This window comes from Sphaerodactylus townsendi, linkage group LG01 (assembly GCF_021028975.2).
Source record: "Sphaerodactylus townsendi isolate TG3544 linkage group LG01, MPM_Stown_v2.3, whole genome shotgun sequence".
Taxonomy (NCBI): Eukaryota; Metazoa; Chordata; class Lepidosauria; order Squamata; family Sphaerodactylidae; genus Sphaerodactylus; species Sphaerodactylus townsendi.
Genome location: NC_059425.1, coordinates 142,618,654 through 142,762,832, shown reverse-complemented (window position 1 = coordinate 142,762,832; position 144,179 = coordinate 142,618,654). Strand labels below are relative to the sequence as shown.

At 40.4% G+C, this 144,179-nt stretch overlaps 2 protein-coding genes across 4 annotated transcripts; both read left to right on the top strand.

Annotated features, from left to right (window-relative positions):
• The first annotated feature begins 46,065 nt into the window (after positions 1–46,065).
• On the top strand, positions 46,066–130,722 carry FAM135A (family with sequence similarity 135 member A). 3 transcript variants are annotated; one of them, XM_048496277.1, is made up of 23 exons: positions 46,581–46,854; positions 71,897–71,982; positions 72,946–73,066; positions 78,583–78,662; positions 82,988–83,127; positions 85,501–85,571; positions 87,061–87,234; positions 93,030–93,149; positions 96,542–96,668; positions 97,337–97,490; positions 101,807–101,884; positions 105,898–105,947; positions 106,715–106,870; positions 109,806–109,879; positions 112,134–112,288; positions 113,040–115,323; positions 117,322–117,482; positions 119,941–120,032; positions 120,698–120,795; positions 122,421–122,572; positions 124,486–124,596; positions 127,099–127,212; positions 129,287–130,722. In XM_048496277.1, exons 3-23 carry the CDS (start codon positions 72,990–72,992, stop codon positions 129,490–129,492), a joined length of 4,674 nt encoding a protein of 1,557 aa, XP_048352234.1. In that variant the 5' UTR covers positions 46,581–46,854; positions 71,897–71,982; positions 72,946–72,989; the 3' UTR covers positions 129,493–130,722. The 3 variants fall into 3 exon arrangements, with proteins under 3 accessions (XP_048352244.1, XP_048352254.1, XP_048352234.1); XM_048496287.1 differs by lacking the exons at positions 46,581–46,854; positions 93,030–93,149 and adding an exon at positions 46,066–46,177; XM_048496297.1 differs by lacking the exons at positions 46,581–46,854; positions 93,030–93,149; positions 101,807–101,884 and adding an exon at positions 46,066–46,177.
• Positions 130,723–136,421: 5,699 nt separating this feature from the next.
• On the top strand, positions 136,422–140,013 carry SDHAF4 (succinate dehydrogenase complex assembly factor 4). Its single transcript, XM_048508538.1, has 3 exons — positions 136,422–136,663; positions 138,614–138,766; positions 139,751–140,013. Exons 1-3 carry the CDS (start codon positions 136,624–136,626, stop codon positions 139,858–139,860), a joined length of 303 nt encoding a protein of 100 aa, XP_048364495.1. The 5' UTR covers positions 136,422–136,623; the 3' UTR covers positions 139,861–140,013.
• The last annotated feature ends 4,166 nt before the right edge of the window (positions 140,014–144,179 follow it).

The following is a 144,179-nucleotide window of genomic DNA, read 5'->3' as shown; positions in this document are numbered from 1 at the left end:
ATAAGTCGTTGCAGCTTCGCTCTAGCAGCGGCAATTGTACAAAGTTCTCCCCCATGACAGTGTTTTTACCAGCCGCACACTGCTCTACACAGCCTGTGCGGAATCCGCCTTAAACTCAGCTCCAAAAAGGCTTCTCAAAATAATGTTCTTAAATATTTCTGCCTCAATACTAGAGATGTGCAAAAAAACATTTTAGAGGTATTTTTCGGAATTTAGCAGAATTTTCAAAAATCCTGAAAAAGTCAATGGCTTATCAAGTTTTCCAAAAATATTTCAGTTATTAAACCTGAACCCAAAACATATGGCTGCCTCTAAACTTTACGTGGGTTTCAGAGGCAGGCAGAGTTCAATAGTTGTTCATTTGCAAACTTGGTCTGGCTGGAATCACTGCAAAGGACAAAATCTGCAAATGCTGGAAGGCTGAGAGGTCTGCTAATTTCAGGGGCACACTGGGAGGCCAAAGTGGCCATGGAGAGGCCCCATGTGCTCAAGGATTGCCATAGCACAGTGGTGGCGAACCTATGGCACACGTGCCAGAGGTGGCACTCAGAGCCCTCTCTGTGGGCACGCACGCAGAGTTCATCATGTAGGGGGAGCAGAAACACACACCCCCCCGCAAACACATCTAGGTTGGCCTTGCTTCTGAGTAAACCCTCCTAGGGTCGTGATTCACCCGTTCGAAGCGTTGCACAGTTGCTTCAACAAGCTTACCCCCAAGTAACGCGCGCCTCGGAGCAAACCGTTTTTTCCTAAACTAAAACCTCAATATTCAGGTTAAATTGCCATGTTGGCACTTTGCGATAAATAAGTGTGCTTTGGGTTGCAATTTGGGCACTCGGTCTCGAAAAGGTTCGCCATCACTGCCATAGCATGTGGTCAGGGCACATGGCAAACAAACAAAACTGCAAGTTGTGCATTTGTAAATGGCAATGATCTACATTACACCTTGCTAAGCAATCCTATTTATGCCTGTACAAAAGTTGTTAAAAATCCTATTAGGGTTACATATTTAATATTTCTTTAAAAGTTAAACCTACTGATCTCATAGATAATTAAGGCACATTGCCTTGCTGGTGTTTCAGTGCATTCTTGCTCATTTTAACTCTATGCCAAAAACTTGCTTTCAAAATAAAGTGTTGTTGCACCTGGAGACCAAAATATCAATGTCAGGTGTTCAGAGATGCCTAACGGTTGACCATGATGTTCTTGGGAGATTTCACTGGAACTGGTGTAAAAACAACATTGTCATGTAAGTGCCAGACATGTCACAGTGCCAGCCGTTCCCAAGTTTACCTCAGTACAAGCTTTGAATACTGAATATGTGGCTATATACCAGTCTGAAATCTATTTTAACAGAGCCTCACTCCCCGGGGGGGGGGGGGGGACTGTGGAGACATGAACTCTGTGAAGTTAGCAACAGACAAAGTGTACTTTCGTTTTCAGTATCTAATCTCTACCTCATCTTGGGATAATTGTTTCTCTCTTATTGTGTTTTTGAAATAATGAGTTTCATTAGTAGATTTGGGTGCTGATTTTCCTGAGAGAGAATGACGAGACAATCCCCATTGTTCAATGTCTAAAGTTCAAATTCATCCTGCGTTTATCATGCCCACTAGGCAGCAACACTTGAATCAGACTGAAGAAAAATTATTTTCAGGAAAATAGAAATTAGGGGTCTGTAGTGAAGTAGTGAAATGAAGGTTCACTCCTGAAGCTATTATTATCCTGATATTGTATTTAACTGTAAATCTTATTGATTTCAGTAAGGTTTACTTCCAAATAAGCATGCTTAAGATTGTGGTCTAGGACCTATTTTTATTTCTCTCCAATGTCAGTAACAATTATATTACTGACAACAGGAAACTTAATAGCCATACCTCTTTTCCTCCTTCACCTACATCTCTTACAGCACAAATCATTTTGGTGTCTTTCTTAATGCAGTAGTAGAACAAATGCCTCAGGCACCTCTTTTCTTGTAGGGGATATAGGATTTACCCAGCTGGTCCAGGTTCCAAGACACTGTATCCAAAGAAGGAGTTTAATTCTCCAGTTTAATTTACCATCCTCAAGAGAAATAAGAACATTGACACCACTAGGACATTATACAAATACAAGCAAGGAATGGAACGCTCATGGGGAAGTAAATCCCACTCAACCCCTACAACTCCCCATTTCTCTCCTCCAAGCTCACCCCCATCACCACTTTCTTAACTCCCACACCCTTCTTTATTTGCTTTCTCCTTCATTGTTCCTTCCTTTCTACATTGCCCCTTTTCCCACATTCCACTTCTCTGCACCAAGCCTCTTCTCCCTTTCCTTTTTTTCTCTCCTTGACCCATTGTTAGGTTTCTCCTCCTTGCAATGCCTTGGTAATTCTATGCAATCTTGGTCAGCAGCTCAGCATTGTTTCTCTGGTTTAGTTTTGTTTGCTTGTTTTTAATTACCCTCCCTGTTTTCCTGATTTTTCTGCAAACGCGCATTTTTCCCCAGAAACATCCACACTCTGTAGAAACATCCACACTCTGTAGAAACTCTGTAGAAACATCCACACTCTGTAGAAACAACCACACTCTGGGGCCAGGTTCAGAAGGGGCTCTTCTGAAAACTAACCCATCTCTTTTGGGCTTTTAGGGACTCTTCTTCAGTCTGGCTTTTGCTAGTCACACTGCTTGCCCCCTGGTATGAACAGACCACATCAATCTTATTAAAATAAAAAAGTAGCTTTGATTCTTATTAAAGCTATTGTTTACTGAAAAAATATGTTTAGCAAGCAAATAAATCTAACTACAGAGCTAAGGATTAAATAATAATAGCAACCCTCTTTCCCTGGGTTTAAAACATATCTCTCTACAATGGTCTCAAAAGACATGCATAATAAATTTAAGGTTACCAGATATTAGATTCCATCTTTTTGCACTGGTTCTGTCAAGGTGATATTCTTGAAGTCAAATTCTGGTTCTCCAGTCAGGACACTAGTCACAAAACAACAACAAAATGATAATAAGGACTCTTTGCCATCAGAATCCCGGAGGACACTCTCTTGGAATTTGTGTCATACCAATTAAGCCCCCTAACAAATTATTCCTTTTGTTGAGTACATCAGGCCCCACCCTTTATGTGATGAAAAAAATAAGCAGAATTAGTAATTTGAGTGTGTCTCCACTAAGGACGTGATACACTGCAGACTCCAAAAGAGCCCATTTTTATGTATCAATGGCAGTTCTCCCAGACAACCCAGCTGAAAGCTAACTAGAGAAACTGGTTGTACAGCTTTATCCAGCCAAGAAGGCTGCATCACAATAGCCTCTGAGCATTAGCAGAGTGCAAATTAAACATTTATCTTCCAAAATGATAGATTTCCCACAAACAAAGTCTTGTTTCACAAGAAATTAAATTCCAAGCTGTTCTGCTGAACGAAATTGTTCCAGCAACACACACGGCTACATAAGACTGACTAAAATATGCCTTCTATTTGTTTTTGGGATAGAGGATGTGTTCAAACCACTTCTATCATATTTATAATTCTTTTTATTCACCCAGAGATGCATTTCAAAATTCTGTACCACATCAAAAAAGTGCAAAACTAATGAGTTTTTTTCATTATGTGCTTGCATGATTGTGCAAGTTGGCTGCTTCAACAGTAAACACTGCCATAATAGCTGAGAGAAAACACAACACGCTCATGTTGGCTATAATTAAGGCTATAATCATGGTTTCAACAACACCCAGTCAGTTAAACCTTCGGGACTGTCAAGTCACTGTTATGTGATAGAATCGTAGTTCCCTTTATTCTTTGTGTAACGCAGACTCTGATGTGTAGAACCTAACACTCCTATGTCATGTATGATAACTTTAGCACTTATTCATATACAATCAGTCCTAGCTAATATTTCTATTAAACAAGCCAGGGTCTTGCATTCATTTTTACTTCATCTTATTTGCAAATTGTACTGTTTGATTGCTCACAGGTGAACTTTTCTCCAAACAAAAATAAGTTTTCTTAACTGTTTCCTTAATTAGCTGAATTCAACCAATTTGGTCTCCTTTTACAATCCACCAAATCAAATAGCATCAAAAACTGTGTTTGGCCAAACAAATAACTGTTTCAAGATAAATCCTCTAATGAAGAATTTGGATTGCTTTGAATAGATATCTTTTTTCATCTCTGTGCACAGGCTGTACATAATGTCTGTGAGAATAGTGAAGTTTGTTTCTTTGAACAAGGGCAGCCAATTACTGATTACAAATTCAGAATACATGAGAAAGACATTTGCCTGTTTCAAACTCATTTCATGGAATTTTTAGAGATTAGCTGTCAATAAAGCGATAGTGTAAACCTTAGTAGTTGCCAGAGGTGTAGCTGAGTCAAACTTTGCCCAGTGCGCAGTCTATATTTTCCACCACCCCCCAAGGGCCCCTCATGGCTCCCCCCCTTTCCCCCTTCCCACACTTACCTTAGTATCTTTCCTTTTCCTAGAACTTTTTCAGGCTGAAAAAAAGGCCTATTCACAGTTCAGGCTTAAAAACGGCCTGATGAGAACTATACTTCCCAGGAGACCTTGTGAGCCCCAAAGTCTCCTGGGAACTGTAGTTCCTCGGGCCATTTTTTAGCCTGTACTGTGAACAGGCTTTTTTTCAGCCTGAAAAAGTTCTAGGAAAAGGAAAGGAACTAAGGTAAGTGTGAGAGAGGGTGGGGAGCACCACAACGGGGTTCTGCAGGGAGAGGGGGAAGGGGGAGGGGCCTGGGGCAATTTTCCAATCCCCAGGCATGCACCCGGTGCACAATGAACCCCCCCCATCCCCTTGTAGCCCCGCTACTGGTAGTTGCAGACAAACAGATTCTTGCAAATGGAGGGTTTTTTTGACCCTGTTAGTAATAACAGAACCATAAGCTGTTACATACTGTATTTATATTCCGTCAATAAAAATGTCTTTTTCTTGGTAATAAAATTCCATAAAGCTTTAAATTAGGAAGTTTTATTTTTTTATTTCCAATCATAGTCCAAAAGGATAAGAACAAAAAACGTTTTAAAATTTAAACAATTAAAATAAAGTTAAACATAAATTAAAGACACATAAACCCACAGCACCAGAAGGAGGGCCAAAAAAAGTCTTCATCTGCTGGTGAAAGACACTTATAGAGGGAGGGAGGGAAATTGTTTTGGTGAGGGAGTTCCAAAGTTTTGGTGCCCCAATGGAGAAGCACCTTTCTTGGGATGCCACCTGTCTAGCCTCACATGGCAGGGGCAACTGAAGCAGGGATAGGTACCTATCCCGGGTCAAAAAAAGGGCTGTGAAAATATTTACTGACCCCTCGCATCCTGGACATAAACTGTTTCAACTCTTACCCTCTAAACGTCGCTACAGAGCACTGCACACCAAGACAACTAGACATAAGAACAGTTTTTTCCCGAATGCCATCACTCTGTTAAACAAATAATTCCCTCGATAATGTCAAACTATTTATTATATATTTATTATATAATTACTGCACTACTTTTTTCATCATTCCTATTACCCATCTCCTCCCAATTATGACTGTTTGACTATAGCCTGTGCTGACATTTCATTTTATTTTATGATTTTACATTTTATGTTTTTATTACTATTGATTGTTTCCTGATTGCTTACTAGACCTATATGACAATCATTAAGTGCTGTACTTTATGATTCTTGACAAATGTATTTTCTTTTATGTACACTGAGAGCATATGCACCGGAGACAAATTCCTTGTGTGTCCAATCACACTTGGCCAATAAAGATTCTATTCTATAGGAGAAAATTGTCCTTGAAGTATGTTGGTTTCAGGTTGTACCAGTGTAGGTGGACATGGACATACAACCCAGTCTAGGAACAGCATTTTGTACCAATTGTAGCTTTTGGACAGTTTTCAAGGGTGGTCATATGTAGAGCGAATTGCGGTAACCTAATCTGGACTAAGGCATGCACCACAGTGGTCAAAACATTTCTTCCCAGGAAGGGCCACAGATAGCTCAGCAGCTAAAGCTATTGAAAGGCACTGCTGTATGTGTATCAAACATGATCCCAGGATCCAGGAGCAACCCCAATATCTGCTCCTTTACGGGGAGTACAATCCCATCTAGAACAGGGGATAACTCGTTTCCTGGGACAAACCTTTCCCCCTGTTTCCACCAGCAGCAACTCCATTTTGTGAGGATTAAGTTCTATCTTGTTAGCTTCAATCCACTCCAAATTTACAGTTTACAGGGCCTCTCTGAGATCTGCTGGCAGTCTGAGATACAGCTGTTTTCTACATGTTGGTGGCAGCTCAACCCAAATCTTTAGCTGACCTCACCCAGAGACATTATATAGATATTGAAAAGCATGGAGAACAAGATAGAACATTAAACATCCTGTCAGCCAAAGGCCAGGGGGTATAGAGTAGCAGTATTCCATCATCACACTCTGAAATCTACCCTCAAGGTAGGACTGGAACCATTGCAAAAAAGTGTGTCTCAGTCTCAAAAGGTGATCTAGAACATACCATGATAACATGATTGATGGTATCCAAAAGCCACCACAAGATCCAGCAGAAATTAAAAGGACTACACTTCCTTCCCCTATCTCCTGATGCATGTCATCCACAAAGGTCATTTCTGTCCTATAATCAGTTCTGAAACTAGATTGGAATGGATCTAACAAACCCCTTCACTCCATTCAGGAACCTCTGAAATTGGCCAGCAATTAGATGTTAAGTCATCTTACTCAATAATGGTACGTTTGAGAGTGAACTGTAGTTATTCAATTGTCCTGGATTCAGAGTAGGTTTCTTTAGAAGTGGATGAACCACTGTCTGCTTCAAGGCAAGGGCAATTGCCCTGTCTCTCAGGGAGTCATTTACTATCTCCTGGACCCAGTCCAACAGCCCTCCTTGCAGTTTTAAGCAGCTAGGAGGGGCAAGGGTCATATTAGCAGGTGGTCTCAGGCTTCCAAGAATTCTGTCCACATCCTCAAGCTGAACAAGCTGGAAGGTACTCCACACAACTGGACAAATAGGCATCCAGTGACCATCTGATCCTGTTGCTGCATATAGTTGGAATGAAGGCGATAAATTTTATCTGCAAAATTCTGAGTATAATGATCACAATAAGCTGTATACCTCCTCCCACTTTCTTGTTGAGCTTAAATAAGTTCCTGACCACCAGGAAGAGTTCTGAAGATCTACACAGTGCAGATGCAATTGTGGTGGGAAAATATCGCTTCTTTGCCACCATCAACTCCACAGAGTAGGCCAGCATGGTGTAGTGGTTAGGAGAGGTGGTCTCTAATCTGGAGGACCAAGTTTGATTCCTCACTCCTCCACATGAGCAGTGGACTCTACTCTGGCAAACCAGGTATGTTTCCCCACTCCTTCACATGAAGCCTGCTGGGTTGTCCCAGTTGTCTCAGAACTCTCTCAGCCCTACCTACCTCACAAGGTGTCTATTATGGGTAGAGAAAAGGATGATAAAGAAGTTCATATAGAATACTAAAAAATAAGATTTTTTTTACAAAATGAAAAAAGAGAGGAGGATTACCTATATCAAAAAATAAATTATACTATCAAATGGTTGGCTTGGTCTGGATTGTGGATAGGATTAAAATCTTATCAAAGAATAACAAAACTAGAAGTGGCAGACATGGAAGAAGGCTTACATAATCATTTATGGATTTAAAAAACCAATTAAAGCAACCACAACACAAAACAGAAGTCATATAATTAGAGATGGACTCCTGAGAATTTCAGAATCATCTTGAAGAAGGCTTAGTCCTACTTTATCCCCACTAATGTCCCCCATGGAAGCATATTATGTATGATAAAAGTGTAAGAAATCATAATGACTTTATAACATATGGAGATATGATGAGGAACAATTAAATCTTGGCAAAAGATGAAGAAAGAAGATAAACTTGTACAATGGTACAACTAATTTCAAGATTTAAAAAGAATGTCAGCACAGCTTCAGATGTAATAAGGAGGCTGCCAGAAAATGTGATAACAGCAAAAAACATTTGCAAGGATAAATTTATAAGCTATTACTCCAATTTGATACAGAAACAGGGCATGTTAAAACATCCATGATTAGATGTATGCAAAATTTTGAGGAAGAGATATCTCTCCAACAATGGGAAACTTTATGGACAAGAGACAAAATTTACCGCAAGTCAAACTTTAAGAGAAAATTGGTATAAGATGGTTTATAGTTGGCATATCACTACAATAAATATTGAGAAAATGGCTAAAATGTTAAAAATGCAAAGAGTTCGATGACATCTCCTATCATATGTGGTGGACTTGCAAATAAATAAACAGCAAAATCCAGAATATTTTAAAAATTAAATTTGCTATAAATGCTAAGAGTATGCTACTGGGCATCTTGCCTAAAAAACTTCCAAACATTTTGGAAGAATTATTCAGATACTTGATAAAAGCAGTCAAAGTTATATTTGCAACAAAGTGGAAAGCAGACAATTGTTCAGGGCAGAAAGACTGGGAAAATAAACCAGCAGAGTATGCAGTAATGGCAAAATTAACAAGCTGTGTGAATTACACACTAACCACAGAATTTCAAGATAAATGGAAAGCATATTATTCATACGCTTCTCATTAAATAGGTGGCGGAGGTGGGAGAAGCTGAATAAGATTTTTTATCTTGTACTAAAGGGTTTTAATAGAGAAACATTCAAATGGATAGCAGATAGTTGATAGCTATACATACATTAACTTGGGTGGCAAACATGCTGAGATGCTATGTACCTCCTCGGAACCACAGTGGAGATCAGGAGCAGATGGGCCCAGGAACGGGAGAGTGGGAACAGAAAGCTATCATGGCTGCAGCCCACAATACCCCAGCATCCTCACCAAGCAGCTTGTTGGTGACTACAGTTCTTGGGTTGACGCCACAGCCTTTACAGTCAATTGGTCTCTGGTTTCCAGGCCAGGCTGTACCTCCTGCGCTGCTCTGCTTGGCTGGCTGAAAGCTTGAGTAGAGAACCACTGCAGAGCTCACAAAATTTGCTTTTTTTCTAATTCTTGTCCAGCGATCAGAGAATCATCCAACCTTCCTGCGTCCCTTTATTTAAAGCCAATTGGCCATGCTGGCATGGGGCTGATGGGAATTGTAGTCCATAACATCCGGAGTGGCAAAAGTTCGCCACCACTGCTTTATTATGTCAGTCCTTAGAATACTACTTGTAATCCTTGGAATGTTCCTGGAATTAATTTCATCAATGCAATCCTGATCTCATCAGGAGTTGGGCGCTCCCAGGTTTTAATCTAATCATCCCTTTTCCCATGACATTGTTCCTGCCTGACTTTGTTTCTGGAAAGTAGCCCCTCTTATCATTACCAGAGGGCTAACTTTTCTTATAAGAAAAGGGCTAACTTTTCCTATAACTAGACCCTACAAACAAGGGCCCCTTGCCCGTTGGATCTGGTGCCACCTTTGGTTCTAGTCCCATTATGCCCAACATTGTCCTTCCCCTGAAAAACAGGATTTTACTTCCTTGGAGCTTCTTCTTCTAGATAGGTAAATATTACCCTTCCCTCAATGGCTTCTCTATTCCTAACCATCTTTCACTTCTCCCTAAATCCTAGGTTCCTTGAAACTCTGTGCACATGTGAGTTTTGCTGAATTATGTGTGTATTTTTATTATTTTTGGTTCTTTAATAAAATTCTCAAAACTGTTAAATTATTGTTAAAAATTCTAATTTCTTGTGGATTTCTAAGGGGAAAACCTCTGTAGACATTTGTGGAAAAGATCCTGGCCCAGTCTTTTGCTTTGCAAAGTCTGTCCCTGCTAATTTCCCCAAACTAAATGGGAAAGACCAGACTAATTCAAGTAATCACCAGGTTCCAGTCAAGCATATCTGGTCCATCAGGTCCTCATATAGAAACTCAGGAAATACATAGATGTCATTTGTCACAGACCTAACATTACACAACACTAACATCAAAATGGACCTTCATAAAATAACTTGTCTACCCACACCTGTCTAGATGTGAGAGAGATTACAAGAGCAGTGAGCACTTGTCCCTCAACCTGTCTGTGCTCACAAACACTCCTCCTACTGTGATATCTCCCTGCCTTATGCACAAAACTAATTGCCATCGATTGAATGCACATCATGTACCAAACACCAGATCTTGCTCGCAGCCTGCTAATGCCAATTCCTCCTTTACAACCTAAAATCCACAGAACAAATACAGAAACATTTCTCATTCTATTTCCATTTTTGTATGACAGGAATAATAACATACTTCACTGAACATGTTGTAACTATTTAGTAAGATTTCATAGCAAGAAAGTCATCAAATTTATTATTTATATAAGAATGAACAGTGTCTCACATATGAATAAGCTATGTAATAGGAACCAGGGTGACTCTCATCCAAATATATATAAAGCGTAGCCTCAAAAATTACTAAGCATTGAAGTAAGACCTACTAAGCACTTGAAGTAAGACCTAAGCTCTGACACAACATTCTCCTGAGAAGCGAGCTGAAGCCATATATGTAAATTAAAATAATATATAATTATTGGCTTAATCATTCTGGATGATATTGCCTCAGACTTTTCATCATTTTAACTACCCATCATTGTGTGGTGATTGGCAAACAAGTTCAGACATAAAGAGAGCAAGTTCCCAAGTTCCCAAATACATTCCTTATGAAAAATCACATTAATCTTTAGGCTATTTAGATGGAAGTAAGATGCATTTGTTTTGAAGCATGTGTTGGACAGCGTAACTTTCATCAGGTCTGGCATCGTTTCTCTTGCAACAAAGTAATGTGCTGTCCACACACGAGCCCTATTTCATTTCTGAAATGATACAACTGGGCTATATCATGGTAATTAGTTTGTAGTCCAATTAGGCAGAACAGGTGGCCCACTTCAGCAAGAGACCTCCCAGTCACTTTTTTCACCACCTGCTGTAATTTGGCAAGGCAGTGAGGGAACAATTGCTTTAAAAAAGTGTTGCTGCCCCAGTAGCACATCACTTGCAGCAAATCCCTGTGGGTGTTCCTAGAGCATCACAGAAGATATGATGTCACTCCACCTTCGCAAGCATCGCCCTCAAAATCGCAGAATTTACCCAATTTGAATGATAAAACCTGTAGAGATTGGGAAAAGTCCTAATATGCCATAGAAGATGGCATCACTTTCAAGTGGAGATTTGGGGGAGTGGCATCACTTCGGAGGAACATTCTAGGAATCTCTTCAACCTCTATTGTCTTTACCATAAGGATCGGAGAAATTCCTACAGCACTTCAACACTTCAAATTATACCTGAAACAAAAAGACAGCTATAGAAGATCTTTCAGTATAGGAGCAATAAGATCCTTGTGATAGTTTGGCTGCCTTACTTTGGATCAATTGCAATTTTGAAACAGTTTTCATGTGAAATAATTAACCTGAGTGGGATCAGAGACAGATCTCCTTTTCAAGGAATGACCCACTGTGGGTTTATCAGCCAAAGGCTGAGAAAGGTTATGTGTCACAGGTCATATCTGACCCTCTATTCACAAACAGGGTCATTGTATAGCTTATCATCAATGAAGAGTACACATTATAATTATTTTTGAAGATGCCGACCCCCTGTGTTGGTAACTAGGCTTACAGAAAGTCAAGAGTTCTGGGTCGCTTGGAATATTCTAATAAATTGGAATGTTAGGAAATGTAATTTTCCCACCTATCTCATCATGATCAACATTCTTATTCTGGAGCATATGATCTGAAGAATGTTCCCTATAAAAACAATGACTGTGGTTTAGTATTTCATCCTAGAACAGTATTTTTTAATTGCTTAAGCTGATGTGGCACACACAAATCTTGGAAATATATTTATATTCACAAGATACTAGAAAATACTTGTACTCTGAAAAAAATTGGTTTATTTTTGGCTGACACTGGAAATCCTCCTCTTCCTCAATCTGAGAATTACAATATATGCGCAGGGAAGGTTCCATAGCGTGATATTCCTGGCTACCACTGCAAATTTCCCTTCCTTCATATGATTCTAGTTGGAACTCCCACAGTTAAATATTCTAAGCCATTCATGCCTTAGCTTGCTTTGTGCTACCTAATTACTATTATTACAAAGCAGATTTTTAACCCTGGGTTTCTGGAGAAAACTAAACATGCCCTGCTGCCAACTTTTTTTCTTTTTGTAAATTAGGGTTTATTAAATTATATGCGCATCAAATTTTGCTTCACTAGATGTTGTGGAAGTAGTTGAATTTCTGTTCTCCCATTCTTTTATTTTATTTATTTATCCGCAAAACTGAAAGTGGCTTACACTGTAAATAAAACAATGGTTATGAAAAAAATTAAAATATCACATATTTTAAAAATCAATTACAATTAGCGATAAATAAAAATCAAATGCAGTCCGAAATAAAACTAAGATTGAAAGTGAGGCACACTTCCGTGGGGAGGCTGTTGCAAAATTGGGGGGCTGTCACCGAAAAGGTCCTCTCTTCTGTGCCCGCCATATTAGCTTCTTTGATAGTAACTTTAGTAACTTTATTAAGGTTTAATAGCCCATAGGTCATTTACCGAGGAATTTAAGAAACGTAAATGACAGCAAAACTAAATTTAGCCATGGCAACTGTTTAATTTTTGCTATAGCCACTTAAATATAACCGTAGTTTGTGAACAACTGAAGTAGCTGAGTCTTTTGGTAGCCACTTTGCAAGAAATTTCTCTCTGATTGTGGCACGTTTGGGGCAAAAAAAAAAAGACAATAAATATAACAATTAATTAATCACCAGTAAGGGACAATCACAGAGACAGTTGCCCTTTCCGCACAAATCTCCTGACACATTTGTAAAACATTTTCTGGCCTCCCTTTTGTTCAATCCTCCCTTTGAAATGATTCCTGACCGCCATTTTCTGTTTTTCTCTGTTTTTCCCCAATGTGTGAGCAAATCAGCACTTCATGCTTTACAGCCTCATGCTGAAGTTCCCTGGTCTTCTGTAGTCAGTGCTGTGAAGATTAACCCCTATTTCAAAAAATACCCTTCCAGCATCTTTAAGTCAAAGGCCCAGTCGTATCTGAGAAGTTTCTTGATAGTTAACACTTTCCCCCTCTCTTTTAGAAAGTTCAAAGGCCCTCATGTGCTCAATGTACTTAAGAATGCATTATTAATGAGGGGTTTCCAAGACTTTCACATGGCCATCAACACTAGCTTTTTGCCAGTTGTCTTTCATCATTAACTTCTGATAATGGTACTTTCTAACACAGTATAACATCAAGGCATTTGCTTAGGTTTAGAGTAAGCAGCAAAATGTTGAAGAAGTCAGCACATTAAATAGTAATAAGTGCCCATTTTTGAAGAATTTGTCTCTCTGACCTATGATGCAGCCAAAGGCTCTGGCTATCAGTGAGCCTGTGCTGTTTGCAACCTCTTGAAGATCATTAGAACAGCTGATAATGACCTACCCTGATGGACTTCTTTAACCCAGTTTTATGGAGGTTTAAAAGCAAGCAGAAAAGAACTGATTTCTGTTTGTGCTAGTTCCACTAACGAGCAGTCTGTGACCATGCACAGTTCATGTCCAGTAAGATGATGGCATTTCAGTACATTAAGAACATAAGAACATAAGAACATAAGAACAAGCCAGCTGGATCAGACCAGAGTCCATCTAGTCCAGCTCTCTGCTACTCGCAGTGGCCCACCAGGTGCCTTGGGGAGCTCACATGTAGGATGTGAACACAATGGCCTTCTGCGGCTGTTGCTCCCGATCACCTGGTCTGCTAAGGCATTTGCAATCTCAGATCAAGGAGGATCAAGATTGGTAGCCATAAATCGACTTCTCCTCCATAAATCTGTCCAAGCCCCTTTTAAAGCTATCCAGGTTAGTGGCCATCACCACCTCCTGTGGCAGCATATTCCAAACACCAATCACACGTTGCGTGAAGAAGTGTTTCCTTTTATTAGTCCTAATTCTTCCCCCCAGCATTTTCAATGTATGCCCCCTGATTCTAGTATTGTGAGAAAGAGAGAGAAATTTCTCTCTGTCAACATTTTCTACCCCATGCATACTTTTGTAGACTTCAATCATATCCCCCTTCAGCCGCCTCCTCTCCAAACTAAAGAGTCCCAAACGCTGCAGCCTCTCCTCATAGGGAAGGTGCTCCAGTCCCTCAATCATCCTTGTTGCCCTACTCTGCACTTTTTCTATCTCCTCAATATCCTTTTGAGATGCGGCGACCAGAACTGGACACAGTACTCCAAGTGCGGATTTAAGCAATTCACTGCGCTTTATATAAGGGCATGACAATCTTTGCAAAGTTTTATTATCAATTCGCTTTTCACCGTACCGTGATCCCCAGCATAGAGTTTGCCTTTTTCACAGCTGCCATGCATTGACGGTTGAAGCTATTCCCATGGAACTATCAACAAAGACGCCTAAATCCCTTTCCTGGTCTGTGACTGATAGAACTGACCCCTGTAGCGTTTCTCTCTCTTTCTCACAATACTAGAACCAGGGGGCATACATTGAAAATGCTGGGGGGAAGAATTAGAATCTAATAAAAGGAAACACTAATAATCTTCACGCTATAGCGATGTGATTGGTGTTTGGAATATGCTGCCACAGGAGGTGGTGATGGCCACTAACCTGGATAACTTTAAAAGGGGCTTGGACAGATTTATGGAGGAGAAGTCGATTTATGGCTACCAATCTTGATCCTCCTTGATCTGAGATTGCAAATGCCTCAACAGACCGCCAGGGTAATCGGGAGCAACAGCCGCAGAAGGCCATTCGCGCTCAATCATCCTCATGTGAGCTCCCCTAAGGCAATCTGGTGGGCCACTGCGAGTAGCAGAGAGCTGGACTAGATGGACTTTGGTCCCTGATCCAGCTGGCTTGTTCTTATGTTCTTATGTTCTTAACTATCAACTAAGGCATTTCAAATCCCCTTTCCTGGTCTGTGACTTGATAGCACGCTGACCCCTGTAGCGTGTATGTGAAGTTTGGATTTTTTGCCCCTATGTGCATCACTTTACATTTTGCTACATTGAACTGCATTTGCCGTTTCTGAGCTCCATTGCTCACCTAATTTATCAAGGTCCCGCTTTCAGCTCTTCAAGCGTCTTTGGTTCTCTACCCACCCTACATAATTTGGTATCATCTGCAAACTTGGCCACCACATCTACCCACCCCTACTTCCCGTGGTCATTTTATGGAATAGGTTAAAGAGCACTGGTCCCAATCAATTTTTCTGCAACAGGATCCTTAGGGGGGACACCACTCCCGACATCTCTCCATTGTGCCGAGAACTTCCCATTTAGCACCCACTCTTTGTTTCCTGTTTCTCAACCAGCAGTTTTTAATTCATAGGAGGACTTCCCCTCTTATTCCTTCATTGCTGAGTTTTCTCAACAGTCTCTGGTGAGGAACTTTGTCAAAAGCCTTTTGGAAATCCAAGTAGACAATGTCCACCGGTTCACCCCTGTCCACATGCCTGTTTACACCCTCAAAGAACTCTAGTAAGTTTGTAAGACAGGATTTGCCTCTGCAAAAGCCATGCTGACTCTTTCTCAGCAGGTCTTGCTTTTCTACATGTTTTATAATTTTATCTTTAATGATAGATTCTACTAATTTTCCAGGAACAGATGTCAAACTGACTGGCCTGTAATTTCCCGGGTCCCCCCTAGATCCTTTCTTAAAGATTGGTGTGACATTGGCCATCTTCCAGTCTTCAGGGATGGAGCCTGATTTCAGGGATTATGGCATGGGAACTTCATTTAAAGCAAGTGAGATTATTACTGCTACACAGAGATCTCATAAATCAGTTCATTTAAATGATTATCCAAAATTATTCCCTTTTTTCGGGAATAACACTGATCCTGAAGAAGAATAACTTGTTTTCTAATTTATGATGTTTTACTTGGTGCTAACAAAAATCGCTATTGTAACTGGAAGCTACTGTTCTCTTTGGAATTTTCCAATGATTTTTTCCAATGAAGCAACATGGCTGAAATTTCAAAATCATGAGGTATTAGGGTGGCATATTGATAATTTGGGATTATTTCACTGAAACAAAATTATAAATTATGGAGGATTACTAGTTTCTAGCAGCTAAAACACTTACAAAATGTGAGAAAGGATGACATTCAAAATCGCTATTGTAATTGGCTGCTCACTGGCAGATTAATTGAAATACCAGGTCCAATTGTTCTAGAAATTATTTCTACTTGGCAAGTTCTCTGCAAAACTAGATGTATGCTTGAATGCATGTTTAAATGTATCAGCTGCCTTAAAAATATCTAGTTCCCATTTAAACAATTACTAGCCAACTTTGTTACATTATGTCAGATTAAACTGAAGTTAAAATTGTGCAGTGTTGGTAAAGCTGAGAGAGTTTTCCAAATAAAATGTACCGATTACATCTAAGCCAGTCAAAAATAGATGCCATTCAGAGGTGAGTGACAGAAATGCTCAAAGGGGTAGAAAGACTTCCGCATGAAGAAAGATTAAGGTTAATAAAAAGATGAGTGGATGAGCTGTGAATAAACTTTTTAAAAAATCCTATGAGAAAGGTAATTTCAGAGGGTAGCCATGAAGGTCTGCAGAACAGTGGTCTTTCCAGCATATCAGAAATAAAAAATCTTGAGGATGTTTTAAAAACCATTTTGGGGAAGAAATTCACACAGCTCTCCCCCCGCAAACGTCTTCAGAACGTTTTAATTCTCTCAATCCAGGTTTTTTTAAAAAATCCCTGAACTAGCTATATTTTCCCCCAACTTGGGTTGAAGATGTTTCCCGCCTGCTGAGCAAGCAAAAGCAGGAAGGAAACGCTTTATTTCACCCACCCAAACCTTTTATTTTCATTTTTGCTGTTCACATGTGCCTTTTGTACACTGCAATGGATTCTCCATGAAGGTTCCCCACAGATGTTTCCTCTGCTTGCAGTTCATCTGTGCACTATTTCCATGTAAAAAGTAGGTGAATAAAGTTTGTTGTACATAGCGATCCCACACATGTGCCATTTTTCCTTTTTTGTTTTGTTTTCAGGTGTATGTCTGAGGAAACATGTCATGGGCATGCTACATGTTCCGATCAGCTGTTTGTTACACTTCCCAGGGCTGTTTCAGGAGAAAATTGTGTGACGGGGGAGAGGCCTAAATTCCCTCTTCCTGGTGCAGATCTACAGAACACATTCCTTGGGTCCAGGGACACATTCCAGGACATTCTAAGAAATAATGAAATATGTAAGTAGCCCACACCAAACTTCCCTTTCACAGTATAGGCAACTACCTGCAATACAACAAGGAGCAAAACATTACAGTTGTCTTGCTACCAAATACTAGGTAATCTGTTTTTAATTACTCTATTTCAATGTGATGAATAACTCCACCCTATCCATTTGAACTGCAGTGATACATACAGCAACTTGTACCAGTGTAGCTGAAGCACAATCCCATGCCTGAAGCATGGTAATGAAGTTCCCATGAGTCAGTTGTAATGTTATTTGTTGAAGGTAACAGTATTTTCAATCCCATGGAATTCATGAGTGGGCAGATACTATAAAACAAACATTTCAGATTATGTGAAGTGCCCTAGGCACCTGGCAGCCCAAGAAATTAAGCAAAGGAAAAAAGAGCAAGGATGGAATAGATGCAGCAACTTGTGGCATTAATACCATGTTGTCATGAATTTAACACTCACGTTATACTTGTTACTGTGTTCTGCTCACATTATTTGTTTCTTCTTTTCATAGAATAATTTATTGACATATGATGAGATCATTATTCAAACATATAAATAAACCCTTTATTACCAGGTAACTTAATAGTGGTCCTAAGACCTATATGAACAGTGAGAGCAAAAAGGTGATCAAGTTGAACTAACACCCAGCCTCCATGTTCTGTAGAGAATACTGAAGGAAAAGCCTGAGGGAGGATTTGTTTCAGCCATTCAAACCTGGGAAGCAAACCACCCAAAGCTTCTGCAAAGAAGTAAGCAGTCAGAGTCTGTCCAGCTCTAAGATTCCTTGAAATATAAGGTAAATAGTAGTACTTAGGATTTCAGGATCCTTCCTAAACTCTTCCAGGACCTACTCCCTCCCACCCATATCACAAACTTGAGCATAGAACAATAAGTAGAGAGCCAGTGTGGTGTAGTGGTTAAGAGCAGGTGGATTCTAATCTGGAGAACTGGGTTTGATTCCCCACTCCTCCATCTGAGTGGCTGGCAGAGGTTTATCTGGTGAACCAGGTGTGTTTCCACATTCCTACATTCCTGCTGGGTGACCTTGGGCCAGTCACAGTTCTTCAGAACTCTCTCAGCCCCACCTACCTCACAAGGGCCCTTTCCGCACAGACCAAAAGCGACGCCGTCAGGTCGGTAAAACACCGTTTTGGCGGGGACTCTTCACACAGGCACCGCTGCCAAATCGCTGCAGCAGCACTCGGTTCCCGCCAAAACAGTGTTTTTCAACCTCACTCGGGGAGCGAGGTTTTTTGCAAACGCCTGCTTTCATTTGGTGCCATGCAAACGGCACCGGGTGGAAGCCGGCGTTTCTCCCCCAGCCCTCCCAAACGCTGCTTACCTTCGGTCTCCTTGTGTTGTGGAGGCCAAAAGACACGCCTCCTGGCCTCCGACTCTAGGGTCGTCGCTCTGGCCAGGGGGGCATGTCCCCTGGCCTCCACAACGTGACAGAAGGAGATGGGAGGTAAGCACCGTTTGGGAGCGGCGCAGCCTGTGCGAAGGCTGCGCCACAGGAGGCGCACCCAGCGGGACTGTCCATGAGAACGGTCTCATGGGGGTGCAGCGGCATGAATCCCTGCAAGCTGGCCATGCAGAAAGGGCCAAGGTGTCTGTTGTGGGGAGAGGAAGGGAAAGGAGTGTGTAAGCCACCTTGAGTCTCCTAACAGGAGAGAAAGATGGGGTATAAATCTAAACTCTTCTTCTTTTTCTTCATCATAAAGGAGTAACTGGGACGAGGACTAGATTTAACAGATGTAAACAAGGTTGATAGTACACATAAAATTTCAAAATGCTTAGACCTAGCTAGAGTGTGTGTGAATGAGGGAGAGGGAGGTATCATCCTGTAGAGCTAGCAAAGTCCTCTTCCGATATGTTACTGTTCTAGAACAACAAATGGAGGTGAACTTATTTTCTCTGGCTGAAGAATCTCTGGCAACTTTTGTGTTGAAACTGTCAGAGATTTATTAATAGCAGCTCTCCCTTTCCTGACATCCCAAAGAATTGCATATAACTTTTGTATAATTTGGCTGCAATTCATAAAGCTTCACATTTCAAGGAACAAAATCCTTTTTTCTTTACCTTTTCCTCCTCAGTAGCATACAGAAAAGTATGTTTTTCATTTATAGCATCTTATTTGTTTGAAGTCGTCAAATCTGAATGCGACCCAAAGCCTTTGGAGAGACAGCCTTCACATTATTTTTGGCATTAAGAGAGGAGTGGAATGCTTTCCAGGCAGGTAATGGAATCCAACAAACCAGAAAATCTGGAAGTTTTGTGAGCTCTTCGCAGGCATTAGTCATCCAGTTAAGCAATAGCATTTGCCTAATACACTCCGGAATTCCAGGAACTGATTTTTTTCCTGGTCATATACACTATGCAGTAGGATATAGGAATGACAAATTACATAACTGGACGTCCAAAAAAGATATATTTAATGGTAAAAAACAATTAAATATTATCTGAAGTAGGAAGTCAGTTTTGACCCATATAAGACATTAAGAATGAAATTTGACCCATAAGCCAGAGAACCACAGACATAACTGTAATATGGTACAGGAAAAGCAAAACAATGTGAAAAATACAGGAAAATAGTTCATGGACCAATTTTGAAGAGCATTATTTCAGTATTTCATTACATTTATTTATCCACCACATTTATAGTCTGGCTTTCTCACTGAGACTCAAAGCAGATTACAAAATATAAAAAAACAATTTGATCAAACATCAGAAAATACCCAATAAATAATGTGGTAGGACTAGGATTATAGAATTAGAAAACAATGCAAACAAAAAAACTGTTTTATACATGACTTATAATGCAGAAAGTGGCTTACAAAAACAGACGCAAGTGCAATAAAAGGAAGGAGGTACATACAATAAGCAGTGCAATAGACTACAATCCGGTCCCCTTACAAAAGCAACTTTCTGAGTTTTTTCCATTCTACAGCAGTTCTAATCCCTATATAGAAATGTCCCGCTGAACATCCTGGTTTTGTACATTCTGTGAAATAATAGAAGTACAGTATTCCTGACATCCGCTTGCAGCTTGTTCTGCAAGGTGGGACCACCACTGAGAACGTGTGTGAAGAGGAAGTTGTTAATCTTACCCATTTGTAGGATGGCATCTTAAAAGGCTTGACTTCAATTAATGAAGCTGTGGCAGTGGTGCATAGTGGGAAAGGCAGTGCTTCCAATATGTGGGTCCAAGGACATTAAGGGCTTTGCAAGTGATAACCAGAACTAATAACTACAGCATGGGTGTATAAGACTTGTAGAAATATTTGTTATTAACAGGTTTGTGACCTACTTTCCCCTACACCAGGGGTGGGCAATTATTTTTTCCATGGGGCCACATAAGAAACAGAAAATATTGTGGAGGGCCGGGCCAAAAGGCAGGGCGCTTAGGTGCTTTGAGAAGCCCCGCCAAGATAGGCCGGGCCGGCAGCCAAGGCAACCCGGCTTCGAGTGGGCTTTTTAAAGGCAGCCTCAGGCCTCCCAGTGCAGCAAGGCAGGGGGGCCAGTCAGGGTCATCCGGTGGGCCGGATGTGGCCCGCGGGCCGTATAATGCCCAGGTCTGCCCTACACGGTGGGCCGTAGCCCTGAAACACTGCCCTTCAGAGGGGAAGTGATTTCTACGCAGAGACTCGTTGCCTGGCAACAGGATGGGAGGATGGAGTAGCCAAGAGACAGAAAGCAAAGAAGCTGAGGAGTTTTCTGGTGAGGCAGTGGAGAATTTTTCTGAAGGAAGACATTCCAGAGAACAGAAACCTGCAGAATGATTAGTAGGGCAGTTGGAAGAAGAATGGCCATCTTTTGTCAAGGGCCTTTCCACCATGTTTACTGGATTTCTACTGGACTTCTGCTTTTGCTGTGAGGAAAGGTGACTTCTCCGAACTTGCAAAGGAGAGAGACCTCGCCAGGCACCCAGATCTTCCTGAGTTGTAAGTCAGAACCCAGAGACAGCAGAGGCTTGCTTTTCTTTTCACCCAGATTTTGGGACTACCAATAGATTTTATTATTAAAATTGTTCTATTCAAAACTCCCAATTTTATACCCCTTGTTTTTCCTGCCTTTAAATAAAAGCTGTTTTAAAAGTATGAATGGGGCAACCATAACACTAACCTTTTGTCTACCTGAACAAAAACTGTACACTAGGCGGTATGCTACTCACTTTTCCTCAGAACCTTTACTTGTAACATATTATTTTAATTATTAATAGTGATAATAATAAATCACCAATAAAGCAATGAGACAGTGGAAAACTAAACTGTCAGTCTGAAATGAAAATAATGGAACAATCAACATCAAGTGAGGCATTTTCCAAGGTGATTCACTGTCGTCCTCACTGTTTATCATCACCATGATCCCACTAACAGTAATTTTAAGAAAAATGAAGTTGGGATATCATATGGCCAAAGACTTGGAAAAATCTCACATTTGCTATACATGGATGATTTGAAGTTCTATGGGAAATCAGACACAGAAATCCAGTCACTAGTGAACACTTTACAAATATTCAGCACAGACATTTCGATGGAGTTTGACCTGGGAAAGCGTTCCACTGTGGCAATAAAAGGGAGCAAGATCACTGAGAGTGATGGGATAGAAATGCCGGATGGCCAATTAATCAAGTGCAACCAAAAGGAAGCCTATAAATTTCTGAGAATTTTGCAGCTGGATAACATCAAGCACGGGCAAGTGAAGACTGTGGTCAGCAGAGAATACACCCAGAGGATCTGGAAAATATTTAATCCAAATTAAATGGTGGAAATACCATCAAGGCCATCAATACCTGGGCCATACCTATCATCAGGTACACCACCGGAATCATAAACTGAACACAGGCTGATTTGAATGCATTGGATAGAAAAACTCAGAAGCTTCTGACAATGCATTACACCATACACCCACGTCGTAATACTGATAGACTATACCTTCCCTTGAGAGCTGGTGGCAAAGGGTTACTGCAAGTGAAGCAAACAGTGGAGGAGAAGAAACATGTGCTGGCCGATTATGTGAAATTCAAGAGCAGGCATTGATTGAGGTGAAGGACAGACATTTACAGAAAGCCCAGAGAACCAAGCAGAAGTACAGAAAAAAGTGTGATTAAAACGAGGTCTGAAACCTGGCACAGCAAAGCATTGCATGGCCAATTTCTGGAGAAGATCAAGGACAAGGTGGACATTGAAAAGACCTGGCTGTGGTTAGCAACTGGAACTTTGAAAAAGGAAACCGAATCACTGATTTTAGCTGATCAAGAGCAAGCAATTAGGACAAATATGATCAAGGCTAAAATGGAAAAATCCTCAGATGATGCAAAGTGAAGTTTGTGCAAGGAAGCTGACAAAACTGTAGATCATGTACACAGCTGCCGCAAAAAGATTGCCCAGACTAAGTACAAACAGAGGCCCAACTCAGTGGCCAAGGTGATCCACTGGAATTTATGCAGGAATTACGATGCAAGAACAGCTAAAAACTGATGGAAACATTGTCCAGAGAAAGTCATGGAAAATGAGAAGATCAAGATCCTGTGGGACTTTTGAATCCAAATGGACAATAATACACCGGACATCATAGTGATCGAGGACAAGAAAGTGACAATTGTCAACATAGGGACATAGTAGTGACAGCAGGGTTGTTGAAAAAGAACATGAGAAGGTCACTAAATACCAAATTGAGCTTCAGCAACTATGGAACTAATCAGCTGAGGTCATCCCAGTGGTAATCGGCACCCTAGGCGCCATTTTGAAAACACTGGGGCAGCACTTGAAATATCTTCAAATTGAAAAAATTAACATCTGCCAGATTTAGAAGGCAGCCCTCTTGGGATCCGCATGAATACTATCCTGATACATTACAACTTTCTAGGCTTCTGGGTGAGTCTCAAATTGAAATGAAAGGCTAACAACCAGCTAAAGAACTGGCAGCTGAGTTATCGAACAATAACAACAACAACAAGCTTTTTTCTATCTGTTCCAATTTAGATGTTTCTGAGAATCTATCTCCTTTAATAACAGATGTTTTCAACTGCCATTACCCTAGGCATCAGACAATGCATAGATACTTTACAGCAGGGATGCCAAGAACTTCACACAAAAAACTGCAATAGATGTTCAAACTTATCTTATTGAAAATGCTAATTTGTAAAGCCTTTTCTTTTGATTGCCTTTCTCACAGTCCTGTAAACAGATTTGCATCTGCAAAGCCACAGTATGAGCATGACATCTGGCTGGGTACCTGCTAATTACATATGCTTGATCACATAACCCCAGGTCAGCATTGGATCTCTCATTTAAAAACAGTGACATTAGATTGTACGAACTGTTTTTGTGCTTGCACAATCGGCAGCATTTATCAAGTTCTCTTCTTCCCTTGTTCTCCACAGTGAGGAACCGGTCCTTTTTCATTCCAAGTTCCTAGCCTTGCAGTTGCACTCCTATCCAACCTAATAAACGCAATGCTGTGCTACCTGAAATGAAATTGAATAAAACTTTGGAAAATTTGATTTTCAATACACTAGGAGAGCACTCAGTATATTAGTTTGGAAGGGTGCACAGCTTCCAGATTTCGAAATAAATTGTGTTAATTATTTCTTAGGCTTGGAGATGCCCACCTTAAAAGAAAGAAAGAAAGAAAGAAAGAAAGAAAGAAAGAAAGAAAGAAAGAAAGAAAGAAAGAAAGAAAGAAAGAAAGAAAGAAAGAAAGAAAGAAAGAAAGAAAGAAAGAAAGAAAGAAAGAAAGAAAGAGAGAGTCCGGACTGTGGAGAGTTCATCCCAAATCTAGATACAACCTGTTTATCATATTGTTGTTTTTCCTTTGAGCAGAAAATTATTTTTCCTCCAAAAACTTTTCTTTACTACTTTGAGCATTGTTGTGGTCACAACAGGGAAAGATACTGTGGCAAAGCAGACTGTACACAAAGTATTTCCAAATCATTTGTGGGTGTTTGAAATTGTTTGAAAATCTGGTTTATTTTTCAGCATTTTTAAGGAGCTGATCATAATTTGCTGACAAATTGTGACCCAAACTGAAGGGGATGATTGAGCATCTCTGTTTTATATTTGTGACCATAAGGAACATTATCCATATGTGCCCCTTACCTCCACCATTTACTTTATTTACCTATAATCTATCTTTGAGATACTCTGAATGATGCACAAGTACATCTGTTCCTCCTTAACAGTAACTTCCCATATTCATCTTATAGTCCACCTGCACTCCTAGATCTTGTTCACACACAGTTACCCAGAACTGTATAATCCATCCAGAATGTGTGCTTCTCATCTTTGTTACCCAGATGCAGAACTTTTCACTTGTCCTTGATTCCAAATAAAGAGCTCTCAAGATCAACAACGTTTTAATATGCGGGAAACTCAACAGTTTGTTTTCTTAGCTGTAGCTGGCCTGACTGCTCAATTGAATCTTTAGTATCACTCTGATTGTGTTTTGTTTATAGGAAGCATCCTTATATTGTCTATAACCCAGGGAATATTGCCAAACCAACCTCTGACCCAGAACAGTCATAATATGAACTAAGTGGTTATGGATCAGTTTGTTGACCTAATGCATTTCTATTCTGTGATGCACATTTTAAAAACCCATTAATTAAAAAATCAGTTTGCTCACTCAGTAAACACATGTATAAACTCGTGTAAATTCATGGCCTCCTTTATCAGTTAGCTGAATTTAAAAATAAAGAGAAATGAATGGTAAATTACTAGATTTAGCATGACTACAGCTATCTGCAGTCAACCATGCAAACATGAGGAATAATATTTTCCCAGGGAAACAGAGTTATATGGTCATAGGGACCATATCACTCAAGCCTTTCTCAACCTACACCTTGCTTTTATCCCTTTTAAGATTTAATGTAAGCCCCTCAGTGTTGGATTTATTGTTTGCCCAATGTGTATGCTTATGTCTTAGCTAGGTTTTTCCAGTCGATTTAAGGTTGATTAATGTTAGTTTAGGATATTCTTGTTTGTGCTCTTTTAATATATTGTAAGTTCTGTAGGATTGCATCTAATGTTTAAATTAGAAATGCTATTTTAGATATTTGTATCTGTTAGTAAAAGCAATAGCTTGTAGCAGCTGATATTAAGACCTAAGGAAGTTAGTCTTGGAATTCAGTGTGGGTCAACACCTGGTAGATCTCTTTAGCAAAAACAAAGACCCTTTGGAATTACAAATTGAATCTGATGACGGCACCCCAGATATCCCAGCCGTTGAAGAACGCACCAAGATCACCATTGGACCATTTGAACTTTATTTTGTTGTGGGACTGAGGCGCGGGAGCCTCAGGACATAACTCAAGGAAGCAGCCCATCTGATAACCAGAAAACTGGGTGCGTTAACAGCCACACCCAGTTTTATGAATGGACACTCTTCACCCCCTTCTGCACTATCGTAGAGTCTCGCGGGAAGACGCCTGACAGCGAGATCTCATGGTTCCATTCACAAAGTTGTAATTGTACCTCTCTTTTATGTGTCGATGTTTCTTTATTTTTATAAGGTAAGGGACCTGCCCCCTTGCCCTCTTTTGATCTTTGTGTATAAAAGTCCTGCGTTTGGCTACGAAGGCGCAATTCCCCTGCCTGAGCTGTAGCCACCACTTTCGAATAAAACATTCTGTTTTTGAAGAACACCAACTTCCTGCACCTCACTATGTTGCTTGAGCTGAAATCACTTAATGTTACCCAAGCAGCAGCAGTAACACTAGTGTTGACCTTAAAAACCCTATACAGTTTGGAACCAGCATGCCTTAAGGATCACCTACTCCCATACAAACTTACCTGACTGTTACCATCATCTTCTGAGGCCTTGCTTTGGGTATCCCTGCTTTGTAAGGCTTGGCGGCTGGCAAGCCAAGAATGGGTCTTATTGGATGAGGTGCCAAAATGATGGAACTTTCTCCCCTTCTCTATTTTCTTCTAGCAGTGAAAGCTATTTTTGTTTTGTCTCACATGCCCTCAGTGATCCCTCCTTCTTGCCTTATGTTTTAATTTGCTGTTTTGTGGTTTATACCTGTATTTTTAACTCTGGTTCTTAACTGGTTGTACAGCTGATATTTTTGTTTTGTTAGTGGCCTGATTGAGCAGAAAGATAGCATATAATTGTTGTAAATAAATAAATATAAAATCTTATATTTTACAACACTGACTACTAATAGTTTATGCATACTTTACTAGCTACGTGTAATAATCAAAGACCTTTGAAAGATATACATATTTACATCCACATAAGAAAATGCATCCAACCAGGACATTAGGATCAATATGATGGGAATGAAGTTCTCCATGGCTTTGCAGAGGTTTTCTTTGGCACGCAGACCTCCATGACTGGAATCATAAACCTACTGTGATGAACTGTTGATTAGGGGTTAATTTTAAAGTGCAATTCTGTCGGAGCAAAAAGAATTTAAGGAGTTAACTAAGAGCTCCACCTGATTGACTGGCTGGTACTGCAGCTGTTTAAAAAGCCAGAGGATGGGTGTTCCTGAAGAGAAGTAAAAAGGAAGCTCTCAAAACTGAGGCCCCTTCAGCACACGCAAAATAATGTGTTTTCAAACCACTTTCACAACTGTTTGCAAGTGGATTTTGCTATTCCACACAGCTTCAAATAGCACTGAAAGCAGTTTGAAAGTGCATTATTCTGCATGTGCGGAATGAGCCTGAGAGAAGGAGAGAGCTTTGGTTCTCAAGAGGCTGGATAGCCGGGTTTTGGTTAGGACTAGGAAGGCCAAGCTGAATGTGAAACCTGAGCCAAAGTCCTAAGGAAACATCTTCACAAGGGCAATACTTAAATCCAGAGGTGTAGCTAGGGAACATTGAGCCCGGGGCAAAATCTGGATTTGCGCCCCCCCAGGCAGCCCCCCTCCCCCCATGACCAAAGACCACCCTCCCCCACTACAGCCAAAGAATGATTTTTGCACCAAGTCATCTCAAAGCCACCATCACATTATAGAACATTTCCCAACTCACAAATCTGAACACAGCAATGGGCCATGGCACACAGCAGAAATTAACAAAATTTGACAATAACATTTTCAAAAATGTTTAACAACTTGTTATAACATCTTTAAAAGTATTTTAAGTGCCATACGACTTAAAAAAATGCTTCTGCAAAATGTTTTGTTTCAATAATAAGTTTTATTACCGTCCATACTCATTCCTTTGCATTTCTCCCAAGCATTGCCAAAAATAATAGCCAATTTGGATTAATATCAAACTCCCTGACCAAGTAAGACACAGCATGCGTCCTGAATTTCCATCTCTTTCTCTTGAATGCCTATTTCCTTTAGACTTGTATCTACAAGAATTCCAAACACTGCAGATTTGTCCTTTTAATTGCTAAGGGTGCAGCTCCAAAGTAACCCTGGATGACCAAAAGCTGTTCTTCCCAGAGAAAGGTGGGGCTTATGTATTTCTTTTTGAATTTATATGGTGAGACATTCATCCGCCCTTGGGTAGCCAAGGCATGGAGAAGCTGCTGTGGGCTGCTTTGGGCACAAACTCACAGAATCTACTTTCTTTGACTTGCTCCTTGAAAAAATCTGTCTTGAGTGCTGAAACTGTGCAAAACTTGGCCACATTCAGGGGCATTAAACCTCCTGAATACTTCAGGTGCCAAGAGGCAACTTATCAGACTTTGGCCTCTATGCTCTTTTTTTTGTTGAACTCCTCAGAGAGTTTTACTGTGGGGAGTTTATCTCCAAGCATCTCCAACACATCACTCTCTACAATCCCAGATGCAAACAGCTATGTGTTTGTGTCCCCTGCTCCTTCCTTCCTAGGCTCCTTTGTTTTACAAGCAATTCTTAGGACATCACAAACTTACTGAAAGATATAGCTATTATTAAAACATGCAACATTGTGCCAGAAGCCAGGGTTGTCTGCTCCAGATTGGGAAATACCTGGAGATTTTCAAGATGAAACCTTGAGGAAGGGGAGGGGTTCCAGAGAGAGTGACAGATTTCAGTGGAGTGCAAATGCAGAATCTACCAGCTACAAAGTTGCCATTTTCCTCCTGGGTGAACTGGATCTCTGTACCTGGAAATCATTTGTAATTCCAGGAGATCTATAATATGCCATCACCTGGAGGCTGGAACCCTTAGCTAACTATTCCATTCCACTATCTGTAGTGAAAAACCACATTCTTGCAGTTACTTTGAGAGAGACACGATATTATAAAATTATATGCCAAAAACTATACCAAAAAAACAAAAAATAGCCACAGGCAACTAAAATAGCAAGGGGGAAGACTGGAAGGTTTAAAGATAGATCTTTTTCAAGTGGAATCAAGTATGCAAATTATGCTGCTTGTGTGCTGTTTGTATAATGCAGTTTTATAGTGCTAAACCATTACCTATGAAGGGATTATTTTCATATTCAATGCGCTAAAGATCTCATACAAATGAAATTTACAGATATAATACTGTGCTTATGCTGGAAGAAAACAGGTAAAAGCCACAAACTAGCTTTTGTTTTTATTAGCCCCCTAGTGAAACCCCCTGTAAAACTGAAAGAATTAAAAGAACACCTTTCATTTTCTTTTAAAACTTACCAATGCAAGTTTCAGAAGGGTATGCATGATCTCTTCTCCACTCTCCTGGCTCGTCTGGCTCTATCCCAGCCTTTTTTCACTCCCCCTCCCTCCCTCCTCCCTCATGAAGCAAAATCAAAACTGAAAGTGAATGAGAGTGAGGGAGAGCAGCCAAGCGATCAAGACAAGCAGGCAAGGAGGGGGAGGGAGCGGCGACGACGGAACAGGCAAGGAGAAGGGGAGAATGGCCGGAGATCAGGCAGAGGAGGGGAGGCGCTGGGATGGTTTTGCGCCCCCCACGTGACTCCCACGGGGTGCGCCCGGGTCAAGTGTCCCCGGATGTCCCCGTGGGAGCTTCGCCACTGCTTAAATCACATGGAGGGCCTGTTTGTAGGTCTCCGCAGAGAAAGTACTTAGATATGGGACAGTGAAGTCTCTGAGGGTGTGTGTTATTCAGTTAACAGAGTCAGGAGAGGGTTTTCAGGGGGAATACTCTGGAAAGCCCAGTGTGCATTTCTTTTAGTGAAAGGAATTGGATAGTTAAGTATCTGTCAAGTGCTGTGAAGGAAGGATTTTCCCTGTGAAGAAAGTTTACTAGGATTGTTAAAATTAAGCCAGAGGACGACTGTTCAGAAACTATAATACAATATCTGAAACAACTTAAGTGTTTAGTAAAATATTCCTGCCAGAGAAAAAGAAAAGTTTAAATTATTTCTGTAACTTTTTTTGTAATTCTAGAAATAAACATTTCATCTTTGTTTGCCTGCTAATAAGCCTCAAGAGTCATATAAGGCTGCCCCAATCCAGCCTAGTAAGAGCAGTCAGTTTTGGAGGGGAAAGTAAAAATCTCCTCAGAGCTATCAGTATACCCAAGAGGTGGCAGTCAGAGTAAGGCTGACAGGAACTCCTCAGGAACCTTAGGTGTGTGCCCGCTTGGTCTGCGCTAGCCAACCGTTACACCTATACTTCAAAAATCTGAGAAAAAGTGACATAAGACAATATTGTGATCTACATGCCATAGTAGGCATTGTATATCAGCATTTTATATTTATGCACATTTCAGTCTTGGTTAAATACTTTTGACTGTAACATTGTGCACAGCACATATTAGATTGTGCCCTTTATTCTGTTTTTAAGGAGAATATCTATGGCTGCAGCTATTGTGACCATGACTATAGCTGTTTTGAACCGAGCAGGCATCTGCCTCATATTTTATTTATTTATTTATTTTATTTATTTTTCAAATTTCTAGACCGCCCCATCCCCTAGGGGCTCTGGGCGGTGTACAGCACAATAATGATAATATACAATAAAACAGTTGAAACAATTAAAACCTTTAAAAGCAGCGATAATAAAAACCAAATATAATAGTTAAACTAATTTTAAGATGGCATCCGGTAATCTCATTTTCAGACCCTCTATCAGAGAGGGAAGGGCAGTAAGTCCCAAGATGGCAGAGGCACAGATATAAAGGCCGTGGGAGAAGGTGGAAAAGGGGGGGGGGCACCATCAACGGCTGGTACCTCCAAAGGCCCGGTGGAACAGCTCCGTCTTACAGGCCCTGCGGAACTCTATAAGGTCCCGCAGGGCCCGGACAGCTGGTGGAAGAGCATTCCACCAGGCTGGGGCCAGGGCTGTAAAAGCCCTGGCCCGCGTGGAGGCCAGCCGTATCATCGAGGGGCCAGGGACCACCAGTAGATTGGCCTCTGCAGAACGAAGAGGCCGTATTGGGACATGAGGGGTAATGCGGTCCCGAAGATACGAAGGTCCCAGGCCGCGTAGGGCCTTAAAGGTCAATACCAACACCTTGAAGATGATTCGGAACTCCACTATGAAGTAAACATGACTGTGGTGTGACTGCTAAGTATATAGCTAGCACCTCAAAAAAGAGTTTACATCAAAATTTCCGCTGAGGTGCTAAACATTAACTTTGTTGAATATTTTCATATAAATAGATTAATTAGATCTCTATTGCTTCAATGAGTAATATCCATTATTCAAGTAAAGAGGCCAAGCTGTGTAGAAGAAGGACATGTATTATTTTTATTATAAGGATAAGTTGAATGACCTGTTCTCCTTAAAAGTATAATTGCACTATTATTGCTTCCCACCAGCTTACTACATTTATTACAAATCCTGTCTTAACATGTTAATTTTGTTACCCAGGCTATAATTGTGATCACACTTGCTAGGAAGCAGGTCCCATTAATCTCAGTAGGATATTTCTGAATAAACATGTTTAAGATTGTCTTTAAATCATTTGTCTGCTTTCTTGACACATGTTTCATTAATTTATTCTTGTTGCAACAATTCTTCAGATTTAAACCTAGAACAACAGTGAGATTCCTCTCTATTTTCATAATGGGAAAGAAAAGAAGGTGAAAGGGAAGCAGTAGTGGGATAAGGTTTAGCATAGTAAATCATATCTCATTGGCATATTTATATTATTGAGGGTTTTGAAAAACCAACATCTTATTTGTGTGATTTAATATGGTCGCATACTAGTTTCTGAGCAGGACTACTGTAATCCTGGCATTCATCGTCATAATAATTATCCTTGCTTCTCAAATCAATATTATTCCTTATCAATGTTGACACCAAAATGATTTCTTCCTTTCCACATTCCCAATTATTTCTTCCTAAATGTGATGACAGATAACTATTAAAGTAGTAAACATCACATTTAGATTTTTTTAAAAAAAAATTGGGGCTAGAAAATGCAGTCTTAAAACTTCCATGCATCCTACCCTCCTTAACAAAGGGACTGATAATTAGCCAACAAAACGATGCATTTTTTCCAGACGGCTTACACTATTCAAGATGGATAGCACTCCAATTTGAAAGTGGTACCCTAATGACTCGGATTGTCATAACACTGAGACCACTGTATTCATGACTGCTACTGCATTCACAGCTAGATTTGAGTCCAGTAGCATCTAAGCGACCAATAAGTTGGGGAGGGGAGGAGGCAGTGTGAAATTTTGAGAATCAAAGCTCCTTTTATCAGATGACAAAAGGAGCTTCGACATTTGAAAGCTCATATCCCACAAACTCTTGTTGGTCTCTACGGTGCTACTGGTCTCTAATCTAGCTATGCTACTACAGACAATCATGACTATCCTCTGAAACTACTATAACCCCAAACATTAAAGATTCCAAAAGATTTAATAAATAAAATTGGGTTGTATCCTACCAATCTGCACATTTAATGGTTCAGTGATGATCGTTAGCTTTTAGGGAGCTGCAGTAGGAAGAGGAAGTCAGTAAAGATCCTCTCTGTAAACTCTGCTCCATTCATAATTATAAGGATTAAAGCCAATCATTATTACTTATTGGCTAGTAGTATAGTGATTTTATTCCAACCAGATCTAAGAGAATATCAATGAAAATTTATGTTAAATATTTTTAAAGACGGGACAGCAATTTGTTTTGGATGGGGAAAATTCAAATTAAATCACTATTTATGCAGCTCATTGGGTGCCAAATCACTATTTTAGCCTAACATTTCACATGGCTGTTGGGAGATTAGTATGGCCATCCTAAACAGAGGTATGCCCTTCTAAGGCCCTTTCCACACGGGCCAATTAAACCAGGATAACACCGGTAAAAACCCAGATGGGGGGGGGACTTTGCACGGATCCCGATCCTAATGCGGATCCATTCAGCGTTCCCCCACCCCCAACCTGAGTTTTACAACAACCTCACTATGTGCAATTCTTTTGTTTTAACTCACTTTGCAGCTGGGGCCAAGTGCAGGCCCGCGACTGCAAAGCGCGTTATGCGGCTGTGTGTTTTTTTTCTTCCCCTCCCAGCTCCCATCTGCAGAGCCACACAGACACTAATGGCTCCAGCAAGGCTCTGGGGGAACCTGTGTGCCTGCCTGCCTAGCTACATTGGAGGGAGGTAAGTTTCTGAGAAAATTTACCAAAAAAACGCTTCCGTACGAAGGCGCGCAACCTGGCTGGAGTCCCATGTGAAGGGCCCGGGGCTATGCCAGGTTCATTAATCCCGGCTGTAACCTGCTCAGAATTTGCTGTGGAGAAAGGGCCTAAATCGATTGAAGTCAATTGACTTAGAAGTGTGTACATCTGATTTAGCATGGCATTGTTTATCAATGCTCTGAGACTTCAAATGGAGAGTAGACAACAAAAGAAATCAATACGTGCTTGTGGTTGATATGTTCTATTCTCATGCATTGTAAACAGAGTAATTGGAAGAATCAGCCTTAAGTAATGGGAAGAATCAGCGTTAATATATTAAATTTTCCTCAACTGAAAAGGTCACTTATGAAAATATGAAAAATTCAGGAACTGTCACACATTACAAATTACATTTTATGAATAACCTTGTATGTTCTAGTCCTTTATGACAGACTGCTTTATGCAATTCAGCTTACTTATGGTGGCATCGTTACAGTTTTAGACCAAAAGGATCTAACACTCTAAAATCATGTTTGTTTTCTATGGCAACCATTAAAATATTATAAAAAAAAAACCAAACCTGGAATTTCTGGTCAACCAAGAAATCTTGGAATGTATTGGACTATATCAAAGCTGTGCACATTTCTTCTTAGAGAACAAGAATTACCCTCTAAGTTTTCTTAGTTTCATTCAAATTCATACACATTTTAAACATCATCCCATATTCTAAGGATGAGGTGATGGGATGGTAGGACAGAAAGAGAAAGACAGCGAGAGGCATGGGAGAGAGAAAGAATAAGAAAATGGCATGGTAGGAGGGGAAAAGAGTGAGTGAGAGAAGTATGGGAGAGGGAAGGAAGAGAGGGAGAATAGGATAGCTACCCCTACAAGGTTCTTGCAGCTCCCCATTTGTCTATATTCTGTCACGGTTTGGCTGCCAGGAAAGCCAAGAAGGCGGGTTGAAGTTAGCAAACGTCCACAGTCTTTATTTAACAGGCAAAATAGTCCCCAAAACAGTAGGCAAATCAATGGTCAGAGTCCAGTCCTAGTTAAACAAGAAAGCTCACCGGTAGTAAAAGTCGCCGGTAGTAAACGCTTACTGCTGCTTTGCTGACAGCCAGGGTGCGGCGGGCTGCTTTTGCTTTCCAAACCATAAAATGTCCCCTCACTCTCTGGCGAGGGGGGTGGGGGGTGGGGACCAGGACGGAGGGCTGGCCATGAGACCAACAGCCCAGTGCACCGAATCTGGGACTGGAGCTGCAAATGAACAAGAAAGAATTTTCCACAAATCTGAAACAGCCCCCATAACTGCAGAAAAATGTGAAATTAAAAAAAACATCAGAAAGTTTTAAAAATCTGAAAATGATAAAAAAGAGTGCCTGTAGCTTTAAGCAACAGCTTCCCTCAGTGGCTGTTGCTAGGCAACCACAGCAGACCAAAGTGTGGTTCTGTCAGTAAAAGCGGGGGCAGGGAGGGGCAGAGCCCTTTCAAGCCTATTTTGGTATTTGAGGAAAGACTCAGATCTGACTAGAATTGCCAGCTGCAGATTGGGAAATTCCTAGAGATTTCGTGGTGGAGTCTGAGGAGGGCAGGGTTTCAAGAGGGGAGAGGCCTCCAGTTAATATAATACCATAGAGTGCATGGAAAAACTCGGAAGCTTATGACAGTGCACCATGCCTTACACTACAGATGTCAAACTTGTGGCCCTCCAGATGTTATGGACTACAGATCCCATCATCCCCTGCCAGCATGATGCTGGCAGGGGATGATGGGAACTGTAGTCCATAACATCTGGAGGGCCACGAGTTTGACACCTATGCTTTACACCCACCCAGTGATACTGATAGACTATACCTTCCCCGGAGATCTGGTGACTTACTGCAAGTACAGCAAACAGTGGAAGAGGAGAAACATGGATTGGCCAATTATGTGAATAAAAGTCAAGAACAGGCATTGATTGAGGTGAAGGACAGACATTTGCTGAAGACCCAGAAAACCAAACAAGAATATAGAAAAAATGTGATTAAAATGAGGACCAAAAGCTGGCACAAAAAAGCTCTGCAGGCCAGTGGCGTACCTAGGCAAACTGAAGCCTTGGGCAACATCTGAGTTTGATGTCTCAAGTTCTGGTTCGGAGCCCATGGCTTGGTGTTGCTACCACCCCAAAGGCCGGGTTAGGTCTTTGACAGATGCTGCAATAGATGGAGGTCAGTCTAATTCAGCAGGATCTTCTTGCATGCAATTACACAAACCAATTAAACATTATTTTGTCCCTCATTTGCAGGAAATATTTTCTTCCTGTACTGATTAATCCTAATTGATGCAAAGAAGCACTGGTTGGCTCTGTCTGCCCAAGAGAATTTTGGGCATGTGCTTCCAAACAGCAATTCTGCAAACCACAGGGGGAGATGCACAAGCAATTTGTGACACAGTTTTACAATTTAATGATAAAAGAAAAGTAATTCTATGGAAATGCTCAAGATCTTACACACATTTAAAGCAGCTTGAGTTTTGTGTAGCTTTTAATGCAATTCAATAATGCAACTTATGAGATTTAGATTTTTTTAAAGCACAAACATTTAATTGGGAGTAATATCACTAAAGTTTATTGATAATAAGATCTGTGCAAAACCTAATTTAAAATTCAGTTGGGACAGTCTTGCTGCTAATTATAATGCTGAGCATTGCTTGCCTTGTGTCATGACTTCTTCTCTATTAGGGCCCCCAGCCTCTGGAATTCACTTTTCTTGGCAGGCCATCAGAGCCAGTCTAGTGATCTTCAGGGCACAACTCAAGACACACGAATACTGACTTCTTTGTTCTGAACTTTTCTTTTCACAAGCAGAATATCAAACTGGCGTAATCATCTCTGTATCATTTCAGAAATTCCTGAATCAGGGATTTAAAGTTACTGAAAGTTCTATCTAAAACATACCAGAGTGCCCAGCAGGCTTTCTCCTCAGTTTGTATTCCCCACCCCCCACCCCCCAGACAAGAAAGCAGAAGGGATCTTTCTTACTGGGTGAGAGTTCAGCTTGAAACTTATTCTTGTTCTGACAGTCCAAGATGGATGCTAGAGAAAACCAAGTTCTGACCTTATGAATTCCTAGCAAAAGCCCAGCCCTGTTCCTTCTCTTTCTAACTTTCCCTATGAAAGAAAGATGTGTCTATCATATACTCATCACCACCACCATCCTGTTACCAGACCGACCCATAGTGGGTTGGTGGAGCCCTCTTTTCCAGGTCTAATTTTCCTGCCAACCTTTGGTGTCCCTAGCAGTGCAGAGCCAGGATGGGGCATCCATTATCTGCATTGGCTAGTGTGCCCACAAGCATAGAAACGTTTTTCTGGACTTGCCCTTACCCATATCTGCCTTGCATAATAGCCTGCCACTCCCTTTCTAAAGGGATTAAAGCAAAGACAGTGTATCTGCCATGGAACTTGACTTCCCACCTCCAGCCATGGACTATCTGCCTGGCTAAGACAAAGAACATGCTAATGTGACTGCCCCAAGTGTCCCTGCCAGTACTATGCTAATCTTAAGACCACGTTATTTACATCCTAATTGTTTTGCAGTTGTGATTGAGTCACTCTCTGGCTTCACCCATTAATGCTAAGTAGCAAACATTAATTTCAAGTTCTTCACCCATCAACTTGAGCATCACAGCTCAAGTTGATAACTTCTCTCTTGTTTTTCCCTAGAAAGGCAAGACTCCCCCTTGTCTTGAAAGATTAAGGGATGCGCTGAATAACCCTGAGGGTCCCTTTCTCTCTATAAGTAGCCTCCTCTCCCAATAGTCAGTGTTCAATATCTCTGGCTACCTCTCTGTTGATATTGTCCCCAACACATTGCTTCTTCTTCAACCAGAGCTAGGGTGGGTCCCTCAGCTCTGTTCATAGGACCTAAAGTCACTTCAGGTTCTGGTATAGTATTACCCCAAAATTCCCCTAATTCCCTCCACCTATCTTCAAACCTATCCTCCAACACTGCTTATATCCTAGGACTGTGTGTCTGCTCTGCTGCTTTGATTATTGCGTGCCTGTACGTTTATTATTTTCTTTTAATAAAATTGTGAAACTTTATTTTGCTCTCCTGTGGATTTCTTGCTTAATCAACTCTCCATAAACGTTCGCAACCAAGGCCATTTCCGTACAGCCAAATAACAGTGTCCTAGGGACAGAAAAAATGCCATCCCTAGGGTGCTATTTGCACAGGAGTCCTGGCCGCCCCCTAGCAGCGCAAAGGCGCTGCTTTCAAACCTCACTTAACGATGTGAACAGCACCGGCAGGAAGATGCCGCTTTTCCCGTCCCCTCCACTCACCTTCCCATACAGCGCTGCTCTGGAGGGCTGGGGGACACACCCACGCTGCCCTTTAACCCCTGGAGGTGAGTGGAGGGGGCCGTGCGGAGCAGGCCATGAGGAGCCGCCTCTCCGGCTGGAAAGAAAGTCGGGGCCGCTCGCACGATAGCGTACGAACGGTCCCCGACCCTCCACCAGCATAAAGCTGCATTTCTGCCGTTTCCGCCACCAAGCAGAAAAGGCCCTAGATTCCAAGCTTGCCTGATCATTCATTAAGTCAAAGGTCTGCTTGTGCTAATTCCCCAATTCAAAAGGGACAGACTCCCTTCGCTTTGGGTAACAATCCCAGGTTTTCTTTTGAGGAACTCAGAGCAGTGCCGTGGTGTGATCTTGTGCACTGATTGTTATCATAAGGGATTGGTGGGTACCATTAGCAACTGCAAAACAGCTTAGTGGGGACTGTAATCTCTTGACATTTCTTAAATCTATCATATGTACAACTAACAGTGCAATCCTATGCAGAATCACTCCAATCTCTCATTATGATAACACTGTAAGTCACAAGGATGACTGTAGTACTTAAGTTCGAAAAATTACTTTGTCCACACTATTTGCTACTTAGTAGTCAAGTCAAAGATTTTATTGTATAGCCATAGGATTTCACAATGTATGATGTAAAAAATGAGAAATAAAGGTAATTAAATGGATTAAAGCAAAATATAAATTACAAGAATTGTAAAATCAGCAATCATAAGTCACACTTTCTTCCCAGTAATTCAATGGACAGTGTTAAAAATCTTATTAAGGATACAAGATCCCCAAGCCCCGCCCCAGCCTTCGTGCTTTTAAAAGCACATCACTGGGAACTGTCAACTGCTCTCCCCAGGCTCTGGAGAGAGCAGCAACCAGGCTGCAGGCAGCCCAGTGGGGAGGTGGGGCTTGTAGAAAGGATTGGGGCAGGGCTCTGGGGTGGATCCCCGTGCTGCAACTGGGCTGCAGGGAGCCCAGGGAGGGTTTGGGGGGAGCCTTGGGCATGGGGACCTACCCCAGAGCCCCACCCCAATCCTCTCTCCAAGCCCCGCCCCCCCCACTGGGCTTCCTGCAGCCTGGTTGCTGCTCTCTCCAGAGCCTGGGGAGAGCAGTTGCTGTCCCCCAGTGATGTCTTTTAAAAGCATAAAAGCCGAGGCCAGGAACTGGGGTGCCGTCCCACCTCCAAGCCCCACCCCCTGCCCTCAGTGCTTTTAAAAGCACATTGATGGAGGCCTGGCAACTGTTCTTCCCCAGGCTCTGGGGATAGCAGCAGCTGGGCTACAGGGAGCCCAGGGAGTGAGAGGGGCTTGGGGGCATGGGAGTGGTGGTTGGAGGTAGGGAGTGGGGCTTGGGGCTTGGGGCAGGGCAGGGACAGAGCAGAGCTTTCCCACGCATCCCTGGAGGCCAGCTCCAGCAGGAGGGGATTGGGGTGGGGGTTGGGGTGCTGGCTACAAGCATACATCTTTGGTCATGTGGGGGGCCTTTGGCGCCCCCCACGTGCCTGAAAGGCGTGCGCTCAGGGACATATCCCCATGTCCCTAGGTCGGCATGCCTCTGGTTGCCAATTGTGGGGAGTCCTGTGGTTCTTGGGCAACTGGCTGGGCAAGGAAGGGGGGTGGGGAAGCCTATGGAGCAATGGAAGGCAGTGCCATCCCTGGACCGTTAGTAAAAACAGTCCCCAGTAGAGAAAAATGTTGTGGATGCCTGATTACTTAGAGTCTGAAAAATGAAAAACAGAAATACTACAACAGTAACTTATATTACAGCAGTTACTTACATTACTACAATGGTGACTTATAGGAAATTCTGTTTTTATAGTTAGAACCTTAAATTTGATATTTGGAATATTATGTACAGTGGAACCTCAGTAATCGTCGCCTTTGGTTTTCATTGCCTGTCTTAGTTTCCTCGCGCAGTTGCCCCCCCCTCACTGCTTTTTTTTTTTTTTGCCTTGGTTTTGCATAGATAGTCTCTAGTTTATTGCTACGCTCGCTTGGTAGGCATAAATTTATACTTTTTGTGTAAATTTGTTACACTGTTTGCATAGTGTATGTGCAAACAGCATAGCTTTGGTTTTCGCCGGTTTCGGTTTTTGCCGAGCGTCACTGGACGGATTACGGGCAAAAACTGAGGTTCCACTGTACTACTGCGTTATTTTGTTCATCCCAATTAAGTTCCAGTTATAATTTTGACATTTTTTAAAATTAAAAGTTAGCATTTGGCTTCACAATCCATTCATGACTGTTTGTAATTGTTCAATGTGCAATTTCTTTTCAGTCCAAATACAGTAGAAATTACCCAAAATTATTATAAGTATTAAAATACATATCAAAGTTGTATTTAATGTTAAACTATCCACAGGAGACATCCTTTTCTTATAATTGTTCCTTAAAATAAATTATACAGGGCTGCCATTTCAAAGAACAAGGGCAAAATTCTCAGCAAGGTATAAAAACTTTCATCAGGATATGTTCAACATTAATAGCCCAGCCCTAAGCAGAGTTACTCCCTAAGTCCATTGAAAATCTGTTGATGTTCACAGACTTAGAGGGGTGTAACTACTTAGGGTTACACTGCCAATCACAATAAGTAGTACATTTTAAAATGCAATCGTGTATTGTAGTTTTTCTTTGTGTGCCATAACAACTGCAGCAATCCTATCAACACAGGTCAAACTTTTCTACATCAAAGAGATTTGTATCTCCACCAAGCACTGCTTTAAATTGTTCAAAACAATAGTCGCTGTTTATACAGAAGGAATAAATTCAAAGAGATGATGCTTCTATATATGGTAACCTTCATCTGAAGCAGATCAGAGAAAAGAGCAGTTATTGCTTCGCAGAAATATTTCACTTGTAACCTTACTTAAGGAAACATAATCTCTATCCAAAATGTGATATCCTATCATATATAATAATGCTTGTAACCATACTTCAGTAAACAAATAACCTATCTCTAAAAAGTGATATCTTATGCCATATTTAATGCTGGTATACTAGCATTCATATACAGCAAACTTGCAATCTATGTATATGAAAACGTGTTTATGAATGACAGATTATGTATAAATGTTAGGAACATGTGCTGATTTTAAATCTGATCTTAAGTAACATTTAGATTAACAAGTATTGGAAAATAGTACATCAGTTTAGTTAATAAAATTACTCAGTGTGAATATACTAGATCTGTGTGGTCAGACAGAATGAATCTGTACGGGATATGTTAAGTACATAAGGAGGAAAGCACAATTAGAGAAAAAAATAATCCTAAAGGAAACAAATAGCATAAATAATGCTACTCTGGGGTTGATAAAAGTATATATTACAAACAACTTTCAAATTTCATATGATGCCAAAGAGTCATTGTGAATAATGGGAATAGTGAGAAACAAGACAAATATGGATACTGATGCACCTTCACTATATAGCACAGGGAAACATGCATGTAGAAAAACTGGGGCCCACTCCACACAGGCCAAAAACACTGGTGCGGGCCCGATAAAAAACACCGGTTGAGAGGAAAACTTTTCATGGCTGCTGCTTCCGAAATGAGTCAGCAGAATGCTTCCCCCCGCAACCAATGGGGAAACTCACAGGCTGCGGTTTTTGAAACTCACTAAATAAGCGAAGTTTTTCTAAAAACACAATTTTGTACCTGGTGCCAAGCGAACGGCACCGAGTGGGAGGCGCTGCTTTTAGACACGCCCTTTTTGTTTTTCAAGTTACCTTCTCTTCCCTGCCTAGATCTGCAGGGTCTAGGAGACACACCTTCTGCCCTCCAACCACCAAGGCGTTGCCATGGCCATAGGGGCGTGTGCCGGTGGTGGGATTCAGCAGGTTTGTACCACTTTGGTAGAACCAGTTGTTAAAATGATGCTTGTAAACAACCAGTTTTTAAATTATTTTAATTCCACCACCGGAACCGGTTGTTAAATTATTTGAATCCCACCACTGGGCATGACCCCTTGTCCTTGCAGAGCTGCACAGAGAAGAGAAGTTAAGTTGAAAAACAAAAAGGACGCACATTTTTGCGAAAGCGCCTCCACGAGCCGTGGCAGCTCCGGGGCTGCCTGCACGGAAGCATGCGAACGGCCTCAGAGCTGCGCCAGGGTCATTTATCCCGGTGTGCAGCTGCTTCCTTGGCCCGTGCAGAACAGGCCAGAGTTCCACACAAACAGGGGTCATTTTAGCCAACGAGCAATAGGATCAGATACCCTGGGCCCCATGTTGGAAGGATCTTGATCGCTCACAGCTCAGAAGAGGGAGAAAAGAAGAAAAGGAGGTTCTTGTTGCCATTTGTGCCCATCCAGCTGTACTTCAGATAGCAGTCTTGCAGGGGTAGTGGAAAATTCCACCCACCTTGAATGGGCCACTCCCTGCTTGGCCCCAGTGAGGTGGCACTGATTCTCGAATCCCATTCTGGACTTTTGCCCAGGGCCCAGAATAATTAAGATCACCACATCACAAAATATTAAAAATTAGATTCTAACAGTGAGTTCTACTTAATTATAGAATGTTCCCCTCATTAATTAAAAAAAATCATAACTAAAAGGAGGTCAATGCAATGGGAGAAGTTTTATAATAACTGTTCTGTAAGAACTTGCATGCAATTTCTGTATTGAAAGCTATATTAGCATAACAGATGATCAGAAGGTTATATATCTTTTAAATAGCCACAACCTTGATCTGTTGGAAGCGGTGGCTAAATTTTTAAACGGTGTTATTTCAATGCGCTTGAAATTGTAAAACTTGTTTTAGATTTGTGATGTTTATGCGGTTTATATGCCATTAAAGGTATTCGAAATCGAAAGCTATATTATTGCATAAACACGTAGAAATGTGGACATTAAGGATTGTTTTTTGATGTTATGGAGTATCTTAAAGTATTTTCATACAAGAAGCCATATACACATTCAATCTCCACTTCCTCCATCTTCAGGATCTTTACGTGATAGTTAAATCTGGATTTTCTAAGACAGCCAGGGGTCATAGATAGCAACTTTGATTCACAGAAAAATCCTAGGAAACCCTCCCCCTGCCCCAATTAAATAAAATTAATAGGACCACACAAAATAGTTTCCCCAGAACTCTTCATCAGTCTGGCTGTTAAAGGGGGTTGGGGAAGCAATGGGAGTTTCTTGCCTTGTGATTGCTAGATAAACATCAACTCTATACCTAGTATGTCATCTATCTTAATTTCCATTTTTGTTACTTTAAGAGCTCCCCATTTTCCCTCTGTCCTATCCTTTTAAGTGTCCCGTGTGTTCTTTTTAGTATTTCTGATTAACCACTGGTTTTTATATTCCCAATAGTAACTGCCTTTCCCCCCTTTTTCTTCCCAAAGGCTTTTATGCAACTATAATCTAGTTATATCCAGCACCATCTAATCTAATAAAGTCTGCCACATATCCTGCACAAACTGCACACCAGAGGCCTAAAAAACATCATCTTCCAAATGTTTTTAGTTTTTTGCTTCCAGTCTGATTCAAAATTCTGGAAAATATGGAAGTTTGTAGACTGTCTTCTGACATTTTGACAGATTTTGCACAAGTTAAGCTTTCTCTAGGCTAATTCAACTATCTAAAACTTCTGTGCATCTTACTGTTATTGTAAACTTAATCAGCTTATGTACTTTCCCCATAAAATTTGCCTTCAGTGTAAACTAGGGACAGATAACAAGAGCTATATCTGCCAGAACTTTTCCTACAGGAAAGCTCCTTCCTCTTTCTCTGGAATAATCACCCCATGATACCACAGAGTTGCAGCGCATAATTGGATTGGGTTTTGTTTTTTTGCAGATGAGGTTGGATATAAATTAAATAAATTGCATCATGAACTAAAGAACATAAAGAGAGCCTTGTAGCATCTTAAAGGCTAAAACAGTTTTTATTCCAGTCACTAGTGGAACAAGTTTTCACAGACTAGAATACTTTGTCACATATTTTTCTCTTTCGGGCCTTGGGTGGTAAGCCATCACTTGCTTATAGATAGACCCCAATCTATAACAGCTTCTAACCAGCAACAATGGACCAAAGATATGTACCGAGGGGTCACACCCTGCAACAAAGCCAGATGCCAACTCTCTTGTCGTACCCACCCAGGCAATACAGTAGGACCTAATAAAATCGACAATACCAGTTTGGGCTGTGCTGGTATTAAACAGAATTTGGTTGGGTCTACAAAATATAAGTGTGAGTACTCAACAATAAAAGTTCTAATCCTTCACATTGATAGAACAAGGCTTATTTTTAATGGTATCTCTTCAAACCGTTGCACTGCCTGGCCACCATGCTATCTGAACCCTAACTGTTAAAAATGCTTTATGCCACTATTGGATCCTTTTGGGACTTAAGAATTTTTTTTCTGAAATCCAGCTTTTTCAGACAAACATTTTGATTTCATTTCAGCTGGAGGCTGATGTCCAAGAGGGTAGACATCAGGTGCAATCAAGGGCTTGGGTACGCAAAGCAGAATTTTTCATTTGTTCACATTTCATTGAAAAACAGAATCTGTAACTTCAACATATTCATTTATTCACAAAATCCAGAAATTGCAACACAATTCAAAGTGTAGCTATGATGACACCATCTAAAAATCACAGCTGTTCGGAGGCATTCTACCTCCCATTAAAAAGGAATGGGTAAAGACAGGTCCCCAATTGAACTGCTGTGCTTCTTAGATGGTGTTATTGTAGCTACGAAGACACTCCCTCAAAATAAAACAAAAGCAAAAAAACATGTGCACAGGATCTCTAGGAATAACAAACTTTATTCATCAACTTTTTACAGTCAAATGACCATCGGATGAGTGGTAAGTGAAAGAAACTCCTGGGAACATTCTGCAATAGTAGCAACAGCAGCATTGGAGGCTCCTGAAGCTGACTCAAAATGGTAGGTGCAACAAAAAAGTTGGAGCTCTAAGGCGGGGGGTGGGTGGGGGGAAATGAAATGTAACTTTGTGTGCCCCCCCCCCCCTTGGCCTACTCCTCAATCTCCTACAAAGTGGTAAGGGCATTTTTTAAAAAAATCATTGAAACAGAAGGGAAGAACAAAGCAATCACTAGGAGCCCATGGAGTATTCTACTCGAAATATGGTCTAGAAAGAAGTGGCGGGTGTGTTTACCATTCCACTTAGATCTTTTGGTGGAAAAGAGTACAGACATTTTTTATCTAATCCAATAGACATTTGCTTACATTTTGTCACAAGCTTATTAGATAGTCTTAGGTAAGCCTTGTCTTTCAGCATCAGTTTCCCCTATACAAGACAGAAACCTACTTTACATGATAGTTTTAAAGATTGTGGAAATAATCTCCACCATGTGAACATTAAAAAACAATCACTGTCGTCCTTTCCAGACCCAGATCCTACTGGAGTTGCAGGTATGTCATAAGTAGTTACATGCCATGCAGACTGTCACAGCTATGACCTCACCAGTGGAGAGGCTCAGCAAGTGCCCTAAAAACACTAGAGGACCAAAACACTAGAGGACCAACAGATGAAAGGGGTGTGTAGACCAGTGATGGCGAACCTTTTTGAGACCGAGTGCCCAAATTGTAACCCAAACCCCACTTATTTATCACAAAGTGCCAACCTGGCAATTTAACCTGAATGCTGAGGGTTTAGTTTAGAAAAAACCAGTTGGCTCCCTCTTTCTCCGCCCCACCTGCTCGAGCAGGGGCCAGCCTGCTCTAGCCTCCAGCAAGTCCTGCGCGCACCGCTCTGTGCCTCTCTAGAATCTCTGCCTCTTCTGCGCCCCTTGGGCAGCAGCCACCCAGAGCACAGGCACCAGACCCGTCAGCCGAGTCCTCCCTGCTCACCGCGGTGTGCATATGTCATTCTCAGTGGCCCAGGCCAGCCTAGATGTGGGTGTGGGTGTGGGTGTGGGTGTGGGTGTGATTTTCCGCCCCACACATGACGAACTCTGTGCGCGCGTGCCCACAGAGAGGTGTCCGAGTGCCACCTCTGGCACCCGTGCCATAGGTTCGCCATCACTGGTGTAGACCATGTCGAAGAAAAAGTATGTATACCCAAGGAGCCCTGAAGGTGCTGGGCAGGCAGTCCCATGCTACCTGACAGGAACTGAAACAGGAGGGAGATGTTTATGAGCCTTCCCAGGTTAAAAAGGAATCCCCTCTTTTGCTATGGAACAGTGACCTCACTAATCTTCTGGGAAATGTGCAGAGCAACTGGAGGCCTGGTGTTGCTACAGCAGGAATTTTCAAAAAGCAGCAAAAAGACACAGACACAGGAGTTCTATAGAGGTTTATGAGAAAGCAGTTAGGGATGTGCTATCTCCCTAAGAATCCTAATCCATATGCAGTAGGCATTTGTTTGAAAAGCACTATGAATATAAATAAAATTTGAAGTCATACATTCTTTTACATCAGGCAAAATGGATCTGTATCTGCCTCTGGAGCAAAACGTGATTAAAAGCCAGATGTGGGGCTAGAATTATGCCTCAGATTAATTGACTGCCAAATCTTATCTCCAAGAGGCAGCGACTAAGCCTTCCTAATTAAGAAGCAATTGCTTATGAAGAAGCTACAAGCTGGCCCACTTTTCTTGTTTTCTTGTCTACCGCTTTATCTAGATTATAATGTAAATAATTTGTCTGAGTGGAAAAGAACATTCCTAAAGTTTGGGTGCTGTGTGGTTTCTGGGCTGTATGGCCGTGTTCTAGCAGCATTCTCTCCTGACGTTTCGCCTGCATCTGTGGCTGGCATCTTCAGAGGATCCAGCCACAGATGGTATTCCGGTCGTGAAAGCCTTCGACAATACATTGAACATTCCTAAAGCTTTATCATGAGTGGACCAACGTTTTATTCCTGAGGTTCATCTTGCCCCCTTTGAAAAGTTGTGCCCCCTTTGAAGATTTTCAATTTTAAGAAACCTGGGAGTTTTCTTAAAAAATCAGGAGTTCAAGGTTGGCGTTATGATCCCGTCGTTTCAGGTCTCTACTATTAAATTGTAAGGACCGGCAGAAAGGCGCAGTTACTGCGAGGCCGTATTTGCAAGGGCCGGTTTGCACTGCATGAAGCCAGTAGGTGGTGTGACTGTGGCCTGCTGTGCTTGCAGCAGCTTGGGCGCACCGATAGCATGGCTCCGTTCCCCCCAAAAGCTTTAACTGGCGCGCGACCCTTTCAGCCAGGCAGAATAACAGGTGAGTAAGTCCCCATTGCTTCCGAGGAAGCGCGGGAATGAGTGGCCACCTTGTCACAGGGGAGTGGTGGCAGCAGGAGTACCAAGGGAGGCGTCATTCAAACATGTCCTGGGCCGGCAGCTCCTGCTGCTGATTCCCGCTTTTGTAGCTCGCCCGCGGGGAGCAAGAAAGCTACTCGCTCCCCAGCCGGCCCATCGCACGCGGCCGCAGAGGGGACTCGAGTCGGGAGGGCGCAGCCAGCAGGAGGAGGAAGGTCCAGATCCCGACGAAAACTGGAGCGGCGAACGGGCATTCGCGGAGCCCCAACGCCGGAGTGGGAGGGAGCCCGGGATGCCCCAGTAGTTCCTGCTGGTTGCCCTAGTTGCAGGATTGGGGCGCTCCTTCCCAAGCCTCCCCCGTCTGCCTCCTCGCAAGCAGGAAGCGGCGGTTGTGCTGGGCAGAGCCTACTGTTGCTGTCGCTCTCCCGCCTCTCCGCCGAGGAACAGGAGGAGGCGGGCGCAGGCAAGCCGGGCCCCTGTGCCGGTTAAGTAGACGCCGGCCTCGGATGCCTGTGTCACGCCACACCGGTGCTGCTGCCGAGGCCTGCGTTTCTTTAGCAGTGGCGACGCCAGAGCGAGAGAGCGCGCAAGCGCGCGCCGGCCCCGGGCGCCCCAGTCCGGAGGTGAGAGGCCCGGCAGGTAGGCGCTTTTGGCCCGGGGTGCTCGTCCTTTCTCTGCCTGTTGCGGGTGGGCTCGGCCACGGTGGTAAGAAGTGAAACCCGAGACTGGGAATAAAGGGCGGGTGAGAGGCGGAAAGGGATATTTCCTGCTGCCCTTGCAAAGGGAAGGGGAGGGCGAAATGTTGAAAGCGGCATTTGTAGCTTGCATTTACCCATACGCGGTAAAAAGCGCTTCCCCTGCCCTAGCCAGAAGCAGGCGCCTGTGGGGTCTGGAAATATGGGATAGAAGCAACCCAGCCGTTAGTTGAGGGTTTCTCCAAAACCATAGTCTGATTTGATGACATCGGCGGTACAACAGATTTTCCTTGCTCAGCTTCTGGCCCTGTTTTGTTTTTTTCAAGCCCACGATCGACCTGGAGATCCTCTGCCTGTTCCTACCCTATCCCCCAGCATCCTGTGTGAAAACTGTAGAGCTAGGATGTTCCCTGGCTTTTTGCCCTATTTGGAGTCCTCTTCATGCATTTCTCCATAACTGAGCAGGACAGCTGATTTTGTGAGCTGTGTAGTTTTCTCTTATTTAATTGTAGAAAGCAGTATTTTCTTTAGTACGCGTTCTCCGCTCCCTGATGAGCTTTGTGATTTATTTTTTTGGGTCTGTGTACCAATGTTTTCTTCTTGATAGGGATTTTTTATTTTTTAAAATCGATTCATCCCCTGGAAGTGAGGGAAGGGGAAAGTATGCCAATTCATTCCATAGCCCCGGACAACTTTTATGAGTGTTACCTGGGAGTATAATATTTCATGGGGCTGTTCTGCCACATTTCCTTCCCTCTAGAGGCCTCAGATTTGTTGCTTTCCACCAATGCAAATTCCTGGCATTCCAAATGTAATAGTGTGTCCTCGATTAACTCTGTTGAAGCTACCTGATACCTTGTAAGAACAGAGCTGAACACTTTGCTGGTATATAAAGCTTTTCAGGATTGTACTTGAAAACCTTGTCAAAGACATGTGGGCAAGCTTAGTTAATGGGCTACACACTACAGAAACCAGATTTAGGTGTAATATTTTGATATTAGCACACTTATATACAGAGACATATCTTAAGTTTCTGTCTAAAATGTAAACATCAGTTTGTAGTTCCCGGGTTCATTTTAAAAACTGATGTTTTTCTACAGGTTACACACATGTCTGTTTGATTCAGTAACAAAAGGAGTGGTATGTTTATACAGTGGGGCTGAATGAAGATTGTAGAAGAATGTGTGTGTGATAAGAAGCCAGAATTGTTGTTGACATTTTCTTAATTCTTGTCCTCTGGGGGAGCTGCAAAGAAATCTGTTTCCTTTCAAAAACAATAGACAATACCTAGTCAGCCAAGAGTTTACTTTATGTAGACTGTACAGTACCCTGCAAAAACAGAAACTACAAATGATACAGGTGCTGCTGTAATCTTGGGGGGAGGTTAATGCCCAAATGTTTGTGTGTATCCACAATTTTGCCATGTTGAGAATTAGATATGTTGATAGTAGCCCTGAAATCGCAGTGGAGAATTATTTTAATTATGAAGAGATAATATCTATTATGTGCAAATAGTTCTGTTTATTCTTGGAAATTTAGTTGTGTGAAGAAAATTCATGTGTGCCTTAATGGTATGTGAATACTACATAATTTCTAATTATTAGAGAATAGAGACAATGGAAAGTGCTGATACTGCAGCTGCAGAAATTGTGAATGTGGTACTGCATTATTAACTACCCTGAACCTGGCCCTGACCAGGAGAGGGTGTGATATAAATAAATAAATATTGTGTGAATTGTCAACAATCTACACGGCTGCTTTTCTTCATTCATGTGTTCCTGAGGATGGTTCCTAGTCATTTTGGAACTTTCCACACTTGGTTTTTTAAAAATGGTGATAATACATTTTCTAAAATGAATTGTGGGATAGAAATAAGTGCCATAGGAGGTGTTTTACTTGCATGTTGAGTAGTAGTGAAAACACAGAAGAGAGGATTTTCTGTTGCTTCCATTCTCCAGCCATAGGTCTATACCTGATTTTCAGGAAGGAAATGTTTTGCTGGAGTACTAAATCTGTCTTCTCAGGAGCGCCATGATTGTTGCAGCATGAGCAGGAATTATGGGCGTATTCTGAACCTGTTTGAGAATGTTATTCTGGGTATGCTATCTTCAGTGTAAGTGCTATTGACCTCTGTTGCTCTTCATTTGAGTAAACATGTCTAAGATCAATCTGTTTAACTTTGAAAGATTCCACTGTGAGAGGTAAACAAGAAAATGCATCAGGTACATACATAGAAATGCATTAGACCCTTGACTTCCTTGACACAGTAGTGACTGACATAGATAATTTTTTTCCAGAACACATACTGGAGCTTCCAAAGTGAACTCAGTAGTCAGTAGCCCAGCTGTGGATGTCTGTATAATTAATTTTAAACTATTTACTCCCTTTTTTTGTGGCTGCTTAAGTGGATTCTTAACTGGCATAAAGTTGCTGCTGTTCACCTGTGTTGGCATTGTTAGTAGTACAATTGGATGTAAATAACAATAACATTTAGAAGTGGATAAGAGCTTGGATTTGTGAGGAGTCTCAAAGCGGCTTACAAACTCTTTCTCTTCCTCTCCACACAACAGACACCTTGTGAGGTAGGTGGGGGTGAGAGAGTTCTGAAAGAACTGTGACTAGTCCAAGATCACCCATCAGGCTTTATGTGTTAGAGTGGGTAAACAAACTTGGTTCATCAGATTAAAGTCTGCTGCTCATGTGGAGGTGTGGGGAATCAAACTCATTTCTCCAGATTAGAGTCCCCTGCTCCTAACCACATGCCTGTTTTCTGTATTTGTGTATATGTGGATGTTGCTGCCCAAGCTTTGTTTTGGAGGATCCTGGTGTTCATCAGAAACGTCTGAAGCGTTCTTTTATGGGAAGATTTGTAGTAGGAGTACTGTACTCTGAAAACAGCTTGTCTTTCATTAATGGTCTTGTTCTCCACTGTGAAGCCACTGGAGAGTTGGCTGTAAATTTCATGTGATTATAATTATAATGGCAGGAACCAACAGGTTTTCCCTTTATTCCCCCACAAGATGCATAGTCCCTAGTGTAAAAGAATTCCCTCCATGCTTTCTGCTGTCTTTGCCTGTGAGGAAGTTGTGTATATGTGAGTGCACTTTGGCTTTCCGTCCATCTCTTCTCTCTTCTTTCTCCAATCTCTCCCACCATTCAACTTCTGCCCCTTTTTTCTCTACCTGCAGCATGAGGCTCAGATTGGAACTATGTGCATTTATGAGTGGTCTCTGTGTGTGTATGCTGTTTCACCCTTCCTCCTCCTCGGCCAGCAAATTGGATATTAGCCCAGTCAGGAGTTTCTGATCTGTGTGTGGATGAACAGTCCTGGATGAGATCTTTAAAGGAAAATATCTTTATACACAAAAATATGTCTCAGTTCAGTAGAGCAAATGGCACTGGAAAACTATCAAAACATTACATGATGCTAAGAAAAAAAGTAAAAACAGGAGAATAACTGTGTTGTACAGTCACTGGTGTTACTCTGGCATCCCATTCCATGGAATGGATGTAAACCTGCTGAAACCTTGAAAAATAGATGTTAGTCACAATAGACTGTCCCATCCTCCCTTGGTACTTGGCATGTGTACCTCTGTCAGGGTGTCCATACTTTTGAATCTAAATATATCACAGCATCATTCTGCAGGGATTTTAATTCTGAGTGGGATCAAAATACTTGTGTTTAAATGTGTGAGGTTCAGTACAGTTTGGTCGATATTGTTAGTAATTAAAACAAAACTATGACAACAGTACAAAGAACTGTGAAACTGTTTTGTGAAACCTAATTGTACGGTCTAGTTACACCGGAAGCTGTGATGCTGTTGTAATATAACCACTCCTAGTAGCAAAGGCAGCATTACAACAACATCAGTAGGAAGAACAGTCCAGTGTAGCCACATTTCTAGACACACCTAGGTAATTCTCTGGCTGTATTCCAATCATAAGGATGTTTATTGAGGTATAAAAATTATCTAGGCACATAATGCATTACTTAGTTGGTTGAATGACCTCATTATTTCATGCAGTTACTTCTTCCTTTTGTCCAGGAAGACAATCAGAGCCAGCAAGGAGGGAAGGACCACCTTTCCAGTCACAGTACTTAGCCAACTTCATTTTTCAGTGGACAGGGAGCATGTATAAAAAGACTTTGAGCTCCCTAGCACAAAGGTTCAAAGTATTCCTTTAAGGAATTGTCCTGTAACACAAACAGTTGTTATGAATATACCATGCAACATCATAATTTCAATGCCTGTGTGAGTGGACAAAGTTTTTCAAGACTTGTATGCATATGGAAAAGAGGCATTCAGAACAGGAAGTTCAGAGGATTCAGCATCAAGAGCTACATGTATCTCATAGAATCATAGAGTTGGAAGAGACCAAAAGGGCCATCCAGTCCAAGACCCCTGCAGTAACACACAATCAAAGCACTCCCGACATATGTTCATCCAGGCTCTGTTTAAAAACCTCCAAAGAAAGAGACTCCACAACTTTCTGAGGCAGTGAATTCCACTGTTGAGCAGCCCTGACGGTCAGGAAGTTCTTCCTAATGTTTAGGTGGAATCTCTTTTCCTGCACCCTGAATCCATTACTCTGTGTCCCACTCTCTAAGACAGCAGAAAACAAGCTTGCTCCCTCTTCGACATGGCATCCCTTCATGTATTTAAACATAGCTATCATGTTCCCCCTTGACCTACGCTTCTCCAGACTAAACATCCCCAGCTCCCTAAGCCTCTCTTTGTAGGGTATGAACTCCAGACCTTTTACCATTTTTGTTGCTCTCCTCTGGACCTGTTCCAGCTTGTCAATATCCTTCTTGAATTACGGTGCCCAGAACTGTACACAATATTTTAGGTGAGGTCTAACCAATGCAAAGTGGAGAGGTACAATTATATCCCTCAATCTTGACACTATACTCCTATTGATACAGCCCAAAATCGCATTGGCTTTCTTGGCCTCGGCATCACACTCCGACTCATGTTTCGTTTATGGTCTACGAAGACTCCCAGAACCTTTTCACATGTAGTGTTGTCAAGCCAGGTGTCATTTTTTTCTGAGTAAGTGTAGTAACTTACATTTATTTTACATCTCATTAGATAATCAAAGTACCCCTGACTTTGATAGTCCAGGCTAAACCAATTTCATCAAACCTTGAAAGCTAAGTAGAGTTAGCCCTGCTTAGTATTTGAATGGGAAACTGTCAAAAGATGAGCTGTTTTCAAAGTGAAATCCCATTTATACTTTACCTTTGCCCTGTTCAATCAACAACAGGTACTAGCTACCTCCCTTTCCCACAGAGATTGTTAGCATCAAGAATGTTTCACCAGGCCAATAAATTGGCTTACTGGTTGCAACTGGAGCAAGTTGGAAGAGGGGGTTTGCTCATCTTCCAAAAGACTCTTTGGAAGGAGAGTGGTAATTAGTTGCAAGAGGTTCATGATCCATATTTTCTATAAAATGTAGTCTGTTTGGCTAGGTCAGGGGTAGGGAACCTGCGGCTCTCCAGATGTTCAGGAACTACAATTCCCATCAGCCTCTGTCAGCATGGCCAATTGGCCATGCTGGCAGGGGCTGATGGGAATTGTAGTTCCTGAACATCTGGAGAGCCGCAGGTTCCCTACCCCTGGGCTAGGTCATACCCATAGTGTATTCCACTCCATCCTGCTCCCTGTTTCTTTGCCCCTCACCACTTGCTTGTGTTATATCTGTTTGCTTTGTTGGACTTCATTTGCTATGAGCTCAAGAAATTCAGACCTGCACTGCAGAACCTTTATTTACCGTGTTTCTCCGAAAATAAGACAGTGTCTTATATTAATTTTTGCTCCCAAAGATGCACTACGTCTTATTTTCAGGGGATGTCTTATTTTTTCCGCTCCACAGCTGCATGCTCTGGTGTTCTGTTTGACGGGCATGCTTCCAAACAAAAACTTTGCTACGTCTTACTTTCGGGGGATGTTTTATATTTAGCACTTCACCAAAACCTCTACTACGTCTTATTCTCAGGGGATGTCTTATTTTCGGAGAAACAGGGTAGTATTTGTATATAGGAAGTTAGCGTTATTGTTTGTGTGTGCTTGAGCTGTTCACTGGAACTGTATTGTTCAAAACCCTTCTCTTTTTCAACAAAATTTATTTTATTTTATGGTGTGTTGCTGCAAGTTCACAGGTACAAACCCAGGTTAAGTTTTATTACATTATCAACAGAGAGGCGTTCTCCAGAGTCTCAGATTTGAGATGAGAACAGTTCTCTCAAAGGCAGATCATTCTTGATAAAGATCACGAGGCAATACTAGGGTTGCTATACAGAAACAGGCAATGGTGAAATATCTCTGGCCTTGAAAACCCTACCGGGGTCACCATCAATTGGTTACATGGAAAAAAAGAGAAGAGAACTTCAGTGGGAAATTAGAGGTAAAGTTTGATTTCCGCCATGAGGAGACATTGAAATTAGGCATGAGCATCAATAAAAAAGATCAGTAAAGTTTGGGGGGCTTTTTAACTCTGAAATTTTCAGTAAAGCCAAATAATTTCAATATCCTTTGGCTCCTTTAGCTATTACTGAATGTATTTGAGTTAAAAGACTCAATCCTGAATTTTTTGTATTCTTCCCCCTGCCCTTTCCCAAGACCTCGGGGGCTGAGCATACAGGATCTGGCCAACCCTTCTCCTGCTGATGCTTTTCAAGCCCCACAAGACTTGGAAAGCACTGGCAGGGGACAGATCCGGCATGCAGAAAGCACTGATAGATCTGCATGCATCTGGCTGACCCTTTCTCTCCTGACGTTTTTTAAACCCTGTAGGGGATAAATCCTACATGTGCGTGAAGATCTCTCTGTCTCTATCCCCTTCCACTAGCTCCCAAGCTCACATTGGCATATGGCAGTGGAGGGAAATTTCAAAAGCCCAAAAGCCTAATGTTATTTGGCCCCAGGTGTATTTGGCTTTTTGAATACACCTGAGCCTTTATTCGTAAAAGAAAAACCCGATATGACTTATTTCAAGTTTTTCTGTTATTTGGGTTTACCAAATCACCAAGCCTAGTTGAAATAACCTTCAGAAGACAATGCATGCCTTTGGGGTGTTCTCCCAGAAGCAGTGATTTTGATGTCAGAGTTGGAACACCAAGACTACAGCTCAGATGTTAGTTTCCTAACTGTGAAGACATAAGAGAAGAATGTTTCAAAATCAATGTGATATGGTCATAAGGAGAGTATCAGCTGTTTAAAGGTTTGGTCTTTTAAAAATCCCTTGCATGATCTAGTTTGGATCTTGAGTTGCATATTTAAAGCTGTTTAGGTTGAAGGAGAAGTTACTAAGGACTTAAGGAAACCTGAGCAGGAGCTAATTGCTTTATTTTTCTGTTATTTCTCCCCTTTGTTCAAGGGGAAAAAACTTTTCTTCATATTGCTCATGTAAGTCCATCTATAATTTGATATACTTGCTTCTGTCTATAATGACATATAGGGACAGTGAACATTGTGTTTCATCAGCAGGTTGTTTCTCAGGTACTCAGGAACAAAACAAACAGTTGTGATGTGGTACAGCATGTTTATATCTTAAGAGTCATATCCGTATCCATAGAAGAGTCTTAGAATGATGGAAGTTTGTTTAGAATAGTGCTGTTAGTACAACTGATGCCATTTTAAATATGGCTCAGTGCCTAATCAAAGTCAAGTAATTCACCTTATACTTTTAATATGCACTGTCTTCAGCAGTGTGCTTTATTAAGGCTTTATTTTCTTATATATCTTATTACTTCACGCCCCTCCTTCCCAGATCTAGATAAATAAAAATCACTGACTTAAATCTAAAAATAAAAATTTAAAAATTTTATTTGGATTTTTAAAGTTTTAGTTTTTGTTAAAACTAGTTTTAAATGAAATCTCAACTTGCACATTATCTTTTAAAGTTGTTCTTGCAACCCTTGTATGAATTTATGAAAGGTTACTTTGTAAAGAAAACACGGCAAAATATCTTTGTCATCATACAGTACAACAGTTCATATAATTATATCATGGTTTGAAAGTGGTTGTAAGGGACTGGCCGAGCCCCCCAGGTGTCGTGAGCTAATCGGTATCTGGTGACTTTTTACTGACATTCTTTGCCTAGTCCTTATCTGATCTCTGAGGTAGGGCCCGTACTCTATTTGGAAAGCGTCCACATTTTCTGTCTCACAAAGAACAATGCCCAGTCAGCAACTCTGTATTCAGGTTGGGTTTGTTTACTTTTTTGTAGGCAAAGGGTAGGCGGAGCAGTTATGACAAAGGAAGAGAGGCAGGGTTAAAAAGAAGGAAACAGGAAAGAAGAAGCATCTTTAAATGTTGAGTCCCAGCATCTTGAAAAACAGGTCACAGCTGCTGATTGTAAGAGAGGCTGTGTGTGTGGGATGTTTACATGTGTATTAAACCTGAACTTTAGGTATTTGAAAGGTCTTGTGGGAGGGAACCTCATTTCCCCATCTCCCACTATTTCATCTTTCCTATCCCTGGAAGCCTTCATAGCCTCTCCCCTTTTCCTGCTTGTTTCTCCCCTTCCCACCCAACAGCCAACCCACCTTTATCTCCTCCTCTGTCTTCAACTGTCCCTCCTCCTAGCAGCCACTACCTGGGGAAACTATGGCTAAGTTGGGGCTGCACCTGCTGGGCTGGGTGTGTTGTGTGTGTGCATCCCTTTCACTTTTATTCCCCTCCCAACATTATTTCCTCTTCCCCTGCTTCTGGCAAACCCTGGAATCTTCTTCTCTTTCCGTGCCTCATGCTCTCCTTCTCAATCATTCACCATCCTATATTTTATCTGCCTTCCATCGTCAGCTATTGGTTTTTATTTACTTCAGATATTCCCTCCCTTTCTCCTGTGTTGACTAAAGCAGCTTACATCATGCTCCTCATTTTTCCCCCTGTGAGGTAGGTTAGGCTGAAACTACGTGACTGGCCCTTTGTTACCTAGTGAGCTTCCATGGCAGACTGACAATTTGAACCCAAGTCTCCCAGGCCCTAGTATGAAGCTCTAACTTCTACACCACTCTGGCTTTCTTATGATGATTACTACAGAACAGCAGCAAGCTGCCAGGCCTAGGTCATTCATGGAAGTTGAGTAGTTTTGTGTTGCTCTGCTGAGTCCTCCTTCAAAGGTCAAAACAGCCCTTGAGAGGGCCCTGTTCCCTTGCCCTGCCTTTTCCTGACAGAAACCAAGCCTTGAATTCTGTGGTTGTCTACTAGCAACTACTGAGAGCTTCTGTTGTTGTTGTTGTTGTTGTTGTTGTTGTTGTTGTTGTTGTTGTTGTTGTTGTTGTTGTTGTTGTTGTTGTTGTTGTTGTTGTTGTTGTTGTTAAAAATGAAAGGTGTGCCTTTTATTATTTTGGGGTTTTTGACCCCCCGATTTTTTGCAAAGTTTTTTTTCCAGGTTTATGGAAGATCTCTCTTGTTTGTTTACAGCTTCAGTCACCAGTTTTAAGTATTCTAAAGTATAGTTGATTTGCTCATTAGAATGTGCAAGTGAGAACCTGCAAAGATTTGATGGGGAGACATCTCATTTCCCTCCCCCACTATTTCCTCTTTCCCTTCCTTGAAAACCCCCATAGCCTCTTCCTTTAACTGCTTCCTTCACCCGTTCCCCCCGTACAATGAACCTACATTTATCTTCCCCTTGGTCTTCAGCTTTCCCTCTCTCCTTGCGCCCCCCCCCCCCTCAGCAGCCTCTACCTAGGAAAACTATTGTCCAGTTATATGGTGTTGGCCAGTGGGTCAGGCCTACTTTCATGGTAGGGAACTCTCAAATGCTTGTGGGAGGAAACTTCACTTTCCCCTGTTTTCCCCTCTCTGTACTATTTCCTTCCTCCTTGCAACCCATATATCCTTTCCCTTCTTCATCTCTTCTTCTCAGCCTTTCACCAAACTACCTTTTATCACCCATGCATTTTCAGCTATATTTCCTAATTATTTTGTATTTATTATTCTTTTGATCCTCACAACAACCCTGTGGGGTTGATTAGGCTGAAAGTATGTGACTGGCTGCCAGAGCAAGGTGAGGATTTGAACCATGGTCTCCCAAACCCTGTTCTGAATCTACACCACACTTATTATTTATTTATCAAATACTCCACCATTCCCTCAACAACCAAGGCTTTGGGTGGCTTACAATAAAATAAATGGACAATCTAAAACACAATAGTAAGAGTATATAATGTATGACTGTGGCTTTTATAGGCTGGCTGCTGTTGAATAGTGGCAAGTAGGTGAGCCATGCAAGTCAGGAGGTATCAATGGACCTAGTCAGCAGTGGAGCGCCAAGGGAGCAGGGGGGGCCTCGTGCACCGGGCGCACACCTGGGGGGTGGAAAATTGGCCCTGGCCATTCCCCCTTTTCCCTGCGCCCCCCCCCCCCCCGCGGCACCCCCCTTTCCACACTTACCTACGTTCTTTTTCTTTTTTTAGTGCTTTTTGAGGCTAAAAAAAGCGGCCTATTTACAGTTCAGGCTAAAACTGCCTGAGGAAGTACAGCTCCCAGGAGACCTTGGGGCTCACAAGGTCTCCTGGGAAGTATAGTTTGTTAGGCAGTTTTTTCCCTGAACTGTGAACAGGCCACTTTTTTCAGCCTCACAAAGTACTAGAAATAGAAAAGGAACATAGGTAAGTTTGGGAAGGGGGCGGGGGGAGGCGCCGCGGGGGTGGGGGGAGGAAAAAACACACTGTGCACCAGGCGCAGTTTGGCCCAGCTACGCCTCTGCACCTAGTAGTTGTAGCCAGGTGGACATGGCCCCAATGATTTCTCCTCAAAGACCCAAACAGCCCTGGGAAGGTCACTTTCCCCTCCCTCTGCTTTTGACCCAGAGAAGCCAAGCCTGGGATTCTGTGATTGCCTAGCAACAGCTACTGATGGACTCTCTTAAAGCTATAGAAGTTCCTTTTTATTATTTTGGGTGTTTGCCAGGTTTGTAGACTAGTGTAGTGGTTAAGAGAAGCAGAATCAAATCTGGAGAACCAGATTTGATTCCATACTGCTTCACATAAAGCCTGGTGGGTGACCTTTAGCTAGCCACAGTTCTCCCAGAATTTCCTTAGTCCACGTGGAGGCAGGGAATGGCCAACCACCTCTGAACTTATCTTTCCTTGAAAACCTACAGGGTCACCACAAATCAGTTGTGACTTGACTGCACTTCCCACCATCTGTTCACAGCTTGCCTGTTAACAGCTCCAGTCACTGGATTTAAGTATCCTCAGATTTGGCTGACTTGGCTGTATGACACACATTATTTTATATATTTTTAAAGGAAAATATTTAAGAAAGTTATGGGGTATTCTCTAAGCTTGTATAAAGGCTTTTCTAGGTGGTGTTGGATCAATATGCAGTTATAGTAGTTTGGTGTTCTGCTTAGGAAGTAAATAATAAATGGAAATTTTTGATTTAAATCAGACGTATTTCTTCAGTGAATTGAACCATATATTGATTTTAATTCAAGCTACTCTGCCCGCAGTTAATGCTTGAATGATATCGTTATACATTCCTCTATTCCAGATAACTCTATACCTCTTGACTTTTTTGCATCTTTTAATTTACGATTATAGTCTGCTCCTCTGCAGAACAGTAATCAGTAATTCAGTCTTGTAGGTACATTGGATGTTTATTTCTTGAGTTCTTAGTCGTTGATGAAATGTGCAGTGTTTTCCAGAAGATTACTGTATTTACTCATGTATAAGTCGACCCACATATAAGTTGAGGCACCTAATTTTACCACTAAAAACTGGGAAAACTTATTGACTCGCGTATAAGTCGAGGGTGGGAAATGCCGCAGCTACTGGTAAATTTCAAAAATAAAAATAATACCAATAAAATTACATCAATTGTGGCATCAGTAGGTTAAATGTTTTTGAATATTTATTTCAAAGAAAAACAGTAAACTAGCTTTGAAGGTGGAAAAGAGGGTCAACAAAAACAATATGGTCTCAACAATAACTTTAAAAGTACAAAAACCTTTGCTCAACCAGCAACCAAGCTAAAACACAAGAGTTAAAATCCTTCAAAACTGGATTTTTTGGTCAGGGGAGGAATGTTTATGTTGGCAGTACTAACATTTCAGAGTATCTTTAGAGACCCTCCTGATGATACCACCCAGGTTTGGTGAAGTTTGGTTGAGGGGGTCCAAAGTTATGGACCCTCAAAAGGGTAGCCCTATCTACTATTAGCTGCCAGTGGAAACAATGCGGGATGGGGGAACCCCCTTTGGGGGTCCATAACTTTGGACCACCTAAACCAAACTTTACCAAGCTTGGGTGGCATCATCAGGAGAGTCTCTTGAAAAATCCCTGAAATTTTGGTGCTGCTAGTCTAAAAACTGCGTCTCCTGGTGGCCGACAAAGTAAAAACCCTAAAATATTTTTTAAAATACACCTGACTTGCGTATAAGTCGAGGGGGGCTTTTTCAGCACAAAAATGTGTTGAAAAATTCGACTTATATGCGAGTATATACGGTAGCTGTGCAAGTCCATTGCAGCAAAAACAGTCATGTTGGGGCACCTGAGAGACCAACAAATGTTAGTTCTAGCATAACCTTCTGCAAATTACAGTTGTCAGAGACAGTGAGGAACAGTCTAGTTACTAGTACATCTGATGAAGTGGACTCTAAATCATTATTTTTGCACTAGTTAGCTATTTGGCCTTGAGTGTGGGGGGGATTACTAAACTTAGGGGTGAGCAGGTCTTTTTGGCCGCATTTGTCAATGATTGGAATTCCCAATCAAGAAGTTTAGCTTTTAGGGTCTTATAAGCCTCACTGCAGGTAAGCATACAAAGCAATTCAAATGGGAGGCCAATAGATTAAAAAAAATTTTTTTAATGGTATTGTACCAGTTCATAGAATTTCTATCTTGTAAAAAGGAGTAGATAAAACTGGAAGAGTCCTGCTGAGAATGGATTTTGAGTCAGTATTTGAATGTTCTTAACCATGCCATAGTCTCGAGAGTGCTCTGTCCTGTTTCCAGCCATATAGCTGCGAAGGAGACACAGTTAGGGAGACCGATTACTTTATGTAAAACTTTGTATTGCAGGGTATTAATAATTTGGTTGACTGTAGTTATCCAAATTGGGGACCCATCTAATCAGAGGCGTAGCAAGAGGGAAAAGCGCCTGGTGCTCCCGTCCTGCCCTGGAACACCCCCCCCAAGCACGCTCACCACATCCACTTGGGCCATTGGGGTGCGCTGCGCGAAAAGCGGCGTAGGGACGCCCCCTGCCTTCTTGGAGCTACAGCTCTGCATATAAAAGCTGCAACCCAACCCTGGCATTAAATACATTAAGTGCCGCGGGGATGTACCTATTGCCTGTATTATATAAGAAACAGGAGAATGCTCTGGAGCTGTTAGAGGCTATGGTTAAAGCCAAATTGCGATGCAGCCGCCAGGAGAAGTTATAGAAGAACATGATTCCTAAATATTTATATCGCTTAACCTGCTCCGGGCTAATGTTGTTAACTTCCCACTTATAAATCTTCAATCATCTGGAAAAAACTAGGATTTTTGATTTGTTATAATTAATCTCCAGCATGTTTGATTGACAGTAATCTGTGCATTGTTTTATCAGACGAAGGAGGCCCACTTTGGAGCATGACAGTAAGACAGCATGAAGCATTATGGTATTGATAGTGAGTTTAATTTGGGAGGATGGCTATTTGTTTCCAATAAAGCAGAAGCTAAGTCATTCAGAGAAATATTGAATAAGGTGGGGGCTAGAACGCAGACTTGCTTTAACACCTTTCATGATGGTAATACTTTTTGTTAATAGGCCCTCTTGTGAGCATTTGCACTAGTTGTGGGCATTTACACCCTAGATGGGCTAGGGTGGAGGAGCAGCCAAGTAACCACATTCAGCTACCTAGTATAACTTGGTTTTCATTGATAGTTTATTTATTTACTTTGTCATTGTCCCCAATGGACACATGAATTGGTTTACGTTATTTTCTCCTCCATTTCACGACAGCACTCTGGTGTAAGTTAGGCTGAGACAGTATGACTGATGGAATTTAGTTGCTTGGATTGGAGTGCAGTATGCAGGAGTTTTGAACCTCGGTAGCAGCCTCTCATATGTTTCTGCATATGCATCAGTTTCTGTTTGCATCAAGGTTCTGAAATGCGGTCTGGATTTATTAAAATGTGACCTGTATAGTCATTTCCTACTTGCCTAATATTTTGTGGTGGTGTGTTATGTTATGGTGGTGTTATCTGTCAATATCTGACCCACAAATTTAATGTGGGTGTTGATTCTTTTTTTTTGGGGGGGGGGGGAGATAAATTCTATATAGAGATCAGCTGAAGAGCTATGGGGAAAGGCCTGGAAAAACCTTAAGGGCTGCTTGTAGAAACAAAAGACTGGCATCACACAAATGCTGAACTTCCAGTATTCAACCGAAAACAGCATTAGCTATTAATGGAGCCAGAGTGGCATCTTTCCGTCTCTGTGCTGAAATCCTTTGTGTTGAAAAGTAGAATGAAACATGTCCTCACTGCCATTCACTCAGAGTTCTGAAGGCTAAATTATTGATTCTGGCAACCAATCTGCACATTGCCTGGCTTAGTGTTCTGAGGTGATCTGGAAGCAAAGTGACCATGGGCACTTCTATGTTATCTCACCTTTTGAAAGAATTGGAAGCTGATTCCATATCCTTGTCCTAATATGGAGTCCTTTCCACTGTTACTAGCAGTCTGTAAGGGCTCCATTTTCACCAGATAAGAAACAGGGTTGCATTCTTGGGATTATCACAATTGACTTGTGGACCCACAGGAGTCCCTGGGCACCATTTTGAGAGACTGTTTTTGATAACTGCTGTATTTTAAAGTATGTTTTAGGCAGTGTGACTGACACACAAGGCACTTCATCAGGCTAACTGTGATAGTGGGTTAAATTTGCAAAATCATGATTTACAGTTCTGGTCGAAGTAAGCAGATTGTAAGCGATGTCAAACCTCCCACACTTCTTGCTTTCTTCCCTCTTATCTATTTTGGCTCTTCTTTCATGCCTTAGCTTGAGCCCTAAAGTCAATTAAATTTGATCAGCTGTTCCACTTCTCTTGGAGCCTGCAAAAGACTGAATGGTGTTAAAGCACCTTTGTGACACGCTACTCTGATGTCATTGCCTGTAGAATCATATAGGCAAACCTGAGGTGAAAGAATGACTCACTGGACTTTACTGTCAGAGCTTAACGATATGCAACTCCTGGTCAACCATAAAAGCACTACAGTGTAATTTATACCAGTGGTTTTTGGGCAACATGTATATCAGAAGAGCCATTCTAAATCCTTTTATTGAAATTAAAGAACTGCTTATAGTAAGAGTTGAAGAGGAAACGTGGCCGTTGGAGCATCTGATATGGGAACTATTGTACCACATAGGTCCTCTAATATACAACCCCTATAGCAGTGGTGACGAACCTATGATGGGTGCCAGAGGTGGCACTCAGAGCCCTCTCTTTGGGCACACGCAAACAGAGCCCTCCCCCACACATCTAGGCTGGCCTGGGCCACTGGGCTCGATTATTAGCATTAAACCTAAGACCTAGTTTTGGGGATGCAGTGAAGGTAACCCTGTTAAGCGCTGTTAAACCCCACTGATTTTCTTGCGAAGAACTAAAGCGCGATCCTTTACTTGGGAGTAAGCTTGGTTACTGTCAATGGGGCTTGCTTCTGAGTAAACCCTCCTAGGGTCATGATTCACTCGTTGAAAGAGTTGCATGGTTGCTTCAAAACAAAGCCACTGACTACCACCTAGCTTACTCCTGAGTAATGCATTCCTCGGAGCCAACCGTTTTTTCTAAACTAAAACCTCAGTATTCAGGTTAAATTGCTGTGTTGGCACTTTGCAATAAACAAGTGGGTTTTGGGTTGCAGTTTGGACACTCAGTCTCGAAAAGGTTCGCTATCACTGCCCTATAGTAACATTTTTGATCTGCCATAAAGAAGACAATTGAATAATTATTTTTAAAGCAACAACTTTGGAAAACTTTTAGATAATTAATTCTAAGTCACACAAATGCAGTAAAAATGATGCTGATGTCAAAAGTTAATTACATAATCTTGAATTTACCAGTTGCTATCTGAGATAAAAGAATTGAAGATTGGCAGTCTGGAATATATTAGTTTATATGTGGTAGTAAGAAACCTAGAATAAAGTGGTTAGTGGCATGAAGTAAAAGCAACAAGGGTGGATTGGGTATTCATCATTTAAAATTATATCATGATGCTGCACAACTGATATGGATAGTGAAATGGATGTCATTGTCAAGATGGCTTCAGAAGTAACCATTTGAGTTATTATGTAAAGATGTCATTGAAGACTTTTGGTGAACACACAGAAACACAAGGAAAAGTGTGTGCAGTTATGGACTATTAATAATCTTTTGAAGATTTGGGGTAGCTATAAGAAAAAAATTGCTGCCTGATTTCTCCATTGGTCTCTACAGTAAGAGATCTTGATAAACTGCAAAATTTCAAATTTAACTCAGTAGCAAATCTTACTATAAATGTCATATGTGTGTGTGTGACATTAATCAAGTAATGACAATATAGAAGAAGAAGAAGAAGAGTTTGGATATATATCCCCCCTTTCTCTCCTGCAGGAGACTCAAAGGGGCTTACAATCTCCTTGCCCTTCCCCCCTCACCACAAACACCCTGTGAGATGGGTGGGGGCTGAGAGAGCTCCGAGAAGCTGTGACTAGCCCAAGGTCACCCTGCTGGCGTGTGTGGGAGTGCACAGGCTAATCTGAATTCCCCAGATAAGCCTCCACAGCTCAGGCGGCAGAGCTGGGAATCAAACCCGGTTCCTTCAGATTAGATACACGAGCTCTTAACCTCCTACACCACTGCTGCTCATTTGATTTCTTATAATTTAAGAACTTCTTGAATAAAAGTATACATAAAGGCTTCAGAATAAGAAAACTAACAACATTTGAGCAAACTATATATCCTAAACAAGAATAACTTTCCCAAAATCTGTGAAATTCAACATAAGGACAGCCCAATCCACTGGACTCCACCTCCAGAGGGCTTTCAGGCAGCACAGGGAGGCAGCAAAAAAGAAAACACCCTGGCTCCCTCGAAAGCCCTCTGTGGGGCTCAGTGGAGTTACACCACTCTTTTGAGCGCCATATGCTTGAGGTCCCTAAGTCAGCATTCCTAGCTGAAAAGCCTGGAAGCCGACTAATGTTGCCTGTACCACCGGGAATGGCCCTAGCCTCCCCCCAGCTACACTGTCAGCCAGGTTTAGGCCGGCACAGTTCTTCAAGGGGCAGGCATTTCCTGATCAGGCACTGCTGAGTTGTGTGGCACCTGCCTGCCTCCCAGGCTAAATAAAGGTTTAAGACTGTGTTTTACTGGCCCCTTCCGCACATGCAGAATAATGCACATTCAAGCCACTTTCCCAACTGTTTGCCTTTATTTTTGCTATTAGATGGGCTTTGGATTCTTTATTGGTCTTTTTTGGTTTCAATGAGAAATGCGTCTCTGGCTGTAATTATTTTTGTTCTCAACCCAATTGGGCTTAAGTTCTTGTGGGGTTATTTCTCTTAGGTATGGGACCCTGCTTGCCAAATTTCAAGCAAACTGGAGGAAATATGCACATTTCATAGGAAATTAATTGCGGGGAAAAACTTCTCGTCTCGTGTTGTATTTTTTCATTCAACCAAGATCAAATGCTCAGAGATTGTAACTGTCACCTAAGGGGAGCTCCAGGCCAAATTTCAGAGAGAGTGCTCCCTGTTTTATAAGCAATTACATTTCTCAGTGCAGAGCAGGTATAAGGATGCTTTTGGCATCCCGACAAAGGCAAGCAGAATTGTGCAAGGGATGTAGAAGCTTGTATTTGGCACCTCAAGAAGGCAGGCACTAAATCAGATTCTTCTACAGATTACAAATTACAAAGCAAGTGTTGGAGAACTGGTAAGCATACAATCTCTCAACAAGAACATACTACTAATAGTTAACTTGTTCTGCTCCATTCATATATGGAATCCAAAAGGCACTCCCAGCAGAACAGTGATTGGTGAAAGTGCTGTGCACAGAAAGGCATCAACACAGTCCCCTTTGATGGTAAGGGCAGTTATCCTACTCTATTGATTGGTCAATGTGCATGTCAGTCATTTTTATTATTTGCTTACTCACTTCCCTCTCTGCCTTCCCTCTTCTTCCTTTTCCCATTTGTTATTGTATTCAAATGTTAATTTTCCAGTTTGGATTGATTGTATTATTATACTAGTTTCTTATCTCAGTAACAAATGATAAAAAGAAGAAAAAAGCTATTTTGTTTGCATCAAAAAAAGAGTCTAGAGATTACAGGTGCCATGTCATAGTGCCGCTCTTCGGATTTAAAAAAAAATATATAAGTGTGATCAATAAATGAAAGTTCAGATAACAACAAAAAGGCGTACTGGTATGTCAATGAACAGTAATATAAAACATTCAAATAATCCTGAACATTTCTCAGAAAGAGATAACTGCCAACAAGAGTGAATTCTTGTCAATGGAACTTCCCGTCCTCTTTTCCCTCTCAGACCCAACCTATAACCAAGAGGCATCACAGATATGCCTGTGCCTTGAGGATTAGAACTGGTCTAAACCAGGGGTTCCCAATTTGGTGCCCCATGAGTGGTACCCATGGTGCCCACCAGTACCTTTTCTGATGCCTGCCAAATGCTTTTTAGGAAGTGGGTAGTGCCAAGTAGGGTTTTTGCCCTTTAGCTGATTGACTATTGGAGATTTGATTAGCATTGCAGGTTTCTTAAAGTGTTTCTTTGGCAGCAGTTGTCACCACAACACAAGTATCTGTATTGTGTTACTGATGTTAAGCTGTGGTACTCATTCTGCGACAGCCATTTTGTTGCTGTGCCCACCATGCCATGGCAGAATTCTGAATGTGCCCACAGCCTCAAAATGGTTAAAGACCCTGGTCTAAACGCACTTTTTTCAGAGCAGATCCAAATTGCTGGGAAGTATTAAAACGTCCAACATATTTTTATGCTTGCGTGCTTTTCATGCACTTGAAAAACACCATTTCAACTTAGATTGTATTTAAATAGACGGATTTGGCTACATGAATTCACTGGGCCTGGAAGACATTTTCAGCAAGGTTTTTTTTGCTGGTTTTCATTTCTAATTTATAAAATGTGCAATGGAAGGAAGGCGCACAGAGTTCTTGGAGGACTTTATGTCTTTTATTTAGTAGTTCAACCAGTTCATTTTGCAGCCTTTGATGGCTAGGACCGTATAGCTCTAGAACAGAGAACATTTAATGAATATGATGGTGTTGGGGACTTTGCTGAGATCCAGCACCATTTAAACAGAACTGGGCGTTAAAAATGATGTTTACGCCATTCAGCCAGCTAGACTCTCTGTGTTATTGTTGCAGTTGCAATTCAGTCAAGTGTAAGAGTAGTTTTCTGAGTTCTATGTCTTGTCCAGATCTGGCCTATTTCTTAGAATGGTTGTCCTACACAATTCCATTATTTTCTGTGCAACAGCTTAGTTTAGATAACTCACAGGTTTGCAAAAGTTTTGTGCTATTGAAATGGCATGGAAGATAAATAATTCAGGAATTTGCCACCTGGAAAAATCTCTTGGAGAATGGAAAGGAGCTCAGTGCATTCATATTGTTAGGATACCATTTTGTTCCCTTCTGCATTTGCCTCCCTGCAGTAATATGAAGCTCTAATGGATGTGCCCTGCCATTTACTTCCAATATATTCCCTAGTGCAGTGGTGGCGAACCTGTGGCACGGGTGCCAGAGGTGGCACTCAGAGCCCTCTCTGTGGGCATGCGCGCCCAGAGTTCATCATGTGGGGGGGGGCAGGAAATCATACCCCCCACACACATCTAGGCTGGCTTGGGCACGATCCTTTACCTAGGAGTAAGCTCGGTTCTGGCAATGGGGCTTGCTTCTGAGTAAACCCTCCTAGGGACGTGATTCACCCATTCGAAGCGTTACACGGTTGCATCCCCAAGCTTATTCCTGAGTAACGCACACCTTGGAGCCACCCATTTTCCCTAAACTAAAACCTCAGTATTCAGGTTAAATTGCCATGTTGGCACTTTGCGATAAATAAGTGGGTTTGGGGTTGCAGTTTGGACACTCGATCTCGAAAAGGTTCGCCATCACTGTCCTAGTGGCATAAGAAGGCATGCATGAGAAAACATTATCCATGATAGTTTGGGGTTAGGTTGCAAAGGTAGGAACTGCCTGTCATAAAGAAGGAACTTTGTCTACCCTTCTTGACAACTATCAATCCAGTTGGCAGTCATGAGTATCTGCAGGGTCAGTTGCGGGGGGAGGAATGGTTGCAGCACCTGGATGTCCAATTTTTTAAATTATTATTATTAAACCGTATTTAGTCCAGTTCTGTTTAACCCTGCTTCTCTGTGTAGTCATTATTTTCAGTCTATCTTGTTGTGCAGGCTTAATCAACAGGTATACAGCTGTCTCAAGGATATATCGGTATCAAGCTATTCAAGTAATGTTGCTTTAGGTCAAAGCATAATGGTTTAGTAGAAATCAGTTTCCTTGGTATCAGTGGCACATTACACATGGAACCTGACCGTGGGGCTCTTCAGGGGCTCTTCAGGGCTCAGTGGACTTGCAGAGGGCTCTCCTCATGTTTCTTTGTTCACAGTCAAGGAGGCACTCCCTCTTGGGCACGCAGTTTTTCTGCAGAGCGTTTCCTGACCTGGTTCTCTTAACTCCATTCATCAATTTATTCTTAAAGGCACAGACATTAAAGGCACTTAGTCTTATTGGCACAAGTCTCATTATACTCGGTACTCAAGATTTCTGGCTTAGTCTTTCAACAGAGAGAGAGAGGCGACAGCCACTGCAGACTGGTGCAGTTTAAAAGCTAAGCCAGCAATCTTGAATAGTTTTTAAACTGCACCAGTCTGCAGCCGCTGCTGCCTCTCTCTCATACACACTCCCCCGCAGCTGCAAAAATATCCACATGGGAAAGAGGAAAGGTTAGCAACACTGTGGAGAGGGCAGGTGGGAGAAGAGGAGAGACAGGAGGAAGCATAATTGTCTGACTGCTCAGGAATGGAATGGGGGGGACACCCATGTACTCCTCTGCCTGCCTACTGCCTTCTGCTTCCCTCCCACAAGACCTACTGCTTCCTGAGCAGTTGCTCACGAAGAGAGACTCAGCCAGGTGCTCACAAGGGAAGGGGTCCTGACCACAGTACACCAAGGGATCCAGCAGCCTAGATGACCTTCTTTTCCACGCTATCAAGGAGACTCTGTCCCTGGAGTGCAAGACAAAAACTGCAACACCCCTTCCCCCCCAGAGAAAGAGCAAAACAATTCCCTGGACCACACACTGCTAAAGAAGGGGACAGTCCTAGAACTGCTCTCCCGCTCCCCTCCTCCATACCCACTTCCTCCTGCTGCTACCACGAATGCGTAGAGCATGCTTGTTATTTCCATTATTCTGGTAGTATTGTATCGGGAGAATGATATATCAATAGAATGCAGAGGTCAGTGCGAGTGAGCTTCTTTCACTTTGAAGAGCGGGCAACATGGAGGAGGGGAGGCATGAATGGCAGTGGGAGGGAGTGTAAAGACTGGCTGTGGACGGAGGGAGGGAAAATGTCTGGGGCAAAGCTGTGCTCGCTGACAAATATACCCACTCTGGTGGTAAAGCAAAATTAAATTCATGCTAGAAGTGACCTCACCTGCTGTGGGGAGAATGAAAAGTGAAAGTGGGACTTGAAGAAATATGTCCGTACAGGAAATCTTGCTGTGGTGGACATTTGTCCATGCCGCTCAGCAAACATGTTGTACGTAATCAGCCAGTAAGTTTTCTTGCTATTTTCTGCAGTAGTTCACCTTTTTAAAGATGTGGAAGCTCAGGCTTGTAATTCAGTGTCTTCGGTTTTGATTTTTCTATACATTCTCTGGTACATGTTGCAATATTCTTTGTGGCCAAAGGACGCTTCACTCACTGCAGTTAATCTGACATAATGTGAATTTTTGTAAGAAAAAATTGGAATGCTAATCTATGTTTATGAGCAACATGTACAAATTCGTTAAATGTTAGAATGCTGTTGTCTCTGAGAACCTGAGGAATTGTGAAATTGGGTGTCAGATTCTAGGTTTTATTGTTTTCATAGGAAATGCAGCACAAATGTTGTCACTATAGTAACTTTGGTGGCCATTAACTTAATTTACTTCTGGCAATCAGAATTGGGACCCCCATTCTTCAGGAGGGAGAAGCTGCAGTATTTCTCCCCCTTTTGAAAAACAGACAGCATTTTTCAGTATTGAGCAGATAAACTGGGGTCCTCAACAGGTGGCTACCTTGTCAGCTACTGCAAAGTAACTTGCACATACCCTAGAAGAATGAGGAAAAGAACATGAAAACATCTATTCTAGACTTTTTAAAAAATTAATATTTCATAGCATTTTTCTCAGCTGCTTATGAAGTTAACAGCTAAGCAGCTGAGAAAAATGCTATGAAATATTGTGTTACCACTTTCCCCTGAGTTATTAGGCATTTTGCCCCATCCTTTTCATTATTCTGAAGTAGCCCTTGTTAAAGCAAAGGTTGGTGACCAGTTCTTCCACATATGCCTGCAATCATCTGATTGGCTGGCAGTGGCATATTTAAACCTCTGCTAGGTTCCATCCAGGACAGGGGTAGGGAACCTGCGGCTCGAGAGCCGCATGCGGCTCTTCTGCCCTTGCACTGTGGCTCCACGAGCCGAGCCGCCAGCCCCATCCTTGCCCGCCCTGCAGGCAGCAGGGTGGGCATACCAATTGCCCATGGTTGGCCGGGCCGCGCTGCGGGCTTCCCCTCTCGCCTGCCCTGTTGGAGCGGGGTGGGTGCTTTCCCGGTGTCTGGCAAGGCCAAGCCGCCGGCTTCATCCTTGCCCACCCTGCAGGCAGCAGGGCAGGCGCATCCATGCGCTTCTCAGAATGAGCAGAGTAAAAGGTTAAAAAACCCCTATATATATAGTGTTCTCTTTATTTTAAAAGCCAAAAATTTCGGCTCCGAGTGTTTTCTTTTCTGGTGGAAAACGGGTCCAAATGGCTCTTTGAGTGTTAAAGGTTCCCTACCCCTGATCTAGGAGTTCTTTCCTTGTTTGTTGCTCCCCTTTCTGCTTCAGAAGACTGCAACAAAGTGCACATGAAGCTGCAATTACTCAGTTTTCCTCTGTTTTGATGATCACTCTTCATTTTGCCCCAGAGATAAATAAAACAGAAGCTGTGCATCACCTTTCTACAGTTAGCTTCTTTGTCTCTCTCATTTTTCGCCTAATACAACAAAAAAAGGAGAGAACCTAATTTGTGGAGAGAGAAGCTACTGCATCAAAGAGTGATGTCGGTTGTTGGTTTTTCTTTTATTGTGGAATTGTTATGTTCACTGGCCTTTTAGCCCTGGATTGAAAGTAGGTTCCTATAAGTCTGAGCCCTGATACAGATGATATCCTAAGTTGAGTTCAACAATAGAGCTCCAGCCTGTGGTGAAAATTTGAATGAGTTTGAGAATTTGAGGGAGGGGGAGTATTTTTGTGAAGAGTTTCGAGTGTGGAGTGGCGGGGGGAGTAGCCCTTTGGAAAATGGAAATTGTCTGTACTTTGAAGTGAAATGGAAAGGTGATGTTTATTTTCAAAAAAGTAAAGAGTGTGAACTCAGATCTCTTTGGGAAGCCATGCCATCTGTTCAAATACCAACCCCAATTTGTGGGCTTCTGATTTTCACAGATTATGTACCCAGTGGTATACCATTGTTAATTAATAGAATCATTTGCTGGCTGCCCCTAAGTTCTTTCTTGGACTGTGATTATTTAAACGATCCGTTGCCTCATTTGAAGTACAACTGAAATGCTTTGTCTGGTTTCCAAAACACCTTCACTGAAGCTGAGCAGCTTCTTGAATTAAGCAGGGTGTAGTTTTCCTTGATGAAACTGAAGTATGGGAGACAACTGTGGGAGTATCTTAAGAATGTACAAATTGTGAATAGAGGTCTGCTTGAATTTTGCGGCTTAAGAGAACAAAGCCTTGCTGAAACAATAGTTACTAGAAGTTATCCATAGCTGTTTGTTAGCCTTTATTGTGCAAACTAAAGAAGTGTGATAGATGTACATTTTAGTTGGTTTTAATAAATCTCTGATTTTGTTTTCTTGTGGTTGAATGCATATACCCCCTGCCCACCCACACATACAAACTTTAGATATTCATAATCTTATCTATTGATGTTTTAGAGCTACATAGAACGTATAAACTTTAGTTTTGTGTAGCAGTCTGCATTTAAAAGGCTGTATGATGTATTTTGAAAGCCTCCTGGTCAGTTCCAATACTCCTGTATTTGTTTTTATAATATAGTTTTATCTGCTGGGGATGGGGTTAAATGTTTGGAAGGCAACTGGTAGCAACCCAAATAGAAGTGTAAAAACTAGAGGTTTAAAATTTCCAGAAATTTTGAAACCACAAAGAAGACCAAATTTTTCTGCCCCCCATGCCAAAAATGTTGGGGGGAAATGAAAAATATGCAATACTTACTTAACTATCAAGCAAAAGTTATTTTACTGATTTAGCACTATATTTGCTATCCATAACTTAGCATATAAAATTGTATTGTTTGGAATATATATGGGATTTAGAAGTATATCTTCATTTTCTATGAGAAAAATTGCAAGGATATCCAATAGCTGAGATAGAGTTGTAAAGATTTTTTCATGAATTTTTCTCGGGTTGTGGGGAGGGGAGCTCATATCTCTAGTGAAATCTGGTTACCTTCATTGTATGCTTGGATATTAATTAATCACTCCAGAGTTGTAGGAGTTCATACCAGGATAGTACTTATTTCCTCTGCCCTTTCTGTTACTGCAGAAATAAATTGTTCATTATTTGGGCATCAGTGAGGTATGTTATTGTTGTGATGTGAAATAGTATTAACTGTGCGTGTGTGTGTTTCATAGGGATATATTACATCTGGTTGTGCAATAACTTGATTTGTTTTCTTGCAGAAGAATCACTATGATTTTGATTGCAAATATGAGGAAGCAGAAGACTGCTTATTACCTGTATTAAGATGGATTATTTATTATTAAAGGTAAAGTGGAAACATTTACTGTTTATAACATTATGTAGCATGCCAGTATAACTCCCATGGCTTTATTTCATAATATATCCTATTGATATAGTAGAATTTTTCATGATAAAGTCTGTACTTTACCTGATGAGCTGACAGACTTTTGAATCATTTAAGAATTTTGGGTGCAAATGGTATCTTTTTTGTATGACTGTAGAGGCTAACATTTCAACTGTTTATTATAAGAAGCAACATTCTGTATGTTAGGTATTCATTAGGCCATGCTTCTGCCTGAAATCTTAATAGATGCATGTTGTCCTTGTGGTTTAGTGTCTTTAAAACAGAACCGTTAACCAGCCAACTAACGTAGCGGTCTTTCCTATGTAGCAAAGACCCAGATTTTTAAATAATTTCATTTTTAAAAATTACTCCAAACAAAACAAAAATTCAAAAAATTACAAAATGTAGCAATAATGGAGGTGGGTTTACAAAGAAACCTCTAAGAAAGGTTTCTAAATATCTAAAAATATTTTCACTTGCAGTTGTTTTTTTTATATCGTAATTTGAACATATGGCACAAATTGGGGTTGATTAGTGCTACAAAATCTGCATGAGGGGTGTTTTGATGATCTAAGAATAATTTAGGAATGAAAATTTGCCTTTGGCTCAATCTTAAACATGCTTTACTTGGAAGTATTAGCCCATTAAATTTTATGGGGCTTAATTCCTATCAGGTTGTGTTTGGACTTAGGTAAGCAGAGTTTTGTCCTCTGTTTCTCCACACTGTATATTAGACCTAGTTTGCTTTGTTAGTCAGAACATGGATATGAGGCTGAAGCAGTAGTTTCTGTCTTCCAGAGGGAGCAGATACAATAATGTGAGCAGTTGCATAGTGCCTACTTATGAGCATATATTTAAGCTATTCATGTCATATGTTTGGTGTTGAGAATAAGTGGCCTCTTGCCTTCTTGTCTTTCTTCTTAGTAAGGTGCTGACCACAGTTCTTCAGCTCCTGCATCTACATAAAAATGAGTGAAGTTCAGGCAATGGTAGAATTTTCGGTGGAACTCCACAAATTTTACAACGTGGATTTGTTTCAAAGAGGGTACGTATCTCTCCCCCCACCCCACTCACAAGAAAAAGTGACTCCTATATGTTGCGTTGTTCTGCTGAAGTATTTGTTGGCAAGATTATCAGATGTCAAAATCCTGAATATCATAACAAATTTCAGCATGGAATCATTCATGAATAAAATGTATATGACTTCTCAGGCTAGGTTCATACATTTACTCAAATGCATGAATACAAATCTCCCTCTGCTTGTTTTGAATGCCAGGAAACTGGAGAGCTCTTCCCAGAATTCAGAAAAGTGAATCATGGCTGGAGAGGCTCTCAGTATTGAAAGCTGAATCTTTGGGAGTTATGTTGTTTTTCTGCAGTGCGGTTAATTTATCGTTGATTGATTGCCTATGTTTTTGATACTTGTTTTTGATCTTTCTCCATTACCTAGTGTTGGGTCCCACTCAGTCCTCTTTTCTAACCTATAGTGGGGGCGGGGGAGGTTTCTCTGATTCCAAAGAGGATATATTTTGATGGGAGGATGAAAGGAATATATGAACCAAGCCTCAGTCATCCTTAACTTATGGTCCGTTATGGTCCTTAAATTCAGACGTCACAACAAATTGGAGTTCAACCTAAAGTTTTCTAAATCAGGTAACTCTGGTTTGACGAGAGAGGAGGGAAGCAATGCGAGCTTAAGGTTTTGATGCTTTTTCTCCTCATAAACACCTGGTCAATGTTCATGCTGTTTGAATGCATCCCAAAGATTTGATATGATTCCATTAAGTTTTACAACATTGTTGTGATTTCTCCATCTATGAGGAGCAGAGTTTGTTTTGTTGTAGGACCTGAGTATGACTTGAATTGATTTATCTGGGAGTCATGGTAATTGGAGTTTTAATGACTATACGCCATGGAACTAACTTTTTCATTTAACTTCTCGTCATTAAAAAAACCACAAATACAAAACCAATTTCACAAAATTAGTTACTCAAAGTTATTACAGATTAGAGCCATTTTCAAAGACAATCAAGTTCTGTTTAGTTTAGGATAATATTCCTTGGTATTGGTATGAGTGACTATATTCTGTTTAGTTTAGGATAATATTCCTTGGTATTGGTATGAGTGACTATATTAGATGATTATGAGGTTACATCTGGCAGATGTTGCAAGTTACTGCAGTCAATTGAAGTAAAGCTGTGCTTTCTGTTCCTCATAGTGCATTTGTCATTATTCATTTGGTTCATTCCAAATCTGATTTGTGTTTTTTTTTCTGTGCAATGTCCACACCTTTGGGTTATGACAGGGCAGTTGCATCTAGGAGAAAAAAGTGTTTCTTCCTTTTTATTTAAGAAACAAGGTGTGTTTTGTTATTAAGAGACGTATACCATTATGTACGATATCATGCTTCTAATGTTGACTAATTCATGCTGATGTATATGCTGTTGTGTTCTGTGCAAGAGACAAAAATCATGTATAAAATAATTTTTACATCATTATTGTGCCTACACAGGTATAGATAGTATAAAGAATTCTCCTTTTGCCTTGCTTCCTTTGTAGGAATTACCTACATGTTGTATGCTCATGTTAAAATTTTTGTTTATTTCTTTGTTTATTTTACTTTATTTATATCCTGCCTTTAATCCCAATGAGGACTAAAGCAGCATCATTCTCCTCTTGTCCATTTTATCCTTGCAACAACCCAGTGAGGTAGGTTAGACTGAGAATACGTAACTGGCCCAAGGTCACTCAGCAAACTTCCATGGCACAAGTGGGGATTTGAACCTGGATTTCCCAAATTCTAGTCCAGCACTTTAACCACTGCACCACTCTGACTCTCATCAGTGATTTTTGTAGAAAAAAACAGAGTTATAGACTAGTTTCAGACATTTTAATTTCTGTTCAAGAAGCTTTTCCTCTTGATCTGTCACTGAAAATAGTGTTGAAAATTTTCTGTGCCAAAAACTGTGGGATGTTTGTGCATCAGTGATGATATGGAATCACATTTGAAGCCTGCTTTGTTAGTGATACTTTCTAACTGGTGACCTCAGCTGGTGGTTTCCTTTCTGCCTCTGACAGCTGAGGAGCTCCCTCTGGCTGTTCCTGCAAATAGTCGAGTCAATCATTTTCATATAGAGTTCTAATTCCTAGTCCATTCTTCATATTGAAGGTTTTAAGGAAATTTGTTTTGAGGGATGTGCTTCTATCTGTTTTAATAAAATGGAAATGAGTTTTAGATTCAGTGAGAAGTTATAGCTGAACACTGAGAACATTTTTCATGTGTATGTTGTAATCATTGCTGGAAGCCTGTGGCCCTGAGACAATGGATTTCTCTATTACCATGAGTTTTCTTCTGAACTTGTCACAAAAAAGCACTGGTGAAGTTCTAAAGAGACATTTTAACTGGTGACTAATATGTTAAACATGGGAAACAAATGACTTTTTTTGTTGGCTTAACTATAATTCCTGCCTCTGAATGGATTTTAAAAGTTAACTTCGTTCATATTGACTTGACAGCTGTTTTGATCTGTCATGAACGTCAGTGCTGTGCTTTCATTTATGATGCAGCTCTGTATTTCTGATTTTTATTTTCCTTCATGGAGCATAGAATGTTGCTAAGATACTGAAAGGGCATTTGGAATTAGCAAAACAGAGGCTAAGGTTGTTTCTGGAGGGCAACATACTTGAACTGAACAGTATCCAGTTCTGCATAGTGCTGCTCTGTATTCTTTATTTGAGCTACACAACAAAACTACAGTCTCTATTATGGTTGCCATCCTCCAGGTACTATCTGGAAATCAGTTGTTCTCCCAGGAGATCTCCTGGGAGGACAACTGATCTCCAGCCAATAGAGGTCAGTTCAGCTAGAGAAAATATGGTGACCAGAATCGCAAACAGTATTCCAAATAAGGCTGCACCACAGATCTATTCAGGGGCATTACAAGTTCAGCTGTTTTATTTTCAATCCTTTCCCTAATAATCCGCAACCTGATGTTTGCTTGTTTCACAGCTGCAGCACACTGGGTTGACACTTTCATTGAGCTACATACAGCTCTCAGTCTCAACGTTTAAACCCCTTTAGTATATACATGAAGTTGGGATTTTTTTTTTGTTCCAGTGTACAACACTTTATACTACCAACATCGAACATCATCTACCACATTGTTGCCCACTGACCAATTTGTGGAAATTCTCCTGGAGCTCTTCACAACCATCCTTGGTTTTCACATCCTGAGTAATTTTGTGTTGTCTGCCAACTAGGCAACTATATGACTCATTCTTAGTTCCAGACCATTTATGAACAAGTTAAATAGTCCTGGAGACTTTTTAAAAAATCAGTGTAACATTTGCTACTCTTCAGTCTTCTGGTATGTCAGCTGAATTGAGTACCCTATATATTCGTGTATAAGTCGACCCGCATATAAGTTGAGGCACCTAATTTTACCACAAAAAATGGGAAATCTTATTGACTTGTGTATAAGTCAAGGGTGGGAAATGCAGCAGCTACTGGTAAATTTCAAAAATAAAAATAATACCAATAAAATTACATTAATTGAGGCATCAGTAGGTTAAATGTTTTTGAATATTTATTTCAAAGAAAAACAGTAAACTAGCTCTGTAAGTGGAAAAGAGGGTCAACAAGAACAATATGGTCTCAACAATAACTTTAAAAGTACAAAAACCTTAGCTCAATCAGCAACCAAGCTAAAACACAAGAGTTAAAATCCTTCAAAACTGGATTTTTGGTCAGGGGAGGAATGTTTATGTTAGCAGTACCAACATTTCAGAGTATCTTTAGGAGACCCTCCTGATGATACCACCCAGGTTTGGTGAAGTTTGGTTGAGGGGGTCCAAAGTTATGGACCCTCAAAAGGGTAGCCCCATCTACTATTAGCTTCCGTTGAAAACAATATGGGATGTGAGCACCCACTTTGGGGATCCATAACTTTGGACCCCCTGAACCAAACATCACCACACCTGGCTGATATCAGCAAGAGATTATCCTGATGATACCACCCAGGTTTAGTGACGTTTGGTTCAAGGGGTCCAAAGTTATGGACCCTCAAAATGTAGCCCCATCTACTATTAGCTCCCATTGGAAACAATGGGAGATGGGGGCCAAGCTTCTCTTCCCCAGTTTCTTCAGGTCAACAACCCTAGTCTCAAGGGAACGAATCCCTGGGAGCCAAGAGCTCTGTGCATTGACCACACACCCATGATTTCTGCCCAGTTGGATCGATAGTGCATTCCCTGTAAAACACTGGATAGCCTCCACTTCCCTGCTTGCTTTCTAATGTCATAACTGGCTTAGTTTGTTGATGATGCATATTGTGTGGGTGAGTAAGGGCCAGTATCAGCATACCCTGAGGGGGAGGCGGAGCTGCTGGAATCCTGGGCTTCTAACTGGGCCCACTGCCAAAAATCACCTTCTCGTGTGCTCTGCTGCCTGTGTGTGAATGCAGGAGGTGTGAGGTCTGGCAAACAGATAGGAGAAGGGAGGTGTGGTTGGGGGATTGATGGTAAACCACTTGGAATTTTTAATGTATTATTGGAAATTATTTTAAATTTCATTGACACTCTTTAAAGTATGTATTTAAATTGTATTTTATTGGTTGTTGGCCTCCTTGAGCTTGAGCTTGATTGGGAAGGGTGGGGTATAAGTCAAATAAATAGATGAGGGGAGAGGAGCCCTTGGGCATTTTTTGCCCAAGGCCCTTCAAAAAGTGGAGTTGGCCCTGGTGGCAGAAGATTAACAGTCAGAAACACTGAACGGGAGTTAAACCGCCTTCAAAAATGAAATAGGTCAGATCCTACCTTCATTATGAAATTTTCAAGACTCCTTTTTAACACAGAACAGCAAACTGAAACTGAACAATTGCATTTATCAGTTGTTTTTAATCTTCCCAAATATCTCCTACAGTTGGATAGAAAGTATGAGGATAAGCCATCTTGAACTTTAAAAAAAAGTGTAGTAGAAAGCTGGCATCAGCATGACTAATGATTTAAGGATGGATACTAGATTGTGGGCCAAATTAATTCTGGAAGTGAAGCATTAGTTGATTAAAGAAGGAATACACATAAAAGTATAGTAGGGTTTGTGCCTTACTGTAGATGTGCCACTATCTCAGATATCAGGAATAGAATTTTAAATTTGTCCTGAGTTGACCCTGTGAGATTATCGTATGTGGATATGCAAGTAAATATTTATGTACTATATTGTATCCTAAACTACTAATTTTCCTTGTGTTTTATAGCGCCACCTGCCTGTAGATTAGTTACAGAGTTTTAAGGGGATTAAGATAAGTATGCAGTTGGAAATGTAGTTTTGGAGCAGAACGTGTTCTTCAGTCCAGACAAAGTGACAGTGCAGAGGACAGGAGTTGTCCTGAGTTCAGTGATACTGCTAGTTACTGCCTTGTACTTCCTTACACAAAAGTCAGACTTTCATAATGATTGAGCATAATTTACAGTTCTGGAGATCAGCTAGTTTTTAACATCATATTTGTTATGCATGAGAACATGGTAAACAGCATATTTTGGAAAACATTTTGCTTGTTTTAGTTTTTACCAGATTCGGGCATCCATGAAAATTCCACCAAGGGTTCCACACAAAATTGAAGCAAGTTTGTTACGTGCAACCAGTAAGTTGAACTTTTTTCCCTGATACTACTTGAGGCTTTAATTGCTATTTCATAATTAAAGTATAGCTGTCAGCTAATTAGAGTTTTTAATTAATTACATATAAATTAAATTTGGTGTAGATGAATAACATCCAATGTGCCTTTTAAAAGTTATTAAGGAAATTAAAATCTTAATAGACGAACGCTACTATTCATCATTAATTATTGAAATGTTGATCATATGAATACTTCGGATCAAGGATGCAATCTTAATAATTATGGGTGCATGTATTTTCTATAGTCATTCATTGGAAGGTTGCTCAAAGTGATTAAATGGATCATTACAAAAGTCATGCAAATGTTGGCATTTTCTGTGAAATGAACTGAGAAGGCTATTTATGTAGGTTATGCTTTATTTGCCCAACAGAATGCCCATTCAAAGAGAGAGACTGCTTCATTTCAGAGGCAGAGTAGGCCCATTCACAGGTTACAGAAAATGCATGTATAATCTGTGCACATTATACATTTGATTCGTCTTTATCTGTATGTTGAGTAATTCTTATGTTACATTCAGTGTATGTAATTTAAAGCATGTTCAGTCAGCGTGTCACTGAACCACACATTTATCCGGGTGCTAGTCCCTGGCTTTTTGTAAAGTGAATTCATATTTGAGCTTTCTTAAAACACTTATACACCCATATATGCAGGCTGTATATGTATTTACTGTAATGTGGTCAGTATTGTAGCCAATAAATTGGGCTAGAACTTAGGGAGATCCAAGATCAAATTCCTACTCAATCATGTTCACTGGGTGATAGCTCTCAAATTAGTCTACCTCACAGACACGTTGTGAGAATAAAATGGAAGATAAGATGCACACATAAACGACCCAGAGGCCCCAACCACACATCATAGTTATTTTGATTCCAGTGGGGACTTAAAGCAGGATGCCAGCTGTACATTCCCCATGGCAACTTAATTTAGGAGTGGTGCAGTGGCCTGATTCTAGTTGTAATTGTGGCAAGTAGGGAGGAGGGTCTTCGTCCTTCCCCTGCACTCCATTTTTCCAGTCTGAAATGGCCCTGGAAGGTGATGTTAGTTCTCTTGGGGGGCTATGCATTCAAGCATTCAGTTTGCGTGCAGCTCCACAGTGGAGAAAAGTACACCTTTACAGGGTTGATTTGGGTCAGGAAAATAGCACAGGGGTAGCTAATAGCCCCTCCTCTCCCTGCACTGTTGCCCTAATCGCAGTTGGGCCCTGTTACAAAGTTGCCACAAAGAATGTATAGCTGCTGTACGGCAAATCAAGTGTAACACGTAATGTGTAGTTTGGGCCTGAACCCCTTGGAGGAAGGGTGGGGTAAGAACATGTAGAGAGGTCAGAATGACATAACCAATCAGTTTGCTAAAGCCTGCTAGTAAATCTGTTAAAAAGTTACTCTATTTTCTGTGCTACAATTATATCCCAAGCCAGGTTTCAGTATAATTTGCAGTAGAAAAGTCCTACAAAAATGTTTATGATGGCAGAGGTCATACTGTTTCACTGTACCCAAAGAACCCACAACCTGAAAATATGATTTCATATGAGATGGAATGTTTCTTTGGAGTAGATTCACTCTTCCCTTTTGTATATTTAATAACTTATGCCAGTACTGTTTTTTTTATAAAACGATGCTTTTTAAAACAGTTATAGTCAAGGCCCCGTTATAGTCGTAGTCAGAGCCTGGGAGTCTTTCATCAAGGTTCCCATTCCCCTTACTGTCCATTGTCGTTGTCTCCTGACATAAACTCTTCTGTCCCTGCTAGTCCCCAGCTCCTCTGTTGTCCGAGGGTAACTTCCCATATGTTCAGCAGACATTAATCTATGTCATTGGGAGTTGATGTTTTTGAAGCCCCTCTGCTGCCCTTGAACTGAGAAAAATGTCTAATTCAGGCGCTCATTTGTCTGGTCAACTGCAAGGTTTCTGTCATTCTTATCAGTCTTCCTATTTGTGCTGTTTGGGTATATGGACCCATTGGGATATGTTCCCTCCGTGTCACATTTTTTCTTGTTGCCCAAGAAAAGTTGTCTTACTGCAAAGTCCTTGGGTAATACCTTCCTGAACGCTGCACCTGTCAAGCAAAAGTATTTTCCGCATTATTTCTAGAAAATACTCCTGTGATAAACCATACTATTACTAAAAGGCTCGTTTCATAACTCCGTCCATTTTTCGCCTCCATCTCACTTGGAGTGTTCTTCACCTTTCCTAGCAGCTGAGGTATCCATGCTGCTCCAAAAAGGAGCACTTCATCCTTTTCTGAACAGGGATTTCCAGGTATTTCCTTGTCAATAAGAACTGTCGTGGTAAGAGGCCTGTCTTGGACCTCAGATGTCTTAATAAGTTTTTACACGTTAAGTTAAAGTTGCTTTCTCTTCCAGACATTCTCCCTTTATTATTATTTATTATTCAGTTCAAGTTGCTTTTCCCTTCAGACATCTTCCCTTTATTGTAAGGAAATATTTGGTTTGTGGTCCTTAACCTAAAAGATGCGTATTTTCACATATCCATTCATAAATCCTATGTTAAGTTTCTAAGGTTTCAATGTGGGAGTAACTTTTATGAGCATAACATGTTACCTTTTGTATTGGCTATAGCCCAGTGCACTTTTACAAAATGTATGTTAGCTGTCATTGCCCCTTTACATCGAAACGCTATGCTGTGTATCCTACTGAAACAACTGGTCATTCATCTCTCCTTATCAGTCCATGGAGTTTGACTTGGCTGTCGCCTCCCAAACGTTATCTAATCAGTATCTAATTCCCATTTTCAAAGAACGGGAATTCCTTCGTAAAGATTTATTTGCTACTAAGGCCCAATGCTCCAGGAAGGAATGGGCAAGAGTTTCTTGGGAGACATTTTTCAGTTGCATTGGTTGGGTCATCTTTATTATGCTTTCTGACCACTCAGCAGTGATCCTCATAGTTCCTATAGACAAACAGGTTTTGGTTTCTCACAGTGCTCAGGATATCTCAGGTGAATTTCAGGGTAGAGGACAATCTTCTCATGATAGGGACTGTTCACCACCATGGTCTCCCTTTCCTGCATCTGATAACATGGCTAATCAAGTACAAACACCAGATTTATGCAGGGTTGTTCAGATATTAATAGCATCACAAAAATCCTTCACATGAAAGTCTTATGACTCTAGGTAGATATGTTTTGTAGATATGCTGGACACAGTCCCAGTATCTGCAGCTTGAACCCTGTCCGTGTGAAATTTTTTCGGTATTGGCTGTATTTAAAGGATACAGGTTTGACTACTTTTTCTATCGTAGTTCACCTGATTTCAAAAGATTTTTGAGAGGCCTAACTTTCTCCCTGTGTTTAAATCTCCTGTCTCTGTTTGGAGTTTGTTTTTGTTTTTGTCACATATTGAGCTGTTGGAAACATCTGGCTTGTCATTTTAATCTTAAAAGGGTTCCTTTCTGGTTGCTGTCACCTCATCCATGACAATAAAAGAATTAACTGCTCTCCAAGTAGACTCTCCTTTCTCCAGGTTTAATCTGGATAAAGTAGTCCTACCTTTTTTTTTTTCTTGAATCCTCAGTATATTTTCTTGAATCCTCAGTATATTTGTGAACAGTCACTCCATGCACTTGATGTTAAGAGGGCACTTCTTTTTTTTAAGTCATACAAATTCTTTCCAAAAAATTTTATTTATCTGCTTTACGTGTCCCAACAAGGACAAAATTACTTCTTCCCAAGCCACTTCTAGATGGGTGGTTTCTGCCATTAAGTTAGCCTACACTCAAGCTAAGGTGGATTGTCCATTTCAAGTTAGGGCTCATTCCAACAGGGCCCAAGCCTCTTCAGCTGCTTTGCTTGTCAGGGTCAACCTTCACAGCATCTATAAGGCATTTGCTCCGTCCATGTTTCTCTGAATTTACTCCATCAGTGTTGACTCCTGGAGAGATGCAGCTGTTGGGAGAGTGATGTTTCAGTCATTATTTTGATGACAAGTCCACACCTGCCTCCATAATAAGTGAATTTGTGGGACTTCACTGAAGACACAATGATAAAAACAAAGTTGCACTTAGTTATAACTGTTGTTCATCAAGGGTCTTTTGTGCAGGCAGGCAGGCATTCCTCCCTCCTTTCTCTGCTATGAGCTACTGTTATAATGATATTCTTCCGTGGTGGCAAAGAGAGAACTGAGGGAGGAGCAAGTGCAACCAGGATAGAAATTCATCCAAAAGGTTATGTTCAGGGCTATAAGAACCTTAAAACACATCTCAGCTTTGGCTTTGTAAGTATAGATTCTTCATGTTTTGTGTGGTGCTCATTACTGTTTACTTATTATTTTAGGTGCCGATCTTGCCTTTCCAGCATCAGTCCATGACAATGTAATCTGCAGTAAAACCTTTCAGATTCTTTATAAAAATGAGGAAGTGTCTGTCAATGATGTTATGATCTTCAAAATTAAGATGCTATTGGATGAAAGGAAGGTAATATTTTGTTTGCATATTTTGATGACTAGAATGCTTTTTAAAACCGTTACAGAGCAATCCTGCCTGTATCAATGACTGCTGTGCTTTGCTCGTGTAGTAGCATAGTCATGGTCCTATGTTCAAATAACAGTAAAATCAACCATATATAAATATTTACAGAAACAAAAGCTTACATAGTGTCATCACTTGCACAGAACCCCAGAGCCAGGACTAAAGCCAGACTGAAATGGATGAAAAGCAGATATGTAATTCAGAAAATCCAGCAGTTATTCTACTTCTACTTGTTCAATTACTTTGCCTAATACTGGCAACATTTGACATAGGCTTATCATTGGGTGTCATTTCTTTGTCAAGAGTTTTTCTCCCAGTAAAGACTGAACAGCACTTTTGTTTTCAGACTTTCACTTAAACTGGTGTTCAAGTTGGATTGGATCTGAGATTTCATATCAGCAAAGAAATGAGCAAAATCATCACAGTGAATTGCCAGATTCTCCCCATTCTGTCTACTAGTCCCAAATAATGATGAATAATTGAGCTGGACACAGTTCAACTGGTAATGGAAGAAAGGCTTTTTCAATGCTAAGACTGCCACCGCAGATACCTTCACATTTTGGCTTGTGTTGTCACTACATAAAACAAGCCTGTGGGATTCTTACACTCATTTCCCCACATGTCTCTTCCATCTAACTTTCTGCTTTTACAACAAACTGTATTTTGTCATTGTGTCTCAACCACAATCTGGGGTTACCATTCTTTTCAAAAGACCAGAATTTCAACTCTTGATTTCATTCTGACTTATATGAAAGAACAGCAGAGCATGAGGGAAACCGAATTTGAGAATCTCCCATGCTTGCTTCTGTGGCTGCTAAAAAGTCTGAAGAATGCCTCCATTTCCAGATTCTGCAATTGAGTCTTCAGTCTGTGAGTCACGGAGCCTAGACTACCAGACTGTGAGCCCCTACAGAGCTGACATTTTAGCTGTTGTTTTTTTTAGAAAAAACTGCTTGTAATGTACATGTGTACAGATCAAAGGTACAATTCTGCCTGCTTTTCTTTGTACACTCTCTTGAAAGTATGATGAGAGGAGGTCTGTCAATAGTAGAGAGACTCCTCTGAGGCTTGGCTTGGTACCCGTTAGTCCTTAGCTTTTGTTGCCATGGTCTGCTGCCCAGTTCTGGCCTTGATATCGCTGAAGTGGTAACTCTGGCTTTCCCTCTTCCTGCCATATGATTCTAATGTCTCATGCTTGTGACTTAATGGGTCCTGGGCTGCAACCTCTGTATGAAAAGTAGATCCCAGTAGATCTAAAAATTGAAGGCCACTTCCCTAGTTTATATTATACAAGAAAAATGAGTCAAGAGTATTTGAATACCAATGGCTACATGCAATAGGTAGTGGTGCAGATGTTTACAAACACTTCATGGTGAGAACGTACTTGCCATTAAATGATTCTAGCTAAGAAGGCCTACTTACATTTGTGCACTGTGTTATCTCCTTAGCAAGGCATGATTGTATAGCCTGCATGCAGCTGCCACAAATTGCAAAGAATGAGTACAAGACATTCAACGGCCATCTGTTTGTGTGTTCAGCATGCCCACTTGTTTTCCAAGGAGGGGAAGGTGGTGTGCAAGTATCAGAACCCATAGCATGATCTGTAGTTCCCTCCTTTGTTTACTATGTGGTATACCTTCTTGGTCCAACTGCAGAAATGGAGTTGGGATTTGAGTTGGGATTTGTGTTTGTGGTTCTGAGGCAGAGTACATGTAAAGATCTGGAGAAGCCTCATGTGGCTCATCTGCCTTTCACTTTTCTACATTTTCCTAACTAACACTGTTTATGTTACTTTATCACCAAGCTTCCTGTTATATATTCTTGTCTCTCTAAATGTGGAGACACTGATGTGGCCCCATTCCACGTATCTTGAAGTACATCATCTGTGGTCCCCAGATGTAGTTGGCTGCAGAGAGTAACTTGGAATCCTATCTTCATTGCTGACGAACAATAGGGAAATGGAAGCAATTGCTTTTGGCTTTCCTTGGATTTCAATAGGATTGTTTTAATGTACCCAATTTCTGTGTCAGTATAATTTAATGCCATTGTCAGGGATACCAACTCCTTTGCAATCACATGATTTTACAATTTCCATTCCTCCCCTACCAAGTCACCATTTATACCCAGTATACCCCTTTTAGCAGTACCTCCTGCTGGTGCAACACTGAGTTATACCAACATACCATGGCTGCCTCCATTACAAGGGCATTTAGAAATGGTTCAGTGAATGTAGTTTGGAAATGGTCCAGTGCCATAAAATCATTCTTTTGTGTTACTGGAAATACTATTTATGTCTTTCTTTTGAAACCTCCTTTCCAGATTGAAGAATCTCTTAATGAAATGAATTTCCTGCTGTCTTTAGATCTACATTTTACGGATACAGATTATTCGTAAGTTCAGAACTACCTGTGCTTTATTATTAAAAATGCTACATAAACAATGCAAAATTGCAATTAGTATCCAAAAGGCTATCACCACAACCACATGGTATATTTTAACAAAATGATCAGTTTATAATTGAAAGTTTACAGTAAATCATGTTTTCATGCACTTCATATGCATTTCTTCATCCAAAATTATATCATATCAGAAATAAGTACAGAATTTTACATAAACAGTGTATAGTTACAAGCAATTCAAAGTTGCAAAAATGTGAGGTGGGGCTAGTTAGCCTTCCGGATTTTTGGTTAACCAATTATAAACTGATCATTTTGTTAAATAAATACGTGGTTGTGGCGATAGCCTTTTGGATACTACCGGTAATAAACAATTTTGCATTGTTTATGTAGTACTTGTGTACCCATTCCCCTTTAAGCATTGCATAATGACTGACTTATTAAAAATGTGCAGTTTGCACTATAGCGGCTTTAAGCAAAATACCTCTCAGTCACATCTCTGCATGCTCTTGTATACGATATCTAGTACTGAACTAGGACCTTGTTATGCAGATAATTAAAAATGCACACTGGGGACAGGTGCAGAGAATGAGGATTTTTGTATAAACCTTGATAAGCACACACGTGTGCTCAAAAAATAAAAATATTTTTCAAATATATTAAAGGTAGAAAAACAGAGTTCACAGTGCTATATCATAAGAACTCAGCTGCCATTTTGAAAAAAACAAAAGGAGGAAGGTGCCACCTGAACTAGGTAGGTGGTGCTGGCACAGTGAGTGAGGAGTGGAATTCTCACCCTCATGAGGCCCTGCTTGTCTCTGGGTAATTTCATGCGCTGAAGATATTAGCTTTTTAACTCTCATTTTTGTGCAAAGGTAATAGAAAAGCATTTGGGGGGGGGGGGGCGGATATGTATGTTTGCCATCTGTTTATGAAGTGAATGTAAATTGAGTCCTATGTAAATTGAGTTATACAATATGTATTTTACACAGTGACTATTGAAATTGTCTATACTTTAAAAAATGGCCTTTCATGTGCATATGAAACTAACTTAGATTTTTTTCTGAATGTGAAATGTGTTTATGCACGTATGCTGTCGTGTGTGATGAAAGTATGAAAGATGTCTATCATAGGTATGCTTAAATTCTGCACATGTCATTATAGTGATTTCATTGAGACCTACAATTGGATAATTATTTTCAGTTATTGTACCTAATCATTGTTATTTAGAGGTCAGTAGATCTTTTATTTGTATGGAGTTTTCCATTGCATTCATTGTTTCACACATCACTAGTGTGATGGAATTTCTTCAATACAAAGCAGATCTTTGAATCTGGATGTGTGTGTTTTACAAAAACAAGTAACTGCCCAGTACACTGAATTTATTCATTAAGCACTTCTTTGAGGGGTTTTTTGCTTTTCAAATTGTAGTGTTAATTTACTTTCAAAGTAGTATAGTATGATTATACTCTTCTTCTTTTAGGCCAGAGGACTTGAGCACATTGCAGCTAATTAGCAGCCGAACACTAAAGTTGCACTTTACCTTACACCGAGGCCTTCATCACTACGTCAATGTTATGTTTGATTACTTTCACCTCTCAGTCATCTCCCTTATAGTCCATGCTTCGTTAGTTGCTCTTCACCAACCTTTGATAAGGTAACTAAAATGCACGTTGATGTTGCATGTGTTTTCAAAATTAATCAATTAAATACAATTCACGATTGTTAATCGCTTGTTGGCTTTGATCATTAAAGTAATAACTGCATAGCTGAAATATTTTAGCTGCTGTCAGCAAACAGTATATATTCCCTGAGTACTGTCAGTTTCCGTTGGATTGTGTGGAAAGTGAAGCTCATGTAAGCTTCTCTGAATTTACTCCAGTTTTCATGGAAAGGAAAAATAATGGTAAATCATAGAAGTTACTCGCTGGATGCAATCTGCCCTCTAATTTTAAGTGCATAATGATGAAAAGATGCAACTGATATTTATTGAGATAGAATCAATTAGCCAATCAGAGTAGACTGGCCATGTTCTTCTTGGAATCTTCCTTTTACAACATAGGAATTAATGTTTGTGTGTGGGGAGGTGATTATTTTTGTTCAAAAATTAAGATACGTGTATTAAAGTAGGCTAGAGTGTTGCAGTGTGCTGGTGTTTTTTCCAGAATTTGATATATTTACAATTAAATATGCCAAATAGTACAATTTCATATGCCCAGTTAATGATAAATAATGCAGCTATTTTAGTCAAAGCAGTAAATTGTGTAGCTTTAATGGGAAAGTAAGTATTATATATATTTCAGTCCCTCCCTGCCCCAATTCCTTTGCCCTCAGGAAATAGGTTTTTTTCCCCTGTGGCTTCAAAATTTTTGGAAATTTTTCATCCCTAGTGGCATCCAAAAAAGCAGTGTTGGACCCTGGTGACCCTTATGGCCAAAGGACCATGCAGCACAAGGCTCCCTCCTTTTTTTGCAGGAGGGTTCCTCACTGCTCACCCATCAGTCTTTTGGATGCCACAGAGGGCTTCTGGGAGAAGGCAAAGCTGAAGAAAACCCATCTCTGCAAATTTCCTATGTTCACAGTTCATAAAATCCAGTCTTGTGTTTATTTACTTGTCAGTTTAATCTGGGCAATGAGTGCTTTTCAGGATACTTGCTACCATCATACTCTCTTTGGTGTGCGGCAGTCATAGAAAAAAGCTTTTTCATCTGGGTTGATTTCTATTTGTTTGATCATATGCAAGGTGAGTGTATATGTGCGCGTGGCCATGTGCCATTGATAACCATTTAAGTGACAAATCAACCTGATTCTCCCATTATTTGAACTTAACTAAATATCATCAGCTATTTCATGACTAACAGTAAAGCCCGCTGTAGGATAATACAACGGGCCTAGATAGGGCAGGGGGGTGAGGGCTTCCTGGGGTGCGGGAAGGTAGGGAGGGCTTGCTGGTGGTGGTGGGGAAGGTGGGAAGGGTACCTGTGAGTGGGGGGAAGGCGAGGAGAGTTCTTAGGGATGGGGGGGCCTTTTTGCCTGTGAATCGATGGATCCGTGGGCAGGGAGGATTGCAAGGGTGGGGATGGAGGGCAGGGAGGGCTCCGGGGGGTGGGGAGGGAGGGCAGAGGGCTTGTTTGCAGGGGGGCAGTAGGCCAGTGCCGGGCGGCAGAGTACTTGCTCTACCACCTGGCCTGGCTGTTTGGGAGGCGCTCTGCAGGGCAATCGAATGTCAGGGCAAGGAACAGTCGCCCAATCAGGGAGCACACTCACTTTGTGAACCCTGTTCCCTCATTGGGCAAGGGTTCGTCATCCCAACATTCGATTGCTTAGTGCTATACTCTTTAAGATGCCAAGAAGGGCACTGCATGGGTGGTAGCTTACCTTTTCTTTATTATATTGTCAATTGTTAGTGAGTGGAGAAGGGTGGACTTCTCCTCCTTTAGTCTTGCAGCTGTCAGAGACAAACCTAGGAGCACAGCACAGCTTTTGCTATCAACCACCTGCTAGAACTGCCAGCCTGCTCAAACAGCAGTACAAGCTATGTGTAAGGAATCAGCAAGGTCCAGGCCAAAAGTAACTTTAACAGTTCTTTATTTATCTGGCAATCATAATCTTCTACAAACAATGCGAACTCTGACCAGAATCTCCCCAAGCAGCCGCTTTTACGGGCTAATGTTTTCCTGCGAAAACCCCAGCCCAAACAACCCATCTTTCCCATCAAACTATTCCCACTAAGGACAGGTTCACACAGGACAGTAGCAAGCACGCAGCAAGGCTAAGCAAGAGATAACGAAAGTCCTGGGCTAGATGCCCAGAAGCAGGAATGTAGCTCCAAGGTTGAGACCGGCTGCTAGCAAACCGAAACAACCTTACACCATGGTGGCTGCTCCTGGCTCCATCTTATTTACTGCAAAAAGCAGACACAAAAGCAACTTTGCTTTTTTCTGTTTTCAATGAGATGAGCCGGGCTTATCAAGGTAAAAGCCAAAGGCCGTTTCCGCACGGCCCATTAACGACGGCCTGGGGGCGGTAAAAACACCGCCCCCAGGCCGCCGTTCGCACAGGCGCCGCTGCTGCAACGCAGCAGCCGCTAATCTGACTGGCGCCTCCCCCAGGAAATAAGGCCACGCTTCTTAAACAACAACCCTTTAAAGGGTTGTTGTTGGGGAGGAAGTGTCTTCCCGGCGGCTTTTTTTGTTTTAAATGTTAATAAAGCTGGTGCTACTAAAGCTAATGCTTTGTTTGACCAATTATTGTGGGCCAGTTGAGCACATGTTTTTTGACCTTTCAGATGCCACCCTATGAAATCCCAATGGGAATTCACATTTAGCAGGATGTCAGAGAACTCACATGAAGTAGTGGTTAAGGGTGGCAGACTCTAATCAGAAGAACCAAGTTTGATTTCCCATTCCATCACATGATGCTTGCTGGGTTACCTTGGGCCAGTTACAGTTTTCTCAGAACTCTCTCAACCCATGTGGAGGCAGGCATTGCCAAACCATCTCGAGCTGTCTCTTGCCTTGAAAACCCTATGAGGCCACCATAAACCAGCTGTGACTTGACTGCAAGCATACAGACAAACACGCACATAAAGTGCCAAAAAGGTGAACTGGGTATTTGGAACTAAATTGCCCCAACATAAGCTAAAACAGTTTAAAGTTACTATGAAATTGCTTTAGCTCATCTCTCACTTGTTAATGGTCTGGAGAGAAAGTCATAAATCTGTAAACTGCTATTGCATTTCCATCATTCTTTAAAGTGTGAACATAAAACAATAAAAAGAACCGTATCGGCCATTTTAAAGTTAAGTAACACCATTGCTGGATGGCCCAGGGTAGACCAATCTCATCAGAATTTGGAGGCCAAACAGAGTTGGCCCTAGTTAGTAGTTGGATTCGGAGACCACCAAGGATTTCTAAGGTTGCTATGCAGAGGAAGGCAATGCCAAAGGAAGGCTCTGTCAGTCTCTTGCCTTGAGGTCACCATAAGTCACCTGCAACTTGATGACACTTTACACAGAAGCACCATGTTGTAAAGTCATTCTAAAGACTTGTGATTTTTTTTGTTCATTTCCATTTTAATGTTTTTGCTCAAATACTGAAATTTCACTTTCTGTGTATGTGCATGTACATGCATGTGTATATGTGTGTGATCAGTTTTGTGAAAAATCAAGTGTGCAACAAACAACTATGGAGTTTTAGGTAATGTGTATTTTTGTGGGAGGAGCCAAGGATCTGTGAAATCTCTCTGGGAACTGGAACATCCCTATTCTTTTCTTTTGCAACTTCCCCTCTCCTGTGCTTTCGTTGAAAGGTTTCTCTATAGCACAAGTGAGCCTGTGAGAACCAAGAGGCTGCTGCTTGTCTTTCAGAATTTCTCTGTATGCAGTGGAAACACACTGTTCTAAAATAAGGGTCTATATGCTATTTTGCATATTTTCTGCTGTTATAGATTTGTGTGTAGATGAATAGTTTGTGTTTATGGCTACCAAGATAGCCTTTATATCTGGAATATATAGGCCCCATGTCTTTTGATCTGTGATCCTTGTGCTAAGAAAAAAGCTGATATAGTTTTATCACCCTGTGGATACTCAATCTTGAATTTCTACTGAGTTAGGTCTCAGCTGTAGCAGTGGTTCTCAGACTGTGGGTCATCACCCAATAGTTGCATTGCAAATCTTTTGCAGGTGTGTTTCACAAGAAAAGTATTTGTTTTATTTATCATTTACATTGTCTATTGTCACAGGGAATTAAATCTGGTTACACATGGGAGGAACAAGGTGAACTGAGACTGGGTATGTCAGTGGCCAATTTGGGTTGCTGCTGCAGAATGTGTGAAATGATCATGAAGTCTAGCTGTTTCATATTTATAAATTCTAAACGTGACACAGAAAATGTATCCATCTTTGGTGTTAATTGATATGAGTTTCGTACATTTTAGGTTGGGAAGAGGTGAAATAGCATGGAATTACTTTGTAAGTGGGACCAAAAAATGAAAGTATGTTCAGAAATTGAACAAATTTCACACAGTTTGAGAACCACTGATGTTCATTACTTTCTATGGGTATCTTTTATTAATAGGAAGATGTCAGGAGACATATGGAAGTTGATTAAGAACATCATTCTGTTAGTTCAAACCACCATGTGGGTGTGCATGTTTAACATTATGGCACCACTGACCATTCCTTTCCAAGGCTGGATCTGTCTTTCCCTTCCTGTGTTTGTGTGTGTAAAAATAGACAGCTGTTCTCTGTGAATTTTATTATTCAGACTTTGTGTGCTTATTAGAAATACAGTGTTAACACTAAAATTGAATGAATGCAAGTTTTGTAGAAACACAGGGATTCCTTTATAAAAGTAGAAAGGTAACGGTAAACCTCTAAAGCAAATCTTTTTGCTTTATGAATGCACCCCTTTTCCCTATTCTGTTCAGTTTCTTTAGATGTTTGGACGTAACGTCTGCATAAAATTTGTAAAATTTCCAGAAACTTTGATGCCATGGGCAAAAATAAATGGTTTGGGCAAGGAGAATGTTGGGGAAACTTTAAATATATGCAGTTCTTACTTTCCCAAGAACTTTAACTTTTTATGGATTTAACAACATAAAGTGCATTATTTGTAAAGTCATATAAAATTGTACTATTTGGCATATTTATGGAATTTAAAGATATAAATCTTCATTTTGGATTTAGAAGAAGAATTGCAAGCATACCCAGTACTTGAGGAAAGCTGCAACTTGTTGCATCATTTATTATTATAGGACATGGGTCATAGTTTTTGCCATCTGAGAGGTAAGGGGAAAACAAAAGTGGAAGGTAAAAAACAGAAAAACATTTTTTAGTGAACATGTGTTATTTGGGCAGAAACAGTCACATTAATTAGGAATACCAGCATATTTGGATATTGAATTAAATTTTGTAATATTGAAAACGGCATCCTTAATAATATATTATCATCAAACACATAGTGTATTAATCAATGTTAAAATTATTTAAAATATTTTGGCAATGTTATATATATCTACATTGTCCATAAAAGCTCCCATTAACACTGTAGATTATTTTACATTAAAAATTTCACATTACACATATTCAGTAAAACCCTGTCTTTTATTTTAGTTATTCTAAAATATAAAATATTTCTTGTTCTCCCCTCCCTTTTTTTCTTTCTTTTTTTTAAGGGGAGGGGTGTTCAGTGTTCCATTCCAAATGTTCCAATTTTTTTTCCATTGGAAGAGTTGAAAAAAAGGCCATGAGGGGAAACTTTTTCTGTTCCCAAAATTTTCCAGTTTTCCCCTCCAGGCCTTGATTTTTGTAGTTTCACATAACCGTAAAAAACCACTGTGAAGGGCATAAAGGAAAATAATGTAGTTATACATTGATTCAACTCTCCGCAAAGGAAGAAAGTACCCATTTGACCTAAGGAGATGATTTGTATGCTTCCTCTTGCAATGCAGCCATTTATGCTACAGACTAGTAGGAGAAAAGGGCGACTCGCTCACTAACGATGGATTACTGGAAGGCGAAGAATCTTCTTGTCCAGAATTTGAAACTAGGAGGATTAGCTGCTGGCGATGGTTAGTGGGCCAATATAGATGATGAAGTGCCTCTCATGGATGATATTAGTGCTCCTGCTGTCCATGCTGTTGTTGTCCTTGGCTAATATCTTCCATCTGTTGCAGTTCTGTAATGGTGGCAGTAATGGTTTCTTCTGCCTTTCTCTTGGAAAATCACCATAATTTAGTTAAAGGGCTCTTCTTGCTAAAGCTGATGGAAAGGGAACAAATGATGGGTATTCTTCCCTGATCATTCTTTGCATGTACAGTACGCTTCTATTTCACTGAGTATGTTTGTTTGTTTCTGATTCTAAAGAAATTGTAGTGTAGGGGGTTATGAATTTGGATTGTCTGTGGATGTTACAGTCTCATGAAGAGAAATGTTGTAATTCCACAACTAAGCTGGCAGGGCTGGAACATAATGTCCATGGTGGAAGGTGGTACAGAGAGTTACACAGGTCATATGTGTGACTACAGCCTTCACAACTTTTCCTTAAGACTCTACAGTTGGACGCCATCATCCAAAGTCAGCATTAAGCGTGTTTTCCTTGCTGTGTGTGATCCTGGCATTTATTGCTATGAGTTAATACTATCAGTTAATATAATGCTATTAGTTAATGTCGTTATTCCACTTCTATCTGTCCTGTCGCTTTTTTCCCTCCCAGCATAAGTAACTTTGATAAGCATAAATGAAGGGCACTATACCCTTCCTGCAAATCTAGTTGGTTGACCTCAGATGACCTTGAGGTTGCTTATATATGTTTTTGAATATATATGAGAAAAACACCTAATTTATTAAACCTACAAGCCGAGGTGAAAGACACTAGATCTTTATGTTTTCCTACTTTATTAATGAAAACATGTTTTTGTTTCTTTGCTTTATTTTAAAACTATAGAATATATAGTTAGTCTTTGCGTTTTCTCCCATATGATGCACAAATACTGTTTTTGCCAAATTGAATTTTAGTTCTTTTAAACCCAGATATTTACTTGAGACTAACCTTTTTTGTATCATTTTATTCCAAATGCATTATATGTTTACAGAATAAAAATAATTTAAAGAACAGCTTTAGGGATGACCATGGTATATCTGGTCATTGACTGTAAATAAAGTCTTCTTCTAGGGATGACCATGGAATATTATATCGTTCCTTAATTCTAGTGCAAAGCACTGTTCACTGCAGGAAGATAGTTGAATGAATATATGAATTCCAGCAAGTGTTACAAGTTTATTCATCATAATTTTCCACTATTACATTTGAAATGTTTGTGCATTGTTTGATGTTTTCCGAGGAGCGTAGAAGAGTAGAATTTAGGGTGGGACCAGCCTACCTTGTTGTTATCATCAGATCTTGGTTAACCTTTTATATATGTTAATTTAACCAAAACCAGAAACGTTTAGAAGAGTAGATTACATTGTATTTTATTTTAATCAGTTTATATACCCAGATATGTGATTACCGGTAGTTAAACAAAAGAGTTATTGATTCTCCACATTTCTATGAGGGGTTTTTTTTGCGGGGGGGGGGGGGGGTTGCTTCTGGTGCATAATATTAGCTGGTTATGTTGACTGATAGCAGTGACCCCATGGCAGTTGTATGGAGTCTTACCTTCTTCCTAGATTAGAATTCTGCAAGCAGGAACCCACAAGGAACTTTTGGGACAGCCATTCTATTAGCTCCACTATTGCCCCAAACCCATTTATGTCATTCCTTTTTTTCCTCCTTTTTTTCTCCACTTTAGCTATGACTATCATTCCTCCACCATATCCTCTACTTCTGCCATTTGTTCTCTCTCTTTTTCTGTCTCTTTTTTTCCATTTCAGCCATGGCCATAGTTTCCCACCCCACCCTCGATTGTCATTTCTTCTCTCTGTGTTTCTGTCTTCTTTTTCCATTTCACCCCTGCTGTCATTTCTGCTCTCCCGGTTATTCCTTCTGTCCTGTTCCTCCTCTCACCTCACCAATCTGCCTGCCTTCATTGCCTTCTAGCATTCATTGGTGAAAGGGGGGCACTCCTTGCCCATGTCTCCCTCCTCCCAACACATCAGTATCTGTGGTTCCCCCAAATGCCACTTTTGTCCTGGCCTTTCCTTCTGCTTTCTCCCCATCATGCCTGTCTGACTGCAGCCACTTCCCTGGGCCTCTCCCACCCCCCACCTCTCTTCATCACAACTGTTGGCATTCCCTTGCCTCACTGTTGCCACCTTGCTGCCTCTCCCAGTTCCTTCCTCTCTGTCCCTGGAGGCTCTGGCACCACAGCTGCCTTACCTTTGCCAGGAATGCCTCCTTCTGGCCTGAACTTCCTTCCCACCACCTACTCTGTCCCCAGCAGCCTCTCAGCTGGCCCATGGCTGCCATTTGACAGGGCTGGCAGTTAGAGCAGGCCATGTTCTTCCTCTGGCACCTAAGGTTCTTTCCAGCTTGACCATCTGTTCTTTCATCCAGGCTATCAGTAGTGACAATGATCATTCCTCCCTTCCTCTGTCTGCAGTGGTGCTGCTTGAGTTGCATGAGTGGCATTTTTTTTGTGCAAATGCAAGCAAATGTACTCTATCTTTAGGTTTCTGTAGTATTCCTTCTGCCTCTTTTTTAACTTTCAAGCCTGAAACTTTTTTTTGCAAGCCTGGGGTATCCCCCAACTTTGCAGGAAACTTATATGCAAGTGCGCCCACAGATTTCACTATTAGAATATACAAGGGATATTCCACAAGGACTTACAGAGGCATCCCATTTCCTCCTCCCCATCATTTCTTTTTCCATTCCCTGCAAGCTGGAGCTGGAGATCTCTTGAAATTACAACTGAACTCCAAATGACAGAGATCTATCCCTCAGGAGAAAATGGCTGCTTTAGAGGGTGGACTCTATAGTATTACATCAGCTGAGGTCTTTCCCGTCTCCAAACCCTGCCTTGTCAGACTTCACCACAGGAGTTTTCCTATCTGGAGCTGACACCCCTAAAAATGCCTGACCCTCAAAAGTCTGAACAGACCTGGAAAGAATCCTGCCCTCTCCCCTTGCCTTTTTACTAACAGAAACCAAGCCTGGAATACTGAGGTTGCCTAGCAACAGCCACTAGGGAAATCCATTGCTTAAAGGTGCTTCTTTTATCACTTTTGGGGGTTTTACATTTCACATTTTCCTGCAAACTTGAGGCCCTTTTCAGGTTTGCAAAAAGATCTGTCTTTGCCCTTTCACAGCTCCAGAGATTGAATTTAAGTATCCTCGGGTTTGACTGACTTTGCTATTAGTGTATGGTGATCCTTGGAGGCATTCTATCGTATACTTCTAATTTATATGCTATGATAGCATATAGAATTTATATGGCTATTCCACTCCCACTTCCCAGTTGTTTCAATTTCACCTGATATTTTTATTCTGAACCTTTTGATTTGGCTCTTACATGTTTTACAGCTTTCCTCGCCCAGTGAAGAATACTTGGCTAAACAGAAATGCGCCAGCGCAGAACAGAGACTCAATAGTTCCTTCTCTTGAAAGTGTAGTCTTTGGCAGCAATTACACCAAACAGTTATCAGCAGATGTAAGTTATAATCCTTTCTGTCTTCACAAGAAGCATTTGTGTTGAATGGCAGTTAAATTAAATACATTATGTGCAAGGAAATACTATATTATCACTTACTTAAAATATTGCTTGCTTTTCATGTGATAAATTTTGAATTCAGTGTTGCCATTGCTTTGTTAACACTTCTGCAGCCCAATCCCATATATGTTTACACACAAGTCAATCCAGAGCTAGTGAAGCTTTCTATGAAGAATGCATATGTAGGACTGGAGCCTTTGGCCAAGATCTAAGTGGCCTGCATGGGAAGGTGGCCAATGTTCCCTCCAACCAGCAGGAATTCATTCATTGTGAGTGCTATTCTGAGTGCCCTGAGCTTTTGTCAAGGACTTCTTAGGAAATACGAAAGACTACTATTAAAGAAGAGAACTGAAAACCCCTTTTTTTTTGTTTATCCATGTCCCATGATCCTAGAAATCAACTTTACAGTGGTAGGAAAGGAATCTGGGGGAAACAAAGCTTGTAAAAATCCATGACCATTGGCTTCTCCCACTGGCATCTCTTTGGATCCAGTGTGAAATGTGCAAAGAATATTGTATGTCATACTTTGTACTCTGGCCCAAATTTCTAAGTGTGGTTTTATTGTTATTGTTGAATCAAAATTAATTTTTGTATAAATCTGTTTCTAGGGCTGCAGTTTTATAATAGCAGAGCCTTTCTTGAATCATGCTTACAATCTCCACTATACACTTTGTGCCAGTTTGCTGCTTGCGTTCAAAGGACTGCATAGCTACTTCATCAGCTTAACAAAGGAGCTGCCTTTTTGTCAGAAATTGGAACTGGGTACGTGAAATAAATATTACTTATTGATCTATTGACAACTCCTCTTATACATTTCTATCTCTAAGGCATGCCTCTTTATCTGTTATCTGTGAATTAATTTGCTGTATGATAGCATTGATATTTTGTTGAGTTGGGGTTCTCTTGGGCAGCTGTCTACATAAATCTGTTGTTGTTACTGTTAATATTTTACCCTAGTTTCCCCAAAGTTGATAACTGGAACTATTTCAAACAGTAAAAATATGCTGCTCTAAAATTTAACAAAGTTTTATTTTTTCTTGTACTTGTTGACTTTAGGATTTGCCCTCTTAGAAACCAGAACCAAATCTAAAAAGCAGCATGTGTGCTGTTTCCTGCAATACTCTGTTAACACTCCTGTATTGAACAGCAGGATTATATCTGCATGTAGTACATATAAAAAATGTGGCAGTACTTACTAATGAAGCACTAATGAAGCACCATTGCTGGTTTAAACTATCAGGGTAAATCTTAAAATAAAGATTTACAAGACAAAACTAGTTTTCAGGCTTAGTATTCTATACATATTTAAAAGCTGATCGTATTCATTGATCAGTGGTTATAGGTGAGGAAAGATGCAATTCAACCAGTGGTGTTTAACAACCAGTTCCGGTGGTGGGATTCAAATAATTTAACAACTGGTTGTGGTGGGTTTTCCGGGCTGTGTGGCCGTGGTCTGGTAGATCTTGTTCCTAACGTTTCACCTGCAGTTGTGGCTGGCATCTTCAGAGGTGTATCACAGACAGAAGTCTGTTACACACTGTGTCCACTGGAAGCAGATGCAGGTGAAACGTTAGGAACAAGATCAACCAGACCATGGCCACACAGCCCGGAAAACCCATCACAACCAGTTGAATCTGGCCATGAAAGCCTTTGACAATAACAACTGGCTGTTTACAAGCACCATTTTAACAACCGGTTCTGCCAAAGTGGTGCGAACCTGCTGAATCCCACCACTGAATTCAACATATGTGTTGACATGTAAATTTTGGGTTCAAGGCAAAGTAATCCAGAACAAACAAGTATTCTATGGTTGTTTTTTTTTAAAAAATAGTTTCTTAATATCAAAGCTTGGGCAGCTGTCATTTAGAAAGTAGGTTTTCAGAAGACCAGAGGTGAACCGTGAAGAGTGGTGTGTCTTGGTGCATCACTTCCCAACAGGGGCATGCCTGCTGAAAACAGCAAGTACTACCACTCCCTACCTCCAAACTTCGCATGGAGTTCAGGGACAGGGCATGCCTGTTTGACCCTGGTCAACTGTGTCAAGCTTTGGATGTGGAACTTGGGCCATGGATTCAGCAGCATAAAGCTGGCGCCAGTCAGACTGAGCACTCAGTTCAACACTGGGCTGAGCCTGGCTAGGTGGAGCTTGAAACTGCAGGCCTGAAGCCTGCTGTTTAAAGCTCGACCTGGCCAAGCAGACGCCAGTGTGGAACAGGCACACCCTGTGGGTGAGCCCACTTGAACACTGGCTGGGGCAGTGCCTGGGGCACTGCTTTGCCCCATCCTAATATACCTCTGCTTCCGCAATCTGACCACTAGACAGCTTTTAACATTTGGTGATGATTAAAAATTAGGTTTCGTTCAGTATAGAAAACTGAAGCATAAACAAAAGAGAAGCTTTTGTGTGCCTAAGATATCACACTGATGGCTGCTCTATACTGCGGCCTGAATGTTGAATGTGTACAACATTTATTATTTATTTATTGAAAATGTTTCTATCTTTATTTTTCTCCCACTGTGGAACCCAGAGCAGCTCTTAATGTATTCCCGGCTCTATGCTTCAAAATAATTGAAGTTTTATTATATATAAGTATTCAATCTGTTTGAATACTTTTGACTGTCATGATGATAATCAAAAGCTCAGTTATCTTTACTGAAACCCTGTTACATTATCTGTGCATCCATGGCGCCATTATTGGGAAAAATTATGTTTACAATCCATATCAGTTCTTTCTAATCAATTAAACATTAATGTAACATACAGCATTTAGTAAATTAATTAAATGGGCTAAAAACTATATGGAACGAGTCTTAAAAATCTTTGAAACCTAAAAATGATGAATGAGATTACAGATTGATTATATCTACCATTGTTAATTAGCAATGTCCTTTTAACAGTATTAGGGGTAAGTATGGAATATTGATTCCACACACCCTTTAAAAATGTAAGTAAAAATCAGAAAGAATTTCCAAAGGAGCTGCAGCAAAGTATTGGGGCTTTCTTGATCATTTCTGCTGTAGCTGCTCTTTTGACCATCGAATCAGGTGCTCAACCTTAAATGTAGCTAGCCACAGTAGTTCATTTATACCCTTTCTTTCTCTCCAATGGGAACCCAGCTTACATTGTTTTATCCCAACAACCTTAAGAAGCAGATTAGGCCAAGTGTGTAACCAATCAGAGGTTATCCAGCAAGCTTCCATGGTAGTAGAGAGTTGAAGCTGCGTCTTCCAGATTCTTTTGCAAGAAACTGGGAAGAAAGCCGAAGCTGTAAGTGCGCTTTCATATACCTGTAAGCTGCTCCCTTGCGTTGAAGCCATGAATCACTTGGGGGAATTAACCTGACTAATAAATGAGGATTACATAACTTTCAGTTCATGAAAGGCAGCAGCAGTTTATAGTGGGAGCATTGATAGTTGCCCCAATCTAGAGGACTAAGGAAGTAGCAAAAGGCTACCCCAATATGGGATTTTTATGAAGTTTGTGCACCTTACTTGCAAGGAATGCCAAACTGTTACAGTTAGACACTGTTATCCCCTACATAGTAAACACCTGTTCATATGGAACGATACTAGTTCTGCATGCAGAGTTTCCTTTCTGTATGTGGACTGTATTGACTATACTCTGTTTCACGTAAAGATGTTAGTTCGGTCAGTTGAGATGCAGTGGTTGAGTATGCTTCCACATTAGAATGTAGTCCAAAACTAATATGATAATTATCATTCATTTTTACACACTGCCTTATTATTTTGTGCCTTATTGAACATGGTACTTTGACAGAAGAGCATTTATAGTTCTTTGAAAGACTGTCATCAAACTTTCAAATGGATGGGGGCAGTGTAGACACTAGGAGCCAGGCTGAGCATTCTCAACAAAAAGGGTCCAACATGCTTTGTTCTGTGGTGGAGGAAGATACAATCTACTAACATCTTTACGGAAACAGAGTATAGATTGATCAAGAGTATCAAGAATAATTATAGTTTTATTTTTACGCTTATAGTTCTTGTGCCTCTGACCAAGCCCTACATTTTACTGTAGCCTTGAAATTGTGCGGTTACTATTATTTAACAATTTGATCCTTAACAGTTATACCCTTCTTAACCCATTGACTCAAATAGGCTTGTAACTCTAGGATTGCACTGTAGGTAAATACACCAGTCTAATTTTATGAATTTAATAACCCTTTTCCTAGAAATTTTATTAGCTTTATATATGCTGTATTAGATTTAAAATTCATTTTCAATAAAAAAAAGATATCCCTTGAAAATTACTCCGATAAATCTAATCTGAGATGGGCCCTCAATAGCAATTTACTGATCTGTTTTGAAAAACAAACATCAAAGTAGGAAAAAATCTAGTAGTTAGATATTTTAAGGTGGCCTATTCATGCAATAGAAGTGTTTCATTTCTTGGTTGCTGACACAGTTTAGTCAATATTGCATGCAAGCAAGCCCAGTCAAAGCTTTTGGGTCCTGCTTGCATGCCAGTATATATGGAGGTTGCAGTCACTGATAAAGTGACTTCTTCTTTGTTTATACCTTGATAATATGTATAATTTGTTGCAAGATTTCCAAAACTTTCTTTTGATAAGAGCTTTCAAAATTCTGAGGTTCAAATGAGATTTGGGGGAAAAAATCAAAACCAAATCTTGTTTAAATTTCAGAAAATCATTACTATTCTTTTACTTTGTATTGTCTGCTTTCCCTCTTGCCTTCCATTCACTTATTTCTGTGATGTACATTTTTTTATTTCAAAATTAGCTTTTTAAAAGCAAAACTCAATTCTCAATTCTGTTCAAGTGTATTTACATTTAAGCACCAGAAATTACTAGCATTTGGGCAATGTTGATTTAAACCTTTAACAGGCGATGGCCTTCCAGTAACAGCCATAATGTACATCATCAATAACTCTTTACCTAGAACTTTACTAAATTATTTTCTGTAATTTTTCTCAACTAATTGCTAGGTGAGTGATTAAACTTTCTTACTAATTTTAAGGCTAATAATAATAATAATAATTAAAACACAGATTGGAAAGAAGGAGTGTAGTAACTAGTCATGTGTACAATCCTTATAACTAGCCAAGGCCCGCATGCAGGTCCTTTATGAACGCCTTCTCAGAAGAAAAAACCTACGAATCCAGGGAGACGCCTATCTAGGTATGTTTATTTAAAAGTGGGTTATTTCTGTAACCCATTAGGTTTTGTTATGATAAAAGATCATATTTTTTTGTTGTTTGTAAAGAGTACCATTTTATTCCATGTTAAAATGGGACAAAAAAGTAAGGTGCCATTTAGCCCTTATATAAGAGCTCAAGGAAGATGTTAAACTCAGGCTGTGTGCAACACTGTCCAATCCTGCAATGTTGATGAAATGAACTCATTTCATTGTTTGTTTGTTTTAACTTGTGTATTAAAAATCCAGAACTGATTGCAAAGCACGGTAGCTACCATTGATGGGTACAATATTAGCCTAAACTTATATTCTGAAAGCTAGTATCCAGTGTGCTGGGTCACATGATCCATCAGTAGATCTTCCTGACTCTCCTTTTCCCCCAGCAGCCATTTCTGATCCTCCAAAAGTTTATTCCCATAGACAAAGGATGTGCGGCATCCCGTGGGGTGTGTGGGAAGGCTCTGAGAAATAGCATGTCTCCTAGCACAACCTGCCCTCCCGAGGGAGGGAGGGAGAAATAGATAGCCAGACAACTAGCTGGCTCTCTGTCTTTCATAGTTCTGCTGGGTGCCTCCATCCACCTGCTGGTCATGGCTTGCCCAGACAGTGCTAACGATTCACAACTCACAGAGGTGGTTTTCCCTGGCTTGCAAGCTGCTTGTGGGGCCAAGGCACCACTTTCCCTGGGCTGTGTGTTGCTTGGCCAGTCATCATCCTTGTACCCCAAGGCTGGAACACCCATGGGGGGGCCAGGCCTTGGGGAACAGTTTCATCCCTTTTCTCATTGATGTCTTCCATCTTGCATGGTTAGTGCTGCTTGTGGTCCCACAGCACCAGGAATAAATTTTCTCGGGATCAGTAATGGCTGTTTGGGTGAGGAGAGAGCTGGAAAGATCAGGGATCTTTCCGAGGACCTTGTATGATCTTTGCAATGCATGCAAGACAATATCTTGCTTTACTTCCAAAAAAATTCATTTCCTCCCTAATAGTTTTAGGTGACTTGATGATAACTCTTTTGTTATGATTTTCTCTCTGAGTGGAGACTAAGCCTCCCTAGAGATTTTGAAACAGGTTCTTCTCATGAGTTCAACAAATGTGGCCTGCATTATCAGCCATGATCACTTCCGTATGTGGAGGGTTGACATAAGACCCACTCCTCCTCCTTTTCCCACTCAAGCGTGCACTGGTCTGTATCCAGGATGAAGGCTGGTTTTCATTATTATGCACAGCCTTTCATCAGTAATCCTGAATGTCTATCAGGCACTTAATTGACTTCAGAACAAGGTATGGGCCCTGTCCATTGATGGATAAAAAAGGGAAGTCTGGGCCTAACATATGGCACAATGGCTACTATGGTAGATATCCACTTGTATGTTCAGAAAATGGGATGGGAAGAGGGCTTCATTCAGCCCTTTGGCGTGCGCACACACACACACCCTTTGTATAGCTCCACTCATGGCAGGATGGATTTTGCCTGTAGTTTTTAAAGATTATTTTTAAAGTTCAAAAATTAATGCTATTACCTTTATCATGATGGGAATTAGTCTTCTATGCCATTAAAATTGTATAATTCTTTGAGAAAGGAGTTTTATTACTTTGGCATGAAATCAGTTGCCTCCTGCATTTTGAGATACAGGTAAAAATGCCCACTTATTTTCCTAAGTCACTGAATTTGGATGACTTGGTATATGACAGAAAACATATGTCAATTTTTCATTTCAGAATTATCTTATAGTTGAATGGGGGGGGGGGGGTTGAAACAATATGTGACTCATTCCCATTCTGACCTCGTTCCTATTCCCAGATCTTAGGGTTGTGGGCAAGGGGTTTTCCTTGCTTCCTCAGTGATGCTGATCAACACCAGGTCCATCAACAATAAGATCAGTGTCCTCAGGGATTATCTCGAGGACCTGCAAATGGCCCTGGTGTGCATCACGGAAACCTGGGTTAAGGAGGGTGAGACAGTTGCTCTGAGCATGCTCATCCCACCCCCCAGGTTTCACGTGCCTTCACCAATGCCAAACACAGGGCCAGGGGGTGGGGGTGGCAGTTATCATCCATGATTCTATTCCACTTTGGACAATTCCTGCACCATCAGTTTCCGGGATAGAGTGTGTTGGTCTGATGTGGGGGAGCTTGGAGAGGCTGGCTGTCCTTCTGGTGTACCAGTCGCCTAGCGCACTGGTAGGCAGCCTGTCTCAGCTGCTGGAGGCTGACTCAGGAACGTCAGCGTCCATGCGGATGCGGCCTCGTGCCATGTGGCTGTGGATCTAGTGTCATCCGTGGCAGCACTAGGCCTCTCTCTTTTCAACACTTGGCTTCTAACAAGTATGTATCATCTTACTGTAGCTTACTTGTATTCAAAAAACTACGCTATGAGAGATGGGAGCCCAAGGGGAATTTGGACATGTTTTGGTAGACCACCCAACTCTGCTGTATGACAAACTACACTTAAGCTTGAGGGAACTTTGAAAGCAATGTTGATATGCCTTCAAGTGAGTTGTTCAAAGGAAAAGTATATTTCATTAGGTGTACTCAAGCCCTTAAGTGCGCTTTGGATTCTGCCTGAGTAGCTGACAGTATCTTTATTAATTTTTTCCTGTGGGGTACGTCCTTTCTTCTGTCCACATTGGAATCTCCTTACAGATTCCTTTAATGTGAGATTGCCCACTACTGAACAGTTTGAAAATAATAAATGATCATTATTGTTAAATTTAGTGGCAAAATTCAAAGCTTTGGAAATTTAGAGTAGTACACTGGGAACAAGTTTTGTTGAAATTATGCTGCATGCTTTTTAATTTAATTTTTATTTAGTTTTTCAGTATTTTTCAATGCTGAATATTGCTAATCATGACATTTTTTGCAGTTTTCTCAGTTATTTTAAAGAAATGTGTTTTATCCTTCTACACATATCCACAGTAATTTTAACTAAAATGTTCCTATATGTTTGGATTTTATTTCTAAACACAAACAAAAGTAAAATAGATGAGTGCTTGCTCTGTCAAAAAGGATAGTAGTTATATTTTTAATTAAAATATTTTATTAACAAATTATACAGAATTATATATTTTTAATTCAAATATTCTATTAACAATTTATACAGAAATGTGTACTGTGTAAGAAAGTTTTTATTGGTGACTAGTGGACTTTGTTTTTTGAAGAACAAATCAATGATATTGAAACAACTTAAAAACAAATCTGAGAATATTTGATCAGATTTTGGTCTTAACAGCTACTTTAAAACTCCTCTGCAAAGGTTGTTTCTTGATTTATCTGTTTTAGGGGGTACATTTTTTAAATGAGTGAAAAAATGTTATTTTCCATGTGTTTTGGTTTAGACTGTACTGAGGAAAACATTAGAAATTGACCTTGTCTGTATGCGCAGATTATTGCTGTTACATTTTTACAACTGGAATAATTTTTGTAATACCAAAACCTAAATTTCATTGTGGTTACAACTACTCTGTTAGTGTTTTCTTAAGCTCACTACTATACCGAGAGGGAGGGACTATTTATTTATCTAGTCCAGGGGTCTGCAACCTGTGGCTTTCCAGATGTTCGTGGACTACAATTCCCAACAGCCATTTGGCCATGGTGGCAGGGGCTGATGGGAATTGTAGTCCATGAACATCTGGAGAGCCACAGGTTGCAGACCCGATCCAGTCGGAACACTAGACTTGTTGCAATCAAGGAACAGATGCCAAAACTGTTCTTGAGCTGGAATCATTGTACGGCTTCCAGCCGCATTTATTTTGAATCCTGATTGCCAATTAATTCCTTCCTTGTTTCTGTGGAGTATTTGGAGTATTTGTCACTATGCATAGAGTATTTGTCACTATGCATGAGGTTGTAAGGCTATGGGTTGAAGTTGCTGTGGTCAGTATTAATATTAAATGAAGTTGGATTGATGAAATTGCATGTTGTTCTACATTCATGAAATGTATTTTAGAGTTTAGAACTACTCACTTTATATACATCATCTATAAACTTTTTTCAGAGAACATAGATGTAGAAGCACGTCTGTCAGAACTCTGTGAAGAAATAAAGGTATCTCTTTTTCCTTGCAATGCATGTAGATCTCAAATTAATGCTTGCTTTCTATCTTCTACATCTTTTAGAGGGGGTTTTTTGCCATCAAGTTGCAGCTGACTTATGGTGACCCCATAGGGTTTTCAGGGCAAGAGACATTCAGAGGTGGTTTACCATTGCCTGCCTCTGCATAGTAACCCTGGTATTTCTTGATGGTTTCCCACCCAAATGCTGACCAGGGCTAACCCTGCTTAGCTTTCAAGATCTGAAAGATCTCTCCACAGAGAGTGAATGGTAAAATTGATAAATTCTACATAAGCAAACAGAAAGTTGATTCAACTGGGAATATTGGCATCTGAGAATATCTTCACTGGATTGGCTATGACAATCCAGGAAAGAAATCATGGTGGATAGCCAGATTCAGTAACAGTGTGGATTAGCAATGAAAAAAGTCTAGTTTGATACTAGCATTCTTGGGAAAGTACTTCAAAAATAAAATGAGTAGAACATTTAGTACAGCATTAAAATTATCAACTTAAATAATCAGGAATGACAATTTAAATAAAGATAACTATTGTCAATGTCTAATGTAAGAAGCGTTTCTTTTTAGATACATTTTTGTATTTTTTTCAAGTCAGTTGTTTTTTACCAGCTGAGTCTTTTGACATTCCTAGAGTATAAGAAATTCTACATTTAGAAATATAGTCGCTTCTGAAAGTGCTAATATGCTCACAGAAAAGCGCATTTGTAGCCAACCTATAGTGCTTTCCTCCTTTTTGTTACAGAAAATGGACAATCCTGATGAACTGCCAGAACATATAAACATGAATCTTGCACAGCTTTGTTCACTGCTGATGGCTTTATGGGGACAATTTCTTGAAGTTGTTACTTTGCAAGAGGAAATCACTGCACTACTCGCACAACAGCATCATACAATGCGTGTATGTATTCATCCTGTCACATTGCAGCATATAAGAACAGCAATATATCATTCAGGTAGCATTGCAATAAAGTTAGGTTCTAAATCTTAATAGATTTAGCTCTTAGTGTTAAATATTCTTCATTCACAAAGTTTACATTTTGAATGTAAGGCTTTAAACTGTATAAAACTGAGTTCTTCATGAAGGCTGTTTGACATTAGATCAGGGCCTTGTCTTGGATTATTTAATTGAAAAGCATGTATGTTTTGCAAAGGGCTCACTTGCTCTTTGCTGCATTCATGGATCCTAATCCATCCTTTGACATAGTTTCTCATGGGCAATTATGGGCAAAATTGGAGAGTTCCTCAATAGATCAAAGGCTATTACACTTTATGAAAACACAAATCTGCAAATAAGATATAGCCAAGAGGATAAGCGTTCTAAATCCATCCCATCCCAGAAAGGTGTCAGACAAGAGTGCCTTCTTGCCTCCTGTTTATTCAATATGTAAATTTCTTTATAAAAGGTTTGCAAAATATTGATGTACATGCCCCAAAACTGTCTGAGGGGAAAAAGTGTCAATTCTCATTGCAGATGATGCGGTTCTTATGTCGCAAACTAGAGTAGGCTTAAAGCGTGCCTTGGAAAGACTGAGTAAACATTGTTAAGCAGAACTGTTAACCATCAATTCCTCAAAAATGAAACTAATACATTTTAATAATGAATGCAAAAAAATTAATTGGAAGATCAGTGGGAAGGTTTAAAGTATTTGGGAGTGACATTCCAATATAATGGTAAATCATTGACACATATCCAATCTATAACCTATGCTGCGCAAAGAAGTGCCAGTGCTATTCTCGGATTCTTTAGAACAGAAAGAACAGACTTAATTCTTGTAGCATTAAAGCTGTTTTTTTGCTAAAACAATGGCTTCGCTTATTCATGGGACACAACTGGGTCTATGCAATAATTGTAAGACACTGGAAAAGGTCCAATTGGACTTTTTCATAACTTTATTCAGTGTCCCCAAATGCACAACCAATGGGATGCTTAGGCTGGAGGCTGGCTTGTGTAAAGCAGAGATGAAAATTTAGTTGATTTTTATCTATTTTCACTGAGAATCCATTTTAAATCTACTGGTCTTACCCGCCTGCGTTTAGCCAACGTAATTGGAAGTTTCTCATATAGTTCTTCATTGTGATTTTTACACTGAAGACAGATTACGGTTAATTACCCCTCGGTTACTCTGCTTTAAACCTCTGGAATACTATTTGGAGACTGGCAAGATAGTTTTGATGAAGTGTTTGTTTGAGGACAGAGAGACTATAGTATCATACTCTGTAGCAAAATTTTGTCATTTAGCTGTCAAGAAACATAACATTCTGACAAGTAAGAAGGTGAAACTAATGATTTTATACACAAAGAGAGGAATAACAGAATACCTGAGGATTACATACTTTGTGTCTAGTTGAGATAGAGCATTTGAGCTGTTACTTGATATTTGTTTTTTTTCTCTTGCATAAAGATTATAATACAAAAATTTTAGTCTGAACTGATCTTGTTGTATTGACAGATTCTGGTCTGTTGACCATACTAAATAATCATTGTTCAGTTCTACATGTTTTATTAATTGTATTTAGTTAATGTTGAGCTTAAAAGGTTGGGTAAGTTTTAGAACTCAGGTAGCATATTCACAGCCCAATCTAGATGAGGGGCCAAATCGACTTGGGGAGGTGGTGTGGCATACACTGGCAGATTTGCCCTTCCCAGGCACTTACCTTAGTGGAGCAGCAATTATGATGACAGGCAGCTGCCACAGCCCCCTTGGATGACCGATGCGATGCCTAGCACCATGTCACCACTCCCACACTGCCGTCAGCCCTGCTGGCTTGGTAGAGGCTTTCCCAGGGTGGAGCCAACCTTGATCAGTGCATTTGTGCCATGGTCCTGGTCCTTGGACTTAATGCCGCCCTTTTGGGTGGCATAAGTCTCATCAAGTCCTATGGAAGGCTTTCCAGTGGCGGAGGTTTTGTTTTGTTTTGTGTTTTGTTTGTTTACATTTTTCACCCTTCCCATTGATGCCAGAAAGTCCTCTGGAGGTGGCATGACTCTGGATTGGGTTGCCTGCCAAGCATGGATTACATATCTGATCTGACTCTTGCCTGAGCTGCTCATGTAAACTTTAGTCATTTTTAGGTTAGACTATCCACAGAATGAACCCCGGTAGCCCATCTGACAGTAGACCATAGCAACTAATGTTTTTGTGCACCGGCTAGAATCTTCGTCCAATTAACCTAAATTGCTATGATACAATAGAAGAGAGAGAGTTTGCCTTGCCGTTTGCTAACTAGGTAATGGGCTGGCTAGATTGTTGTAGATTGAACTGTGTGTTCAGCCTTACCAAACCTAATTTTCAACACTCTTGAATCCAATAAAGGAGATGAAGGTACAAGATAGTTACTGGGGAGTGTTTGGCACAGGTGGTGTGGATAAATTGTGTGAAGGGATGAGCCTGGTAGCCCAGTCATAGGGGCCTGTATTATACCACTCCGCTGAACAAAGCCTGAAACCTTCTTCCAACTTAAGTGGCTCTTCTGACAGTGGAAGAGCCAATTAAATTGGGAAAAGGTTCTTTAAGTTGTAGAAGGGCTTTAAACTTTGCTGAGTAGTAGGATACAGCCCAATGGAACTTCTCATTAATCCTTTTTTTCTCCACATACGGTCTAAATCAGATGGCAACATGTCAAAAATAATAGCCTCTCAGCTGAACCTAGCGGCATGGAAGGAGGGAGAGAAATGTAATGTGCTCTAGGACTGTTACTTTGTTCCTAAAAAGCACTTTTCTAATGTTCATGGAATGTGCACCATTTCTAAGATGATGTGTCATATGTGTGTGTGATATGACATTATATGGAACAGAAAATAACCTTCAGCTTTATGATCTTGAAATGTTTAGGTGCGCAGATTCTCTGAAGCATTTTTTTGTCTTGAGCACCCAAGGCAAGCTGCCCTTGCATATCAAGAACTACAGTAAGTGTATTTTCTATTTTTAATTGAACTTATGCAGGTAGGATTAATGAAAAATCAGTAAACATGATTATATGTACTCATATACACTCAGTGATTTCTGCTATACTTAAAATGTTACAGCCTCACCTATCCCTCACACTAATATCTCGACCCTTGCTATAGATTGTTCAGGATGACCAAAATGGTTGGGAAGAAGAGCGGGGGAGGGTGGTCCTATTTTTTTCTAATAATGCTGATCTGAGGTAGGTTAAAGATGTAGTGAGATTCATGGTTCTAATAGGGATTTGAACCGAGGATTCCTGGTCCAGCACTCCAGCTACACAATATAGGGGTACTGTGCTCTATGTCAGTAATTCCCAGGCATTGTCATAGCAATGCTAAGGCAAGGAAATAGCTATTCAAGCCTTCCCTTGAGCAATTAAAGCAGTTCCTCTAGCAATTCTTACTTTTGTCCTTGACTCATGAAAGGAGTGGGTCTGCCGCAGCATTTAAAATCTGGGAGAGACAGGGAGGTTCATAGCACTCTTTCCAAGTAGATGATACTGTAGCACCAGCAGTGTGCACAAGAAATGTGGTACACCATGTACAGTGTTGCATTGAAGTGATGGTAATCTCCTGGGGCAACCAGCATAACGTGGAGGGGTTTGGAAATATATTCTAGTGTTCTCAGGCAGAGGGGTGCCTTTCACGGGCAAATTTAGCTTTGAGTCACAAATTTTGTTGGCCTTAAAATGTTACTGAACTCAATTTTGCCTTGCATAATAAAACAATATCCATAGTTATGTATTGGTAGTATGAAAAAAAGTTTATATCTGACCCTTTCTTCATAGATGTGGGTTGCTAGATGGTGTTTCATCTTGTTCCTGGTCAGACAGACTGATTAGTTGCATAGATGAAACTGTATTAGCTGTTCTGAGTCATGCCACTGAATGACTGCTACATTAATAGCCATTTATTAGCTAGTTTAAAAAGCTGAAGACCGTGTTTGCAAAGACGCTGAAAGTGGTGTGTGTTGGAGCTGGGGACCTTGAGTGGGCAGGATTAATTATTATCAGCTTCATTGTGGTGCTTAAAATTATCACCAATAGTTTTATTGTCATATCTAGGCACAACACTTGTCATTTTGCATCAGAATGGCGTGTTGTATGGCATTGTTGAGAGCCAGCATGGTGTAATGGCTAAGAGCAGGTGGACTCTTGAGAACAAGGTTTGATTCCTGCACTCCTCCTCATGAGCAACGGACTCTTATCTGGTGAATTGGATTTGTTTTCCTGCTCCTACACATGAAGCCTGCAGGATGTCCTTGGGCTAGTCACAGTTCTCTCAGGGCTCTCTTCTCTGCAGTCAGCTTGCTCTTCTCCCAGCAGTTGCTCCAATGCTAACATGAGAGCAAAGAGGCCCTTTTTCTCATCCCTGGAATGAGGCCCACAGTTCATAAGATTCCCAGCGTATCCATTCTTCTAGCAATGGTTGTTTTAAGGTGGGAGTCACCTGCCAACCACGAGCCTTACGTGGGCAATGGCTTGCTTGCTTTCCTGGAGCATGGGAAGGGTGCCACATTGGGGAAGAGCCACAGGCTCCCAAACCAATCAGTGACTGTCACTGTTTTATGTCATTCAGTAGTGGTAGACCATTCTTATCCTGTTGCTTTTTACTCCTCCCAATGTTTGATTAAATGGATCTTTAATAAAAGCAATAATGGAATAATGAGAAATTGAGGAGAAGTTAGATTAAGGCCAATTTTTTTGTTGTGATGGCAATCCCAGTTTTTCCCGCATTGGTTTGTATGCTGTTAACACTTGTGGCACAGCTTTAATAAAGCTACTAGAAACTCTGAAGGTTAGGTTGTGTGGTAGCAATGACTAGAAAACAGTATCATTGAAATCAGAGTCCTAAAGGCTGAAAAATGAATCTAGCCCCTAACTTTTGGGTTTGGCTCGTGTGTGTGTGTGTGTGTGTGTGTGTGTATTTGCTTGATATTTCAATTAGGACAGTGCATGTATTGCACAGTTTTTTTAAGTGTTATCACTTCTAATGGTGTTGAATTAGTCATATAAAATTTTATGTACTTATATTTCATATTATTAGAGACTGTCATATAAAATTTAATAGTTATTTCATATCATTTGCATAATTTTACTAACATGCTGAATAGTGGCTTTTAACTAATATCTCTGCCTGTATGTGAGTAAAATAAAATTAAGTTATGCATGTTTGACAGCTGTTTGTTTTAATATAATATGGTATCTTTCAGTGCTCAGAGCCATCTTCAGATGTGTACTGCAATAAAAAGCACTTCCTTCTGCAGTTCTCTTCCACCTCTCCCTATTGAATGCAGTGAACTAGATGGAGATCTGAACTCTTTGCCTATCATCTTTGAAGATCGTTATTTAGATTCCGTAACTGAAGGTAAATCAAGCATCACTGCATTTTTCTTCAGGAATTAAGTAAAAAGTTGGCTACTGAACCGGCTGGTTTTTCTACTCAATCTCACAATTCCCCTTCTCACTATAGCCGCTTTTGTATATGCACATCCCATGGTGATCTAAGGGAACCCTTGCTTCATTTTATTGTGAGCGAAAAAGTTGATTGAATCCAACCAAGAAAACATAGCCTTGTTTATCTCACAACAATTTTATATGGCTATTTTAAGAAGAAGAAGAGTTGGATTTATGTCCCCCTTTCTCTCCTATAGGAGACTCAAAGGGGCTTACAAACTCCTTACCCTTCCCCCCTCACAACAAACACCCTGTGAGGTAGGTGACAAAGATTAAAGAGACATTAAACCATGGCTGAAAACTAAAAATGTGCTATAGAATTTCTTGATTTTCGTTTCTCACTGCAACTCTCTGTGCTGTACTGAAAACTTGAGAAGGTGTACAGTAGTGTAATCCAAAGGAAGGCCTCAAAGGTCTATATACGGAAACTTCCTATATGACCTTTTAGAACTCAGCCTATCTAAATAATAATTAATGATAATAAAATCATACATTCATTTCCTTTATTTTGTCATTGGAGAGAAGTAGTTTAGAGATCTTGAAGTACACAGTTCTCTAATTTATGGTTGTGTTGTGTTGTATTAAAATGTAGTAAAATTTGCTAGTATCAATCAACTCTATTATGCTGTTGTAAAAAAAATTCTTCTCTTTATTTTAAAAAGAGATGGATGTGCCATGGCTGACAGCTCAGAGGCATCAGAAGTCTGACCCCAAGAAACCTGACAAAGTAGACTCTGAAGAAAGTTTTACGGCTACAATTTCTAGCCCAGAGTTGAAAATCAGACCTTCGGTTGCTTCCCATATTTGGCAGTCAGAAAGTGAAAAACAGTTCACAAAGTCTGCCAAAGGAAAATGTGAAGATATAAACAAATCCAAAGCTAAAGTTACCAAGTTGATGAAAACCATGAAACCTGAAAATCCAAAAAAAATAGTAAAACAGAACTCTAAAGACTCTGTTGTCTTGGTGGGCTATAAGTGTTTGAAGGGTGCAGCACCAGAGGATATATCTAAATGCCTTGAAGGTGTTCCTTCTTGTAGCCAGAAAGAAGGCCTGGAACCCACAGTTAGTGGACATTTTTGTGAGACAAAGACCTTCACAACTCAAATAAGTCAAAAAGATTCTAGGTATTTGCCATCTAGAAGTGAGCAGAGTTCTGCTAAACTGGATGGGAATGAAGAAAGCCGGTGTACCTCAGTAATTTCCCAATCTGAAAATTCAATCATTTTTGGTAAATCTGACATCCCCCAAATTGGCATTGGAGATACTCCTAAGGATAGCACCTTGACATCCAAAAGTATTGTTGAAGATTGCTCACCGGGAGTTAGAAGAATAGAAGTAAAACCTTACTGCAAGAGTCTTCACGGGGGTGAAAAAGTGTTTGTTCGTATTGGATTACAGACAGAAGGTCCGCAAGGTCGACCCCACGGAGAAAATTTACAGGAACTTACCTTTGACAGTTCAAGTGATGATAAAAGATCTAAATCAGAAGAGGAACCACTGATTGAAAAGGAAATTGTGCAAGAAACAGACTTACAGTTTACTGAAGATGTCTTGGTAAGGGCCAAAAGCAACCAGCCCCATCTCTCTACTAAAGAAGCTCATGGTGTGTTTGTAAGTGGAGATGTACTGAAGTTGCCAGATGTGAGTGTGACCTATGCCTCATCTAGATTTTCAGATTCTGGTGTGGAAAGTGAACCTAGTTCTTTTGCAATGCACCCAGGTGCAGATGTGGTTTTTGAGGCTCCTCAAGGGCAAAGTGGATGCAACAGCGAGAGAATATTTCCCCAGGTGTTGCTCAAACCAGATTGCAATATCAAAAACCCAGTAGAGGGTCACTGTACAGAAAGTACAAGTGCCGTTAGTGAAATCCAGTCCTCATTAACGTCGATAAATTCCCTGCCTTCTGATGATGATCTTTCCCCTGATGAAAACTCAAAGATAACTGTTGTACCTGATTGCCAGTTAAGTGACAGCAAAACTATTTTGGACTTGGGAGCGATTGATTTGTCAAAATTTGATGACACTAAAGAACCAGATTCTTTGCCACATGGTGGCTCTTTTTCTGGACAGTTAGACAGTGAAACTACACTTCCGACTTCATCACCTTCAAATATAAACAGTTATCTACAGTTAATTTCAGATGAAGATACATCTGCAGATGTAAACACTTTCAACCCACAGTCAAATATTGGCACCATTTGTGAAGATTCTCAGAGATTGGAGAGAGATATCCATACTGTAGGGAAAACAAATGAAATACCTTCAGGCATTATTTATCCAGGGGAGTCATGTGTTGTTTCAGGTTCTGTATCTAGTTGCTCTGGCAGTGTTGTAATGAAGCCAAGCGAAGGAAGTCTTGGTAATCCTGTACAGCTAAAGCAAATGACTGATGAATTGATGACTGAAAAAAATGAAAGCCTCACAGGTATGAGCATCTTGTCATCAGAGGGAACTACTGATATGTTGAAGCAGGGACTTATAGAAAACTACTTTGGCGGTCAAAGTACTGCCCACATTTCCTGTGTGTATTCTGCAGAGAATAACGCTAACCTTGGCTCCCAGAGGGAAACGATTCCATCAGAAGATGATGACGAACACGATCAAGACATGGTTGAAAATGGTTATTATGAGGAAGCAGATGACAGTAATTTAGATGGAGCTACAAATGATGACTTAGAAGAAGAGACTATTGGGGTAGCAAGTGGGAGAGCTTTAAAAACTGAAATGATGAATAGTGAACTTCTCAGTTATGGGAACAGCATGGCTCCACTTTGTACTCCCAGTAGCGTGGCATTTCCTTCTTCATTGAGAGGATATCCATGTACTACATTATGGTCTTCAAGGGACAAGAGTAGTGGTGTTCTGAAGCAGTCTTGCAGCCTGTCCTGCAGCACAATTTCATCCGCGTCCTGGTATGAGTGCTTCCCTAAACCTCAACAGCTAGCGTAAGTGATGTGATTTTAAGCATTTTTTTTAACCGTGGTTTGAGACCAGTGAACTGGGGCTGCAACAGTGAACTGAAACAACATTAAACATACAAAAAATACACAAACGACCCTGAAAGTTTTGCACCTTCCACTAGAGGGCGCCCGGGAACATGGGGTACCCCATGTCTCCTAGGCAAATATGCCACTGGGATTAAGCCCTGATTTAGAATCCCAGGTTGTGAATGGCAGGGGGGTGAGAGCTAACTCCATTAACTAGGGCACATATGTTCCTGGGTAATGGGGAACCATTTTCCAAATAGGATTCTCTGTGTGAGGAGCCAAGTGCAAGTATAATAACAGACCGGTTTAATATTGGTTTAAAGTGCCATCTGTGTATTTCTCCTGTATAAAGTGCTCCCTGTGTATTTCTCCTGTATTTGACTTTCATTTTTAAACTTAAGAGGCATAGATTCACATAGAAATTCTTTGCTTGTTGCTATTTTAATTATTTTACCAAGATTTTCAGTTTCAAAATATTTCCTCATTACAGTATTATAAAAGTTTTGATAGATTTGTGCAATAAAGATCATGACTGTGGTTTACTGGAGAGGAGGAAGGGGTCGAATTTAAAATGAAGCTTAAAGGGCAGGCATCTGTTACAATGAGAATGGAATCCACAGTTCCCTGTGTACCTGAGATGGTTTGGTAATGTTGCCATCTCGCTTTCACAGAGGGAAAGGAATGCCATCTACCCCTTGTGTGGGGGGGAATCTCCCAGCTGGGTCCAGCTATCTGAAGCAGGGACAGCTGTTGCCACAGAGAACTGAGTCCAGTAGTCCCCAAAGCATCCCAAAGCTTCACCACATCGCTGCAGGAGGGGGAATCCCCTGGCAGGGCAGGGCTCTTTGCAGGGGGAATGGCCACCATTGCAGAGACCTGGGCCATCTGTCCCAAGAGCAGCCTAAATACTGCCCCTCACCAAGCCGGGCCCAGATATCTGCAGCGGTGTCAATCTCTGCTGTAGACAACGATCTTTAGAAAATCAGAAGTATTTGAACGCCGCATTTGTTTGTTTGTTTTTAATTTCAGATTTTTCTTGAGCCATAGGGGGTTCCCTTGCCTCTGCAGAATAATCTTTTAGGGAAAAAGTGTGCCCCCTACCTGCAGACTAAGTATCTGCAGGCTGAGGGCACACTTGGGAATCAAATATATAAGATATTGGGTGTTGTAACTGGATTTTCTGCATGACACAATTGGATTTGTTCCACTCTCTGCAAAGCGTATGATAGCCACCCATATTCTTATGACCAGGTTGTATTCTACTCTTAAATTAAGTAATCTATTGAGTCTGGTTCAATTTATGTTGTGCTACCCATCTGCATAATTCTGTTTAATTACTTTGTTTACACTGTGCCTCCAATTTATCATAACTACCCCATGAACCAGGTTAAACTACAATCTGTAACTGGCCCAAAATCACTCAGTAAGCTTCCATGGGAATGCAAGATTTGAACATGGGCCTTCCAGATTCTAGTTGGACAGTCAAAGCACTGCACCACTCTGATTTCACTCCCTAAACATTTTTTATACACATAAGAACTTTCTCTCAAGGAAGTAGAGAAAAATAATACAGAATAGGAAAAGGAAATGAAAGGTAAAATGATAGAACGAAGGGAGAGTCAGGACAGAAAGCATTAATCTTCATTTTCTGTTGCTTTCATCTTTTTTTCTCATCTGTTTATATTTAAGATAGACCTAAGCACCTATTTCAGCTTCATATACTTAACTATACACAAATTTAGTTCCCAATGTCAATATTTCCCCACGGTGCAATATGTATTTGAGGGCATATTAGAATAAATGATGCAGAGTGTGTAATCCTACACGTTTCTGTTCTGAGATTCTTTTTGTGGTAAATATAATTGAACTGAATTGAAAGTTAAAGAGGGAGAAATCTGTTTTACTCCTTATCGTCACACTTATGGAACTGAATTAAATAAAACCTGTCCATTGCAGATTCCTCCAGGCTAAAGAGGAGATGAAGCAGCTAAAGCTCCCTGGATTTATGTATAGTGATGTTCTCAGCCTGGCATCTTCAGTACCTTATTTCAGCACAGAGGAGGAGGAAAATTCAGAAGATGGAATTCATCTCATAGTCTGTGTGCATGGCCTTGATGGTATGCTGTGGCAGCTGATAATGGATTAGAAAACAGTTGAGAATTCTAGATCAAGTCTTGGTTTAGATGTGAGAATTCTGCACTAAAGCGTAATGAAAATAGATTCATTCAAGTGTATTAAGAGCCTCCCTTCATGCTGTTATTCAGTAAGAACCTTTTTAGATTACCATTTTTACTTAACTCTTGTTAATTAGGAAATTGCATACATTTGGTATAGCATTCAACTTAAATGAAATGCCTTTTTTTTTACATTAGATACATTTAAAGGGAAATATAAAACAGCCTAAGAATGGCAGCTAAATCTCCTGGTCTCAGCAGAAATTATGCATGGTAAATAATCTAACTTGGTACCAGAAGAGAATCTTGTATATTTACAACCATTTGTAAATCCTAATTACTACAAGGTACCATGCAAGCCTGGGGGCAATTACACATTTAGGATTTTTTAAAATTATTTTTAAATGTTGATACTTTGGCAATACATTCATGTTGTACTCCATGATCCTGTGACTCTTATTACCAATTAGAAGAATCTCTTCCATTTGTAAGAGTCTAATTCATCCATTATTTTCCTGATACCTATCTCTGTTTTGTCTTCAATAATGGATTTGATTTTTTCCCTCCAAAACTGAAAGGTAAATGATATTTAGAAAAAATGTGATATTTTTGTAGTATTGATTTGGCATGCAAGTTTTACTGCTATCTCTGTCCATAAAACTTTCACTACTGGCAAACAGTTAGATTGTTGCCCCAATCCCCCTTTTTTTCCCTATGTTTCCTCCAAGAAACTCCAGTTATATACGTCTGTGGTGGCTATGAGGGAAGAGAGACAGCGGGGTAGACTCTGAGGCAACTATCTTCTGGACTGAAGGATGCCAGATCTCTTCCCATCCCCACTCTGGCCTGTCCTATAGATTTTTTAAACCTTAACTGCCCACAGTCAAATAAAAATGGGCACCCAAACTTTGAATAAAGGATTGATAACATGTTAAGCTGTGTGCTCCCTCAACACCTCTTATTTGGAAATATGTTAAACAAAGGCTGTACTTATTTCTGAGGTAACAAATTCCCTTTTCCTTGGTATTTTGACTAAACAGACAAGTTGCAGGTGGAGATGAATGGCAAAAGTTTTATTTAACAGAAAATAAAATATTGAATAGGGTAGTTGTTATCTGTGGATGACTTGCCCATATAAAGTAAAACTGGCTCTCAAGTAAAGAGATGTGATTTTTTTCACTGAACAGGTTGCCTCAGCAGGTTCACACAGAACCTTTCCACAGAACCTATTCACCAAATTTAGGAATGACTGACCCTTAACAGGATGCTTATTTGTCACACTAAAATAAGTTTCCTTATCTAAGCTGACTTGCAAATCCTAATTAAAAGCAAAATAAAAGCCCAGCTAAACTAATACTGCTTTCAGAGCCATGAAATCCTTGTCCAAAGGGGTGGGGGAAGAGTTTTCATCACTCCTCTTAATTTGAGGCTGACTCATTTGCTCTCATCCAGTAGATTCCCATGGGCTGTAATTGGCTGACAGTCACTTGGATTAGCATGAGACCTAGATCACAAGGATTGAATCAGAGCCCTGGAACAGAGGCAGGACTTTTAAGGAGGATTGCCACAACATCATTCTCCCCTCCACCATTCTGTCCTCAGAATAACCACTGAGAAGGACAGGCCCAAGGTTACTGAGCAAGCTTCATGGTCAAGTAGGTCTTCCTGATCTCAGTTCAGCACTGTCAGAACTCCTCTGCGTAGACAATGAAACACTTGAAAGTTCAAAGATTTTATTGCTACAAGCAGAAAGAAGGCAAAAGTCTGTTCTGAACAATTCTCTCAGAACAGATGATAATATAGTTCAGTGCCCCCCAACGTGAGAAGCCATACAGCATAACTTTCTCTGCATCTTACTGCCAAGGTTACAGAGGCAGACGGAGGCAGATAAGACACCTGTAGGAAAAAACAGTACAGAACTGCAGAACACAGCAATAACCCAATAGCCTCCCATCCTCCATGGCATCCATCCTGACAATCACACTATGCCAGTCGTCTTAAAACACATTAGATGCAATCCTGAACAGAGTTGAATTCCCCCCTTCTGGGCCTGTGGACTTAAATACACTTAAAAGGATGTAACTGTTTAGGATTGTACTTTGTATTATAATTAGCTTGATGATAATTTAAAAGCATTATTCAAAGTAAAACCTGAGTTGCACATTAAAACTCTCACAATCCAACTATTTAAACTAGTGTTGAGACATTTCTCAACAAAAGGATATTTTGTTTTTGAACACTGCCTTGTCTAGTTAATCCACCTATATCTGAAACAAATCTAGTCAAACTTTTTAGGGGGGGTCTGGATTTTGAAAGGCCGTACATCAGCATTTGAATTAGCATATTATATTTTTCTGAAAGTCAGCCTTACTCATGTCTGATCCTTCTTCTTTTTTTTAAGGCAATAGTGCAGACTTAAGACTAGTAAAGACTTACATTGAACTTGGCCTTCCTGGAAGTCGTATAGATTTTCTGATGTCTGAGAGAAATCAGGTATTTGCATGTCCTGAAAAAAATATTTTGAGCCCTTGATAACATATCTGGTTTAATGTTAGTTTCACCCCTTGAAAGTATTTGATTATTTTTTAACTGACATAAACTTACATGTAGCAGTGCATGAACACATATCAAACAGGTAGTAATATCCAAGCAGCCATGTGCGCAGCACATGCTGACTTGATATTTAAGCCCAAGACATGAGGAAATATCATATAATTTGAATGTTTTTTGTTCTTCTTCTTGGGTACCAGCTTTATTGAAGTTAGCATAAGAGGAACATAACTTTCCCATATCCCTTCATCCACTGCAGCATATGTATAGCACCGGGTGTAATGTGGGAATTTGCAGAGGGAGGAGAGAATGTCAAAAATTGGCATTCTTGTCCAAACTGTTCAATGGTAAAATAACTTGCCAATTCAGATACCTTTTTGACTGCCATTCAGATTAACTGAATGCAGGTGATGTAAATTTTGCTTTGAAAATCTAACTTTTATGCCACATTACAGAAAGCATTGTACAAAATACCACCCTCTTCCTCAGCCCTTAAATTATGTTTCTTGGGATAATTTTATTTTATTTGATCTGATTCATATTTACTAAGAATTAGTGTTGATCACAAAACAATTTTGTTCATGTTTATTTAATATTTTGCTTTGCAGAATGATACATTTGCTGATTTTGATTCAATGACAGACCGCCTTTTGGATGAGATAATACAATATATTCAAATTTACAATCTAACTATTTCAAAAATCAGGTAATCTTCTATTGTACTTTGAATGCAGAACAAGCAAGTCTAGCTGGTGTGTAGCTGTAATCCTGGACTTTATTATTAAAGTATATGCACAGAGGAAACTGTGCAGTACTAAGAACTGCTTCACATACATTGTTTTTCTTACATGGGCTCCTTCTGCACATGCAGAATTAATGCACTTTCAAACTGCTTTCAGTGCTCTTTGAAGCTGTGCGGAATAGCAAAATCCACTTGCAAACAGTTGTGAAAGTGGTTTGAAAACGCATTAATTCTGCGTGTGCGGAAGGGGCCACGGATATAGAAAACAGCATGTTCTTATTTTTGTTGGCAAGATCATATTCATCTGCTTTACATGATGGGAAGTTGGTGGCAATTTTTTAATTTATGTACATAGAATAAGATGCATGATAACTGTTTTTTTCCTTCTATCTGTGAAGTGGCCTAAACAGCTCATTCTAGCAAGTAAATTGGCAATAAGCCAATCCAAAAAGAAATTCAAGGGATGGTGATGATTTAATTTTCAAGGGATGAATACGATGATGATGATTTAATTGTTTAATATCATATCTGCCAGTACCTGCCAGTTCTTTAGCTGGTTGTTGGCCTTTTATTACAATTCGAGCCTCACCCAGATTATTGTTGTTATTATTATTAAACAAAATAGCTTTTAATACATCAAAATCAGAAAGGCAGATGCATTGGAAATATTAGATAGCAAAAACAAAACAAAGAGACTCCTTTTTTTAGATCAAGTTTAAAGACATGATAAATATCTGTACAGTTATGATGGATGAGAGAGATTGTGCAGAAATAAATTTCTTTCTTGCACCCAGCGAAATTGATTGATAGTTGGTTGAGCACAGGCAGGGAAGGCAATTCTTCAGCAATAATTAAATTATGGGATTCACTGCCAGAAGTTATGGTGATTGCCAATAGCTTGTATGGCTTTTTAAAAGAATGAGAGAAATTAATTAACTATAATTCTGTAATTGCTATTAGCTGTACTAATCAAATGAAGCGGTGAATTTTTGTACACCAAATATTGGAGACATTAAGAAGCTTCTTCTGCTTCTCCTTGTTCTTTTACTCTAGCACAGTGGTGGCGAACCTTTGGCACTCCAGATGTTATGGACTACAATTCCCATCAGCCCCTGCCAACATGGCCAATTAGCCATGCTGGCAGGGGCTGATGGGAATTGTAGTCCATTAGATCTGGAGTGCCAAAACTTTGTCATCACGGCTCCAGCAGCTTTTCAGCCAAACAAATTTGGACATATTGAGTAAAGAAAGCAGATGAATGGCTTACTATTTTACTGTGGCAGGGTCTAAAATCAAAGTTATGTGAACAAGATAGTTTTTATATCTCAGATAGGAGAAGGCAAAAGATATAGCAGTGTTTTCTCTTCTGTCTTCCTTTAGGATTGATTCCCATAAACATCAGGTCTATAGTGATCATTTTAAATGCTTTGACAGTATTTTCAAATTGCACTTTTTATGATAATGTACAGACAGTTGGGTGAAATGCTTATAAATTTAGGTCTGTCTTTGCAAACTTAAAATATGTTGTTGTCCATTTGCAAAATATTCTTCTAAAAGGTCATGTGATATATTTTTTGTGTTTTGTTTAGTTTTATTGGCCATTCATTGGGTAACTTAATAATCCGGTCAGTTCTAACGAGACCTAGATTTAAATATTACCTCAACAAACTTTACACCTTCCTGTCTCTGTCTGGCCCACATCTTGGAACCCTTTACAACAGTAGTGCTCTTGTTAATACAGGTAAAATGTTTGGATTTTAATGTTGAAAGTTTTTTTAAAATTGTGATATAATTGGATATGTTCAGACCTACTCTGTCTTAGAAGTGAATATGCAAATAGTTGCTTTGGATCAAGAAGAGAATTGGGCAGCTTGTTTTATATGAAGTGTTAAATTTGGAAAGGTCCATCATATATTTATGATAGACAGGGACGTAGGTATAGATTTTTATGGGGTGGGTTCAGGGGCAGGGCCACACCCCACCCACCCCTGGGGGCGTGGCTATGCCTCCCCAAGCCCCACCCCTGGCTTCACTGCTTATAAAAGCAGCTCTCTGAGGCCAGGGATGGCAGACTCTCCTGCCCCCCCCCCCCCCGCTAGGCTCCCAGCTGGCAGTTCCTTCTGCCTTCCCCTCCGGGCAGAGGCGTAGTTAGGGAAAATGGAGCCCAGTGCAAAATCTGACTGATGCTGTGATGCTGGAATCTACCCGCAAACAGCATCATTTTCAATAGTGTTTAAACTAGGGAGCCCAGATTCTCCTTTTAAATCTACCTTAGAGGGAAAATCTGGGGTACCCAGTTAAAACAACATTGAAAGTGATTGTCCCCCACCCTGAAACAGCATCACTTTCAATTTTAAACTGTGGACCTCACATTCTCTCTTTAAATCCATGCCAAAGGGGGGTGGATTTAAAAGAAGAATCTGCTGGGGAAATTTGGGGGGGGGGGTGCCTGCTGTCAGGGGTGCAATTGTTAAGCTAGCAGCACCAAACTTTCAGGGTATCTTTAGGAGACTCTCCTGATGATACCACCCAGGTTTGATGAAGTGTGGTTCAGGGGGGCCAAAGTTATGGACCCTCAAAGATGTCGCCCCCATCTCCTATTAGCTCCCATTGGAAACAATGGGGGATGGGGCACCCCCTTTGGGAGTCCATAACTTTGGACCCCCTGAACCAAACACCACCAAACTTGGGTAGTATCATTAGGAGTGTCTCCCGAAAAATCTCTGAAATTTTGGTGCTGCTAGCCAAAAAGCCTGGCCCCCGCAGAAAAAACTGAAAAAAAAAACCCACTTTAAAAATACAAAAAAACCACAAATGGGGGCGGAGCTTCGGACATGTAATGGGGGTTTTTAAACCCCCCCTTACCTATGTCCTTGGATGGACTTATTGTATAACAAAAATCAAGATGGAATAACGTTTCAGGTGAAATGAATAGAATATTATGGTATTAAATTAAACTAGAACAGTGGTGGCGAACCTTTGGCACTCCAGATGTTATGGACTACAATTCCCATCAGCCCCTTTCAGCATGGCCAATTGGCCATCGCGGGGAAGGAGCTGATGCAAATGTCGAATCCATAACATCTGGGAGAGTGCTGTTCGCCCACACTCACTGGAACTAGAACCTTCACCATTTCTATGAATGTCCATGAGAAGAATGAAAACATAGCTTAGAGATTGCTATATGATTGTAGCAGCTAGAACTGTTTATCCAAAATGCTAGAAAGAGGATGAAATACCAATTTCTGAATAATGTAAAACATCACCAGACAGTTTAGTAATGTCTCAAATTGCAAATTATATTTGTGCTAAGAACTGAAATATCTAATAAAAACTGGACTCTTAATGCATTGTCAAAGGCTTTCACGGACGGATTCAACTTGTTCTGGTGGGTTTTCCAGACTGTGTGGCCATGGTCTGGTGGATCTTGTTCCTAACGTTTTGCCTGCATCTGTGGCTGGCGTCTTCAGAGGTGTATCACAGAGGGAAGATGCCAGCCCGGAAAACCCACCAGAACCAGTGGACTCTTAATTATTGCTAATATTTAGTTTAAATTGGGATATCTTCAGTATTAGAATAAATATTTTCACTATGATGTAACAAAATTTTTGTGAGAATGTTTTTGACGGTATTGTTATGGGCATAAAAATGCAGGGCTCTGGTTTATGCAGAAGTGGAAAAAGTCGGGGTCTTTATTGCAGCTGACTTGTCGAGATCATTCGGACCCTCGGCAAACCTTCTTGTACAAGCTTAGTAGAAAGGCAGGTAAGCTATGCTTTGATACTCACTTTGGAAACCTATGCATTTAAAAAAATATTCTACTACAAAATGAAGTTTTAAAAAATATTTTGTTGCTTTTAATGACTTGCATGCTGTCATATATTCATTAATACACTTATCATAGAACAATTTAACTTGTTCGTGGTTTCAATTGTAGCAAGCTTTCTTAAGAATTTGATGTATTCATTAGTGAAATAATATTTGATATTGAAAGGATGGACTGAATTAAAGTCATAGGGAGGCAATCAGAACAAAATGATAAACTAAATAATTAGATACAAGACACTGGTTTAAGGGGTGCATACATGGTTCTTTTTTGGATGGACGGAGGTAGTCATCAAGTGACAGCCAGTTTATGGTGACCCTGTAGGGTTTTCAAGGCCAAAACATTCAGAGGCTATTGGCCATTATTATTATTATTATTATTATTATTATTATTATTATTATTATTATTATTATTATTATTATTATTATTATTATTATTATTATTATTATTATTGTTTGTATGTATGTATGTATGTATGTATGTATTTATTTATTTATTTATTTATTTATTTATTTATTTGACCGCCCTACCCTCAAAGGGCTCAGGGTGGTCTACAGGCATCCAAACACAATACATTGCAACTAAAACAATCGAATAATCCCAATTAAAACAATAAAAACAATAAAAACAGTAGCAGCAATAACCTTTCCATAATTAATAAATTAGGTGGATAACGTCCGGTAAAACCTCGGGAAGGGGACTGGCAGATTTTCAGATAAGCCGATGGCACATAGGGCAACAGAGGGCGGACTCAGTGGCCAGCCTCCCCAAAAGCCCAGTGGAACAGCTCGGTTTTACAGGCCCTGTGGAATGTCCCGCAGGGCCCTAACAGCTGGAGGAAGAGCGTTCCACCAGGCAGGGGCCAGGGCTGTAAAAGCCCTGGCCCGGGTGGAGGCTAGCCGCATTATAGAGGGACAAGGGACCACCAGTAAATTCGCCTCTGCCGAATGGAGAGAGTGACTCGGGACATATGGGATAAGGCATTCTTGCAGGTATGAGGGCCCCAGACCGTAAAGGGCCTTAAAGGTCATTACCAACACCTTGAAGATAATCCGGAACTCCACTGGGAGCCAGTTCAGGTGGCACAACATGGGTGTAATATGATCTCTAACTGAACCACCCATGAGAAGACGGGCCGCTGCATTCTGGACCAGCTTCAATTTCCGGATCAGCCGCAAGGGAAGGCCCACGTAGAGCGAGTTACAATAGTCCAGCCTGGAGGTGACCGTTGCATGGATCACTGTGGCCAGGTCGACCTGGGAGAGATAGGGGGCCAGCCACCGGGCCTGGCAAAGATGGAAAAAAGCAACCCGAGTTACATGTGCCACCTGGGTCTCCATTGAAAGAGACGAGTCCAGGTGGACACCCAGGTTGCAAGCCGAAAGGGTCGATGCCAAAGAGACCCCCTTCCAACACCAGCAGCTGGAAATCCCTAATCTCCCCCTCACGACCCAGCCAGAGGACCTCCATCTTCGTTGGATTAAGTTTTAACTTCTCTGCTTCCCAACTAGCGACTTCCTCCAAACAATGCTGTAGAGCCGCAGATATGGATCCTTGCCCTTCTTAATGTCCTAAAAAAATAATTTTCAACTTGCTATTCCTATTAGTACAACGTCTCCATGAAACATTCCTATGACAGTGTGGTCTCTCATCCTTAGCATTAAATCACTACTGATTTTATTTGTAACTTAAGGCAGTAGTCTTCCACCCTTTGTGAACCAAAGCCGACCTTTAATGCCCTCCTACTGTGAATGGGACCCACTTTTAATCACTGTATCAAATAACAGAGGGCTGGTTCCTGTGATGATAAGCAAATCTGGACAATAGGGATAGCTGTCATTAGGATCTGCAATCCTAGGAGAACTCCTGAGTTTCTTCAGAAGTATCTTAGGGTTCTTTCTTTTTCTTTAATAAATAGAAATTAATAGCAATATCTACAGATACAGCCTCCCCCCCTTTTAAAAGCCCTCTTGTATTTACCTGTATATATTTGTCTTTCTACTGTCTCTGCCCCTCCCACCTCCATTCCCCGTTGTCATTCTTCTCTACCATCCCTTTCCCCTTCCCTGTATTTAGTAATAATTATTTTTAAATAAAATCATAATTATACTCCTGATTTGACCAACCTTATCTTGTGAAGGGTCCCACACCCCTTTATTTATAAACAGAGGTTTAAAGTATTAATCACAGTTGGACTTCAGATGGATTCTATATAGAAACGACTTCCCCAGGATGTTGCTTATCCTCATTTCTTATTCTGCTCCTGAGGCAGAAGGGGGGGGGGGTTGCATTGGGAGGAGGAAGTTGGTGAAAATAATCCCTCCCTCTGCCAGTAGACGTCTTGTTCCACTGGCAGAAAGCTGCCTTTGGCTATAACCTTACCTGTGTTAGCTATATATTTAATGTAAATTATTTAATTATGGATTTTTTTGTCTTCACAGGTCTCCAGTATTTCAAAAACATAGTATTAGTAGGATCTCTGCAAGATCGTTATGTCCCATATCATTCTGCCCGTATAGAAATGTGTAAAACAGCTTTAAAGGATAAACAGACAGGTAATCCCCAAAACATAGATGTCTGTGAAGCCAGTCTTTTATTCCTTAGACAGGATTATTTTAAAAAGGCTTGAGGCAAATTGTGTTTTTTGTACAGCCTGTTAATGTGGAAAAATGCTGGTTTAGTTTTTGTTTACACCTGAAGAGATCCACTCTGAGGATTATTCTGTTTAATTGACCCCCCTCCCCCCCAAAAAAAAGCTTTCCCGTTTCTCCCTCTCCCCACCCCACCAAGGATAGTTACTTCGGGGGTTACTTCTGCTTGCTGATTTTACTTTATTTCTCTCAATGCTTTATAGATGACATTTCCTGATGCTATAACTGAAAATTGTTAATAACCATTCCCTTATAAATAGCCACTCACTTGTGGCAGTCAAACATTGCTTCCAGGTGACCAGGAATAGAAGTCTTTTTGTAAACTTGAAAGAAACTTGATTTTTTTTTCCCTGTTGACACAATTTGTATATGGATAACAGAAATTTAGGTTGGCGATTAGCAATTTTGGGGGAAAGCTATTGCTTGGCTTCATAGATAGATATGACTAATGCCAGATAATGACAGTGTCCATTTATTATTATTCCATTTGTTTGATATACTGGCTGATTACAGATCAATAATTTGGCCTATTCTTTCAACTGAAAAACTAATTATGGCTATCAGTCTATATTTAGCTTATACCATTGAGACATGAAGCTGAGGAGGACAGAGAAGAAAAGCAATTAATCAATATCAAAAGCAATAAATCAGTTCTTAAACCCTTGACTTGCCTATTGCATAGTTATTTGTCTCTTGTACTTTTGAAAGTTCAAAACTACGGTCTGGGTTCTGAGCTGCAAATTGGAAGAGATGGGTGAAAACTTAACACAGGCTAAAAACACTGCGTGTGTTCAGTATATTCAGTAATATCAGATACAACTGCACAAAATCGTTACAACCCTGTGCATATAAAACAGAAACGGCTCTGACTCTGAGCTATGTTTACCCAGGAGTACGAATGTCCAGCTTTAATTTAATTCAGGTGTTGCTGGTACGCACAGCAATGCACTTCCAAGATGTGTATTTGGATTTGAAGAATTGTATGAATCATGTAGTTTCTACAGCATACATTTAAGGAAATATAGTTGCTGTTAGATATTATAGCCTACAACCTGGTCCTAGCTCTTGGATGAGTATGTGTGTTTGGGGAGATTGTAGACTTCATCTTGTACAGCATCCCAGGTATATACAAATCGATAGTTGTATTGGGTTGTCTCCATAGTAGCTCTTGTAGCATTTACACATGCCCCAGGGTTATTCATGCTTTTCATAGATTTCACCCTGGAGCTTCAGTTTCCCATTCAACTGATTTTTGAGGTGGCATGGGAGACTTCAGAAAATAGGAGGAAATGGGAAAAGATTATGCAGGTATTTGGGGGGGGGGGCTAACCCACATGGAAGCTGTTTTGTTTCACAGTTAGAATTGAAATAGTTCCTGTCATAATTTGGTTAGATTTATTTAATGGACATCCAACAAAATAGCTATTAAAATGCAGCTTCGTAGGAAATAGGAATAATGTAGGATTCATATTTATCAGTGATGTATTATTGCAAGTTGGCCATCCAGATTAATAGCTAGCCATGTTTTGTGCGAATATATTTTGTTTACTGCCTTAAACATCATAGTAAACCTCAAGAGTTCTGACTAATTGAAGCAATACATTTGAAATTTATTTCTGATGGGAAGGGGGGGAAAGATCATCGTGCATATCCATGTACTCTCAACCTAACCTATGCCACAAGGTTGTTGAGAGGATAAAATGAACAAAAGGAAAATTACGTAAGCTGTTTTGAGTCCCCATTGAGGAGAAAAGCACAATATAAATTAATCAAGTAAAATAACGTTTAAAATATGTACAGAATTTTTATTGTCCTCACCATCCTTCTTTCTGACTCACACATTTCTTGGCCTGTTGTTAAAAGAGGACTGTAAAAATTAGCCTGCCTTCCTTGGCACTTTTTCCTTGGAAGCTATTTTATGCGGTGTGTCTCCTTCATTTGTAATACAGCCTCTCTTCTTTTTCTTTGTAATATACAGGACCAATCTATGCCGAAATGATTCAGAATCTGCTTCTACCTGTCCTTCAGAATAAGGAATGCAGTTTGATTCGCTATGATGTCATTAATGCGTTGCCGAACACAGCTGATTCTCTCATTGGAAGAGCTGCGCATATAGCTGTCTTGGATTCAGAAATATTTTTAGAAAAGTTTTTCCTGGTTGCTGCCCTAAAATATTTCCAATAGGAATTTAAAAAAAAAAACCCATTGTAACAGACTTGGCTATTACCTCATTAACGGATGGACGGCTCAAATATGCGTGATATTAAACTGTAGCTGCCGCTGTATTTTAAGAGATATTTATATACCTTTTTATATGGAAGATAATTTATATCATCCATGTGAGGAGCTTTTTTAACATCAACTTTACTTTTTAGGTAATGTGGCTGTGCAATATTTTTTTTAATGTTTGTTTTTACTTTTTTCTATTTTTCTTATTTTGGGTACCGAATTATTTCAGAACTTGAGACATAAGCATAGTATATACATTTGATGGGTATATTGGCTCTTAGACTGCAAGAGGTCAGTGCTATGAGATGATATTTTTATGAGTCTTTGGATGCCAAAACAAATCTGAATTTTTAAAAGTTTAATAAGGTATTAAATTTAATAGTTCATACTGTAGAAAAGTGAACTGGAAAACACCTATTGGCTGCTAAAATAAGTACTATATCTATAGGTCTGTTCAAGACCATGTTTGAAGAGAAATTGAGTTGCCTGTTTGTTATATCACTACATTCTAACTGTTTTCTACAGAGTCATTACCAGACACAAAATGCCTGTGGAAGCTACCATTTTTTCTACTGATCTGAAGAGCATGTTGGTTTACATTTTCACTTTTATTACTGGAACTTTAGTTTTCATAAGTAAGCAGCAGTTAAGGATTTTTGAATGTTGAAATGTCAGCTGCCTTTAAATGGATTTTTGCAAATTTTAATAAAATTGCTCCGTCAGTTCAGTTCTTCGGTGAACCTTTTACATGGGACTTCCTTGTACGTACATTTAAAAAAAGAGTAAAGGTTATAAATTTCTGCAATACTTTTATGAATATAGATTTTTAAATATTAAGTTTTATTGATGACAAATTATTGTAAATATAAATCAATTGCATCTTGAAAAGGAACAAAATGATAAACTTTAGGGATAATGATAAATGTTTTTAATATACAGGAATGTTAAAGGTCTATTGAATTTTTATTGGTGCTGAGCAGCATTGAGTTAAATATTCTCCTCCCTTTTCACCTGTTTCAAACAGTCATGCACTTAAAGGTGAAGAGAAGGTCTTGTGCATTCACTAATTGTAATGAACAAATTTTTCTGAAAATATGACTTTGTTGTATATCTAGTGCATGTTTATTTTTTAGCATTGTGTTAATGCATCTGGTGTTAATAAACTAAGCAGCTGTAATACATGCACAGAGGAAGCAATTTTTGCTTTTTTCCAAAGAGGTTGAATAGTATATATAATTTTAAAGTAGGCAATGTCAGTTTGGATACTTCTTTTTATTATTTAGTTTTTCATTGTTGGATTTTAACTCTTGGATTTTATTGAAAACTACTCACCTGGACTAGATCATTTGAACTTTATATTCCAGACTTGCAAAAATTCTATATAATTGGTTGCTCTATCGAAAAGTGTGCTTTACTTCTACCTCTGTGCACTATACACCTTGCATTGTTTTACTGAGTTCCACTAGGGAATAGATATTGCTGCTTATTCATTTCAGTGATTGCTATAAGACCCCAATCCTATTCATGTTCTGAGTACAGAAGTCAATCCTGAATTCCAAGAGATACTCCTGAGTAAGTATGCATGGGATTAGAGATCCATAGGATTGTAGATATTTATTATCACAGAGATGAAAACCTCTGCAATTATCGCTATTCATGCACTGAAACATGTTGGGCATTGTTAGGAACACAGGTGATAAAAATAATTTTCGCGCTTTATGTTGCTTTTCATGAAGCCTTTCTTGCCTGTTCCTTCAGCCCCTTGAAAAGCCAACACTTTGAGGGGTGGGGATCTGGCAAGCCTCCTGAACAAAATGCCAAGGGGCTTGGGAGTGGGGGAGCCTCAGTAAGAAGCAAGGTACAAAATCATTTCTCTTGCAACAATAAAAAAAACTTTTCCTACTGTATTTTGTCAGTGGAAGGTGAAGTGAGTTTCAGTTTCATCACCTATCCGCTTTTAGTTTTATGGTATGTATTCCACAAGGTTGCCCTAACACAATCATACACCACACATTGTTTTTCAGAAGCATTAGGCAATCCTTACATTGGGATGAGGAGTGCCTTAACGAAATCCACAAGCCCCATCTGTATTTTAGTCCCTTCTTTGGTCTTTACAAGTCACACCATTTGCTTTGTGCCTACATGATGCTGTTGTAATTATACATGCAATACTGAGATCATTCATAAGCCCTGTTTCTGAAGGAGGGCAAAAGCACAACAATCCAAAAGGTGCTCTGAAATTTTTGTCCTCTTCAATTCAGCTGTAGAGGCTGTACCACGACCAATAGTATGACACTTTTGCTACACTTTTGCACTTTTAACTACACTGACATGTTCTTGTGAGCATTGTTTTTGGTTCCTGTTACCAAAACAAACATACAAAGTTTTTTTTCCTTTCCAAGAAACAATGAGGAACGTGTTCTTATATGGATAATGACATTGCCCTATACTGGCAAAGAAAGAGCTGAAGGCAGAGCTAAGTGTGCACTCTAAATTTCTGTCCTTGTTACCAATTCACTTAATGGAACAAGAGATGCTACTAATGTGTCTGGCAGAGAAGGGTAGATTTACTTGGCTTTGAAAATCACTATCACTCAGATGGATTCCAAGTCTTGTGTAGCCACTGTTGGATTGCGTACATGTTTAAATCACGCCATCTGGTTGCTGTGAGCCCTGTTTTTGCTATAATTTGTTGTGGAAGTATTCCACTGAAGCTTCAAAACTAATCCACTGTCAGTCTGTCTTGTTGGATCACTGATGAGTTCACTGGTTCAATTTCATTTGTATTTGCACACAGCCATTCTAGTGTTGTGGTTCAGCTGCTGTCTTGGAAGGGGACCTCAGTTGTTTTTTTATTCCATTCTCTGCCTCTAGAAGTTTATTTTCCTTCAGCCAATTGTTTTATTGGAAGGATGTCACTTCCACGGTTGTTTCATGTCCCCTTTTTTGCCTCTTATCCCAGTTGCTCATCTATGGGTGTCTTAGCTATGCCAACTTCCTTGCAGCTCTCTTCCTCAGAGGTTTTTTCTGACCCCTCCCTACTACAATTTATGTCATGCATTTTTTTAAATCCATTTGTTCTGATGAGACTGATACTGATTAACAGTGCTCTAATTAATGAAGATTACTGTTTCTCATGCAGCTGATTTTTTTCAAGCTCAGTGTTACTCATTGAAGAAAGAGCTGCATCAACAGCTGGAATAAGGAACTGTCACTTATGTATCTCTACATCCAAAACTTTGCTCAAGACAGCTGGGAGCAAGTCATACATTCCTGTGACCAGAAGACTCCCTAGCATTCTTTCCAGCACAAAGCTCTTTAAATACAGGATGCCTTCAAACTAGCATTTAGGAGTGTCTCAGTCAGCCTTCTGCTCCCCAAATTGTATAGTCTTTGCCACTGAATGATGAAGTGGCCTCAACACAAAGAAGTTGATCTATAATAATTTTTTCACCATTTTGATAGTCATTAGGGGAGGGGCTGTGGCTCACTATAAAGCATGCAGAAAGGCCCAGGTTCAATTCCCAGCAACAGCAGCTAAAAGGTCTGTGTGTTGATGTGGTAACATGTATGTCGTGATATGCTGTTCCCTATGTTTAAAAACTGTGTTTCATGTCTGTAAATGCACAATTTTAAATGGACTCCTACAGATATAAAAAGTGTGTTGTGTCAGTGAATATGCTTCAGAAAATGCTGCAACTGAGAGCATGTTAGATCCAGCAGAAAAACTCATGGGAGAAGTGGGCTGGGTGGCTCTTTATCCATCTACTCCGAGAAGCCTCCTGCTTGTCCCAGAAATCATATGTGAAGGTTGACAGAGCCTGGCAAACAAAATGTATTCCACGATGGAATGCTTCAGTCAGATAAACTTGCCTCCTCCTTGTCCTCCTATTAGCAGCTTGTTTCAGTGGAAGAAGAAGCTATTTTATTCCCTTCCTCATCACTACCGCAGATTGGACTATGCTATATTTTGATGGTGAGGCGCTCTCAGCCATCAGAAGATACCGCAGGCTATGTGTGGGGGGAGGAAACAGTGGAAGACCCACTTGATTAGTTCCTTCTGTTGTCTTTTCAAGGATCCATCTCCACAGTAATTTGCAACTAGATTGGCTTGTCCACAAAGGATATCCCATCTAGTTGCTAGTGATTACTGTAGTGCAATGATGCAATATCCAACGACTCATGGATAAAGGGCCTGAGGTTTCCATTATCTCTGAAATCATCATTACTTTGCTCATACTTGAGAAATATTGATGAACACGTTAAATTGATGCAGCCTTTGGCACCCTGAAAGGTTCTAGAATTTCTAACATGTTTTTCACTCAGAAATGCTCTCAAATCCTTTGTGATATTGTTGTTTCCTACATCTGTGTTTTTGCTCATTGAAATACATGTTAGGCTCCCCCCCCCCCTTTAGTATTCCTACCACTTTGCTAGATTGCTTGTAGTGGCACATTTATACTGTACTTCTACTTCATTCACCGAACTGTATAAACATTCTACACAGTGACCTAATTTTTTTCCTATGTTGACAATGTCCATTCAAGTTTCTCTTTAATCTATTTTAGACACATTCATGACTAGTCCCACCACTACATTTTTTCACAGGACACCATCAATTGGACTGTGCTTAGATCCTGATAATTGAATTAACATTTAATGTGGTCTCCTCCCCCGCCCCACCTCCATTTCTGTCACCATTTGCTTTATATGCTGCTGCATAGATGAGTGAGTGAGTATAAGAACTTTATTGATCCTTTTTTTATATAATCTTTTTCCTCTACTGAGTTTATCCTATGAATCTTCTACATTGGTATTTCTTCTTCTACATGAATGTAGGTATGTCTGTTATCTGATTTCCCCTTCGCAAAACAAAAGGTTCCCAAGGAGGGGCAGCAGGGTACCTGTGAAGTATCCCCATCTTCATAGACACCCCCACCTGTTGAAAATGGGGGAGTTGTCTATGGAGATGGGGAGAACTCTCATTTCCACTGATATGGGGTTTGCACCACCTCCTGTCGATGATTCACACACACACACCCTGGATTGGGCTATAAACCTATTCCTTTCTAACTGTTGGCAGCCAAAGAAAGCAGAAAAAAGTCCAGGCCCAACCTGAAAAACAAGCAAGAAACCCAAAGAGGTTAAGAAGTCTGATAAATGTCTATTAAAATAAATTATGTTATTAATTAAATTTGCAAAGTGGTATCCTTTTGAAAAGTTAATGAATATGAACTCTGCAGGATTCACAGTATAAAGCTTTGGTATTTATGAGGATACCATTGAATTGTTGCAAGTAACTAGTACTAGTGGTTGTTGTGGGTTTTCCGGGCTGTGTGGTTGTGGTCCGGTAGATCCTGTTCCTAATGTTTCGCCTACATCTGTGGCTGGCATCTTCAGAGGGGTATCACAGAGAGAAGTCTGTTACACACTGTTATCTAGTGAGAAGGGAATGTTTAGTGGGGTAAATGTTGTCCATGTCCCAGGGTGGGGAACCAATCAGTAAGTGTTTACGTGGAACTTGCTATGCAAAGGTGTGGTTGAGTGCATTGTATTGCGGATGGGTTATCAGTCCATTTACATTTGCATTCCCTGCAGCAGCAACAGCAGCAGTATTGGTGAATGCAAATCCTATGTCTAGTTGGAGTCCATTGTCCATGAACTAGTACTATCAATTTTATTTTTATATGTCAAAATGAAAGATTTATTTAAATTTATTATTTTTAATATTTTGTTGTTTCTGGGTTTCCCCCCTCTTTTTGGTAGATTGTATACCTAAGATATTGGGCTGTGATTAAGGTTTTATTTATGGATATTAATTTGGGGGTGGGAGAGGTATTTATTGGCCTCTGAAGAAGATTGGGTGGTATCAAAATGTGTCAGGTCTTTTGGGAATGTGTTTTGGGATATTTAGTGTATGACCCCGTCAATTGAGGTCTTGTGGTTATTTCTGGTATATTTTGTGATATTTTACGTGTTTTTAGTGATGTATATTTTCTATTGAGATTTTGTGTATAGTTTTCTATTGGTAAGAGTTAAGCACAGTGCAATAAAATGTATATTTAATATATTTTAACAGACATTTATCAGACTTCTCAGCCTCCGTGTCCCTACTTTTCTAGTTCTGTCCTTCATCCTGTTGGGAATAACAGAAGCATAATTTTAAGTGGCTATGTCATAGTAATGTCAGAACTAAATTTCCAAGGCCATCAGCACTATACCAAAGGTTTAATTAATCCAGCAAAGCTACAGTCCCCAAGTTTAATTAGGAGGGGGAGGATAAAATTCTATCATGCAAGTTTGCTGGAGTCCTCTGACCAAGTCACACATTCTCAGGTTGACCTACTTTACAGGGTTGAGGGGGCCATTAAATAGAATCAGGGAAAACCAGGTAAGCTGTTTTCAGCCACCTTCGGAAGAAAGGGCTTGGTATAAGTGAGTAAAACGGCAGAGGAAGGCAATGGCCTTTTGGTTTGTCATCACTCAGCTGTAACTTGCCATCGCGTTATACACACAAAACGGCCCTGGCAATTGTCCAGCTCCACCTGACGGGCAGTCAAACAGCTGGAAAGGTAGGAACCAATCTTAAGTAGCTCCGTAGATCCGACTTTCTGCAGCCTGTCAAGCAAGATGTCATTGAGGGAGATGCAGCATCTCTTTGCCCGTTTCCAGGACAGAGGATTTATCACCAGCTGCGGGCACCTTCGTAGGCTGTTCGGAGCCCGTGAGCAAGGCGCCAGGTATCCACTCCAGACTAAATGGAAAATGAATTCATTTGTAATTATTGCAACTCGTCATAAATATGCTACCTAGAATGAGCCTGAACCGCAGCTGTTGCTGCTGCGCCCCTCCCCCCGCCGTTCCCTCCAAGGGCTCCCCTTCTGCTATCCAGCATAACAGCTTCGCCCTCAGAAAGCCCAAAACCTATTCTTGCAAACCTGGCGCGGCTCGCAACGACGCTGACGGGAAAAGAGGGCCGGCCAGAAACTGTCCTCGCCCCACCCGCCCCCTGCTTGGGAGCCGCGTCGGAGCAACCAGGAGGCCTGACGAGCAACCCGCCCGCCTTTTCCGGCCTTCAGCCTGGAAATGGCTCTGAGGCTGCTGGGCCGACCTGCAATTGTGACGAGTAAGTGGCGGTGGTTGTCGGAGAGAGGGGAAGGCTGTGGCGGCTTTTTGCATTAATTTTATTGTCCATTCCGTAGCGAGGCAACTTAGACACTCCTCCACCCACCCCACCTCCCGCCCCCCGCTTACAGCAACTTTGTGAGTAGGCTGCAAGAGATGGGGGTTTCCATCGGAGTCTCCCCACTTCTCCGGCGATGCTATAGCAGGCTATCTGCCTTCTCCTTTCAGTTAACGAAACGGGGGCGGGAGGGAAGATAGGTTTGCAAGGCCTCATTTCTGCGAATGCAGCTGAGAACCGATCTGGCCGAATTAAACATTTGATGATATTCTTTCTTAAGTGGGCCACGGTCGTTCATATGAATGGCGGGCTGTCTTTGAGTGGGGAATTTGTAGCTTGGTCATCCCGCAGTTAAAAGCTGTCAAGAGATGGTGAGGGGGTTGCCTTGCCCAGAGTCACCGTTTTCTAACTTCCCTTCGGTGCTGCAACACTGAGCTGCTTGGTGGTGGTGGAGACTAACACGGAACAGTTCTTCCGAGGGGGAAATAAGCAATTTTTATTTTTAAAGATATTTTTTTTGCAGGGGGTGGCTTTGGCAGGGAAAAGGGGTAGCTTCACTAACCACAACATCTTTTGTGACATGTTGAAATGCTCACACAACATTTCTACACGAACCCTTGGCGCGGTTTCAGGAAGTAATTTACAATTTGAATTCATTGCCAGGGCTTTAATACGGCATGAACTCCAGGCGTCGCGGGGGAGGCGGAATCTGGGGGTTTATTCTGTTGGTTTTGTAATGATTTAACTGTGGCATGTAAACTGCCTTGAACCACAGTGACCAGTGAGAAATAAATATTTTAATGAATAAATATAAACAGGTTCAGAGCAGCAGCAGCAACTCTTCCACTGCCAGTACGAATAGGGAACCAAATCCTCCATCTGTGGCTTTATAAATATTATAAATATAAATATAAAAAATATAAATATAAAAAAATATTATAGTTATATGTTAACCCGCTCTTTTGTATTTGAAACCAGCCTAGTCCCAAAGTTTTGCAATACACACTTAGGGCTGGAATGATAAAGATTCATTTTGGTAGTACCAGCTGATGGTTATTCCAAATTCATTAATCCATAATAAAAGAGTTCCATGTTTTTGAGGTTGAGCTACAATCTTCAGCACATGCAATTAAAGGCATTTGAGCAATACAGCTGGAAGAATACTCTTCAATGGAGCTGCAGTCAGGATAAAGACATTGTGGAACTCGATGGACTTACAGAGCAGTCCTATGCAAGTTAAGTTATGCAGTCCAAGTTAGCAGTCCAAGTTAATTGAAATCACTGCAAGTACCCCGTTTCTCCGAAAATACGACATCCCCTGAGAATAAGACATATTAGAGGTTTTGCTGAAATGCTAAATATAAAACATCCCCCAAAAGTAAGACATAGCAAAGTTTTTGTTTGGAAGCATGTCCGTCGAACAGAACACCAGAGCATGCAGCTGTGGAGCGGAAAAATAAGACATCCCCTGAAAATAAGACATAGCACATCTTTGGGAGCAAAAATTAATATAAGACACTGTCTTATTTTTGGGGAAACACAGTATCTGATTATAATAAGTCAAATGTGACTTGATGCCCCTCCCGAATAGTGTTACTAGCTGACAGAATTTTCATGGGTCTGCTCATTGTATAGCATCAGTTGGGCTTCAGTCCTCTATGGTAGGGTTGAAGATTTGCTCTGAATCCATAGTTGTGTTTTAATATTACTGAAACACTTTTCAAAATTTGAACCTAGAAATAAGCATGCTGGATATTAAATCTGTCCACTATAATGATGGCTGTGCCTCAGTGAGTTTACTTCTTAAAATCCTTTTGACTGATTTAAAAATTTGGAATGTAGGTCTTCTATGAAAGCTCATCTGAATAGATAACCTATATTTGTATCCAATAGGGTCAGTTGTGCTGCATAATTATTTGGGAAGTGCTAACTTCAGCACCAAAGGAAATGCTGAGCCCAGCAAGCAGCCGCTTAAGAAAGCAAAATTACCTGTAGGTCGTTTTGATGAATCAGAGGAATCCAGTGCAGAAAAAGAGCCACTAGAAAGTAAGTGGGTATTTTTTCTGTGCTACAGATGAATATTTGAAAAGTATTGGCAAATAAAGGCTTCCTATTTGCTGTTCAAGATAATTAGATCAAAATACTAGTCATGAGAGATGCTGCAGATTCCTTGAATCAGAACAATATTTGCTATTACCCAGTTTGTGAAAAATCTTTAATATTCATTTGGGTCCTATTGCAGTAATTTTGTTAACAGTATTAAAAACAGTATAAATTATTTTTCTGAATGTGATTTTAAGTTGTAGAGCTTTTAGATACTGTACTTCTGGCAGACATTGCTTGCATGATAGAGTTGTTGTTTTTCCTAATATTAACACTGCAAGAGTTGAACTTAAAGAACCAAAAGGAAAATAGCTGTTAGCGATGCCCTGCCAACCCACAAGAGTACACATATTAGATCAATTGCAAAATGTATCTTATGCTTCCACATGTGCAAGAGGTTCTGTAAAATCTTGTGCAAGCAAAATAATATCGTTGGATTATTTTCAGTGTTGCACCATGAGGTGTAAGTCATTCTGTGACTGGAAGATGTATCCACATGCATACCATCTTTGGATCCATCAATCAATTTGTGCTTCTAAAAATATGGTTTTTACTTCATGTTGTAAACGTAAGGATATGTTACCATATTCTGGGGCATTAAAGCAATATTTTACAGTGTGGGGAGCAATTCTTAGCAGATCTACTCTGAAGTAAATCCCATTTTATTCAATAGGGCTTCCTTCCAAAAAAATGTTACAATTGCAAACAAAGGTACCCTGGCCTGAACTTGGTTGGCATGAACCCTGAATTTACAAGTTGTTATATAAATTTTTAACTTCAGGGCTGCAGATCCCCTGAGATATAACAAAATATTTATCCTATATTCCTCTCTTTTCCACCAGTGGGTGTGTCATGCATGTATGGTAACACTATGAGTCTTATGGCTGAGCAGGACTGCCTATTTATTAGTATTTTGATGTACCCTAGAATTTCCTGATAACATCAATCCTGCAACAAAAGAAAAAGGTGGACCCAGAGGCCCTGAACCAACTCGTTACGGAGACTGGGAGCGGAAAGGACGCTGTATAGATTTTTAAATGGCTCCATACCGTTAGCATGATGTATGAGCAAATGAAGACATTTCATCCAGATGATGTGATCTTTCTTTCTGTACCTGTACATATATTAGCATGTATGTAATGGCAGTTTTGAAGGATACTTCCTGTGCATAAATATATTTCTAAGTACTGCTTAGTTGTCATACTTTGCCTTTTTTGTTGCAGAGTTGGTGATATGAATCTAATAGGTAGTTGAATTTTATTAGAAGAGTTTGGATTTATACCCTTCCCCTTTCTCTCCTGTAAGGAGACTCCAAAGGGCTTACAAACTCCATTCCCTTTTTCTCCCCACAGCAGACATCTTGTGAGGTAAGTGGGGCTGAGAGAGCTCAGAAGAACTGCGAGTAGCCCAAGGTCACCCAGCAGGAGTGTAGGTGTGGAGAAATAAATCTGGTTCACCAGATAAGAGTCTACTGCTCATATGGAAGATCAGGGAATCAAACCCAGTTTTCCAGATTTGAGTCCACTACAGTTCACTAAGGTTATAATCCTCTTTACACTTATTTGTGAGTAAGTCCTAGAGCCGTGGTGGCGAACCTATGGCACTCCAGATGTTCATGGACTACATGAATTGTAGTCCATGAACATCTGGAGTGCCATAGGTTCACCCTCTTTCCTGTCCACATATGATGGATATGATAGGCATGTGATGAGCGAGAAGTTGCTTTGTCGTACATCTAATGTGGGCAGCCCAGTCCAGCCAGGGATGGCATTGCCCTGCCACCTCTAGAGGGCTTTCTAGCAGTGCAGGGAGGCATGGAAAACAAAGAAAACTCTCCTGCTGGAAAGCCCTCCATAGGGCTAAATGGAGTGATGCTGCTGACTAATGCCAGCTCTTCCCTGGAAACACCCTGGCCCACCCATCACTGCATCGATGTTCAACGCCAGAATAGCTCTGCATCAACCATTTCTGACTTTTGCCACTACAGAGCTGAGGCGCAGCCAAATGCTGGTGTCCTTGCCCTCTCCACTGGCAGGGGTGTCCCCTATACCAGTGGAGCAGGCAAAGATGCCGGTGTGAGACCATGTTGCATCTGAGCAGCAATTACCCTCCCCCTCAGGATGGTGCTGAAAAATATCTTTAATTTACCACATACTTTGGATCAATTTTGATTGTTTTAAATGGACACTGGTTTCCTGTTGAAGACCGTGTAATGATAGTTCCAGAGAAATTTCAGCCAGTATTTCCCACTATGCTCCTTATGTGTTTTCCTCTAGATATTTAAATATTTAAAATATGTGATTTATCTCCCACAGTATGTTTTGCCAGTGTTTTCCCAATGCTGAATATGTTGCTTGTCTGGTTTTCTAAATGAGATGGTAGTTTGGGTTGTGTTATTCTACAGCTGAATATCAAATGAATGAATGAGAACTGACTTGCATTTAAGTGAAGAGTTCTTGCAAATTCATTTACATGTACAAATTCTGGTGAGAAATTCATACTTTGGTGCCTGGTTTGATGTTTTTTCCTAGATTTGTGTTCTGGGGAAAAAGGAGAATTGAAGGGGGGAAGTTTGCAACTTCGATAGAAGCTTTAAAACATTAAATGTGATGAAAGGGGTTAATTCTAATGTTTAGAAACTCCTAATTTAATATTTATTGAAGTTGAAACTCCTGTAATGTATAGTTGATTTTATGCATGTAATTTATTTATAGCTGCTGTTCTTGCTGAAACTCAAGATGAAGTACAAAACATTAAAAAAATGTAATGGCACTTGGATTACAGAACTAGAAAACAATGCAAACTATCAAACAATGCAGAAAGTGGATTCCAAAGCTAGAAAACAATGCCGTGAAAGCAGATGATACATACAGTAAATGTTGCAATATACTACAGTCCTGTTTTCGTATTTAAAAATACCCTCCTGGCCTGTTCCACTTGACTGTAGTTCCAATTCCTTTCTAAAAATGACCTCCTGAACATTTCTGTTTTCCATATAATCTGTGAAAGGACATAAGTATGGGAGACTTCCTGATCCCCTCAGTTATTGATCTGATATAGTACAATTTTTTGCTTGGAAATTCTGTATATTATTCATAGACCAAGAAACTGAAACAGCCTAAAGGCCCTTATTCTGTTTTCTCTGTGAAAAAGATCTCAGAGAACAAATTATTATCTGTGCTACAGTGATGATGTGCAATGCGATGCAAATGTGATAACTCCAAGCAAGCTGTTTTGTACTTCATTAATCTTAATTTCTGCTGCTACAAACAGTTAAGCATTTTTGTCATTTGAATAAGGACATTTTTGGCCTTTTGAAGATCATATTTCTTATATGCAAATAGGATTCCTTTCTGTGTTTAATAACAATTCTAGTAAATAATGCACCTGACACACCATGCTGAATTTAGGGCATTAGATTGCTCGAGTTGTCATTTAGTATGGTCATATATTTTTACGACTATAAAAAACTTTGGCACTTATGGATTTAAGACTAAATTGATGATGTATGCTGTTGTTAAAGACCTCAGTTTGCAGTTACTGGGAACCTGCTAGAGCATAACCTGAGAAACTGGCTAGAAATAAAACTTGTTCATGCAAATTCACTCAAGTCTACCTATTACCCCAAGAGCAGGGGTTTCAGTTCTCACATTAAGTGTATAATTGGGATCCCTTTATTGATGCTCCAGAGAGAGTTATGTATCCTGATTTATTTTATTCCTTAAAGTTGGCCAGGCCTCTATCAGAGTGGAAATAGTAAATCAGGGTGTATTCTCTAGTCAGTGGAAGCCCTGCACAACAATCTCACAGAACTTCAAAGAGACCATGCTTGGAGACAACATAAATGCAAGCTCAACCTCCACTCCATCTTCATCTGAAGGTAATAGCAGTCTCAATTAATTACAATCAGCTTCCACCATCAACAGGGTCTGCCTTATCTTAGATCAAGCACATCAACTCTTAAATAACTGAGTTTGAAACATTTATTTCCTTCACTGGCCCTTTCTGCACAAACCTTTCAAAACATTTTGAGGCAGAATATAAAACATTCCCTCCATGAAGTTCTGCATTGTTTTTACCCCCTTTGATTCCTAAAATGTTCTATTTGCAGCCTCAGAACATTTTAAATGTTCTGTGCCTGTGCCTGTGCCTATGCAATCTCTTTCCCATGCCTCTCTGCCTTCCCTGAACTTCCCCATCAGAGCTGTTTTCTGAACTGCATTCCTCCTCGCCTATTTTTGGAGCATTTTAAGCATTTCTGTAAGTTTTTAATTTGCGGGGAGGATAATCTTCTATGCATAGGGTGTCTGAAGGCAGCACGAGGCATTTGAAGCATTGAAGCATTGATTCGACAATGTACTAGGAAAAAGGGAAATCACAGCATAGCATCTGGGAATTGTTTCGACGGGGTAAGTGCAGATTACATTGTGGTAAAGGGAGCGGGTTGAAAATATTTTAGAAATGTTTTGGAGAGCTGTGTGGAAAGGGCCTGTGTCTCCTCCAGAATTAAGACAAGTGGGCATCATATAACTAAGCTTTTAATCCATAAACTTTTCAAAGGAGTAACCAATACCCCAACTCCCCCCTCCTTGTTATCTTACTGATCAACCAATCAGATCTTGAATCTTTTCATTTCAGCCCAATCCATTTTGAGAAAGCATCTTATTTCTCCTGTACACTATTATTATTTCACACACACACACACACACCTTTTACAGTAGTCTCAGGGAGGGTTACAATAAAAGGGCTGATGAAAGCCAAGTTCTAAAACTATGTAGTTAGCCCAAAGAATCTCAGGGTTTTTTTTTCAGCTGTTGGGTCTAATTTTGCAATCCTCAGCACTGACATCCCTTCAAAAATGATAAAGATCATCCTTCCCTAAACTCTATCCAAACTTCCTCCCTTTTCCTTCAATGAGTGCTTGTAGGTTCTGCACTTATTGTTTGCAATGCTTTTATTTCATTTTTAATAACTGTTAAAGTTTTAACAACTACCAGTTCATTTGAGAACTTTTGTTTGGGACAACACTTGCATACATTGGTTATTTGATCTCAGTTACATTCTCTCTTGTCCTCCTTATCTCCAGCTAATTCTCCAATTTAAGTGGAGATTGCCAATTCAAGGTAATAATAAAAGCATATCAAGCCATACTTGAATTAAACTACTGTTATCATACCTGTCACTATACACTTTTCCACCAAAAGATGAAATTCCACCGAAAGATGGCATTTTGATGGAATTCTTTCCCACCAAAAGAATTGTTTATTAATCCGCTATTTCCTGGATCTTCTTTGTTCCAAAATGCTTTGCTTGGGTCCTAGTGCCTTGAGGACAGAACCAGGTAGGCACTAGGAAG

Excerpts from the sequence above, each read along its gene's own strand:
- FAM135A (XM_048496277.1), top strand. The coding sequence starts at position 72,990 with ATGAGTGAAGTTCAGGCAATGGTAGAATTTTCGGTGGAACTCCACAAA. Across the intron at positions 109,880-112,133 it reads CTTGCATATCAAGAACTACA|TGCTCAGAGCCATCTTCAGA; the intron begins GTAAGTGTATTT and ends GGTATCTTTCAG. Across the intron at positions 115,324-117,321 it reads CCTAAACCTCAACAGCTAGC|ATTCCTCCAGGCTAAAGAGG; the intron begins GTAAGTGATGTG and ends TGTCCATTGCAG.
- SDHAF4 (XM_048508538.1), top strand. The coding sequence starts at position 136,624 with ATGGCTCTGAGGCTGCTGGGCCGACCTGCAATTGTGACGA. Across the intron at positions 136,664-138,613 it reads CCGACCTGCAATTGTGACGA|GGTCAGTTGTGCTGCATAAT; the intron begins GTAAGTGGCGGT and ends TGTATCCAATAG. Across the intron at positions 138,767-139,750 it reads AGAAAAAGAGCCACTAGAAA|AATTTCCTGATAACATCAAT; the intron begins GTAAGTGGGTAT and ends GATGTACCCTAG.